The sequence below is a fragment of the Oncorhynchus masou genome, chromosome 5, assembly GCF_036934945.1.
Source record: "Oncorhynchus masou masou isolate Uvic2021 chromosome 5, UVic_Omas_1.1, whole genome shotgun sequence".
NCBI lineage: Eukaryota > Metazoa > Chordata > Actinopteri > Salmoniformes > Salmonidae > Oncorhynchus > Oncorhynchus masou.
In genome coordinates this window covers 14,247,843-14,382,654 of record NC_088216.1, presented here as the reverse complement: position 1 = coordinate 14,382,654, position 134,812 = coordinate 14,247,843, and the positions used below count along the sequence as shown (strand labels likewise).

Here is a 134,812-nt window from a genome sequence, read left to right as displayed (position 1 = left end):
CAGTCAAAGTGTTTCTCAACAGTCCTTCATTGATTCCTCAACTTCCTTCTATGAAAGACATCGGAGGAGAATATCTGCGGTTCCTCCTCTTGGCGTAATCGGGGATGAGGGGAATTTAAAGACTTCCAAATTAACTGACAGGTAGAGGAGCATTTCCCACCCTGATTAATTCCGTCTCTATTTTTGTGATTTACAGGACACGCCTCTCCCGCCCCCCTCCACTCTCCTGAAGACCCTGTGTCGTGCCTCTCCCGGTACCCCCTTAATTTGGGGTCTGAAGAGGGTGTCTGTGCAGCTGATGGACTGCAGGAAAACACCAGGGCAGAAAACATGCAAGAAAATCAACTCCTGTCCTCAGTGTGGGAAGAGTTTTGCCACAAAAGATATTCTGGAGCGACATCTGCTAACTCACACTGGAGAGAAACAGAAAAATATATGCGCTGAATGTGGAAAAGTATTCAGTACATTTTCCAGCCTTACCAGGCATCTGAAAACTCATACTGGAGAGAAACGTCATGTTTCTGAAACCACATGCTCTGAATGCGGAAAGACATTCAGTACACATTCCAGTCTTAGGAGACATCTGCTAACTCACACTGGAGAGAAACCGTACGTTTGTCCTCGTGGGAAGAATTTCAATGATCCAAGAAACTTAAAGAAACACATCTTTGGAACTCACTCAGGAGAACATTTTGAAGAGGAACCTTCCGAAAACAATGTTCGTTCCTCAGAACATGATGGGACCGTGAAGAAACAAGTACTTCATCCATGTGCTCACTGTGGTAAGAAGTTGTCAACCAAAACAAGACTAACGATTCACCTGAAGACCCACACTGGAGAGAAACCTCACATCTGCCCCGACTGCGGGAAGAGCTTTGCTTTCCGTCCCACCTTCACCAAACATCAGAAACTTTGTCATTCAGAGCACGGAGTGAAACGGCACGAATGTTCAGTGTGTGGGAAAGTCTTTAATCAACCAGGAGCCTTGAGGTCCCATCAAAGAACCCACACTGGAGAGAAACCCCACCTCTGCTCCGACTGTGGGAAGAGTTTCTGTTTTCGTTCGTCTCTGAGAAGACATCAGGTACTCCACGCAGGAGACAGTGCGAAGCCCCACGTGTGCTCTGTCTGTGGGAAAGGCTTCAGGGATTCTGGATACTTAAAAAAACATCAATCCATCCATTCCGGAGAGAAACCTCACCTCTGCTCCAATTGCGGAAAAACTTTCACGTCCTTCCTTAGCTTAACAAATCATTCCAAATCACATCGTCTAGATGGAAACCAATTCCAATGCCCTGAATGTAAGCGCCATTTCCCAACAAAGGAAAGGCTGACAAGCCACCGGAGGACGCATACTGGTGAAAAACCGTTCTGCTGCTCCCAATGCCACAAGCGCTTCTCTCATTCAAATAGTTATCAAAGGCACCTTCGTATGCACTCTGGTGAAAAACCCTTTGTGTGTCCTCTCTGTGGGAAGCGATTTAATGACTCTTCGAACCTTAGAACACATGTTAGAAGACATAAAGGAGAAAAGGTAGGAAAGACACAGGTCTCTGAGCCTTGCCCTCACTGTGGGAAGAGGCTGGCTTCTAAGGCAGGGTTAGAGACCCACCTGCGGATCCACACTGGAGAGAAACCTCACCTCTGTGCCAACTGCGGCAAGCGATTTACCTTCCTCTCCGCCTTGAGAAGACATCAGAAAACGCAGCACAGAGAGCAAGTAGCGAAGCCGCACGTCTGTTCTGTCTGTGGGAAAGGCTTTGTGGAATCTGGAGCGCTGAAGAAACATGTGGTGACCCACGAGGAGAAACAGCACCTTTGCTCCGATTGCGGGAAGAGTTTCAGGGTGCTTCAGGCCTTGTCGATTCATCAGAGAACCAAGCATCAGAAAACAAATGAGCAAGTAAGAGAGGACAATTCATACCTCTGTCTTACTTGCGGCCAGGAATTCAATTCAAAGCATAGATTGGTAATCCACGAGAGAAAGCACACAGGCGAGAAACCTTACCAATGCTCCCAGTGTGGCAGGTGCTTCGCTGATAAGACTAACATGAGACGTCACCAGACAGTGCACACAGGAGAGAAACCATTCCAATGCTCCGTCTGCGACATGAAGTTCTCTCAAGTCGCCTCTTTAATACGGCACCGCCTAATACACTCGGGTCACAAACCACACCACTGCACATACTGTGACAAGAGTTTCTCTCAGTCGAACACGCTGAAAACGCACATACTAACCCACACCGGAGAGAAACCGTACCAGTGCCCTGACTGTGGGAAGTGTTTCACTGAAAAGAAAGCCATTAAGAAACACCAATGCAACACACACGGGACAGGAGCACACAGCAACACACTGCTTTCTCATAGAGATTGAGTCACGACCGGAGCCCTCGGGCAAAGCCCTACCTGACTGAAGAAAATGTTTCTCGGAGAAAAGAGCTCTTGTGAAAAACCAGAAGGCACACCGGAGCGACAGCGCCCCTTATTGTTTCATTTTGATCTGAAGGTTTGAGAATGTTTAAAAATAAACATGTGCTTTTTAGAATAATGTTTGTTTTTTCTCCACTTGGCCCCAATTGTGAGTCTGGTTTGGATACAGTCATGAATTTGAGCTCAGAACATTTTCTGGTCTTGAATGGTGATGTTTAGCTGTATAGATTAATCCTCTGGAAGCTAAAGTGGTTTCAAGTGGGTAGAAACATGGATTTATATATTGATATTTCAATAATACTATTGCATTCATTTGCTGGTTTTGGCAAATTGCTCAATCATAAACATTCTAAACAAACGAGTGAAAATCACCAGCAAACTGAACGCTCCTCACTGAGATGTATCCTCATTACATGGGCTATTACCCAAAGTGGATCAAACAGATCATTCATGTGTATTCACTCAAATCATCCGACTGAGTAATGGTAGGTTTTATTTAGCCACGATGCAATGTAAACCGTGTCCATGTCCTCGATGAGGATATCTTCATCCGTTCTCTCGTCTCTTTTAAATGTGATGGGAAAGCATCCAACAGGAAGATGTGGTTACTGACAGGAAACAGAGACAATGGAGCATGTGCTGATACAGTGTGGTCAGTAGGAGAGAGACTGATACAGTGTGGTCAGTAGGAGAGAGACTGATGCAGTGTGGTCAGTAGGAGAGAGACTGATACAGTGTGGTCAGTAGGAGAGGTATAGGAGAGAGAGACTGATACAGTGTGGCCAGTAGGAGAGAGACTGATACAGTGTGGTCAGTAGGAGTGAGACTGATACAGTGTGGTCAGTAGGAGAGAGACTGATACAGTGTGGTCAGTAGGAGAGAGACTGATACAGTGTGGTCAGTAGGAGTGAGACTGATACAGTGTGGTCAGTAGGAGAGAGACTGATACAGTGTGGTCAGTAGGAGAGAGACTGATACAGTGTGGTCAGTAGGAGAGAGACTGATACAGTGTGGTCAGTAGGAGAGAGACTGATACAGTGTGGTCAGTAGGAGTGAGACTGATACAGTGTGGCCAGTAGGAGAGAGACTGATACAGTGTAGTCAGTAGGAGAGAGACTGATGCAGTGTGGTCAGTAGGAAAGAGACTGATGCAGTGTGGTCAGTAGGAAAGAGACTGATGCAGTGTGGTCAGTAGGAGAGAGACTGATACAGTGTTGCCAGTACGAGAGGTATAGGAGAGAGACTGATGCAGTGTGGTCAGTAGGAGAGAGACTGATGCAGTGTGGTCAGTAGGAGAGAAACTGATACAGTGTGGCCAGTAGGAGAGGTATAGGAGAGAGACTGATACAGTGTGGTCAGTAGGAGAGAGACTGATGCAGTGTGGTCAGTAGGAGAGAGACTGATACAGTGTGGTCAGTAGGAGAGAGACTGATACAGTGTGGTCAGTAGGAGAGGGACTGATACAGTGTGGTCAGTAGGAGAGAGACTGATACAGTGTGGTCAGTAGGAGAGAGACTGATGCAGTGTGGTCAGTAGGAGAGAGACTGATACAGTGTGGTCAGTAGGAGAGAGACTGATACAGTGTGGTCAGTAGGAGAGGTATAGGAGAGAGAGACTGATACAGTGTGGTCAGTAGGAGAGGTATAGGAGAGAGAGACTGATACAGTGTGGTCAGTAGGAGAGGTATAGGAGAGAGACTGATACAGTGTGGTCAGTAGGAGAGAGACTGATACAGTGTGGTCAGTAGGAGAGAGACTGATACAGTGTGGTCCGTAGGAGAGGTATAGGAGAGAGAGACTGATACAGTGTGGTCAGTAGGAGAGGTATAGGAGAGAGACTGATACAGTGTGGTCAGTAGGAGAGAGACTGATACAGTGTGGTCAGTAGGAGAGGGACTGATACAGTGTGGTCAGTAGGAGAGAGACTGATACAGTGTGGTCAGTAGGAGAGAGACTGATACAGTGTGGTCAGTAGGAGAGAGACTGATACAGTGTGGTCAGTAGGAGAGGTATAGGAGAGAGAGACTGATACAGTGTGGTCAGTAGGAGAGGTATAGGAGAGAGACTGATACAGTGTGGTCAGTAGGAGAGAGACTGATACAGTGTGGTCAGTAGGAGAGAGACTGATACAGTGTGGTCAGTAGGAGAGAGACTGATAGTGTGGTCAGTAGGAGAGAGACTGATGCAGTGTGGTCAGTAGGAGAGAGACTGATACAGTGTGGTCAGTAGGAGAGAGACTGATACAGTGTGGTCAGTAGGAGAGAGACTGATACAGTGTGGTCAGTAGGAGAGGTATAGGAGAGAGAGACTGATACAGTGTGGTCAGTAGGAGAGGTATAGGAGAGAGACTGATACAGTGTGGTCAGTAGGAGAGAGACTGATACAGTGTGGTCAGTAGGAGAGAGACTGATACAGTGTGGTCAGTAGGAGAGAGACTGATACAGTGTGGTCGGTAGGAGAGAGACTGATGCAGTGTGGTCAGTAGGAGAAAGACTGATGCAGTGTGGTCAGTAGGAGAGGTATAGGAGAGAGACTGATACAGTGTGGTCAGTAGGAGAAAGACTGATACAGTGTGGTCAGTAGGAGAGAGACTGATGCAGTGTGGTCAGTAGGAGAGAGACTGATACAGTGTGGTCAGTAGGAGAGAGACTGATAGTGTGGTCAGTAGGAGAGAGACTGATACAGTGTGGTCAGTAGGAGAGAGACTGATACAGTGTGGTCAGTAGGAGAGAGACTGATACAGTGTGGCCAGTAATCGAATCTCCTAGATTACGTTCCTTAATTTAAAAAAATATGGGGTGCCCCAGAGCGAGACATTTCACTGCCTAATTTCTTCTGGGCAGGCAAACGGGGAGGGGACAATAAGTCGACCAGAGCCAGCCAATAGCCATGAACTCACGCGAGAGAGGGATCGCCCACTTACACTGACAGGAACCTTGAATATTTTTATAATGGTAAACGGCCTGAATCTTATTTATCCACAATCTTTGGAAGTACAAAAGATTTATATCAAAAGATTGTGAGATACAATGTTCTGGGCAACTTGGATGGGGGGTGGGGGCCACATGGATGGGGGTGGGGGCCACATGGATGGGGGTGGGGTTCTCTTGGATGGGGGTGGGTGTCACTTGGATGGGGGGTGGGGGCCACTTGGATGGGGTGTGGGGGCCACTTGGATGGGGGGTGGGGGCCACTTGGATGGGGGGTGGTGGCCACTTGGATGGGGGGGTGGGGGCCACTTGGATGGGGGGGTGGGGGCCACTTGGATGGGGGTGGGGGCCACAAACAATCTGAAAATCATAAAGGGTTCACAGTGGCTCAAGGGTCTGCATACCCTAATCCATACACCCCCCCCGACAGAGAATGTTGCAGTTTTAACGTAAGTTGGCTGCAATTCTACACATTTTGACATGGGACAGAGAGCAGATTTTACAATTTGATATCTAATTACATGGAATTCTACTCCTTTTGCTATGGGACAGAGAAAACCACTTGCCGTTTTACAGCAAATTTCCTTCTACACGTTTTACCACAGGGTGAAGAGAAATGGTTGCTGTTTTTAATATAATATTTGAGTGATTAACAAAATCAATGGGGGGCCCAGCGGTCGGTAATTGACCCACGATTACAAGAAGTTTATATAGCTGGTTAGACTAATTTACTGATCTAAAAAATGTTAGCTGACATGGGCTAATTGAGGGACTGACATAACGAGAGAAAAACTGCAGTTTATAAAATATCTATAACATATTGAAATGTCACCTTGTGTATTCTACTATTCTAACTCCCAACAGTAAGTTGATACCCCGACTGAGTCCCCCCCCAAAAAAAATCTTAAATAAAAACATTTGTTTTGGAAATTGATGGGCCACCAGTTGCCCATCCCTGTTGTACATGAAAAGTGGAGTGAGAGTGACCAGATGCAACTTGGACTCATGGGTAGACGTAACATAGTAAATGGAAACAGTCAAATTAGTATGATATGGTGCATATTAATTTGTGGATGTCCGTTATCCATTTCTTACGATATGTCACAATCCGTACGATATGTTTCGAATGGAAATCAGTACAATATGTTAAAAATGTTCATTTGCACAATGTATGATACACTACGAATTCCAAGTTCTTAACCTTTTAACCTAAACCCTTTAAGGTTAGGTAATGGTTAGCTAACATGCAAAGTTGCTAAAATGCTGAAGTTGTCTGTGATGAAAATCGAACACGCAGCCTTTGAGTTCCTAGATGTTTTGCGTACATTTTTGCCTTAAGTATCCTGTCTTATCTAATCATACCGAAACGTAACATATCATACTCATTTGAGTGTCCCCGGATTTACGTTCACTATGTTACTTCTAATCTATGCGGCCAGGCTGACAAGAAGTGAGCTGGTTCTGATTCATTGTATTTCTGAAGAATAATAAAATTCCACGAGGACTCGCAACCATCGCAAATTCCAAAGTAACGTGCTTTGAACTTCAGAGTAGGTTCCCTGTTAAAGGAATCATCTCCGTGGTGTCTATGGCAGTTGAGAATGAATACCTCAAGTCATCTCCAGGGTGTCTATGGCAGTTGAGAATGAATACCTCAAGTCATCTCCGGGGTGTCTATGGCAGTTGAGAATGAATAACTCAAGTCATCTCCGGGGTGTCTATGGCAGTTGAGAATGAATACCTCAAGTCATCTCCGAGGTGTCTATGGCAGTTGAGAATGAATACCCCAAGTCATCTCCAGGGTGTCTATGGCAGTTGAGAATGAATACCCCAAGTCATCTCCGTGGTGTCTATGGCAGTTGAGAATGAATACCTCAAGTCATCTCCGGGGTGTCTATGGCAGTTGAGAATGAATACCTCAAGTCATCTCCGGGGTGTCTATGGCAGTTGAGAATGAATACCTCAAGTCATCTCCGAGGTGTCTATGGCAGTTGAGAATGAATACCTCAAGTCATCTCCGGGGTGTCTATGGCAGTTGAGAATGAATACCTCAAGTCATCTCCGGGGTGTCTATGGCAGTTGAGAATGAATACCTCAAGTCATCTCCGAGGTGTCTATGGCAGTTGAGAATTGAATACCTCAAGAAAATAATCTAAGGTGTTGGTGCCCGTTGCCTGAGACGATTGGTGAACGGAGGAAAAAGGAAGAAGAAAGTCTATGGTTCTATTGTTTTTTGATAAAGAGCATCTCCCTACATGTGAAGCTAGGTAAGGTATGCATTCACCTCCCTACATGTGAAACTAGGCTAGGTAAGGTATGCATTCACCTCCCTACATGTGAAGCTAGGTAAGGTATGCATTCACCTCCCTACATGTGAAGCTAGGCTAGGTATGCATTCACCTCCCTACATGTGAAGCTAGGTAAGGTATGCATTCACCTCCCTACATGTGAAGCTAGGTAAGGTATGCATTCACCTCCCTACATGTGACTCTGAAGCTAGGATAGGTAAGGCATCCATTCACCTCCCTACATGTGAAGCTAGGCTAGGTAAGGTATGCATTCACCTCCCTACATGTGAAGCTAGGTAAGGTATGCATTCACCTCCCTACATGTGAAGCTGGGTAAGGTATGCATTCACCTCCCTACATGTGAAGCTAGGTAAGGTATGCATTCACCTCCCTACATGTGAAGCTAGGTAAGGTATGCATTCACCTCCCTACATGTGAAGCTAGTTACGGTATGCATTCATCTCCCTACATGTGACTCTGAAGCTAGGCTAGGTAAGGTATTCATTCACCTCCCTACATGTGAAGCTAGGTAAGGTATGCATTCACCTCCCTACATGTGAAGCTAGGTAAGGTATGCATTCACCTCCCTACATGTGAAGCTAGGTAAGGTATGCATTCACCTCCCTACATGTGAAGTTAGGTAAGGTATGCATTCACCTCCCTACATGTGAAGCTAGGTAAGGTATGCATTCACCTCCCTACATGTGACTCTAAAGCTAGGCTAGGTAAGGTATTCATTCACCTCCCTACATGTGAAGCTAGGTAAGGTATGCATTCATCTCCCTACATATGACTCTGAAGTTAGGCTAGGTAAGGTATCCATTCACCTCCCTACATGTGAAGCTAGGCTAGGTAAGGTATGCATTCACCTCCCTACATGTGAAGCTAGGTAAGGTATTCATTCACCCCCCTACATGTGAAGCTAGGTAAGGTATGCATTCACCTCCCTACACGTGAAGCTAGGTAAGGTATTCATTCACCCCCCTACATGTGAAGCTAGGTAAGGTATGCATTCACCTCCCTACATGTGAAGCTAGGTAAGGTATGCATTCACCTCCCTACATGTGAAGCTAGGTAAGGTATGCATTCACCCCCCTACATGTGAAGCTAGGTAAGGTATGCATTCACCTCCCTACACGTGAAGCTAGGTAAGGTATGCATTCACCTCCCTACATGTGACTCTGAAGATAGTCTAGGTAAGGTATTCATTCACCTCCCTACATGTGAAGCTAGGCTAGGTAAGTTATGCATTCACCTCCCTACATGTGAAGCTAGGTAAGGTATGCATTCATCTCACAAAATGTGACTCTGAAGCTAGGTAAGGTATCCATTCACCTCCCTACATGTGAAGCTAGGCTAGGTAAGGTATGCATTCACCTCCCTACATGTGAAGCTAGGTAAGGTATTCATTCACCCCCCTACATGTGAAGCTAGGTAAGGTATGCATTCACCCCCCTACATGTGAAGCTAGGTAAGGTATGCATTCACCTCCCTACATGTGAAGCTAGGTAAGGTATTCATTCACCTCCCTACACGTGAAGCTAGGTAAGGTATGCATTCACCTCCCTACATGTGAAGCTAGGTAAGGTATTCATTCACCTCCCTACATGTGAAGTTAGGCTAGGTAAGGTATGCATTCACCTCCCTACATGTGAAGCTAGGTAAGGTATGCATTCACCTCCCTACATGTGAAGCTAGGCTAGGTAAGGTATGCATTCACCTCCCTACATGTGAAGCGAGGCTAGGTGAGGTATTCATTCACCTCCCTACATGTGAAGCTAGGCTAGGTAAGGTATGCATTCACCTCCCTACATGTGAAGCTAGGTAAGGTATGCATTCACCTCCCTACATGTGAAGCTAGGTAAGGTATGCATTCACCTCCCTACATGTGAAGCTAGGTAAGGTATGCATTCACCTCCCTACATGTGAAGTTAGGTAAGGTATGCATTCACCTACCTACATGTGAAGCTAGGTAAGGTATGCATTTACCTCCCTACATGTGAAGCTAGGTAAGGTATGCATTCACCTCCCTACACGTGAAGCTAGGTAAGGTATGCATTCACCCCCCTACATGTGAAGCTAGGTAAGGTATGCATTCACCTCCCTACATGTGAAGCTAGGTATGCATTCACCTCCCTACATGTGACTCTGAAGATAGTCTAGGTAAGGTATTCATTCACCTCCCTACATGTGAAGCTAGGCTAGGTAAGTTATGCATTCACCTCCCTACATGTGAAGCTGGGTAAGGTATGCATTCATCTCCCTACATGTGACTCTGAAGCTAGGCTAGGTAAGGTATTCATTCACCTCCCTACATGTGAAGCTAGGCTAGGTAAGTTATGCATTCACCTCCCTACATGTGAAGCTGGGTAAGGTATGCATTCATCTCCCTACATGTGACTCTGAAGCTAGGCTAGGTAAGGTATTCATTCACCTCCCTACATGTGAAGCTAGGCTAGGTAAGGTATGCATTCACCTCCCTACATGTGAAGCTAGGTAAGGTATTCATTCACCTCCCTACATGTGAAGTTAGGCTAGGTAAGGTATGCATTCACCTCCCTACATGTGAAGCTAGGTAAGGCATGCATTCACCTCCCTACATGTGAAGCTAGGCTAGGTAAGGTATGCATTCACCTCCCTACATGTGAAGTGAGGCTAGGTAAGGTATCCATTCACCTCCCTACATGTGAAGCTAGGTAAGGTGTGCATTCATCTCCCTACATGTGACTCTGAAGCTAGGCTAAGTAAGGTATGCATTCACCTCCCTACATGTGAAGCTAGGCTAGGTAAGGTATCCATTCACCTCCCTACATGTGAAGCTAGGCTAGGTAAGGTATCCATTCACCTCCCTACATATGAAGCTAGGCTAGGTAAGGTATACGTTGAGAATGTTTGTTGTCAGTCGAGAGAACCGGGGACGATGTGTGTGGAAAAAGGTGTATTTTATGCTGTTCGTTGCCACAGTTATTAATTGTACAGCACAAGAGTCGAAGGAATCAAAGATACTGGACATATTGTCGCTACGGCAGAAAAGTTGCTGGGTTCGCCAGAGTTCATAGCTGAAGACCTAAACATGCTACTGGCAGGTACGGAAGATTTTCCACCCTCCCAGGTTCCTGAGCCTCAGTAGGGATTGGCTTTAACGTTTTTGTTCAGTTTTTTGTGTTGCTGTTGGTAGTCTGTATGGATTTTTCCTACCAACTTCCACAAGCTCCTGTTTTGTGAAATCTTTTTGTTTTCATCCCACACAGTAGGTGGTGGCGTGCACCTCTGTTTGCGGACCGCCATAATACCATAGAAGAAGAAAAGCTAGCTGCAAGACAACAGCGCTAAAATTGAGCTGGTGAGTAAAGCATCTACCAATAAAGGGGTCATCCACATGATGTATTTGGTAGCTCGGTTTACATAACCGTTGACACAAGATGGCGCCAACAGACATGGTCAACCTAGCTCATAGTTGGCTATTTTTATTTATTTAACCAGGAAAAGCTATGAGCTTCTAACTTTGCAATATTTTTATTTTTGTGTGTTATTTGTAACATTATTTGCTCAGAACATTTTTTTGTATTATTATCTACAGCCGAAAATAACTTTTGGATATTAGATGAGCATGAATTTGACTTCTTGACCTGGATTGTTTATTTGAACTTTCTGAGACAGGTAATTATTTTCATCCCGGGAGCTGCACTAAAACACTGACGCCGGAGAAGAAGGAGCCCTAGTCAGAGACAGGTGGCGTGCATACCATCCACCGCTTCAGAGTACATTACTCGTTAACGTTCAGTCCCTGGACAATAAAGTACACAAGCTCAGGGCGAGGATCTCCTTCCAGAGAGACATCAGGGACTGTAACGTACTCTGTTTTACGGAATAGTGTCTCTCTCTGGATATGTCTCCCGTCCATTCAGCCTTACTGGGGTTCTCTGTCCATCGCGCCAACAGGAAGAAAGAATTCCCCAGGAAAAATCTAATCACATTTTATTGGCACATATTCAGCAGATGTTATTGTGGGTGTAGCGAAATGCTTGTGTTCCGAGCTCCAACAGTGTAGTAATATCTATCAGTAATACACATTAATCTAAAAGTAGAAGAGCAAGATGTATATGTGATGGGATGTACAGATATTATGGAAAGAACATTTTGTATATCTGTAGAATTCGTAGGATAGAATAGTATATGTACAGCAATAGTTCAATAGAATACCGAATGTACATATGAAATGAGTGTTATTAAAGTGAGGCGGAAGGGTTTGTTTCATGATTAACAACTCATGGGGGCGGCAGGGTAGCCTAGTGGTTAGAGCGTTGGACTTGTACCTTAAAGGTTGCAAGTTCAAATCCCCGAGCTGACAAGCTACAAATCTGTCGTTCTGCCCCTGAACAAGCAGTTAACCCGCTGTTCCTAGGCCGTTATTGAATATAAAAATGTGTTCTTAACTGACTTGCCTGGTTAAATAAAGGAGTCGTTGTTACATGGTGTGATTGTGGTAATGTACAGGAACTCAAGTGCTTCTGTTCTCCTGATCTGAAATACCATCACTTCATGAAAATGGTTTTATTTGGTCATCGTCACTGCCGTGACTTGCCTGGTTAAATAAAGGAGTCGTTGTTACATGGTGTGATTGTGGTAATGTACAGGAGACGACGCCACGACGACTCTCATGAAGATGGTTTCATTTGGTCATCGTCACTGCCGTGTGTATCCCCGAGCCGACGCCACAACGACTCTGGACTATTCGCAAACTGGAAACCGCGTTTCCATGAGGCCGCATTCATTGTTGCTAGGGACCCTTTAACAGGCAGCTCAAACCTGCAGTTCAGATCATTTGAACAGCACATTTTTTTATGAAATCTACACACAATACCCCATATTGACAAAGCAAAAACAGAAATACAGTATTTACATATGTATTAAGACCCTTTGCTGAGACTCCAAATTGAGCTCAGGTGCATCCTGTTTCCATTGCTTATCCTTGAGATGTATCTACAACTTGATTGGAGTCCACAAGGTGGATTGGGGAAGGGAACCAACACATGTCTGCAGCACTGAAGGTCCCCAAGAACACAATGGCTTCCATCATTCTTAAATGGAAAAAGTTTGGAAACACCAAGACTCTTCCTAGAGCTGGCCACCCGGCCAAACTGAGCAATTGGGGGAGAAGGGCGTTGGTCAAGGAGGTGACAAAGGAACCTGATGGTCACTCTGACAGAGCTTCAGAGTTCCTCTGTGGAGATGGGAGAAACTTTCAGGACAGCACTCTGCTAAATCAGGCCTTTGTGGTGAAGTGGCCAGACAGAAGGGGCGGCAGGGTAGCCTAGGCAGGGTAGCCTAACGTTAGAGCGTTGGACTAGTAACCGGAAGCTTGCAAGTTCAAATCCCAGAGCTGACAAGATACAAATCTGTCATTCTGCCCCTGAACAGGCAGTTAACCCACTGCTCCTAGGCTGTCATTGAAAATAAGAATGTGTTCTTAAGTGACTTGCCTAGTTAAATAAAGGTAAAAGAAAAAAGCAGCTCCTCAGTAAAAAGGCACATGACAGCCAACAGGCAACGAGGTTCTCTTGTCTGATGAAACCAAGAATGAACTCTTTGGCTTAAATGCCAAGTATTACGTCTGGAGGAAATCTGGCACCACCCCTACGGTGAAGCATGAGGGTGGCAGCATCATGCTGTGGGCAAGTTTTTCAGCGGCAGGGACTGGGAGACTAGTCAGGCTCGAGGCAAAGTACAGAGAGATCCTTGATGAAAACCTGCTCCAGAGCACTCATGAGCTCAGACTGGGGCGAAGGTTCCCATTCCAACAGGACAACCACGGAGTGGTCCTAGTCCCCCTGGTTGAGAACCACTGCTCTCATGTCATGTCCTTTCTCAGCCTCCGTACTTTGTTGTCCCCGCCCCTTTGTTTCTTTTCTCCTCGAACGTGAACAGGGCGCGTTTGAAAAGCTAGCTAGCCAATATTACACTGCTAAATACAGGGAAATATTTTTTCTTAAATCGAGCTGGTAAGTTAAGTATTAGGTATCTACCAACAGTCATAAAGGTCGTCTAAACGTTGTAATTAGTTGATAGGTTTGCATAACCGTTAGCTTGGCTAGCTACCTGCTCTGTTTAGCTTGGTAGCTAGCTAGCTAATTGATCCTGCTAACTAATTTGAAGCTGTGCTCAAATCGATATAATAATACAAGTATTGTTTTCTGCTGACTGGTAGCTACATGCAGATCGATTGTAGCTGTGCATAGTCAATTAGTTACTGTTGTACTTGATGTTCCTCTTTTCTTAGCCTGTTAGCTAGCGGAATAATGCTTCCGGGTTGGATCCTTCAAAATAAAAATCCCTCATGGGAACATTTAAATGTCATTAAATCGGCAAATAAATGTGTCACTGATAATGTTCTATTAACTAAAAATACAAATTCATTATACAAAAAAGGGAAATATTTGACACACTTGACAAAAATAGAATCTGACTATACATGTAGATTGAATGGTACAAACAGTTGTTGTTTCATTCCAAATCCTCCTATGTACACAGGTGACCATACAAGATCTGGTGTTATGAGACTCCAGTTCTAGAAGACTTGTGAATAAACACAGCCCACTTGGCACACACTGATTGAATCGGAGTTGTTTTCACATCATTTTCATTCAATTACTTTGAACCAACATGGAATAGACATCTGTGCCCAGCGGGAGGACACCTCAAACTTGTGACAGCTCCATTCAAAAACTTGCTGTTTTTTACCAAGAAACATTCTAACTCGACAGACAATATGAGTCAAAAGAAGGGAACATTGATGGATGAAATCGAAAAGAGTTTATGGAATTTAACTGAGGACAATTTACGCTCCCTTTGTGAACGTTATGGCCGAGATGCATCCGAAGTTAAAGGAATCGATCACCGCTCGTTGCGGCGTAAAATCATGGAGGAAATGTGGGACAATACGGATTCAATGAAATCAGAGGAGCAGGGACTATCTTGGTTAGTTCAACTGAAAGAGGACATCAGAAGGATGCTGGAGGATGCTAGTGGTGCACCCGTGAGTCCCAGCAAAGCCGATGAAGATGATCCTGTAGACTGCGATGAAGGATGGAATGGAGAGGGTGGGGCTGGGTTACCTAGTAACAGGTTGGAGGTGGAGCCCATGAGTCCCAGCCAATCTGATGATAATGACGCTGCAGACTGTGACGCAGGGGACACGGATTGGTTGCCTAGCAATAGGCTGGAGGCAGAGTCCACGAGTCCCAGCCAGTCCGGTGATTGTGATGCTGCAGGCTGCGATGAAGAATTGGACATGGAGGTCAGGGATTGGTTGCCTAGCAATGGGCTGGAGGTGGAGTTATCTCCAGAGCAGAAGGTGAATATTTATTTTCCCAGTCAGAAAGTGAGTATTTAGTTTGTTTCTCAATGCTTTCATTGATTCCTCAACAACTTATGCAAGGCTGTGGGAGAATATTGGATGTTCTTCCTCTTAGACTTTCTCCTTTATTGAGAAGGATGAGTTTGAGTAAGAGGAATTGAAAGACTTCAAAGTTCATTGACAGGCAGGAGAGGGTTTCCCATCCTGATTAATTAAGTCTCTTTTTTTCTGATTTCTAGGACAAGCGACACCCACCGAAGACCCTGTGTCGTGCCTCTCCCGGTACCGCCTTAATTTGGGGTCTGAAGAGGGTGTCTGTGCAGCTGATGGACTGCAGGAAAACACCAGGGCAGAAAACCTCCAAGAAAACCCACTCCTGTGCTCAGTGTGGGAAGAGTCTTGCCACAAAAGATATTCTGGAGCGACATCTGCTAACTCACACTGGAGAGAAACAGAAAAATATATGCGCTGAATGTGGAAAAGTATTCAGTACATTTTCCAGCCTTACCAGGCATCTGAAAACTCACACTGGAGAGAAACGTCATGTTTCTGAAACCACATGCTCTGAATGCGGAAAGACATTCAGTACACATTCCAGTCTTAGGAGACATCTGCTAACTCACACTGGAGAGAAACCGTATGTTTGCCCTCGTTGTAAGAAAGGTTTCAATGATCCAGGAAACTTGAAGAAACACATCAGGAGAGCTCACCCAGGAGATAAGTTGGGTGTGGAGAGGCTCTACCGTGAACCGTGTCCTCACTGTGGGGATAAATTTCCCACAAAGAAGGCTTTGGAGGAGCACCTGGTAACCCACACAGGAGAGAAACCTCACCAGTGCTCTGACTGCAGGAAGGGATTCAAGGAATTGTCTAGTCTTAAGAGGCATCTGAGAACTCATACTGGGGAGAAACCATACATTTGCCCTCATTGTGGCAAGCCTTTTAATGATCCAGGAAACTTGAAGAAACACATGAAAAGAACTCACTCCGGAGAACATTCCAAAGAGAAACCTTCTAAGAACAATGTTGGTTCTTCAGAACAGGAGGAGACCGTAAAGAAGCCAGTCTTTCATCCATGTTCTCACTGTGGGAAGAAGTTGTCAACCAAGACAAGACTAAACATTCACCTGAAGACCCACACTGTAGAGAAATCTCACATCTGCCCCGACTGTGGGAAGAGCTTTGCTTTCCGTCCCTCCTTGACCAAACATCAGAAACTTAGTCATTCAGAGCACGGAGGAGTGAAACGGCACGAATGTTCAGTGTGTGGTAAAGTCTTTAATCAACCAGGAGCCTTGAGGTCCCATCAAAGAACCCACACTGGAGAGAAACCTCACCTCTGTGCTGACTGTGGGAAGAGTTTCTCTTTTCAGTCATCTCTGAAAAGACATCAGGCACTCCACGCAGCAGGTAGTGCGAAGCCCCACATGTGCTCTGTCTGTGGGAAAGGCTTTAGAGATTCTGGATACTTAATAAAACATCAAGCCATCCATTCAGAAGAGAAACCTCACCTCTGTTCTGATTGTGGAAAGACTTTTGCATCCTTATTTACCTTAACAAATCATTCCAAATTGCATCGTTTAAACAGAGACCAATTCCAATGCCCTGAATGCAAGCGCCATTTCCCAACAAAGGAAAGGCTGACAAGCCACCAGAGAACGCATACCGGGGAGAAACCATTTCGCTGCTCCCAATGCCACAAACGCTTCTCTCACTCAAGTAGTTATCAAAGGCACCTTCGTATGCACACTGGGGAGAAACCCTTCATTTGCCCCCTTTGCGGGAAGCAATTTAACGACTCTTCGAATCTTAGAACACATATTAGAAGACATAAAGGAGAGAAGGTAGGCAAGACACAGGTCTCTGAGCCATGCCCTCACTGTGGGAAGAGGCTGGCTTCTAAGGCAGGGTTAGAGACTCACCTGCGGACCCACACTGGAGAGAAACCTCACCTCTGCGCCGACTGCGGCAAGAGCTTTGGCTTCCACTCAGCTTTGAGAAGACATCAGAAAACGCAGCACAGAGAGCAAGTAGCGAAGCCACACGTCTGCTCTGTCTGTGGAAAAGGTTTCATGGAATCTGGAGCGCTGAAGAAACATGTGGTGACCCACGAGGAGAAACAGCACCTCTGCCCCGACTGCGGGAAGACCTTCAGGGTGGTTCAGGCCTTGTCAAATCATCAGAGAACCAAGCATCAAAAAACGAACAAGGAAGAAAGAGAGAAGAATCCGTTCCTGTGCCTTACTTGCGGCCAGGAATTCAATTCAAAGCATAGATTGGTAATCCACGAGCGAAAGCACACAGGAGAGAAGCCTTACCAATGCTCCCATTGCGACAAACGCTTCACTGAGAAGTCATACATGAAACGTCACCAGACGGTGCACACGGGAGAGAAACCATTCCAATGCTCCGTCTGCGACATGAAGTTCTCGCATGGTGCATCTTTAATACGGCACCGCCTAATACACTCGGGTGAGAAACCGTACCGCTGCACTTACTGCGACAAGAGTTTCTCTCAGTCAAATACCCTGAAAACACACATACTAACGCACACCGGAGAGAAACCGTACCAGTGCCCAGACTGCGGGAAGCGTTTCACTGAAAAGAAAGCCATGAAGAAACACCAGCGCAACACACACGGAACAGAGACACACAGCAATACACACGGGTCAGGGGCACACAACTCTGCTTTCTCTTTGCCTGGTAAAAAACAGAGATTGAGTCAAGACCAGAGCCCTCGAGCAAAGCCGTACCAATGCCCTGACTGTGGCAAGTGTTTCTCAGAGAAAAGAGCTCTTACGAAACACCAGAAGACACACCGGAGAGACAGCACCCCCTATTGGTCCGGTATACTGCAGCGATGGAGTGAAGACCCGCAACACACTAATACTGACTCAGACTCTGACCAAGACCAAGACTGGACCTCTTTGTAAAGACTCAGACAGGACCTCTTTATAAAGACTCAGACCGGACCTCTGTATAAAGACTCAGACCGGACCTCTGTATAAAGACTCAGACCGGACCTCTGTATAAAGACTCAGACAGGACCTCTTTATAAAGACTCAGACCGGACCTCTGTATAAAGACTCAGACAGGACCTCTTTATAAAGACTCAGACCGGACCTCTTTATAAAGACTCAGACAGGACCTCTTTGTAAAGACTCAGACAGGACCTCTTTATAAAGACTCAGACCGGACCTCTGTATAAAGACTCAGACAGGACCTCTTTGTAAAGACTCAGACAGGACCTCTTTATAAAGACTCAGACCAAGACAGGAGAGACTCAGACCTCTTTATAAAGACTCAGACAGGGCCTCAGTATTGACCCCCAGTCAGATGAGCCCAGGACCTCGTTTAAACAGGGCAGATGGGATTGTGTTGTCTTGTTTTGGCCAGCAGTTCTTCAGGCTTTTCCCCTTCTTCACACTGTCAACCTTCAGTATGTCAATTCTGCTTTAATTAAAGCAATTTTTGTTTCGTTGCGTGTTGTATTGAGACTTTTCTCAATTATATAACATGATATATATATATATTTATTTTTTTAAAGAGTGTAATTGCACCAAGAGCATGAGAAGATCATTCTTTCAACCAAAGATCATTTGGTTGAAAACACCAAGATGAGATCAACACTCCATCTTCGGTATAAACAAGCTGAGGGATGGGAATGGGGGGAAAAACAACCCCAAATTCATAGACATGGCAACAGAAAGCTGAGGGATGGGAATGGGGGGAAAACAACCTCAAATTCATAGACATGGCAACAGAACGCTAAGGGATGGGAATGGGGGGGGGGGGAAACAACCTCAAAATTCATAGACCTGGCAACAGAAAGCTGCCCATATCATTTTACACAGCTACCGTTTACAACCATTGGATTTAAAAACGGATTCATTTATTGATTGCCAGCTCTTTGTCCTTCAAGATAACATTTCCACAACTCTTTAGTTACACACCAAGAAACAAGCGCCCCTCCACCACACACATACCTAAGGAGACTCAATGAACTTAAAAGTATATTAACATGTTTCACGGTGGTGTAAAGCAAATCACTTTTTTTTTGTTCTACATTTTTAGGGCTCTATTTCGATCAGATCCACTTTCGTGGTGTCGGAGGTAGAACTGCGTTAGAGCCGTCAGATCCATAAGCGGCTCCTGGCATTACACCTCGAAGCGGACATTGCAATCGGCTTTGCACAGTCACAGAAATCCCACGCAGTCCTGGTTCAGACGTTGGAACACTGAAATAGTCATGGCAACAGAACACTGAAATGTGATGTGATCTACAGCCAGTCGAATGATTTTTAAATCCGAGTGTATTATTTCTATATATAGTCGACAGCTCCAACAGTTCCCCCTCAGAAGACACCAAAACATCCGCTGTGTCGGTTGATTATCTCACTGAATCTAGGCCTAAGTGTATATACTTTGGCAGATGATATTGAAGAATGTGTGTTTCAAAAGGCTGTTTTTCAGTCTTACGGAAAATCATCATGGAAACCGTGACAGTAAACGTGTTTGAACTGAATGCTGATGTAGTTTGTCTTCAGTTATTTGACTGTGGTCAGTGGAGAGTTTTACAGCAGAACCAGAGATGATCAATACGGACATCAGGACGACCTGGCATGGTGACTCCTTGCTGTCCCCAGTCCACCTGGCCGTGCTGCTGCTCCAGTTTCAACCATTCTGCCTGTGATTATTATTATTTGTTGTTATTATTAATAAAATTAATTATAAATTCTTAATATTATTATTTATTAACTGGCCACCCCTCAGCCTGGTTCCTTTCTAAGTTTCTTCCTAGGTTTTGGCCTTTCTAGGGAGTTTCTCCTAGCCACCTGCATTGCTTGCTGTTTGGGGTTTTAGGCTGGGTTTCTGTACAGCACTTTGAGATATCAGCTGATGTACGACGGGCTATATACATACATTTGATTTGAATTTGACATGAAGCGTACTAATTGGAGGTGCAGTTAGATAACGTTGCCGTGGATACAGAACAGTACTAAATAGATCCTACACCTGAGATGTTCTGTATCCACGGCAACGTTACATCTCAGCCGTCGCTGTTGGATCTATTTAGTACTGTTCTGTATCCACGGCAACATTACATCTCAGCCGTCGCTGTCGGATCTATTTAGTACTGTTCTGTATCCACGGCAACGTTACATCTCAGCCGTCGCTGTCGGATCTATTTAGTACTGTAACGTTGCCATGGATATAGAACACTACTAAATAGATGCCATGAGATGGATGAAATCATACCTTGAAGGCAGAACTCTGTGTCATTGTGAGCAATGAGCTGTCGCCCTATCGTAGCTATGATGTGGGCGTGCCCCAAGGGTCAATACTGGGGCCCCTTCCTGTTCAGCCTGTACATTAATGATCTGCCTTCTGTCTGTACTGGGTCTGAAGTTCAAATGTATGCAGATGATACAGTGATATATGTGCATGCAAAGAGTAAACAACAAGCTGCACAAGAACTCACTACTGTAATGGTCCAGGTTACAAAGTGGCTCAGTGACTCGTGTTTGCATCTCAATGTGAAAAAAACTGTTTGCATGTTCTTCACAAAGAGGGCAACAGATGCTACTGAGCCAGATGTCTATGTGTCAGGGGAGAAGCTCCAGGTGGTATCTGATTTTAAGTACCTTGGCATAATACTTGATTCCAAACTTTTAAAAAGCATGTGAAAAAGGTAATTCAAATAACTAAATTCAACCTAGCTAATTTCCGATTTATACGAAATTGTTTGACTACAGAGGTAGCAAAACTGTACTTCAACTCTATGATACTCCCCCACCTAACATACTGCTTGACTAGTTGGGCCCAAGCTTGCTGTACAACATTAAAACCTATTCAGTCTGTCTACAAACAGGCTCTCAAAGTGCTTGATAGGAAGCCCAATAGCCATCATCATTGTCACATCCTTAGAAAGCATGAGCTCTTGAGTTGGGAAAATCTTGTGCAATACACCGACGCATGTCTTGTATTCAAGATCCTTAATGGCCTGGCTCCCCCTCCACTCAATATTTTTGTTAAACAGAAAACCCAGACATATGGCAGCAGATACACAAGGTCTGCCATGAGAGGTGACTGAATAGTTCCCCTAAGGAAAAGCACCTTTAGTAAATCTGCATTCTCTGTGAGAGCTTCCCATGTCTGGAATACACTGCCATCAGACACACATAACTGCACCACATATCACACTTTTACAAAATGCTTGAAGACATGGCTAAAGGTCAATCAGATTTGTGAACATGGTCCCTAGCTGTGTGTTGCCGCTTTCCATGTTGTCTGTTGCTTGTGAGGTGTGGAAACACTTTGTTGCTTTTATGAATTTTGTCTTGCTGCTTTTTGCTCTATGTTGCTCTGTCTGTATGCTACGTCTTGCTTGTCCTATGTTGCTATTGTCTATATTGTAATTGTTTTTAATAACCTGCCCAGGGACTGCGGTTGAAAATTAGCCGGCTGGCTAAAACCGGCACTTTTACTGAAACGTTGATTAATGTGCACTGTCCCTGTAAAAATAAACTCAACTCAGATCCCACAGCGACGGCTGAGACGTAACGTTGCCATGGATATAGAACGCTACTAAATAGATCCCACAGCGACGGCTGAGACGTAACGTTGCCATGGATATAGAACGCTACTAAATAGATCCCACAGCGACGGCTGAGACGTAACGTTGCCATGGATATAGAACGCTACTAAATAGATGAAAAAGGAAAAACACTGGACTACTACGAAACGTTCTTTAATTGTTCCTGTTCATAAGGAAATATTTGTTTCAACATTTTTCATACAAAAACAGCGTATTCTTTAACGTTGACACGTTTTGCATTGATACAATATTTGACAGTTGCAGGGGAGGACGTTCCAACGAGGGGAACGTAAAGACAGCAAAAATAAAGACATTTAAACACCACAACAACAAAAAAAAGGCGTCCATACAAAAGTAATAATGCCACTAGACTGTCTGTTGTAGGGAAAAGAACCACGCCAAAAAAAACACACCTCTTGTTGTTTCACAAAATGGCGCCCTAGTCCCTTTCTAGTACACTGCACTATACAGGGCACTATACCCTTTCTAGTACACTGCACTATACAGGGCACTATTCCCTTTCTAGTACACTGCACTACACAGGGCCCTATACCCTTTCTAGTACACTGCACTATACAGGGAGCCATTTAGGACACAAGATTAGAGAAGGTTCTAGCAGGATCTATAAAATTAGAGGGGAGGGGCTTTAACTTTATACATATTTTTTAAAAAGGAAGTTATTTAAACTACATTTAAAATCCTACTACAGCACCAGGACAGTGTTACACTAGAATCAGTCAAGTGGCATTGGGGGGGGGGGGGGTTAAGAGACACTTAATGATGGTTCACGATGAACGGGGACACGGAGGCAACATTTTTACGGTTAAAACTAAACCGGTTTGGCACCGGTAACAGACACCGTGAGGGGAAAGATTTCAGACTCGGTGACAGTAACTAGGAGGTCGTGGAACAACGAGCCTGGCCTGGTGTTCAGGATGATACAACATAGAAAAGACACGATTCCCTCTTCTATAGAACAAAGAAGCGCATCAAATCTAGATAGTGTATTTCTAGATGAATATTCTATAACTTTGATCCTCATGGAACACAGACCCTGGCTGTGAACCAAATGGGCCCACATCCCCCTATATAGAGCACTAGTTTTGACCAGAGCGCTATAGACCCTGGTTAAGAGTAGTGGAACAGAGATCATGGCTAGAGCACTAGTTTTGACCAGAGCCTGGTTGGGTGGAACAGAGATAGGGTGTGAACCAAATGGCCCCCCCATCCCCCTATATAGAGCACTAGTTTTGCTATAGACCCTGGTTAAGAGTAGTTCTGAACCAAATGGCCCCCATCCTATATAGAGCACTAGTTTTGAACCTATAGACCCTGTGGAACAGAGATAGCACCACAACATGCAGAGTGGTTAGTGGAACAGAGAGAGCGCTAATCCATCACGATGGAACAGAGGGATTTATCAATCAATCACTACCTAATCCATCACTATATAGAGCACTAGTTTTGACCAGGCGGACCCTGGTTTATCAATCAATCAGAAATGAAAAACAGTGCCCCCATCCCCCTATATAGAGCAACAAAAGAAAAAGAGCAGTGAACCAAATGGCCCCCATCCCCTATATAGAGCACTATGACCAGAGCGCTATAGACCCTGGTTAAGAGTAGTGGAACAGAGATGAGGCTGTGAAACAAAAAGAGATTGAATTAGGTGCCATTTGGGACTCCACTGAACCCTGTCAGTAGCACCACAACATAGTGCACTATCAATTTGAACCAGAGCCCTATAATGACCGTAGTTAAAAGTAGAGCAACAAAAGAAAAACAGTGATAAACAAAAAGAGATTGAATTAGGGTGCCATTTAGGAGACACAATCCTCAGTGCACTACTTTGAACCAGAGCTCTATTGGCCGTAGTTAAAAGTAGTGTACTATATACGGATTAGGGTGCCATTTGGGACCGTTTTTTCTTTCCTAAATAATATCCTGCTATACCACATGCTGAGGACTCCTATCATGATTTATGGCTTTGTTTCTCTCAGCCAGTCAGATAATTGCAGCTGGTTGAAACTTCAGGCCTCGTTCCAAACCCGGTCCTAGGGGGTAGGAGTCAAGTGGCCAGGGGTAGGAAGTAGGAACCCAGGTGGTAAGGAGCCAGGAGCTCGGGTTCCATCGCTACCAGACCTGAGGAACGTCGAACAGAGAAGACGTCGTCTCTGCACCTAGAGGGAGGGAAAGACGAGACACACAGAGAGACAGGTCCCAGTCAGTCAACCTGAGGTACACCACTGGTGTGTCGTTGTGGACCACTGTTCCAATATAGAGAAGCAGAGAGCAAACACAGCCAAGCTTAGCTGTTAGGCTCCAACTTATCAGGGTCTGGCACCAGAGGATGTTCCCTCCATAGATAAATTAGACTATTTAGTGATTTTTAAATACTTTAGACTGTTCGACTTCCTCCAGATTAATCAAGACCGAAGTTCTTATTACTGGAGCCGAAAACAAGAGAGAATCTGACCACACATTTTGAAAGAGACTCATCCTTTTATTTTCCAGCAGGCTTGACTCCTGTAATGCTCTCCTGTCTGGTCGAACCAAGAAAGACATCGATCAACTGCAAAACCATATACAGAACGCTGCAGCGTGGGTACTGAGGAGAACGCACTCTACACCGGTTTAAAAAAGGTCTCTGCACTGGCTGCAAGATTAACAATTAAACCCGTTCAGATTCTTCTATTGATTTTTTAAAAATCAATCCATAATCTGTGCACCTCAATACATGTCAGACATTACGTGATGTACCCACAGCAGGTCCCTCAGGTCCTCTGGCCTTTTAACTCTCCCAAACTCAGACCAAGAGGCATAACAATTATACCTATACCCCAGCCTCTGGAATGACCTGCTAGAGAACCTGAGGGGAACCAAGAGGCATGGAGAGGAAAACCCCAGCCTCTCAATCCTGCTAGAGAACCTGAGGGGAACCAAGAGGCATGCACCTCAATACATGTCAGACATGCTAGAGAACGTGATGGAACCCATGGAGCAGGTCCCTCAGGTATACCCCAGCCTCTTTGACCTGCTAAGAACCAGGGGAACCAAGAGGCATGGAGAGGAAGCCTGTAGTACCTATACCCCAGCCTCTGGAATGACCTGCTAGAGAACCTGAGGGGAACCAAGAGGCATGGAGAGGTAGCCTGTAGTACCTATACCCCAGCCTCTGGAATGACCTGCTAGAAACCTGAGGGGAACCAAGAGGCATGGAGAGAAGCCTGTAGTACCTATACCCCAGCCTCTGGAATGACCTGCTAGAGAACCTGAGGGGAACCAAGAGGCATGGAGAGGAAGCCTGTAGTACCTATACCCCAGCCTCTGGAATGACCCACTAGAGAACCTGAGGGGAACCAAGAGGCATGGAGAGGTAGCCTGTAGTACCTATACCCCAGCCTCTGGAATGACCTGCTAGAGAACTTGAGGGGGACGAAATTGGATATTTAAAAAAAAAACACATTTGTAGCTTTGCATTTCCTTAAGGTGCATTTTAGTCTTTCGGTTGTTCGAACACAAGCGTTGGCTCTCACTCGTCTCACCATCAGTCTTCCTCTTCCTGTTGTTCTTGCGGCTCTTCTTGCTCTGATTGGTTGAAGGCTGCTGTTGCCATTCGCCCGCCGCCGGATCACTAGCGTCGTCTCCCGCCTCCGACCCCGCCTCTTCCTGGATCGGACTCATGCTCGACGAATCAGACTCGGACCTACAGGCAACAGCAACCAAATCACAGGCGTAACTTCCTTCAACGAACACCCAGGTAGTTTTTCCCAAGTTTCAGGCAGCACTGAAAGTACTGGAGTTACATGTTCAACTGTACACATCTTTACTTACTGAGTTTTCAGCCAGCCTTCTGACGTCCTACTGTCCACGACTCCTGCATACGTCCGTACACACACACCTAGAGACAGAGACAACAGATCAGACCCACACACCCCTAGAGACACCACAGATCAGACCCACACACCCCTAGAGACAACAGATCAGACCCCCACACCCCTAGAGACAACACAGACCCCAAATCAGACCCCCACACCCCTAGAGACAACACAGACCCCAGATCAGACCCACACACCCCTAGAGACACCACAGATCAGACCCACACACCCCTAGAGACACCACAGATCAGACCCACACACCCCTAGAGACAATACAGACCCCAGATCAGACCTACACACCCCTAGACACAATACAGACCACATCAGATCAGATGTTTCTAGATCAGGGTTTGCATTTAAACATTTTCTTCCTGATTTGTACTCTGGTGGTGGATATATACACTTAGTTCCTGTCTGTCTTCTAGCAGGGGAGTGTGTGTGTGTGTCCTTACTGTCTGTCTTCTAGCAGGGGAGTGTGTGTGTGTGTGTGTCCTTACTGTCTGTCTTCTAGGAGGGTGTGTGTGTCCTTACTGTCTGTCTTCTGGTGTGTGTGTGTGTCCTTACTGTCTGTCTTCTAGGAGGGGAGTGTGTGTGTGTGTGTGTGTGTGTCCTTACTGTCTGTCTTCTAGGAGGGGAGTGTGTGTGTGTGTGTGTGTGTGTCCTTACTGTCTGTCTTCTAGGAGGGGAGTGTGTGTGTGTGTGTGTGTCCTTACTGTCTGTCTTCTAGGAGGGGAGTGTGTGTGTCCTTACTGTCTGTCTTCTAGCAGCGGAGTGTGTGTGTGTGTGTGTGTCCTTACTGTCTGTCTTCTAGGAGGGGAGTGTGTGTGTGTGTGTGTCCTTACTGTCTGTCTTCTAGGAGGGGAGTGTGTGTGTGTGTGTGTCCTTACTGTCTGTCTTCTAGCAGCGGAGTGTGTGTGTCCTTACTGTCTGTCTTCTAGGAGGGGAGTGTGTGTGTCCTTACTGTCTGTCTTCTAGCAGGGGAGTGTGTGTGTGTGTGTGTGTCCTTACTGTCTGTCTTCTAGCAGGGGTGTGTGTGTGTGTGTGTGTGTGTCCTTACTGTCTGTCTTCTAGAGGGGAGTGTGTGTGTCCTTACTGTCTGTCTTCTAGGAGGGGAGTGTGTGTGTGTGTGTGTGTCCTTACTGTCTGTCTTCTAGGAGGGGAGTGTGTGTGTGTGTGTGTGTGTCCTTACTGTCTGTCTTCTAGCAGGGGAGTGTGTGTGTGTCCTTACTGTCTGTCTTCTAGCAGCGGAGAGTGTGTGTGTGTGTGTGTCCTTACTGTCTGTCTTCTAGCAGGGGAGTGTGTGTGTGTGTCCTTACTGTCTGTCTTCTAGCAGGGGAGTGTGTGTGTCCTTACTGTCTGTCTTCTAGCAGGGGAGTGTGTGTGTCCTTACTGTCTGTCTTCTAGCAGGGGAGTGTGTGTGTGTGTGTCCTTACTGTCTGTCTTCTAGCAGGGGAGTGTGTGTGTGTCCTTACTGTCTGTCTTCTAGCAGGGGAGTGTGTGTGTCCTTACTGTCTGTCTTCTAGGAGGGGAGTGTGTGTGTCCTTACTGTCTGTCTTCTAGCAGGGGAGTGTGTGTGTCCTTACTGTCTGTCTTCTAGCAGGGGTGTGTGTGTGTCCTTACTGTCTGTCTTCTAGGGAGGTCTGTGTGTGTGTGTGTGTGTCCTTACTGTCTGTCTTCTAGGAGGGGAGTGTGTGTGTGTCCTTACTGTCTGTCTTCTAGGAGGGGAGTGTGTGTGTGTGTGTGTCCTTACTGTCTGTCTTCTAGGAGGGGAGTGTGTGTGTGTCCTTACTGTCTGTCTTCTAGGAGGGGAGTGTGTGTGTGTGTCCTTACTGTCTGTCTTCTAGCAGGGGTGTGTGTGTGTGTGTGTCCTTACTGTCTGTCTTCTAGCAGGGGAGTGTGTGTGTGTGTGTCCTTACTGTCTGTCTTCTAGCAGGGGTGTGTGTGTGTGTGTCCTTACTGTCTGTCTTCTAGCAGGGGAGTGTGTGTGTGTGTGTGTGTGTGTGTGTGTCCTTACTGTCTGTCTTCTAGCAGGGGAGTGTGTGTGTGTGTGTACTGTCTGTCTTCTAGTGTGTGTGTGTGTGTGTGTGTCCTTACTGTCTGTCTTCTAGCAGGGGAGTGTGTGTGTGTGCGTGTCTGTCTGTCTGTGCGTGTGTGCGTGTGTGCTTACTGTCTGTCTTCTAGCAGGGGAGTGTGTGTGTGTGTCCTTACTGTCTGTCTTCTAGCAGGGGAGTGTGTGTGTGTGTCCTTACTGTCTGTCTTCTAGCAGGGGAGTGTGTGTGTGTGTGTCCTTACTGTCTGTCTTCTAGCAGGGGAGTGTGTGTGTGTGTGTCCTTACTGTCTGTCTTCTAGCAGGGAAGTGTGTGTGTGTCCTTACTGTCTGTCTTCTAGCAGGGAGTGTGTGTGTGTGTGTCCTTACTGTCTGTCTTCTAGCAGTGTGTGTGTGTGTGTGTCCTTACTGTCTGTCTTCTAGGAGGAGTGTGTGTGTGTGTGTGTGTCCTTACTGTCTGTCTTCTAGCAGGGGAGTGTGTGTGTGTGTCCTTACTGTCTGTCTTCTAGGAGGGGTGTGTGTGTGTCCTTACTGTCTGTCTTCTAGCAGGGGTGTGTGTGTGTCCTTACTGTCTGTCTTCTAGCAGGGGAGTGTGTGTGTGTGTGTGTGTGTGTGTGTGTGTGTCCTTACTGTCTGTCTTCTAGCAGGGAGTGTGTGTGTGTGTGTGTGTGTGTGTGTGTGTGTGTGTGTGTGTGTCCTTACTGTCTGTCTTCTAGCAGGGGAGTGTGTGTGTGTGTGTGTGTGTGTGTGTGTGTGTGTGTGTGTGTGTGTGTGTGTGTGTGTGTGTGTGTGTCCTTACTCGGTCTGATCTTCTTGCTGCCCGTGTCGGAGTGTGTGTGAGAGTGCGTGTAGCCACTCCATCCGTCAGCGTGTGATCTCTGAGCCTCTCCCTCCGCAGGCTGCTCCTCCTGGATTGGACTGACGCAGCGTTTCCCCAGCGACGGCCTGACGCCCACAACACACGGACCGGCCGTCACATTTAAAACATCAACCTGCCTTACAGACTCCATGGTGACCTTGTAGAACATCCTTAACTTCTTTTAATAAGAGAACAGGGACATTTTAATGGACAAGATGCCTTTCAACAACCCTCTTCCATTAAAAGTCCATCGAATGAAGTGTGCGAGCGTGCCTCAGCGTGCCTCAGCGTGCCTCAGCGTGCCTCAGCGTGCCTCAGCGTGCCTCAGCGTGCCTCAGCGTGCCTCAGCGTGCGAAAGGAGTGTACCTGTTGTGACCGTAGCTGTAGCCAGTAGGACCAGCACCAACTGTAGAGGGGGAGGTGTAGTGCGGTTTAACCCAGCCGTCCTCGTCCCAGGACTGGGTAGAATGGCCTTGGCTCTCCCTGACCTGCTGCCTGCCCTGGACATACTCGGCATACGTCTGGATACGGTAGCTCTCCGCGTAGCGACTGGTGTTCATCGCTGGACACGCAGAGGAGGGAACGGGAGTCGGGTCAGAATAAAGATGGAGAACATTGGAGGTGCTGCTGGCCCGGTACTCCCATCATGTGAGCTCCGGCCCAAGTCCAGTACTGGTCTCTGGGTCAAACGTAGTGCACTATATAGGGAGCAGGGCCGGTCTCTGGGTCAAACGTAGCGCACTATATAGGGAACAGGGCCGGTCTCTGGGTCTTCGTAGCGCACTATGGGAGCAGGGCCGGTCTCTGGGTCGTAGCGCGCTATATAGGGAACAGGGCCGGTCTCTGGGTCAAACGTAGCGCACTATATAGGGAGCAGGGCCGGTCTCTGGGTCAAACGTAGCGCGCTATATAGGGAGCAGGGCCGGTCTCTGGGTCAAACGTAGCGCACTATATAGGGAGCAGGGCCGGTCTCTGGGTCAAACGTAGCGCACTATATAGGGAACATGGCCGGTCTCTGGGTCAAACGTAGCGCTCTATATAGGGAGCAGGGCCGGTCTCTGGGTCAAACTGTCTGTCTTATAGCAGGGGGTCTCTGGGTCAAACGTAGCGCACTATATAGGGAGCAGGGCCGGTCTCTGGGTCTTACGTAGCGCACTAGGGAGCAGGGCCGGTCTCTGGGTCAAACGTAGAGCACCTTTTGGGGGAACAGGGAAGTCTCTGGGTCAAACGTCGCACTATATAGGGAGCAGGGCCGGTCTCTGGGTCAAACGTACGCACTATCTAGGGAGCAGGGCCGGTCTCTGGGTCAAACGTGCGCACTATATAGGGAGTAGGGCCGGTCTCTGGGTCAAACGTAGAGCACCTTTTGGGGGAACAGGGGAGGTCTCTGGGTCAAACGTAGCGCACTATATAGGGAGCAGGGCCGGTCTCTGGGTCAAACGTAGCGCACTATATCGGGAGCAGGGCCGGTCTCTGGGTCAAACGTAGCGCACTATATAGGGAGCAGGGCCGGTCTCTGGGTCTTACGTCTGTCTTCTATAGGGGAGCAGGGCCGGTCTCTGGGTCAAACGTAGCGCACTATATAGGGAGCAGGGCCGGTGTCTGGGTCAAACGTAGAGCACCTTTTGGGGGAACAGGGAGGTCTCTGGGTCAAACTGTAGCTGTCACTATATAGGGAGCAGGGCCGGTCTCTGGGTCAAACGTAGCGCACTGTCTGGGAGCAGGGCCGGTCTCTGGGTCAAACGTAGCGCGCTATATAGGGAACAGGGCCGGTCTCTGGGTCAAACGTAGCGCACTATAAAGGGAGCAGGGCCGGTCTCTGGGTCAAACGTAGCGCGCTTATATAGGGAACAGGGCCGGTCTCTGGGTCAAACGTAGCGCGCTTATAGGGAGTGTGCAGGGCCGGTCTCTGGGTCAAACGTAGCGCGCTATAGGGAGCAGGGCCGGTCTCTGGGTGTGTAGCGCACTTATATAGGGAGCAGGGCCGGTCTCTGGGTCTGTCTGTCACTATATAGGGAGCAGGGCCGGTCTCTGGGTGTATAGGGAACAGGGCCGGTCTCTGGGTCAAACTAGCTGTCTTCTATATAGGGAGCAGGGCCGGTCTCTGGGTCAAACGTAGCGCACTATATAGGGAGCAGGGCCCGTCTCTGGGTCAAACGTAGCGCACTATATAGGGAGCAGGGCCGGTCTCTGGGTCAAACGTAGCGCACTATATAGGGAGCAGGGCCGGTCTCTGGGTCAAACGTAGAGCACCTTTTGGGGGAACAGGGGAAGTCTCTGGGTCAAACGTAGCGCACTATATAGGGAGCAGGGCCGGTCTCTGGGTCAAACGTAGCGCACTATATAGGGAGCAGGGCCGGTCTCTGGGTCAAACGTAGCGCACTATATAGGGAGTAGGGCCGGTCTCTGGGTCAAACGTAGAGCACCTTTTGGGGGAACAGGGAGGTCTCTGGGTCTTCGTAGCGCACAGGGAGCAGGGCCGGTCTCTGGGTCAAACGTAGCGCACTATATCGGGAGCAGGGCCGGTCTCTGGGTCAAACGTAGCGCACTATATAGGGAGCAGGGCCGGTCTCTGGGTCAAACGTAGCGCACTATATAGGGAGCAGGGCCGGTCTCTGGGTCAAACGTAGCGCACTATATAGGGAGCAGGGCCGGTCTCTGGGTCAAACGTAGCGTAGGGAGCAGGGCCGGTCTCTGGGTCCGTAGCGCACTATATAGGGAGCAGGGCCGGTCTCTGGGTCAAACGTGCGCACTATATAGGGAGCAGGGCCGGTCTCTGGGTCAAACGTAGCGCACTATATAGGGAGCAGGGCCGGTGTCTGGGTCAAACGTAGCGCACTATAGGGGAGCAGGGCCGGTCTCTGGGTCAAACGTAGAGCACTATAGAGGGAGCAGGGCCGGTCTCTGGGTCAAGCGTAGAGCACCTTTTGGGGGAACAGGGGAGGTCTCTGGGTCAACGTAGCGCACTATATAGGGAGCAGGGCCGGTCTCTGGGTCAAACGTAGCGCACTAGGGAGCAGGGCCGGTCTCTGGGTCAAGCGTAGCGCACTATATAGGGAGCAGGGCCGGTCTCTGGGTCAAACGTAGCGCACTATATAGGGAGCAGGGCCGGTCTCTGGGTCAAACGTAGCGCACTATAGAGGGAGCAGGGCCGGTCTCTGGGTCAAACGTAGAGCACCTTTTGGGGGAACAGGGGAGGTCTCTGGGTCAAACGTGCGCACTATATAGGGAACAGGGCCGGTCTCTGGGTCAAACGTAGCGCACTATATAGGGAGCAGGGCTGGTCTCTGGGTCAAACGTAGCGCACTATATAGGGAACAGCGGTCTCTGGGTCAAACGTAGCGCACTATATAGGGAACAGGGCCGGTCTCTGGGTCAAACGCAGCGCACTATATAGGGAGCAGGGCTGGTCTCTGGGTCAAACGCAGCGCACTATCTAGGGAAAAGGGCCGGTCCCTGGGTCAAACGTCGCTCTATATAGGGAACAGGGCCGGTGTCTGGGTCAAACGTAGCGCTCTATATAGGGAACAGGGCCGGTCTCTGGGTCAAACGCAGTGCACTATATAGGGAACAGGGCCGTTCTCTGGGTCAAACGAGGGCGCTATAGGGAACAGGGCCGGTCTCTGGGTAGCGCAGGGAAGAGGCGTATGGATAGGCCGGTACCGGTCTCTGGGTCAAACGTAGCGCAGGGAAGAGGCTTATGGATAGGCCAGTACCGGTCTCTGGGTCAAACGCAGCGCAGGGAAGAGGCTTACGGATAGGCCAGTACTGGTCTCTGGGTCAAACGCAGCGCAGGGAAGAGGCGTACGGATAGGCCGGTACCGGTCTCTGGGTCAAACGCAGCGCAGGGAAGAGGCGTACGGATAGGCCGGGGCCGGTCTCTGGGTCTAACGTAGCGCAGGGAAGAGGCGTATGGACAGGCCGGTACCGGTCTCTGGGTCTAACGTAGCGCAGGGAAGAGGCTTATGGATAGGCCGGTACCGGTCTCTGGGTCTAACGTAGCGCAGGGAAGAGGCTTATGGATAGGCCAGTACCGGTCTCTGGGTCAAACGCAGCGCAGGGAAGAGGCTTATGGATAGGCCAGTACTGGTGTCTGGGTCAAACGTAGCGCAGGGAAGAGGCTTATGGATAGGCCAGTACCGGTCTCTGGGTCAAACGCAGCGCAGGGAAGAGGCTTATGGATAGGCCGGTACTGGTGTCTGGGTCAAACGTAGTGCAGGGAAGAGGCTTATGGATAGGCCGGTACTGGTCTCTGGGTCAAACGCAGCGCAGGGAAGAGGCTTATGGACAGGCCGGTACTGGTGTCTGGGTCTAACGTAGCGCAGGGAAGAGGCTTATGGACAGGCCGGTACTGGTGTCTGGGTCTAACGTAGCGCAGGGAAGAGGCTTATGGACAGGCCGGTACTGGTGTCTGGGTCTAACGTAGCGCAGGGAAGAGGCTTATGAACAGGCCGGTACTGGTCTCTGGGTCAAACGTAGCGCAGGGAAGAGGCTTATGGACAGGCCGGTACTGGTCTCTGGGTCAAACGTAGCGCAGGGAAGAGGCTTATGAACAGGCCGGTACTGGTGTCTGGGTCAAACGCAGCGCAGGGAAGAGGCGTATGGATAGGCCAGTACTGGTGTCTGGGTCAAACGCAGCGCAGGTAAGAGGCGTACGGATAGGCCGGTACTGGTCTCTGGGTCAAACGTAGCGCTCTATATAGGGAACAGGGCCGGTCTCTGGGTCAAACGTAGCGCACTATATAGGGAACAGGGCCGGTCTCTGGGTCAAACGTAGCGCAGGGAAGAGGCGTATGGATAGGCCGGTACCGGTCTCTGGGTCAAACGTAGCGCAGGGAAGAGGCTTATGGATAGGCCAGTACTGGTCTCTGGGTCAAACGCAGCGCAGGTAAGAGGCGTACGGATAGGCCGGTACCGGTCTCTGGGTCAAACGCAGCGCAGGGAAGAGGCGTACGGATAGGCCGGTACCGGTCTCTGGGTCTAACGTAGCGCAGGGAAGAGGCTTATGGATAGGCCGGTACCGGTCTCTGGGTCTAACGTAGCGCAGGGAAGAGGCTTATGGATAGGCCAGTACCGGTCTCTGGGTCAAACGCAGCGCAGGGAAGAGGCTTATGGATAGGCCAGTACTGGTGTCTGGGTCAAACGTAGCGCACTATATAGGGAGCAGGGCCGGTCTCTGGGTCAAACGTAGCGCACTATATAGGGAGCAGGGCCGGTCTCTGGGTCAAACGTAGCGCACTATATAGGGAGCAGGGCCGGTCTCTGGGTCAAACGTAGCGCACTATATAGGGAGCAGGGCCGGTCTCTGGGTCAAACGTAGCGCACTATAGAGGGAGCAGGGCCGGTCTCTGGGTCAAACGTAGAGCACCTTTTGGGGGAACAGGGGAGGTCTCTGGGTCAAACGTAGCGCACTATATAGGGAGCAGGGCCGGTCTCTGGGTCAAACGTAGCGCACTATATAGGGAGCAGGGCCGGTCTCTGGGTCAAACGTAGCGCACTATATAGGGAGCAGGGCCGGTCTCTGGGTCAAACGTAGCGCACTATAGAGGGAGCAGGGCCGGTCTCTGGGTCAAACGTAGAGCACCTTTTGGGGGAACAGGGGAGGTCTCTGGGTCAAACGTAGCGCACTATATAGGGAACAGGGCCGGTCTCTGGGTCAAACGTAGCGCACTATATAGGGAGCAGGGCTGGTCTCTGGGTCAAACGTAGCGCACTATATAGGGAACAGGGCCGGTCTCTGGGTCAAACGTAGCGCACTATATAGGGAACAGGGCCGGTCTCTGGGTCAAACGTAGCGCACTATATAGGGAGCAGGGCTGGTCTCTGGGTCAAACGCAGCGCACTATATAGGGAAAAGGGCCGGTCCCTGGGTCAAACGTAGCGCTCTATATAGGGAACAGGGCCGGTGTCTGGGTCAAACGTAGCGCTCTATATAGGGAACAGGGCCGGTCTCTGGGTCAAACGCAGTGCACTATATAGGGAACAGGGCCGTTCTCTGGGTCAAACGTAGGGCGCTATATAGGGAACAGGGCCGGTCTCTGGGTAGCGCAGGGAAGAGGCGTATGGATAGGCCGGTACCGGTCTCTGGGTCAAACGTAGCGCAGGGAAGAGGCTTATGGATAGGCCAGTACCGGTCTCTGGGTCAAACGCAGCGCAGGGAAGAGGCTTACGGATAGGCCAGTACTGGTCTCTGGGTCAAACGCAGCGCAGGGAAGAGGCGTACGGATAGGCCGGTACCGGTCTCTGGGTCAAACGCAGCGCAGGGAAGAGGCGTACGGATAGGCCGGTACCGGTCTCTGGGTCTAACGTAGCGCAGGGAAGAGGCTTATGGATAGGCCGGTACCGGTCTCTGGGTCTAACGTAGCGCAGGGAAGAGGCTTATGGATAGGCCAGTACCGGTCTCTGGGTCAAACGCAGCGCAGGGAAGAGGCTTATGGATAGGCCAGTACTGGTGTCTGGGTCAAACGTAGTGCAGGGAAGAGGCTTATGGATAGGCCAGTACCGGTCTCTGGGTCAAACGCAGCGCAGGGAAGAGGCTTATGGATAGGCCAGTACCGGTCTCTGGGTCAAACGTAGCGCAGGGAAGAGGCTTATGGATAGGCCAGTACCGGTCTCTGGGTCAAACGCAGCGCAGGGAAGAGGCTTATGGATAGGCCAGTACCGGTGTCTGGGTCAAACGTAGCGCAGGGAAGAGGCTTATGGATAGGCCAGTACTGGTCTCTGGGTCAAACGCAGCGCAGGGAAGAGGCTTATGGACAGGCCGGTACTGGTCTCTGGGTCTAACGTAGTGCAGGGAAGAGGCTTATGGATAGGCCGGTACCGGTGTCTGGGTCTAACGTAGCGCAGGGAAGAGGCTTATGGATAGGCCGGTACTGGTGTCTGGGTCAAACGTAGCGCACTATATAGGGAACAGGGCCGGTCTCTGGGTCAAACGTAGCGCACTATATAGGGAACAGGGCCGGTCTCTGGGTCTAACGTAGTGCAGGGAAGAGGCTTATGGACAGGCCGGTACCGGTCTCTGGGTCTAACGTAGTGCAGGGAAGAGGCCGGTACCGGTCTCTGGGTCAAACGCAGCGCAGGGAAGAGGCGTATGGACAGGCCGGTACTGGTCTCTGGGTCTAACGTAGCGCAGGGAAGAGGCTTATGGACAGGCCGGTACCGGTCTCTGGGTCTAACGTAGCGCAGGGAAGAGGCTTATGGATAGGCCGGTACTGGTCTCTGGGTCTAACGTAGCGCAGGGAAGAGGCGTATGGACAGGCCGGTACTGGTCTCTGGGTCTAACGTAGTGCAGGGAAGAGGCGTATGGACAGGCCGGGGCCGGTCTCTGGGTCAAACGTAGCGCAGGGAAGAGGCTTATGGATAGGCCAGTACTGGTGTCTGGGTCAAACGTAGTGCAGGGAAGAGGCCGGTACTGGTCTCTGGGTCTAACGTAGCGCAGGGAAGAGGCGTATGGACAGGCCGGTACTGGTCTCTGGGTCTAACGTAGTGCAGGGAAGAGGCGTATGGACAGGCCGGTACCGGTCTCTGGGTCAAACGTAGCGCAGGGAAGAGGCTTATGGATAGGCCAGTACTGGTGTCTGGGTCAAACGTAGTGCAGGGAAGAGGCCGGTACTGGTCTCTGGGTCTAACGTAGTGCAGGGAAGAGGCTTATGGACAGGCCGGTACTGGTCTCTGGGTCTAACGTAGTGCAGGGAAGAGGCTTATGGACAGGCCGGTACTGGTCTCTGGGTCTAACGTAGTGCAGGGAAGAGGCTTATGGACAGGCCGGGGCCGGTACTGGTCTCTGGGTCTAACGTAGTGCAGGGAAGAGGCGTATGGACAGGCCGGGGCCAGTACTCACCGATCTGAACCTGGTCCGTCTGACTCAGAGACACAAACGCTGACGTGTCATCAATCCACGACACCTGGATGTTACCTAGGAGACATGCAGGAAGACATGGGAATTAAAAAGGTTTCCTGGTGACCCGGCCCGTAGTGACCCGGTCGGTAGTGACCCGGTCGGTAGTGACCCGGCCGGTAGTGACCCCGGTCGGTAGTGACCCGGCCGGTAGTGACCCCGGTCGGTAGTGACCCCGGTCGGTAGTGACCCCGGTCGGTAGTGACCCGGCCCGTAGTGACCCCGGTCGGTAGTGACCCGGCCCGTAGTGACCCAGCCCGGCCGGTAGTGACCAGGTCGGTAGTGGCATAGATCATCATATTAGGTGGTGGGGGTCTTACCAAAGGCACTGAACAGCTGGTAGAGGTCACTGGTCTTCCACTCCTTAGGGAAGGTGACGTACAGAACATGATCCCTCTTGGGCTGGACTGCAGAGGAGAAGGGAAGGAGACAGGGGGGAGAGAGGGGAACAGATAGAGGGGGAACAGATAAAGAGGGGGAAAGAGGGGAACAGATAAAGAGGGGGAAAGAGGGGAACAGATAAAGAGGGGGAAAGAGGGGAACAGATAAAGAGGGGGAAAGAGGGGAACAGATAAAGAGGGGGAAAGAGGGGAACAGATAGAGGGGGAAAGAGGGGAACAGATAAAGAGGGGGAAAGAGGGGAACAGATAGAGAGGGGGAAAGAGGGGAACAGATAAAGGGGGAAAGAGGGGAACAGATAAAGAGGGGGAAAGAGGGGGAACAGATAAAGAGGGGGAAAGAGGGGAACAGATAGAGGGGGAAAGAGGGGAACAGATAAAGAGGGGGAACAAATAAAGAGGGGAAAGAGGGGAACAGATAAAAGGGGGAACAGGGAACAGATAACCACTGACCAATGGGGAACAGATAATCATCACCAGGGGAATATGCCATAATAAATCCTCTCCATTTAAAGAGGGGGAAAAGGGGAACAGATAAAGAGGGGAAAGAGGGGAACAGATAAAGAGGGGAAAAATGAACAGATAGGGGCTGTGGGGAACAGATAGAGGGGGAAACAGGGGAACAGATACTAATACTGTTGAACAGATAGAGCATCACATTGAACTAGATCAGGGGGAAAGAGGGAACAGATGATGGGGGTAGGGAACAGATAATACTACAGTGTTGTACAGTATAGAGCAAGGGGAACAGATAGAGGGGGGTCTGGTCAGATAGAGGGGGTTGAGGGAACAGATCTAGGGGGATACTCACGGTCAGATAGAGGTCCGCTGAGGTTGAACAGATAGTGTCTAATACTGCTGTGTTGAACAGATATAGGGGCATCAGGGGAACAGATAGAGGGGGTCTGGGGGAACAGATGTTGGGGTAGGGAACTAGATAGAGGGGGAAAGTGGGGAACAGATAGAGGGGGAATCATTGAACAGATAGAGGGGTCTGGGAACAGATAGAGGGGGAAGGTAGTGTCAGATAGGGGGCTGTGTTGTACAGATATAGAGAACAGATAGAGGGGGAAAAGGGGAACAGATCAGGGGGTCTGGGGGAACAGATGTTGAGGTAGTGTCTAATACTGCTGTGTTGTACAGTATAGAGCATCAGAACTACTCACGGAAAGAGGGGTCCGATGAGGTTGAGGTAGTGTCTAGATACTGCTGTGTTGTACAGTATATAGGATCAGATAGAGGGGGAACTACTCACGGTCTGGTCCGCTGAGTTGAGGTAGTGTCTAATACTGCTGTGTTGTACAGTATAGAGCATCAGAACAGATACTCAGGGGGAAAGGGGGGAACAGATAAAGAGCTGTGGGGGAAAGAGGGGGAACAGATGTTGAGGTAGGGAAAGTGGGGTACAGATAAAGGGCAAACAGGGGAACTACTCACGGTCTGGTCAGATGAGGTTGAGGGGGAACAGATAGATACTCAGGGGTCTAGAGGGGGAAAGAGGGGAACAGATAGATAGGGAACAGATAGACTCACGGTCTGGTCCAGCTGATGTTGAGGTAGTGTCTAATACTGCTGTGTTGTACAGTATATAGGATCAGATAGGGGGAAGGGGAACTAATACTACTGTGTTGTACAGTATATAGCATCACAGGGGAACTAGATCAGGGGGTCTGGGGGAACAGATGTTGAGGTAGTGTCTACAGATACTGCTGTGTTGTACAGTATAGAGGGGGCATCAGGGGAACAGATAGGGGGGTCTGGTCAGATGATGTTGAGGTAGTGAACAGATAGAGAGGGGAAAGAGGTTGAACAGATAAAGCATCAGGGGAACAGATAAACTCACGGTCTGGAACAGATGAGGTTGAGGGGAACAGATAAAGAGTGTCTAATACTGCTGTGTTGAACAGTATAGGGGGCATCAGATAAAGAGGGGGAAAGAGGGGGAACAGATACTCACGGTCTGGTCCGAACAGATGTTGAGGTAGTGTCTAATACTGCTGTGTTGAACAGTATAAAGCATCAGAAACTCACGGTCTGGTCAGATGAGGTTGAGGTAGTGTCTAGATACTACTGTGTTGTACAGTATATAGATAAAGACAGGGGAACAGATAAAACTACTAATACTACAGATATGTACAGTATATAGTAAGAGGGGAACAGATAGAGGGGGAAAGAGGGGAACAGACTAATACTACTGTGTTGTACAGTATATAGTATCACAGAAACTACTACTGTGTTGAACAGATAAAGAGGGGAAAGAGGGGGAACAGGAACTACAGTCACCACTACCTACTGTGTTGTACAGTTTATATATGTATCTTTACATAAATACTAATACTACTTCGGTTGCTGACTATATGCAGACGAGGTAGTGTCTAATACTACTGTGTTGTACAGTATCACATTGAAATACTACTACTACTACTGTGTTGTACAGTATATAGTATCACATTGAACTACTACTACTGTGTTGTACAGTATATAGCATCACATTGAACTACTCACGGTCTGGTCCGCTGAGGTTGAGGTAGTGTCTAATACTGCTGTGTTGTACAGTATAGAGCATCAGGACTACTCACGGTCTGGTCCGCTGAGGTTGAGGTAGTGTCTAATACTGCTGTGTTGTACAGTATAGAGCATCAGGACATCACGGTCTGGTCCGCTGAGGTTGAGGTAGTAATAATACTGCTGTGTTGTACAGTATATAGCATCAGAACTACTCACGGTCTGGTCCGCTGAGGTTGAGGTAGTGTCTAATACTACTGTGTTGTACAGTATATAGTATCATTGAACTACTCACGGTCTGGTCCGCTGATGTTGAGGTAGTGTCTACTACTGCTGTGTTGTACAGTATATAGCATCAGAACTACTCACGGTCTGGTCCACTGATGTTGAGGTAGTGTCTAATACTGCTGTGTTGTACAGTATATAGCATGACATTGAACTACTCACGGTCTGGTCCGCTGATGTTGAGGTAGTGTCTAATACTGCTGTGTTGTACAGTATATAGCATCAGGACTACTCACGGTCTGGTCCGCTGAGGTTGAGGTAGGGAATATCTATGATCCTCATCAGGAACAGTCTGGCGAAAACACGAGACGTCAACGTAGCATTATAACGCTTCATACAGCTGACAGATGTGTTATAACTACACTAAGACATGCCGAGGTAGGGGATACACACACACACACGAGTCCCCGTAGGAGAGGTAAAGAAACTGAAGGGGAGAGAACCGAGAACTTACTTGTTGACGAAGGGTTGGATGAGTTTCGATTGGGATGGGATGTGGGCTCTGGGGGGAGTCAGGAAAGTACCTGAGAAGGAACGAGGAAGTATTAAAAGATTGAGAAACAGCCACGATGACCATACGCATATCCCAGCAGCTACTGCTCTAGTCTCCACGGCATCATAGAGATTCAAAGCTGTCCTTAGGGAACTGTTCCCGCAGTCCGTTTCCACTAAACGGTAAGCGCTAGTGTTACCATGGAGATGGCCTTTTCTCCATTGGGTTTGCTCAACTCCCGCCTCCATTTGGGGAAAAAAAGGTCAGAGGTAAAAATCGAGGAGAGGCAGCGATGAGGGAACATGGATGGGAGTCCTCCAGCAGCACCACATGAGGGCGAATGACGTTTACAAGGGGGTGGATCACAACAGAAAAATGTATAATGTGAAGAAAACAAAATTAGGTTGCGCAAGACTTATCGATTAAAATCAATAAGTAGCATGTTGTTTTTAAGTGAGTACATGCTTGTCTCCGCCGGCAACACCTGACTCAAAAACATGTGCTGGCAGATCAACTCCTCCATGAAGGAAAGGGTAGGATACACCTCACTGTCCTCAATGAAAAGGTGGCTTGAGGAGGGGAGGACTTCCGTTCCCTACAAACCAATTGACATCTTCGAAAAAAGGAGGAGAGAAAGAATGAGAGCAGACTTTTGGCCAGCGTCGTAGGGTTAGGGCCACGGGCCAGCGCTGTAGGGGCGTAGGGCCACGGGCCGTAGGGTTAGGGCCACAGTAGGAATAGTAGGGTGTAGGCAGACACATAGCGTAAAGGCAGCAGTGCAAAGGGCCATAGCAGTACAGTGTAAAGGAGCAACAGTACAGTGCAAAGGGCCACGGGCCAGCAGTGTAAAAGGGTACCCAGCAGTACAGTGTAAAGGCCACGGGCCATAGCAGTACAGTGCAAAAGGGCCATAGCAGTACAGTGCAAAGGCAGTACCCATAGCAGTACAGTGTAAAAGGCAGTACCCATAGCAGTAGTGTAAAGCGGCAGTGTAGGGCAGCACACGGGCAGTACCCATAGCAGCAGTGTAAAGGCAGTACAGTGTAAAAGTCAGTACCCATAGGCCACCCATAGCAGTACGTGTAAAGGCAGTACCCCAGTACAGCGTAAAAGGGCCACAGTACAGTGTAAAGGCAGTACCCATAGCAGCACGGCAGTGTAAAGGCAGTACAGTGTAAAAGTCAGGCAGTACAGTGTAAGGGCCACAGTAGGAATAGTAGTAGTGAGAGCAGAGACAATATCAGTACAGTGTAAAGGCAGTACCCATAGCAGTACAGTGTAAAGGCAGTACCCATAGCAGTACAGTGTAAAGGCAGTACAGTGTAAAAGGCAGTACCCATAGCAGTACAGTGTAAAAGGCAGTACCCATAGCAGTACAGTGTAAAGGCAGTACCCATAGCAGTACAGTGTAAAAGGCAGTACCGAGGTAGTTGGCCATGGAGATGAAGCAGAGACCAGTGATGAAGGCATCGTAGCCCGCCTCGTGGAGCTGTTCCTGGGCTGTATCGTAGCTGGGGAACCCCTCCGCCGTCACTGGGCCACGGAGGAAAGAAGAACGGATAAAGCAGACACAACATTAGCCCTGGATGGAGACCTGTCCTATTCTACTGTAATCAGACACTACATTAGCCCTGGATGGAGACCTGTCCTATTCTACTGTAAGCAGACACTACATTAGCCCTGGATGGAGACCTGTCCTATTCTACTGTAATCAGACACGACATTAGCCATGGATGGAGACCTGTCCTATTCTACTGTAAGCAGACAATACATTAGCCATGGATGGAGACCTGTCCTATTCTACTGTAATCAGACACTACATTAGCCCTGGATGGAGACCTGTCCTATTCTACTGTAAGCAGACACTACATTAGCCATGGATGGAGACCTGTCCTATTCTACTGTAATCAGACACTACATTAGCCCTGGATGGAGACCTGTCCTATTCTACTGTAAGACACGACATTAGCCCTGGATGGAGACCTGTCCTATTCTACTGTAAGCAGACACTACATTAGCCCTGGATGGAGACCTGTCCTATTCTACTGTAAGACACGACATTAGCCATGGATGGAGACCTGTCCTATTCTACTGTAATCAGACACTACATTAGCCATGGATGGAGACCTGTCCTATTCTACTGTAAGACACGACATTAGCCCTGGATGGAGACCTGTCCTATTCTACTGTAATCAGACACTACATTAGCCCTGGATGGAGACCTGTCCTATTCTACTGTAAGACACGACATTAGCCCTGGATGGAGACCTGTCCTATTCTACTGTAAGCAGACACTACATTAGCCCTGGATGAGACCTGTCCTATTCTACTGTAAGACACGACATTAGCCCTGGATGGAGACCTGTCCTATTCTACTGTAATCAGACACTACATTAGCCCTGGATGAGACCTGTCCTATTCTACTGTAAGCAGACACTACATTAGCCCTGGATGGAGACCTGTCCTATTCTACTGTAATCAGACACTACATTAGCCCTGGATGGAGACCTGTCCTATTCTACTGTAATCAGACATTAGCCATGGATGAGACCTGTCCTATTCTACTGTAAGACACTACATTAGCCCTGGATGGAGACCTGTCCTATTCTACTGTAATCAGACACTACATTAGCCCTGGATGGAGACCTGTCCTATTCTACTGTAATCAGACACTACATTAGCCCTGGATGGAGACCTGTCCTATTCTACTGTAATCAGACACTACATTAGCCCTGGATGGAGACCTGTCCTATTCTACTGTAATCAGACACTACATTAGCCCTGGATGGAGACCTGTCCTATTCTACTGTAATCAGACACGACATTAGCCCTGGATGGAGACCTGTCCTATTCTACTGTAAGACACGACATTAGCCATGGATGGAGACCTGTCCTATTCTACTGTAATCAGACACTACATTAGCCCTGGATGGAGACCTGTCCTATTCTACTGTAATCAGACACGACATTAGCCCTGGATGGAGACCTGTCCTATTCTACTGTAAGACACGACATTAGCCATGGATGGAGACCTGTCCTATTCTACTGTAAGACACTACATTAGCCCTGGATGAGACCTGTCCTATTCTACTGTAATCAGACACTACATTAGCCCTGGATGGAGACCTGTCCTATTCTACTGTAATCAGACACTACATTAGCCCTGGATGGAGACCTGTCCTATTCTACTGTAATCAGACACTACATTAGCCCTGGATGGAGACCTGTCCTATTCTACTGTAATCAGACACTACATTAGCCCTGGATGGAGACCTGTCCTATTCTACTGTAATCAGACACTACATTAGCCATGGATGAGACCTGTCCTATTCTACTGTAAGACACTACATTAGCCCTGGATGGAGACCTGTCCTATTCTACTGTAATCAGACACTACATTAGCCCTGGATGGAGACCTGTCCTATTCTACTGTAATCAGACACTACATTAGCCCTGGATGGAGACCTGTCCTATTCTACTGTAAGACACGACATTAGCCCTGGATGGAGACCTGTCCTATTCTACTGTAATCAGACACTACATTAGCCCTGGATGGAGACCTGTCCTATTCTACTGTAATCAGACACTACATTAGCCATGGATGGAGACCTGTCCTATTCTACTGTAATCAGACACTACATTAGCCCTGGATGGAGACCTGTCCTATTCTACTGTAATCAGACACTACATTAGCCATGGATGAGACCTGTCCTATTCTACTGTAAGCAGACACTACATTAGCCCTGGATGGAGACCTGTCCTATTCTACTGTAATCAGACACTACATTCGCCCTGGATGGAGACCTGTCCTATTCTACTGTAATCAGACACTACATTAGCCCTGGATGAGACCTGTCCTTTTCTACTGTAATCAGACACTACATTAGCCATGGACGAGACCTGTCCTATTCTACTGTAATCAGACAAGATATTAGCCATGGATGGAGACCTGTCCTATTCTACTGTAATCAGACACTACATTAGCCCTGGATGGAGACCTGTCCTATTCTACTGTAATCAGACACTACATTAGCCCTGGATGGAGACCTGTCCTATTCTACTGTAATCAGACACTACATTAGCCATGGATGGAGACCTGTCCTATTCTACTGTAATCAGACACTACATTAGCCCTGGATGAGACCTGTCCTATTCTACTGTAATCAGACACTACATTAGCCATGGATGGAGACCTGTCCTATTCTACTGTAATCAGACACTACATTAGCCCTGGATGGAGACCTGTCCTATTCTACTGTAATCAGAGCCCACTATTCATTAGCCCTGGATGAGACCTGTCCTATTCTACTGTAATCAGACACTACATTAGCCCTGGATGAGACCTGTCCTATTCTACTGTAATCAGACACTACATTAGCCCTGGATGGAGACCTGTCCTATTCTACTGTAATCAGACACTACATTAGCCATGGATGAGACCTGTCCTATTCTACTGTAATCAGACACTACATTAGCCCTGGATGGAGACCTGTCCTATTCTACTGTAATCAGACACTACATTAGCCCTGGATGGAGACCTGTCCTATTCTACTGTAATCAGACACTACATTAGCCCTGGATGGAGACCTGTCCTATTCTACTGTAATCAGACACTACATTAGCCCTGGATGAGACCTGTCCTATTCTACTGTAATCAGACACTACATTAGCCCTGGATGGAGACCTGTCCTATTCTACTGTAATCAGACACTACATTAGCCCTGGATGGAGACCTGTCCTATTCTACTGTAATCAGACACTACATTAGCCCTGGATGGAGACCTGTCCTATTCTACTGTAATCAGACACTACATTAGCCCTGGATGGAGACCTGTCCTATTCTACTGTAATCAGACACTACATTAGCCCTGGATGGAGACCTGTCCTATTCTACTGTAATCAGACACTACATTAGCCATGGATGGAGACCTGTCCTATTCTACTGTAATCAGACACTACATTAGCCCTGGACGGAGACCTGTCCTATTCTACTGTAATCAGACACTACATTAGCCATGGATGAGACCTGTCCTATTCTACTGTAATCAGACACTACATTAGCCCTGGATGGAGACCTGTCCTATTCTACTGTAATCAGACACTACATTCGCCCTGGATGGAGACCTGTCCTATTCTACTGTAATCAGACACTACATTAGCCCTGGACGAGACCTGTCCTTTTCTACTGTAATCAGACACTACATTAGCCATGGACGAGACCTGTCCTATTCTACTGTAATCAGACAAGATATTAGCCATGGATGAGACCTGTCCTATTCTACTGTAATCAGACACTACATTAGCCCTGGATGGAGACCTGTCCTATTCTACTGTAATCAGACACTACATTAGCCCTGGATGGAGACCTGTCCTATTCTACTGTAATCAGACACTACATTAGCCCTGGATGGAGACCTGTCCTATTCTACTGTAATCAGACACTACATTAGCCCTGGATGAGACCTGTCCTATTCTACTGTAATCAGACACTACATTAGCCATGGATGGAGACCTGTCCTATTCTACTGTAATCAGACACTACATTAGCCCTGGATGGAGACCTGTCCTATTCTACTGTAATCAGACACTACATTAGCCCTGGATGAGACCTGTCCTATTCTACTGTAATCAGACACTACATTAGCCCTGGATGAGACCTGTCCTATTCTACTGTAATCAGACACTACATTAGCCCTGGATGAGACCTGTCCTATTCTACTGTAATCAGACACTACATTAGCCATGGACGGAGACCTGTCCTATTCTACTGTAATCAGACACTACATTAGCCATGGATGAGACCTGTCCTATTCTACTGTAATCAGACACTACATTAGCCCTGGATGGAGACCTGTCCTATTCTACTGTAATCAGACACTACATTAGCCCTGGATGGAGACCTGTCCTATTCTACTGTAATGTACATTAGCCCTGGATGGAGACCTGTTATTCTACTGTAATCAGACACTACATTAGCCCTGGATGAGACCTGTCCTATTCTACTGTAATCAGACACTACATTAGCCCTGGATGGAGACCTGTCCTATTCTACTGTAATCAGACAACAAGCCCTGGATGGAGACCTGTCCTATTCTACTGTAATCAGACACTACATTCTGCCCTGGATGGAGACCTGTCCTATTCTACTGTAATCAGACACTACATTAGCCCTGGATGAGACCTGTCCTATTCTACTGTAATCAGACACTACATTAGCCCTGGATGGAGACCTGTTATTCTACTGTAATCAGACACTACATTAGCCCTGGATGGAGACCTGTCCTATTCTACTGTAATCAGACACTACATTAGCCCTGGATGGAGACCTGTCCTATTCTACTGTAATCAGACACTACATTAGCCCTGGATGGAGACCTGTCCTATTCTACTGTAATCAGACACTACATTAGCCCTGGATGGAGACCTGTCCTATTCTACTGTAATCAGACACTACATTAGCCCTGGATGAGACCTGTCCTATTCTACTGTAATCAGACACTACATTAGCCATGGATGGAGACCTGTCCTATTCTACTGTAATCAGACACTACATTAGCCATGGATGGAGACCTGTCCTATTCTACTGTAAGCAGACACTACATTAGCCATGGATGAGACCTGTCCTATTCTACTGTAAGACACTACATTAGCCCTGGATCTACCGACATTAGCCATGGATGAGACCTGTCCTATTCTACTGTAATCAGACAAGATATTAGCCCTGGATGGAGACCTGTCCTATTCTACTGTAAGACACGACATTAGCCCTGGATGGAGACCTGTCCTATTCTACTGTAATCAGACACTACATTAGCCCTGGATGGAGACCTGTCCTATTCTACTGTAATCAGACACTACATTAGCCCTGGATGAGACCTGTCCTATTCTACTGTAATCAGACACTACATTAGCCATGGATGGAGACCTGTCCTATTCTACTGTAATCAGACACTACATTAGCCCTGGATGAGACCTGTCCTATTCTACTGTAATCAGACACTACATTAGCCATGGATGGAGACCTGTCCTATTCTACTGTAATCACACTACATTAGCCCTGGATGGAGACCTGTCCTAAATCGAATTACTATAAAAACATACGATTGACGCCACGAAGAATACAGCACGACAGAACAAAAGCAGAATAACAGTAAGTGCACACTTCCAACAACACAACAAGTTCAATCGAGCAGACATTTAAAAGAGTAATTACATTTCAGCGAGACAAAAAGGCGAAATCCATTAAAGCTCATGATTTCTTTTCGACTTGCGGTAACGCTTCGTGGTTCGACATCGACAGTTGTTTGAAAAAAATGCGGAAACATTAACTTACATGACCGACAGCATGGTCAAGCAACCGTTTGTTACATACAACATTAGTTGTGGACAGACAGATGTTGCTGTCCGGTTTTGTGATAAAACAAAAAGGTGTGTTTGAATTAATTCTGCCACCGTCTGGTCTCGGCCTACACAGCGTGGTGGCGAGGCATATGAACTAACAGGTTATAGAGCAAACAGAGCAATTATCACATTCTCTGATCCTTTGATTGGATGGACAACATGTCAGCTCGCTTCATGCAAGAGCTCTGATTGGTTGGAGGACGTCCTCTGGAAGTTGTCATAATTACTGTGTAAGTCTATGGTAGGGGTGAGAACCATAAGCCAAAAACCATGAAGCAAACCCGTGCACCCATCGGGGTCCCGAGAGTTTGGGAAATGCTAACATGGGTTGGTTATATGTTTGATTCTTTTCTGGCCCTGCTTCCCCATTGATTGTGTCCACACACTGCTATAGCCAAAATCAAATAAAAAATAATAAAATTTGATCCGCCGATTTGATAGACAAAATAACAAAATAAAATAATCAAATTTGATACGACGCCAAAAATCAAATGACTATAAAAACTTAAGATTTTTCTTAGTTGTCCCATACAATAATCTGTACTCCTGAATCTTGTCCTCGAAAAAAAAATTTTTTTAAATGCCCCCACGGCACCATTTCTATTATGTCAAAAGCTATATTTAATTTTACCTTTATTTAACCAGGCAAGTCAGTTAAGAACACATTCTTATTTTCAATGACGGCCTGGGAACAGTGGGTTAACTGCCTGTTCAGTGGCAGAACGACAGATTTGTACCTTGTCAGCTCGGGGGTTCGAACTCACAACCTTTCGGTTACTAGTCCAACGCTCTAACCACTAGGCTACCCTGCCGCCCCACTATGATTTAGTTCATGTGATGCAGTTATTTCGTTAGATCAGCTTCTGAAATAGCTTCCTGTTCCTTAAAACGTGTCGTCGTCGTCATGTTCTCTCACCAACTGTAGGAGATTTGAAGGGGCTCTCTTTCAGCTGTTTCTGCAGCTCTGCTAGAGACGTGATGTTGATCAACTCCTAGAAGGGTTCAAATAACAAAAAGGCACAATGAATATTCTTCAGACTTCCACAGGGGGTTTCATGACATTTTTTTTTTGTCGTTGTTGAATTTTACCCCCTTTTTCACCTCCCCAATTTCGTGGTATCCAATTGTTGTAGTAGTTACTATGTTGTCTCATCGCTACAACCCCCGTACGGGCTCGGGAGAGACGAAGGTCAAAAGTCATGCATTCTCCGATACACAACCCAACCAAGCCGCACTGCTTCTAAACACAGCACGCATCCAACCCTGGAAGCCAGCCGCACCAATGTGTCGGAGGAAACACGGTGTACCTGGCGACCTTGGTTAGCGTGCACTGTCCCGGCCCGCCACAGGAGTCGCTGGTGCGCGATGAGACAAGGACATCCCTACCGGCCAAACCCTCCCTAACCCGGACGACGCTAGGCCAAGGACCTCCCGGTCGCGGCCGGTTGCGACAGAGCCTGGGCGCGAACCCAGAGTCTCTGGTGGCCCTGAACCACTGCACCACCCGGGAGGCTACGACTTCCTTTTTTAACCTGACATCTAAATACTTGATGTAGTATTACCTTGAACGGTTGCGTAGTGGCCATGAGCTTGGTGTCCAACAGCCTGAGGAAACAATAGAGGAGATATTTGGTTCGTTGGTTAGAGAGGAACATCTGTCTTTACCAACAGCATCAGATATACACACGCGTCGAGGGGGAGGGGCGCCGCGTCGAGGGGGAGGGGCGCCGCGTCGAGGGGGAGGGGCGCGTCGAGGGGGAGGGGCGCCGCGTCGAGGGGGAGGGGCGCCGCGTCGAGGGGGAGGGGCGCCGCGTCAAACACAGAGCAGAGCTCCTGGGTGAAACACGTGGTGGGTTAAGGGCCTTGCACAACGGCAGCAGATGGTACATGGGATCAGAGCAGCAGCCTCCAGCTGCCAGTTCATTCCCATGTGTGTCGCCGGCTCTGCCAGCTGCTGGTCCCCCTCTCCGACCTCTGGGCTACTGGAGAGGTTTCTAGATTAATAGCGCACCAGATAAATACACTGACTCCCAGAGAGGTTAGGTCAAAGTAGTGGTAAGCCTTGTCGGAGCCAGAACGGCCCATAGAGATGTAGTAGCAGTATGTCCTTTACCCGGGGAAGACCCACCAGAATGCATTTACCCGGGGAAGACCCACCAGAATGCATTTACCCGGGGAAGACCCACCAGAATGCATTTACCCGGGGAAGACCCACCAGAATGCATTTACCCGGGGAAGACCCACCAGAATGCATTTACCCGGGGAAGACCCACCAGAATGCATTTACCCGGGAAGACCCACCAGAATGCATTTACCCGGGGAAGACCCACCAGAATGCATTTACCCGGGGAAGACCCACCAGAATGCATTTACCCGGGGAAGACCCACCAGAATGCATTGACCCGGGGAAGACCCACCAGAATGCATTTACCCGGGAAGACCCACCAGAATGCATTGACCCGGGGAAGACCCACCAGAATGCATTGACCCGGGGAAGACCCACCAGAATGCATTGACCCGGGGAAGACCCACCAGAATGCATTTACCCGGGGAAGACCCACCAGAATGCATTTACCCGGGGAAGACCCACCAGAATGCATTTACCCGGGGAAGACCCACCAGAATGTATTTACCCGGGAAGACCCACCAGAATGCATTTACCCGGGGAAGACCCACCAGAATGCATTTACCCGGGAAGACCCACCAGAATGCATTTACCCGGGAAGACCCACCAGAATGCATTTACCCGGGGAAGACCCACCAGAATGCATTTACCCGGGGAAGACCCACCAGAATGCATTTACCCGGGGAAGACCCACCAGAATGCATTTACCCGGGGAAGACCCACCAGAATGCATTTACCCGGGGAAGACCCACCAGAATGCATTTACCCGGGAAGACCCACCAGAATGATTTATAGGGAAGCATTTTAGGGAAGACCCACCAGAATGTATTTACCCGGGGAAGACCCACCAGAATGTATTTACCCCGGGAAGACCCACCAGAATGTATTTACCTGGGGAAGACCCACCAGAATGTATTTACCTGGGGAAGACCCACCAGAATGTATTTACCCGGGGAAGACCCACCAGAATGTATTTACCCGGGGAAGACCCACCAGAATGTATTTACCTGGGGAAGACCCACCAGAATGTATTTACCTGGGGAAGACCCACCAGAATGTATTTACCTGGGGAAGACCCACCAGAATGTATTTACCCGGGGAAGACCCACCAGAATGTATTTACCTGGGGAAGACACACTGAGTGACCTCTTTAAAGTCATTCAGCTCCTGTGGGGAAGAAAGAAAATAAAGTCAAATAGAAAAGAAACAGGGTTCCTCTAAACCACTGTGTTTCCGACCTCATTCCGTCAGTAGAATATAACTGGCTATTCTTTAAAAGTGCTTTCCTCACCATCCTAAATAAACATGCCCCGTAAAAAAACAAAATTGTAGAACCAGGAACAGATATCGCCCTTGGTTCACTCCTGACCTGACTGCCCTTGACCAGCACAAAAACATCCTGTGGCGTACTGCATTAGCATCGAATAGACCCTGCGATATGCAACCTCTCAGGGAAGTTATGAACCAATATACACCGGCAGTTAGGAAAGCTAAGGCTTGCTGTTTCAAACAGAAATTTGCATCCTGCAACATAACTTTCTGGGACACTAAAGTCCATGGAGAATAAGGGCACCTCCTCCCAGCTGCCCACTGCACGGAGGCTAGAAAACATTGTCACCACTGATAATTCCGAGATCATTGAGAATTTCAATAAGCATTTTTCTACAGCTAGCCAGGTGCTTTCCACCTGGCCACCCCTACCCTGGTCAACAGCCCTCCAACCCCCACAGCAATTTGCCCAAGCCTCCCCCATTTCTCATTCATCCAAAACCAGATAGCTGATGTTCTGAAAGAGCTGCAAAATCTGGACCCCTACAAATCAGCCGGCCTAGACAATCTGGACCCCTACAAATCAGCCGGGCTAGACAATCTGGACCCCTACAAAATCAGCAGGACTACACATTCTGGACCTTCTCTAAAATTATCAGCCGAAATTGTTGCAACCCCTATTACTAGCCTGTTCAACATCTCTTTCATATTGTCTGAGATCCCCAAAGATTGGAAAGATGCCGCGGTCATCCCCCTCTTCAAAAGTGGAGACACTAGACCCAAACGGCTACATACCTATATCTATCCTACCCTGCCTTTAAGGTCTTCAAAAGCAAAGTTAACAGATTACCGACCATTTAGAATCCCACCGTACCTTCTCCGCTATGCAATCTGGTTTCAGAGCTGGTCATCGATGCACCTCAGCCACGCTCAAGGTCCTAAACGATATCATAACCTCCATCGATGAGAGACATTACTGTGCAGCCGTATTCATCGACCTGGCCAAGGCTTTCGACTCGGTCAATCACCACATCCTCATCGGCAGACTCAACAGCCTTGGCTTCTCAAATTATTGCCTCGTCTGGTTCACCAACTACTTCTCTGATAGAGTTCAGTGTGTCAAATCGGAGGGCCTGTTGTCCGGTCCTCTGGCAGTCTATGGGGGTGCCACAGGGTTCAATTCTCGGGCCAACTCTTTTCTCTGTATACATCAATGATGTCGCTCTTGCTGCTGGTGATTCTCTGATCCACCTCTACGCAGACGACACCATTCTGTATACTTCTAGCCCTTCTTTGGACACTGAACAAACCTCCAGACAAGCTTCAATGCCATACAACTTTCCTTCCGTGGCCTCCAACTGCTCTTAAATGAAAGTAAAACTAAATGCATGCCCTTCAACCTATCGCTACCAGCATCTGCCCGCCCATCCAGCATCACTACTCGGGACTGTTCTGACATCTACAAATACCTAGGTGTCTGGTTAGACTGTAAACTCTCCTTCCAGACTCACAAAATTAAATCTAGAATCGGCTTCCTATTACGCAACAAAGCATCCTTCACTCATGCAGCCAAACATATCCTCGTAAAACTGACTACCAATCCTCGACTTCACGCGATGTCACTTTCAAAAGTCTCCGAAACTCTACTCAACAAATTGGATGCAGTCTACCACAGTGCCATCCGTTTTGTCACGGTTTTGTGCCCCCCAGTATCGCTACTTGCACATTCATCTTCTGTACTTCTATCACTCCAGTGTTTAATTGCTAAACTGCCACTACGGCCTATTTATTGCCTTACCTCCCTTATCTTACCTCATTTGCACTCACTGTATATAGACTTTTTTTCCTTATTGTGTCATTGACTATATGCTCGTTTATCCCATGTGTAACTCTGTTGTTTGTGTCATACGGCTTTGCTTTATCTTGGCCAGATCACAGTTGTAAATGACAACTTGTTCTCAACTAGCCTACCTGGTTAAATAAAGGTGAAATAGAAACATAAACCACTGTGTTCATATATAAATGGTGCGTGTTTCGTACCTCTGGCAGTACGCAGTAGAACTGATGGATGGTGTGCATGACGTCCAGGAGCATGTTGTGGCCAACCACCAACTTTCCCTGGGTTGGAGAGAGGGGGGGAAAGAGATGAGTCCCATCCTAAAGGCATAGCGCCCAAAGACAGATAAAGGAGAACTCACTCAACTACAATATTCCTTATAGTTTCAGTGGTGGATTGTATAGGCAGTTGGCATATACTGGTACATCGTAACATAACAAAACATACAGACTAAAACTAAATTTGATACCAGGTTGTCAGGGTAACTCACAGATTTGGAGATGTCGTGTATGACCCTGGAGAATCCCACAGCGTCATTCAGCTCCTCCTGGAAAGATTGACCAGGGTCATGTTCAGTAGGAAACGTAGCAAAACATTGCAAAGAAACTACAAAGGAATGTCTCTTATTGGACAAGTAATCTCCCAGATTCAAAACGTTGCAAAGAAACTACAAAAGGAATGTCTCTTATTGGACAAGTAATCTCCCAGATTCAAAACGTTGCAAAGAAACTACAAAGTAATGTCTCTTATTGGACAAGTAATCTCCCAGATTTAAAACGTTGTAAAGATACTGCAAAGGAATGTCTCTTATTGGACAAGTAATCTCCCAGATTCAAAACGTTGCAAAGAAACTACAAAGGAATGTCTCTTATTGGACAAGTAATCTCCCAGATTTGGACAAGTAATCTCCCAGATTTAAAACGTTGCAAAGACACTGCAAAGGAATGTCTCTTATTGGACAAGTAATCTGCCAGATTCAAAACGTTGCAAAGAAACTACAAAGTAATGCCTCTTATTGGACAAGTAATCTCCCAGATTTAAAACGTTGCAAAGACACTGCAAAGGAATGTCTCTTATTGGACAAGTAATCTCCCAGATTTAAAACGTTGCCTCCTGGTCGTGTTTTTTCGGGGGAAGAACATTCAGCTGGTCGTGTCATTCTGGAGTTACTGTGTTTAGACTGCTTCCATCTGGAACACCACAGGGACGAATGTTCTAGAATGTTGGGTTTGCGTCACCTGTTCTCTCTCCTGTTTCTGCCGCTCTCTCCTCTTCCGCTCCTCGTCGTCCACCTTGCTGATCTGGATGTAACGCTCTTTCTGAAACCCCATTATATGTCATCACATAATACACCCGTCTATAAATGTACATCAACACACACCTACTGACTGGAGACAATCCCACAGCATCACTCACATTACAGGAGAGTATTTCTGTACTCTAAGCATAAGCGTAGAAAATCCCTAAGTAACTCCAGATTACTAGCGTAGAAAATCCGAGTAACTCCAGATTACTAACGTAGAAAATCCCCGAGTAACTCCAGATTACTAACGTAGAAAATCCCTGAGTAACTCCAGATTACTAACGTAGAAAATCCCCGAGTAACTCCAGATTACTAACGTAGAAAATCCCCGAGTAACTCCAGATTACTAACGTAGAAAATCCCAGAGTAACTCCAGATTACTAACGTAGAAAATCCCCTGAGTAACTCTGCCATAGGTATAAAGACAGTTAAAATGGAGCCCTAAACTAAAGTTGAAACTGGTATCACGCATTACATCCTCTAGCTTAATGGATTTATTTAACTCAGCAAGTCAGTTAAGAACTAATTCGTATTTTACAATGAAGGCCTACCCCTCCCCTAACCCGGTTGATGCTGGGCCAATTGTGCGCTGCCCTACGGGACTCGTGATCACAGCCTGTTGTGATACAGCCCAGGATCGAACCAGGGTCTGTAGTGACGTCTCTAGCACTTCAATGTAGTGCTTTAAATCGCTGCGCCATTCGGGAGCCTTATTCCTAGTATAAAGGTCTTAATAATTAGTTGAATCAGGTGTGCTAGCGGTTTAAGGCACTGCATCGAAAGTGCTAGAGGCGTCACTACAGACCCCTGGTTCGATCCCGGGCTGTATCACAACCGGCCGTGATCACAAGTTTCGTAGGGCTCTGGAATAGATCAAATACATGGACTGGCTGGGGTTCCTCCCCGAGGAGAGGTTTGAGAACCACTGATCTAGCTGGCAGACTGACCTTCTCTGTCTCCAAGGTCTCCACATGAAGACCTTTTGGGAACCTATAGGAGAGGAGATATTACATTATCCTTCTATAAAGATATGTCATCACTGTACAATATACACACACTCAGTACTAGAACTATATAAACATCTTATTATAAACATTAACTGTCACAAAGCAGCGTTAAAACTACAGTTATAAACCCTAATTCACCTGTTTTAGAAATAGCAGAATGGTAACAATTCAAAAAGTGGATTTCATTCATCTCCCTGTGTTCTTGGGATGGAACGCTGAAATGTATCTGCAGAGTTCTAGAACATCGCTGCCCTTGAAGGACAGAACCTACTTACTTGGAGTTGAGAGTCTGGTAGATCAGCTTCCTCTGAAACCTGGAGAGGAGCAGTGAACAGAACAGGGGGAATGGAGGTTTTTAATCAACAAAACACTGGTAAATGTTGCTTGGGGGGTGGGGGGGGGGGGTCAGGAGAGCCATATTAACATGGTAAAGTCCTTTGAGACTGAAATAAAAGTGTGGTATAAATGCACATCTCTCACACACACACACACACACACGCGTTTCTTTACCCAGTGCAGGGCTCTAGGTCCACAGTCTTCTCTGAGGTAGTGAACAGAGATTCCACCTTCTCTCTGCAAGGGACAAGAGGCAGGAGGAAGACTTGACAAAACGACGACAGGGATGCGTTCTGGGCTGGAGCTGAATGGTCGTGTCTGGACTGTTACCATGGATTTCTGCTCCGCTAGACATAAATCAGTACCATGTGACTTCACCGTGGACCGTAGGACGGGTTCCGCGCTGAGGCTGTAACACCCGTTTGGAGGAGTTTAAACCATGCCTTATACGAAGGAGGATCTGGTGTCAGCAGGTGGCTAGGGAGGGGGCGGCTGGAGGATCTGGTGTCAGCAGGTGGCTAGGGAGGGGAGGGGCGGCTGGAGGATCTGGTGTCAGCAGGTGGCTAGGGAGGGAGGGGGACGCTGGAGGATCTGGTGTCAGCAGGTGGCTAGGGAGGGGAGGGGGCTAGTGGCGCCTGGAGGATCTGGTGTCAGCAAGTGGCTAGGGAGGGAAAGGGGTGGTAGGAGGAACTAGTGTCAGAGGGTGGCTAGGGAGGGAAAGGGGCTAGTGGCCGCTGGAGGAACTAGTGTCAGAGGGTGGCTAGGGCGGGAAAGGGGCTAGTGGAGGCTGGAGGATCTGGTGTCAGAGGGTGGCTAGGGAGGGAAAGGGGCTAGTGGTGGCTGGAGGATCTGGTGTCAGCAGGTGGCTAGGGAGGGGAGGGGCGGTAGGAGGAACTAGTGTCAGAGGGTGGCTAGGGAGGGAAAGGGGCTAGTAGCGGCAGGAGCAACTGGTGTCAGAAGGAGGGAAAGGGGCAGATTTGGGACCAGGCTGTCATCTCTCTCACCACATGCAACTACAGCCTAAAGTTGTAACTAGAAATGGGAGTCAGGTTTAAACTTACACCACCCGTCCGATGTACTCCCTGTGCTCCTCGGGGATGCTGCCGGGGCCTTTGTTTGAGTTGGGGGAGATGTAGGAGGGGTTTCCTGAGCCGTTACTCTGACTCCGCCTCTCCTCATACTGCTCCCGCAGCTGCACTTCCTCTTCCTGGTTCAGGTACGGGATCCCTACGGCAACCAGAAAAGGAGGCGGGGTTAGATGGCGGAGTGTTGGTTGGCTTAAATCAATCAATATCTAGAGCAACCAGAACAGGGGGAGGGGGGTTAGCTAGAGTAGCTTCAATCCATCAATCGATTTATTGTCCTAGTTGGGATTTCTACGGCAACCAGACAGAATGCCACCTACCGTGACGGAACACTTTGTTGAAGTCAAAACCCTGACTGGCCAGGAAGTCAATGCTGGAACTCTGTAATAACAAACACAAACATATTTACCAAAGCACCAGCAGGGGCAACATGGCTCCTATTCCCCAGGAATGGAAAGGAAGCGAAGGGACTGAAACGGGGAGTGACGACCCAAACCTGTCCAATCAAATCAAATGTATTTGCATAGCGCCTCTTACATCAGCTCATATCTCAAAGTGCTGTACAGAAACCCAGCCTTAAAAAAACACCAATCAGCAAGCAATGCAGGTTTTTTTTTTTTTTTTTTTTACACCTTTATTTTACTAGGCAAGTCAGTTAAGAACAAATTCTTATTTTCAATGACGGCCTGGGAACAGTGGGTTAACTGCCTGTTCAGGGGCAGAACGACAGATTCTGTACCTTGTCAGCTCGGGGATTTGAACTTGCAACCTTACGGTTACTAGTCCAATACTCTAACCACTAGGCTACACTGCCGCCCCCTGCCGTTGTCGAAGCACCAATAAGAAATGCTTGCACCACCCGGATAAAATAAGACAGACCAACAGTTTCCTAACCTGGCAGATGAACTTGGTGTCTGGGGAGGTTCTGTTGAACGGCTTTGGGAATATATAAAAATTAAAAGTCTTGATGACATACCTGTGGGGACAAAAACACCAGGAGAGAAAGAACAGCAGGTCAGGTAAGTTAAACATTCCTATAGCCTGCATAGAGATCACATCATTCAATATAGCGGACTTAGGCTTTCTATTTAACACTAAGTCAGCCTATATCAGCTGGTCCCAGATCAGTATTTCAGACACAACCCATTTGTTATGACAGTGTAACACAGCAGAGAAGAGTTGGCTAAATCACTAACTGATCTGGAGTCAGGTCAGGGGTCCTATGCGTCAAGCTTAAGGCCGATATAGGATCAGGTCCATATGGAGTCTAATTCAGAACGATCTGAAAGGCTAAAAACTGATCCTAAATCAGCACTCCTACTCTGAGAAGCTTCATGATGTAACTCGGTTCAAAACCGAATGCGTGTTAAATGTTAAAGCTAAGAGAGAGAAATCCCACTCACTTGGACTCTGCCTGGTCATATGTGAACGTACATAGTCCAAACTGAAACAGCAAGAAGTCCATGGAATGCTGGATAGAGAGAGGGGGGGGGGGGGGGTGGAGAGCCAGAGGAGGTGAGAGAGTCTCAAACGTGAACATTTAGATCAGGACCGATAGCACATGGCCTTGTTGTGGCCCATACCTACAGACTCCAGGAATCAAAAACACCCAAAAACCATGATCAAATTCAGCCATGATATAAAAAGTTATGCGAGCTACCTCGCTATATTTTAAGTTATACACATTGGGAAGTTAACATACACTTAGGATGGAGTCATTAAGACTCGTTTTTCAACCACTCCACAAATTTCTTGATAAACTATAGTTTTGGCAAATCGGATAGGACATCTACTTTGTGCATGTGTAACGAATGTGAAACGGCTAGCTTAGTTAGCAGTGCGCGCCAAATAGCGTTTCAATCGGTAACGTCACTTGCTCTGAGACCTTGAAGTAGTAGTTCCCCTTGCTCCGCAAGGGCCGCGGCTTTTGTGGAGAGATGGGTAACGATGCTTCGTGGGTGACTGTTGTTGATGTATGCAGAAGGTCCCTGGTTCACGCCCGGGTATGGGCGAGGGGACGGGCTAAAGTTGTACTGTTACACATGACACAAGTCTATTTCCAACAATTGTTTACAGACAGATTATTTGACTTATAAATCACTATTACAATCCCAGTGGGTCAGAAGTTTACATACACTAAGTTGACTGTGCCTTTAAACAGCGAGAAGAATTCCAGAAAATGTCATGGCTTTAGAAGCTTCTGATAGGCTAATTGACATCATTTGAGTCAATTGGAGGTGTACCTGTGGATGTATTTCAAGGCCTACCTTCAAACTCAGTGCGTCTTTACTTGACATCATGGGAAAATCAAAAGAAATCAGCCAAGACCTCAGAAAAACAATGGTAAACCTCCACAAGTGTGGTTCATCCTTGGTAGCAATTTCCAAACGCCTGAAGGTACCACGTTCATCTGTACAAACAATAGTATGCAAGTATAAACACCATGGGACCACGCAGCTGCCAAACCACTCAGGAAGGAGACGCGTTCTGTCTCCTAGAGATGAACGTGCTTTGGCGCAAAAAGTGCACATCAATCCCAGAACAACAGCAAAGGACCACGTGAAGATGCTGGATGGAAACAAGTACAAAAGTATCTATATCCACAGTACAACGAGTCCTATATCGACATAACCTGAAAGGCCACTCAGCAAGGAAGAAGCCACTGCTCCAAAACCGCTATAAAAGCCAGAGTGCGGTTTTCAACTGCACATGGGGACAAAGATCGTACTTTTTGGAGAAATGTCCTCTGGTCTAATGAAACAAAAATATAACTGTTTGGCCATAATGACCAACGTAATGTTTGGAGGAAAATGGGGGAGGCTAAAAAGCAAAGAATACCATCCCAAACATGAAGCACGGAGGTGGCAGCATCATGTTGTGGGGGTGCTTTGCTGCAGGAGGGACTGGTGCACTTCACTAAATAGATGCCATCATAAAGGAAAATTATGTGGATATATTTTAGCAACATCACAAGACCTCAGTCAGGAAGTTAAAGCTTAGTCACAAATGGGTCTTCCAAATGGACAATGACCCCAAGCATACTTCCAAAGTTGTGGCAAAATGGCTTGAGGACAACAAAGTCAAGGTATTGGAGTGGTCATCACAAAGCCCTGACCTTAATCTGATAGAACATTTGTGGGCAGAACTGAAAAAGCATATGCGAGCAAGGAGGCCTACAAACCTGACGCAGTTACAACAGCTCTGCCAAGAGGAATGGGCCAAAATTCACCCAACTTACTGTGGGAAGCTTGTGGAAGGCTACCCAAAACGTTTGACCCAAGTTAAACAATTTAAAGGCAATGCTACCAAATACTAATTGAGTGTATGTAAACTTCTGACCCACTGGGAATGTGATGAAAGAAATAAAAGCTGGGGGGGGGGGGGAAATCATTCTCTCCACTATTATTCTGACATTTCACATTCTTAAAATAAAGTGGTGATCCTCACTGACGTAAAACCGGGACTTCTTACTGTGATTAAATGTCAGGAGTTTAAATCCTTTGCTCAGGTGTATGTAAACTTCTGACTTCAACTGTACTCACTCAGTGCCTGACCGACACCGACAGTTAGAACCAGGGCCATACATTTAGTGTTTTATTTATGTTAGAGTTTTGAATATCGTTCTCATTCTAGACATTCCGTTACATTGTTAAATCTTCTCCATGTTAAACTAACGGGGAACCAACATGGCTGCCATAAAACGTTGTAGTGTCAAGTAAATGCAGAAACAGCATTGCCCCCCAACTCTAAACGCATGTCTCTCTTGACTGTTACCTTTTTTAGCTTCATGTAGCGCTCCTCTGGCGTGTCCAACCCGTTAGTCAGTGCGCTGACGTTGGGCCCATCGCTAATACCTGAAACCGAAAAGTGTATTTTCTACTGTATTAACTAGATAATGATGATGTCAGAGTTCAAAACCGACTGCGTGTGTGTGGCTTGTAGCAGCCACGGAAACGGGTTGGCCAGCGAGCTAGTTAAGATTTAACTATAAATGTTTGCCAGTTAAATCGATAGCTAACAATGACTTACCTGAAAATTCCCCATCGATTGCGAGAAAGTCTGCTTCCTCTATTGCGCTGTACACAGTGCTTAAACTGTCTTTGAAATCTGCAATACAAAAAACAACAGTCAGTCAACATGCGTTGGTGGTTTACTCAACACCGAAGCTAGCTATTAATGCTAGTTAGCGAGTTAGCTTTCACAACCTCGCGGAAATGAACGGAATCATGATTGTGCGGTGAGAAACCACAGCTAAATTTGTGTATCTAATAGCATACGACTATAATCTTGGTGTATATTATCTATAAGGGTGCATAAAAATGTGAATTACTTGTTCGTGTCACCTCCATCCCTGCAGAAAGACAAAAAAAATACAATGTACCAAACCGCTGCTGTCACTCAAGAGGATTTTAATCTTTCTAACACTTCCGGCGTAGTGACGTTTTTGACACGACGTCAATCAAAATATGGCTACGACAAAATAAAAGCCGTACGATGCACGAATCACGATTACGCGCTTTCTAGCTCGAGTGTGGGTTTATCGGTCGTGCCGTGAGCATAACTGAACACGTCATAATGGGTGTTTCCCCCCCCCATTTTGAACAGCAATTTTAATTAGTCTTTTCACGCCATCAACGGTCACCCAATGCAAAAGCCATGTAAAACAGACTGAAATGAAGACCCACATTTTTTAGATAGGTGTCAAATAATGGAAGTATAGCAATCTTATCCGGATTAATGTGTGTTTATGTTAAAATTACACATATGACTATTGTTATCGAACTGAAGCTAGAGTTTCAACCTTTGTCATTATTGATCAATTAACAAATAATTACAAATCTAAGATTTTCTTACATTTCTGTCCTCACAAAATGTTGATGTAACACTACATACATACACTTTGCCTGTGACGCTAGGACCCTTGGTTATACTAGGACCCTTGGTTATACTAGGACCCTTGGTTATACTAGGACCCTTGGTTATACTAGGACCCTTGGTTATACTAGGACCCTTGGTTATACTAGGACCCTTGGTTATACCAGGACCCTTGGTTATGCCAGGACCCTTGGTTATACTAGGACCCTTGGTTATACTAGGACCCTTGGTTATACCAGGACCCTTGGTTATACTAGGACCCTTGGTTATACTAGGACCCTTGGTTATACTAGGACCCTTGGTTATACTAGGACCCTTGGTTATACTAGGACCCTTGGTTATACTAGGACTTGGTTATAGGACCCTTGGTTATACTAGGACCCTTGGTTATACTAGGACCCTTGGTTATACCAGGACCCCTTGGTTATACTAGGACCCTTGGTTATACTAGGACCCTTGGTTATACTAGGACCCTTGGTTATACTAGGACCCTTGGTTATACCAGGACCCTTGGTTATACTAGGACCCTTGGTTATACTAGGACCCTTGGTTATGCCAGGAACCTTGGTTATACTAGGACCCTTGGTTATGCCAGGACCCTTGGTTATACTAGAACCCTTGGTTATTCTAGGACCCTTGGTTATACTAGGACCCTTGGTTATGCCAGGACCCTTGGTTATACTAGGACCCTTGGTTATACTAGGACCCTTGGTTATACTAGGACCCTAGGTTATACTAGGACCCTTGGTTATACTAGGACCCTTGGTTATACTAGGACCCTTGGTTATGCCAGGAACCTTGGTTATACTAGGACCCTTGGTTATACTAGGACCCTAGGTTATACTAGGACCCTTGGTTATACTAGGACCCTTGGTTATACCAGGACCCTTGGTTATACTAGGACCCTTGGTTATACTAGGACCCTTGGTTATGCCAGGACCCTTGGTTATACTAGGACCCTTGGTTATACCAGGACCCTTGGTTATACTAGGACCCTTGGTTATACTAGGACCCTTGGTTATACTAGGACCCTTGGTTATGCCAGGACCCTTGGTTATACTAGGACCCTTGGTTATACTAGGACCCTTGGTTATACCAGGACCCTTGGTTATACCAGGACCCTAGGTTATACTAGGACCCTTGGTTATACTAGGACCCTTGGTTATACTAGGACCCTTGGTTATGCCAGGACCCTTGGTTATACTAGGACCCTTGGTTATACTAGGACCCTTGGTTATGCCAGGACTCTTGGTTATACTAGGACCCTTGGTTATACTAGGACCCTTGGTTATACTAGGACCCTTGGTTATGCCAGGACCCTTGGTTATACTAGGACCCTTGGTTATACTAGGACCCTTGGTTATACTAGGACCCTTGGTTATACTAGGACCCTTGGTTATACTAGGACCCTATGTTATGCATAAACCTTACTCAAAGATCTACTCCAACAATACATTGCTGTCACCATTTTTATTAACTCTAGTTGGTGTTCAGCAATAAATTCAAAACATTCTTTGAAATGGACAACATACACTACATGACTAAAAACGACCCCCCCCCCACACACACACACACACACACTTTTGCTATAACAACCTCCACTCTTCTGGGACGGCTTTGAAACATCGTTGCGGGGACTTGCTTCCATTCAGGCACGAACATTAGTGAGGTCGGGCACTGATGCTTGTAATTAGGCCTGGCTTGCGATTAGGCCTGGCTGATTGAGGTCAGGGCTCTGTGCAGGCAAGTCAAGTTCTTCCACATCGATCTCGACGAACCATTTCTGAATGGACCTCGCTTTGTGCACAGGAGGATTGTCATTCTGAGACAGGAAAGGGCCTCTTCCCCAAACTGATGCCACAAAGTTGAATCATCTAGAATGTCATTGTACGCTGTCACGTTAAGATTTCCCTTCACTGGAACTAAAGGGCCTGAACCATGAAAAACAGCCACAGACCATTACTTTTCGTAGACATGTGTGTGGCTGCTCAGCCATTGAAACCCATTTCCATGAAGCTCCCAATGAAGTTATTGTGCTGATGTTGCTTCCAGGGGCAGTTTGGTACTCGGTAGTGAGTTTTGCAACCAAAGACAGACTATTTTTACGCACTGGTTGTTTCAGCACTCGCCGGTCCCGTTCTGTGAGCTTGTTGAGGCCTACCACTTCGCGACTGAGCCGTTGTTGCTCCTAGACGTTTCCACTTCACAATAGCAGCACTTACAGTTGACCGGGGCAGCTCTAGCAGGGCAGAAATTTGATGAACTGACTTGTTGGAAAAGTGGAATCCTATGACGATGCCACATTGAAAGTCACTGAGCTCTTCAGTGAGGACATTTTACTGCCAATGTTTGTCTATGGAGATTGCATGGCTGTGTGCTCGATTTTATACACCTGTCAGCAACAGGTGTGGCTGAAATAGCCAAATCCACTAATTTGAAGGGGTGTCCACAACCACTACAAACACAAAAATATCTAAAAATCAACTCTTAATACAAAAACTCCCCGGCTAAAATGTGAACTCAACTTGAACAGGGAGCCGAGCAGAATAATTTCAGTTTGAGATAGATTTACAAAATATAATTATATTCCAAGTTATACATACAGGATACAACAGCATGGCATTTTGAATTTAGAATAAACTAGTCATGGTGGTAAGATTGCTGACAGGTCTTTTAGTAAAACCAGAAATCAAGACACATTGACCCAATGGGCCCAATCCAAAATGCCCCCTAGACCCTATGCCATATGCACTTGTGGACATCGGAGAGGTTTTGTCAGGTGTAAGCAATATGGTAATAGCTCTACCACTCAATGATAGGCTAGGTGGAAGTAAACCCATATTGCTTACAACCAATTAGATTATCTTACATCTCCACAAGTGCATAAGGTCTAGATGTCAATTTGGGATTGGGCCCTTCTCCAATGATCCAATGATAGGAGGTCAGCTGTATATAGTTCTACATTCAGCCGTTTTGTCTTTGGTAACCTCAGTCATCTTGTCCCTAGATCTGCCAACATGGAGGGGTTGTCAAGGTGACGGTATTCCCACCAGACCAGAGGTCACTGGTCATGAAAACAGTCAAATTCCACGTGACAGTTTAGACACGTCAATTAGGCTTCTCTGATGCTACTGACGGTCATTAGTAACCTACCAAACTCACTGCCTGGTACTCAGCACTGTATCGTCCCTTTAAATCACTCTGACATCAATGTAAATGTATTAAAACATCTCATCAAAACACTTCATGAGAGCCCATGAGCTCATGTTGCGCAACATTTCTATAGGCTATGTAACTGCGTGAGAAAACAGAGTGATGGCCTCTATTAAAAAGAGGAGGATCCAATCAGCTTTCTATAGGCTAGGCCTATTATATTTATAAACTTTCCTAATATTAAGCACATTGTTTCTCTTCACATTAGGAGTATAGCCTACCTGGCTGGCATGGAAATGAACCACAGGAAAAGCTTCCTCCATTTTGAAATTTAAGTGCATAGTTGACATAGTCTAGTGGTTAGAGTGCAGGGGCGGCAGGTAGCCTAGTGGTTAGTGTGTAGGGGCGGCAGGTAGCCTAGTGGTTAGAGTGTAGGGGCAGCAGGTAGTCTAGTGGTTAGATTGCAGGGGCGGCAGGTAGCCTAGTGGTTAGAGTGTAGGGGCGGCAGATAGCCTAGAGGTTAGAGTGTAGGGGCCGCAGGTAGTCTAGTGGTTAGAGTGTAGGGGCGGCAGGTAGCCTAGTGGTTAGAGTGTAGGGGCGGCAGGTAGTCTAGTAGTTAGAGTGTAGGGGCGGCAGGTAGTCTAGTGGTTAGAGTGTAGGGACGGCAGGTAGCCTAGTGGTTAGAGTGTAGGGGCGGCAGGTAGCCTAGTGGTTAAAGCGTTGGGCCAGTAACCCAAAAGGTTGCAAGATCAAATCCCCTGAGCTGACAAGGTAAAAATCTATCATTCTGTCCCTGAACAAGGCAGTTAACCCACTGTTCCTTGGTCGTCATGGAAAATTAGAATTTGTTCTTAACTGACTTGCCTAGTTAAATAAAGGATAATAATAATAAATATTAAACTGCTTTATAACCGGTGTTGAGCCGAACTGACCTAAGCTGTGTGAGTTTCACGTTTGAGGAAGACCATTTTCACCATAAATATGCACCTTTTATAATAAACTATTAAATGCACCTTTTTAAAATAAACTATTAAATGCACCTTTTATAATAAACTATTAAATGCACCTTTTATAATAAACTATTAAATGCACCTTTTATAATAAACTATTAAATGCACCTTTATAATAAACTATTGAATGCACCTTTTATAATAAACTATTAAATGCACCTTTTTAAAATAAACTATTAAATGCACCTTTTTAAAATAAACTATTAAATGCACCTTTTTAAAATAAACTATTAAATGCACCTTTTTAAAATAAACTATTAAATGCACCTTTTTAAAATAAACTATTAAATGCACCTTTTTAAAATAAACTATTAAATGCACCATTTAAAATAAACTATTAAAGAAAAAATAAACTATTAAATGCACCTTTTTAAAATAAACTATTAAATGCACCATTTTAATATTAAATGCACCATTTTATAAAACATTAAATGCACCTAAACGTTAAATAAAAAACTATTAAATGCACCATTTAAAATAAACTATTAAATGCACCATTTAAAATAAACTATTAAATGCACAATCACATTTGCCTTCACTTTCAGGAAAGTGTGCCACCATGTGTGCATTGATACGCTTCTAATGTGAAGAAAAAGCCAAATAGAAATAGCCTTAATAGTTTATTTTCTAAATTGATCTGTTGCATCAGCCATCCTTTAAAAAAATAATAACAACTGTGGGATCTAGATCCCACAACTGTCCAGAGTATGTTTGGCATATTTATTTCTTGCACAGAAGAACAGTTGACCAATAGCATAGGTCAACTTTTGCACTATGGGGGGGATAGTACATTGGGCATAAGCTAGTGCTGTTGGTTAGACCGACTCATCTGATTGGCTGACGAAAAGTAAAATGTGGACAGTTCTCTAACATTTTCAATATGCGCCTCGGAATTGGACGCTCGTAGTTACGCCCCCCGGTGTGTCTGTCTTCATTACTTCTTAGCTGAAATGACTGTGAGATGGACCAATCACCTGACGGGCATTGGCTACATCTGAAGGAACCATGTGAGTGAGAGTAATTCTGATTATTATAACACCCACATTGGCCGTAAAAGGCACCGATTTTTTTTTTCATGGGGCATTACAGCCACACAAGGGGGATGCCACCGGGAAACTCGAGGCCCGCTGAGAATATTGTCAAGTGCTTGTCAAAATTGTGAATGAGAGACTGATGAAGTGTGTTCAGCTTGCGACTTTTTTTCAAATCATCAGAGTCCCATCATGCAGCCTTATTAATATATTAAGAATAAGAACATATCTCAACGTTCGTATCACAATTAAAGTCGAATAAATAACTCTGAATGAAGCACATGAGAGAACCGGTTTCTTTGTTAACCTCTCAACACAGAATAGCTGCATGTGTGCACTTCCTTTGAAATCGTTTGGGGAAAATATCCTTTTATTAAGCTATTTTATTAAGCTATGTTCAATTGTGATATATTATATTAAATGTTTATACTTTAAAAAAAAGATATATATTATTTTTATTTAACTATGCAAGTCAGTTAAGAACAAATACTTATTTACATTACGGCCTATCCCAGCCAAACCCTAACCCGGACTACGCTGGGCCAATTGTGTGCCGCCCTATGGGTCTTCCAATCAAGGCCAGTTGTGCTACAGCCTGGAATCGAACCAGGGTCTGTAATGACGCCTGTTGCACTGAGATGCAGTGCCTTAGACCGCTGCGCCACTCGGGAGCCCACAGTTCCGCATCAGTGGCTTGTAGGCTAAAGCGTGGAAGCCAGGAGATGCTAAACATGTTTATGATAATTAAACGGTCAATTGCCATGAGACCGGCAGTTATTTACTTGGCAGTTATTTACTTGGCAGTTATTTGCTTGGCAGTTATTTGCTTGGCAGTTATTTGCTTGGCAGTTATTTGCTTGGCAGTTATTTACTTGGCAGTTATTTACTTGGCAGTTATTTGCTTGGCAGTTATTTGCTTGGCAGTTAATTACTTGATAATCACCTGCTGACTGCCACAGCACTAGTGAGGGCCGAGCAAGGGCACGTGGTAGGTTGGGGTTTGGGACATCCTGAATCCAAAATGGCACCCCGATGGGCAGGGGTCAAAAGTAGTGCACTATATAGAGCATAAGGTGTTATTTGGGACAGGCTGAGTCTAGGGCAGTGTTCCAATACTTTTAGAAATGCTTCCTTCTGTACATAGCCTGTAGTCTGGTGGTAGCACAGCTGGATGCTCTGTGTATGCCTCAGCCTCCCCACTGGAGACCAGGGTTCAATCCCTGCATCTACTCTTCACTGTCTTCCCTCCTCATCTGTCTCCCCCTCTACTTCTAACCTGTCTCCATTAAAAACAACTACAACATGAAATATACCCCCCTTTAAAAAAAACACATGCTTCACATCTTGTTTCCTTGAAGTAGTAAACACATCTGTAAGGGATTGGACAGGTGTAAACCAGGTTACCATGGTGTCTGATGTGGGTAGGAATAAGGGACATGCTGATTGGGTGGTGGGTAGGGATAAGGGACATGCTGATTGGGTGGTGGGTAGGGATAAGGGACATGCTGATTGGGTGGTGGGTAGGGATAAGGGACATGCTGATTGGGTGGTGGTTGAGCTCTTTTCATGGGTCTCTTTAATAACTCCAAGCCTTCCCACAACGAAGGGCGCCTTCCACTTTGTTCCATTCTTCTTTGCGGTCTGCAGCGTCATCATCGGATTGTCTGGGACTCATGGGCTCCGCCTTCAGTCCGATGCTAGGCAACCAATCCCTGTCCTCAACGTTGCAGTCTACATCATCAGCATGAGCCTGGCTGGGACTCACGGGCGCACCGCAAGCATCCTCCTCTTTCAGCTGGAGTGACCGAGACGTTCCCTGCTCCTCAGATTTAATTGAATCCACAGTCATTTCCTCCCTAATTCCTGTAGGGTCACTCCTCTGAGTGTCAACCATCTTAACAACCATCTCCTCTCCTGGGTGAGTTTTTCTCATGTGTCTCTTTAAGTTTCCAGAATCACTCCAAGCCCTCCCACAACAAGAGCAAACAAATGGTTTCTCCCCAGTATGAGTTCTCAGGTGTCTCTTAAGACAGCCGGCTTTTTTGAATCCCTTACCGCATTTAGTGCACAAGTGTGGTTTGAGAAAAACACTTTCAGACTGGGAAGTAGTCACATGACTCTCCCTCTGCTCTGGCGTGTGCCTCTCTAGATCAGATTTCGCCTCCAGTCTGTTGCTAGGCAACCAAGTTCCTCCCCCGTCACAGTCTTCAGAATAATCATCGGCTTGGTTGGGACTCATTGGTGCACCTCTGGCATCCACCAGTATCCTTCTGATGTCCTCTTTCAGCTGGAGTGACCGAGACGTTCCCTGCTCCTCCGATTTAATTGAATCCACATTAATTTCCTCCCTACTCTCTGTAGGGTCACTCCTCTGAGTGTCGACCCTCTTAACAACCATCTCCTCTCCTGGGTGAGTTTTTCTCATGTGTCTCTTTAAGTTTCCAGAATCACTCCAAGCCCTCCCACAACAAGAGCAAACAAATGGTTTCTCCCCAGTATGAGTCCTCAGGTGTCTCTTAAGACAGCCGGCCTGATGGAATCCCTTTCCACATTCAGAGCACACATGTGGGTTCTTCAGAGGATCCCTTGGCGGATGTTGTGTTTTTATGTGCGATTCCAGTCTTTCTGCAGTTATGAAGCTCTTCTTACATTGACCACAGCGGTGAGGGTGGTCTGTGTGAAAAACTAGCCGGTGATGTTTAAGGCTTGATTTTACAATGAACTGTTTCCCACAATCCAAGCAGTGGTGAGGTTTCACTGTGTATTGTTTAACAGTATGCCTTCTCATGTGTCTCTTTAAGTTTCCATAATCACTCCAAGCCTTCCCACAACGAGGGCAGATGTACGGTTTCTCCCCAGTATGCGTTCTCTGGTGTGTCTTAAGACTGCCGGCCTGCGTGAATCTCTTTCCGCATTCAGAGCAGATGTATGGTTTCTCTCCAGACAAATACAGGAAGTGTCTTTTCAGATTGGTTGCTGTGGTAAAATTCTTCCCACAGTGATCACAGATATGGGAGCCAGGCCTGTCTCCTGAGAGGGTTTTGTGTTGTTCAGCATTAGACCAGCTGTGGTGTTTCTCTCCTGTCTGTGTTGTCTTGTGTTTTTGAAGGCCACTCTGCCCTGGTGTCTTCCTGCAGTCGACCAGCTGCACAGACACCCTCTTCAGACCGCACAATAAGGCGCTACCGGGAGAGGCACGACTCGGGGACTCTGCGAGGGTGGAGGAGGGCAAGAGAGGCTTGTCCTGGAAATCAGAAAAATAGACATGAAATCAAAAATCAGGGTGTTGGGATTTTTCTGCCATTGAAGTCCTGGAAAAACACTTTCAGGGTAAAGGATTAAAACCAGATAGAAAGTATGTAGAAAAGACAACAGACTGATACATGTATCAATAATGTAAACTGAGAACTAACAATCATCAAAATAAAAACTAAGTCAGGGAGAATAAACAATGCCCAAAACAATTAATTTAGCAGAATTAATGTAGATTTTCTTTGTTTGAGCAAAATAACACAGCATTAACCATGGCAAAATGCATAGAGTTCAAGGAAATTAGCTTCAAACGGCAAAATCTTCTCTCAGGTCCATGGCAGAATATGTAGAAACGCAAAAAAAAAATGTTGCTTTAAAAATGTGTTAAAAATAATTCTGTAGACCGCCAAGATGGGGGCCTCTAAAATGCTGTCCAAAATTCAACTGAGCCAATGGGCCGAACCCGCCCATTGCCACGCCTCTATACCACGCCCCCATGCCGTACCCATTGCCACGCCCCCATGCCGCACCCCCATGCCACACCCCATGCCACGCCCCCATGTCACACCCACCCCCTAAGTCCATTTTTGATCCAGAAAAACCCTTAGTGTGGGAAACTCTCTCCTACCTGTCAAGGAATTTTGAAGTCTCAAGAGTCTTTCCTTGATTACTCTCATCCTTGATTACTCTCATCCTCGATTACTCTCATCCTAGATTACTCTCATCCTAGATTACTCTCATCCTCGATTACTCTCATCCTAGATTACTCTCATCCTAGATTACTCTCATCCTCGATGACTCTCATCCTCGATGACTCTCATCCTCGATGACTCTCATCCTCGATGACTCTCATCCTCGATGACTCTGCCTCCTTCTCAAAATGCATTGGGAAACAAAGTCCAAGAGGTGGAGCCTCAGTTATTCTCCTTCCAATGCATTTATAAAAAGGAGGTTGAGGAATCAAGGAAAGACTGTTGGGAAACAAAATACATAATGACTGGGAAATACTCACGCAACTGTGGCGCTCTCGAGTTGACTCCGCCTCCAGTCCGTTGCTAGGCAACATAGCACCTCCCGCTTCGTTCCATTCTTCTTTGCGGTCTGCAGCGTCATCATCGGATTGTCTGGGACTCATGGGCTCCGCCTTCAGTCCGATGCTAGGCAACCAATCCCTGTCCTCAACGTTGCGGTCTACATCATCAGCATGAGCCTGGCTGGGACTCACGGGCGCACCGCAAGCATCCTCCTCTTTCAGCTGGAGTGACCGAGACGTTCCCTGCTCCTCAGATTTAATTGAATCCACAGTCATTTCCTCCCTAATTCCTGTAGGGTCACTCCTCTGAGTGTTGAACCATCTTAACAACCATCTCCTCTCCTGGGTGAGTTTTTCTCATGTGTCTCTTTAAGTTTCCAGAATCACTCCAAGCCCTCCCACAACAAGAGCAAACAAATGGTTTCTCCCCAGTATGAGTCCTCAGGTGTCTCTTAAGACAGCCGGCCTGATGGAATCCCTTTCCACATTCAGTGCACAAGTGTGGTTTGAGAACAACACTTTCTGACTGGGAAGTAGTCACATGACTCTCCCTCTGCTCTGGCGTGTGCCTCTCTAGATCAGATTTAGCCTCCAGTCTGTTGCTAGGCAACCTAGTTCCTCCCTCTTCATTCCAGTCTACGTCATCTGATTGGCTGGGACTCATGAGTGCACTGCTACCCTCCTCCTGTGTCCTCCTGATGTCCTCTTTCAGTTGGACTAACCAAGACATTCCCTGCTCCTCTGATTTCATTGAATCCGTATTGTCCCACATTTCCTCCATGACTTTACGCCTTAATAAGCGATGATTCATCCCTTTAATTTCAGATCCGTCCATTCCACAGCGTTCACACAGGTAACATAGATTGTCCTCAGTTAAATTCCATAAACTCTTTTCGATTTCATCCATCAACGTTTCCTTCTCTGAACTCATTTTGTCTCAGCAGAGTTAGAATGTTTCTTGGTTTAAAAAAACATTGACCGTAGCTGTCACAAATGTGAGGTGGCTCCTATATCTCCCTTTACACTGGGAGTTGTAGTTTTTATTTAACCTTGAATTAACTAGGCAAGTCAGTTAAGAACTAATTCTTATTTAATAATGATGGACTACACCGGGCCAATTGTGCGCCGCCCTATGGGACTCACAATCACGGCCGGTTGTGATACAGCCTGGAATAGAACCAGGGTGTCTGTAGAGACCTCTAGCACTGAGATGCAGTGTCTTAGACCGCTGTGATACAGCCTGGAATAGAACCAGGGTGTCTGTAGAGACCTCTAGCACTGAGATGCAGTGTCTCAGACCGCTGTGATACAGCCTGGATCCTAACCAGGGTGTCTGTAGAGACCTCTAGCACTGAGATGCAGTGTCTTAGACCGCTGTGATACAGCCTGGATCCTAACCAGGGTGTCTGTAGAGACCTCTAGCACTGAGATGCAGTGTCTTAGACCGCTGTGATACATGATCCTAACAGCCTGGATAGCACTGAGATGCAACCAGGATACAGCCTGGTAACCAGGGTGTCTGTAGAGACCTCTAGCACTGAGATGCAGTGTCTTAGACCGCTGTGATACAGCCTGGATCCTAACCAGGGTGTCTGTAGAGACCTCTAGCACTGAGATGCAGTGTCTTAGACCGCTGTGATACAGCCTGGATCCTAACCAGGGTGTCTGTAGAACCTCTAGCACATGATCCTAACCAGGGTGTCTGTAGAGACCTCAGATGCACTTGAGCCTGGATCCTAACCAGGGTGTCTGTAGAGACCTCTAGCACTGAGATGCAGTTGTCTTAGACTGCTGTGATACAGCCTGGATCCTAACCAGGGTGTCTGTAGAGACCTCTAGCACTGAGATGCAGTGTCTTAGACCGCTGTGATACAGCCTGGATCCTAACCAGGGTGTCTGTAGAGACCTCTAGCACTGAGATGCAGTGTCTTAGACTGCTGTGATACAGCCTGGATCCTAACCAGGGTGTCTTTAGTGACGACCTCTAGCACTGAGATGCAGTTGTCTTAGACCGCTGTGATACAGCCTGGAATAGAACCAGGGTGTCTGTAGAGACCTCTAGCACTGAGATGCAGTGTCTTAGACCGCTGTGATACAGCCTGGAATAGAACCAGGGTGTCTGTAGAGACCTCTAGCACTGAGATGCAGTGTCTTAGACCGCTGTGATACAGCCTGGATCCTAACCAGGGTGTCTGTAGAGACCTCTAGCACTGAGATGCAGTTGTCTTAGACCGCTGTGACACACAGGAAGCTTCGGGAGGTGCTGTTTTGCCAGTCATTCCAGGGTGAGCGTTATCTCAGAACACCAGATCTTCCTCTTGTCACCAGAACAATGGAATCCCTTTGTGAGGTCACCTGTGTAAAAAAATAGGCAGACATGGTGTAAAGGTCAAGTCGGACGAGATCAGTTTTTGACCAAACTGCCCCCTGTAATTTATTTATATTTTTCCTCATTCAAACTTGACCGTTATGATAGAAGCCTGGAGGCTGTTCGAGGCGTGCAGATATTGCAACTTGTCTATGGATAGCCTAATATAATATTGACTTGCTTTAAGATTGGAGAAAATCTCAATAATATCAATAAGAACCGTGAACTGTACGCTGACATCTATTTCAAACTGTTGTATTTGACCATTTATCAATTCATTGGCACAATATCATGTGTTTAATCTTTTAAAATGAGAAATAGGCACTAGGAAAGTTTATATATGACATAAACATTGAATTAATCTGTAGGCTATGTACATAGCTAGCACTGCACAGCCTTTTTTCCCATGTTCTTACCCAAACTGCAAGCAGCACCTGTTAAACACTAGAATAGCGCTCAAAACACAGTGATGTCGATTCGCTCCGGATAAGTACTATAAGAGGATCTTGGAGTTTGCCCCAAGGTTATTCTGGCTAGAATTATTATTCTCCCTCCATGTGAAAATTACTGGACATGCCAGATTTGCACGGGGAAAAAATGAGGTTAGTTGAGTTTTGTGCTCGTGCGCATAATTACTTTCCGCGATCTCCCCCAGTAAAACGAATCCCGTCCTAATGGGGACAAAAGCCATTTGTACCGTCAAATATGTAAATGTAAATATGTCGTGACATTCTATTTCTGTCAAGTCCATCAAATGTTTAAATGTTTTGTATTTCCCCGTCACCATTTCATGTTGTTTACTTGATAGAACAACATAATAGAACAATATTAGTGATCTTTAATACCATTTAAATTGAAAAGGTTTCCACAAATGAGGACTTTTATTTTGAAGGATACAATTTGGAATTTTAGAAGCTCGCTAGCGAAAATAACATAACAGGAACATTCTGTACAACAGCTCATGAATTATATGTAGAGTCCCCTGCCTGTTCGTACCATACAGAAAACAATTGTCGTTTTTATTCCTGTATCGACGACGTTAGAGCAGAGATTCAAATGAGTTAGCAGGAGCTATTGAGCAGCAAGCAACCCAAGTAAAAAAAAAGTAGCAATCTGAAGAGCAGGTACATAACAGTAACTAAGCCATGCAACCCTAACGACGAACTAACTACATCGTTTGAACAACCCCGATACCTAATGCTTTACTGACCAGCTATATTCCAAAATTGTCCCATTCTTGCTTCAATCAAAGAAGAATGGCGTCCACCATCTTTGGTATTGATACCATTGTGAAGCGGGCAAGAATAACCAGAGATACAATTCTGGAGATGAGAAACTCCAGTGTAATCGTTTAAAGGACCATTGGGTATGTTGCTTCTTCAATGGGCCGCGTGGTGCATTCTGGGTGATTATTGGACAACGCGCTCACTCCTTCAGGAAGTGAATGGGAGTTCATTGGGCTCCAGCTCAAAAACCCAACATAAGCATGAATTACGTGAACAAGAAGTACAACATTCAACATTTTTTTATCGGGGTGTGAGATAATTAATTTGTTCCCTGTGATATCGTATAGCTTTAAAATCATGACATTACGTACTATTGAGGAAAATAGGCAGGTGTCTCGTCCCATTCCCTGACTTTAAAGAAGGAATTGCGTGCCGATTCGTTTTTACAACCACGTGACGCAACACATTGGTCGACATTCATATTGGCAGAGATCGAAAAAGTACCCAATTGTCAAACTTCAGTAAAAGTTTAAATACCTGAATAGAAAAGTAGAAGTGAAAGTCACCCAGTAAAATACTACTTGAGTAAAAGTCTAAAAGTATTTGGTTTTAAACATACTTAAGTATCAAAAGTAAAATTATAAATAATTTCAAATTCCTTATATGAAGCAAACCAGACACCATGTTCTTGTTTTTCAAGTGTATGGATCGCCAGGGGCACACTCCAACACCCAGACATAATTTACAAACGATGCATTTGTGTTTAGAGAGTCTGCCAGATCAGAGGCAGAAGGGATTATCGGGGACTTTCTACTGATAAAGTGGGTACATTTGACAATTTAACTGAACTGCTAAGCATTCAGAATGTATTTGGGTGTCTGGGAAAATGTATGGAGTAAAAAGTACACGATCTTCTTTAGGACTGAAGGGGAGTAAAATTGCAAGTTGTGAAAAATATCAATAGTAAAGTAAAGTGCAGATACCCCCCCCCCCCAAAAAAACGACTTAAATAGTATTTTAAAGTAGTTTATTTACACCACTGCATATTGGTCGACATTCAGATCCAGCTGAGATTCTTATCTCCTCATTCTATAATAGCTCTGGCATAACTAAGCACTTCCGTGTCACGTGTTTTGGAATCTTTCAGAATAAGAGTCCAGTCCTTGTATACTTTGTAAATTAATAATTTGGGGCGAAAATAAATGGAAAATGTGTACAATTGTTGATATTTAAATGGTCAACAATGTTTTTTTTTTGTGTGTGTGTGTGTGTGTGTGTGTGTGTGTGTGTGTACTCTTATCATTTATTGGACTGTACATAATTGCCTGTACGTTGTGTCGCAGTAAAGGGGGATCCATTAGACTCAGAAGCACTTCTACTTTCCAAATCCACAGAGTTGACACCCTGAGGAGCGTTGCTGCTCGTTTTGCGGCTCATAAAGCAGTAGCGGTGAGCGGGTTAAATCACTGGGGCCGGGCCTAGTGGTTAGAGGAAGGGTAGCCTAGTGGTTAGAGGCAGGGTAGCCTAGTGGTTAGAGGAAGGGTAGCCTAGTGGTTAGAGGCAGGGTAGCCTAGTGGTTAGAAGCAGGGTAGCCTAGTGGTTAGAGGCAGGGTAGCCTAGTGGTTAGAGGCAGGGTAGCCAGGGTAGCCTAGTGGTTAGGGTAGCCTGGTGGCAGAGGGTAGCCTAGTGGTTAGAGGCAGGGTAGCCTAGTGGTTAGAGGCAGGGTAGCCTAGTGGTTAGAGGCAGGGTAGCCTAGTGGTTAGAGGCAGGGTAGCCTAGTGGTTAGAGGCAGGGTAGCCTAGTGGTTAGAGGCAGGGTAGCCTAGTGGTTAGAGGCAGGGTAGCCTAGTGGTTAGAGGCAGGGTAGCCTAGTGGTGGTTAGAGGCAGGGTAGCCTAGTGGTTAGAGGCGTTGGACTAGTGGTTAGAGGCAGGGAGCCTAGGTTGCAAGTGGTCAAATAGCCCAGGGTAGCCTGAGTGGTAGAGGCAAATCTGTCGTTCTGCCCCTGGAACAGGCTAGTGGTTAACCCACTGTTGGTTAGAGGCAGGGTAGCCTAGTGGTTGAGAAGGGTAAGCCTAGTGGTTAGAGGTGGGTAGCCTAGTGGTTAAATAAAGGTAAAACAAAAACAAAAAAAAGCCAGTATTAGAGGCAAGCCTAGTGGTTGTGATAAGTGGTTAGATTGCAGAGGCTATAAACCCAGTGGTTAGAGGCAGGGTACTAGTGGTTAGGGTGGTTGATAGGGTAGCCTAGTGGTTAGAGGAGGGTAGCCTAGTGGACAAGTAGCCTAGTGGTTAGAAAGGGTATAGTGGTTAGAGGCAGGGTAGCCTAGTGGTTAGAGGCAGGGTAAAATGGTTAGAGCAACATGCAACAATCAGTTCAATGAGTTTACAGTGGTTACATACAGTTAGAGGCATATAGTGGTTAAGGCAATCAATTGAAATAAAGTTCTTTAGGACTTAATCTGGATTTAGAGGCATGACTGTGGCAGAGGCAGGGAAGCCATGGGTGGGCTTGGGGTAGCCTAGTGGTTAGAGGCCCACCCACTGGGGAGGCAGGGTCCCACCCAGTGGTTAGGCAGGGATAGCCCAGTAGCAGGGCAGCCAGTGGTTACAGCCAATCAAAATAGTGGTTTTTTCAGTGGTTGCAGGGTAGCCTAGTGGTTACTAGAGGTTAGAGGCAGGGTTAGCCTAGTGGTTTGCGGCAGGGTTAGCCTAGTGGCACGAGCATAGCCTGTTTTTCCTGAGTTTAAAAGTGAAAATATTGTCGCCATGGTTACTTCCTTAGTGTTGAAACACAGGCTTCCAGTGGTAGGCAACTTGGGGGGCTTCACCATGTTTCATCGAAATGTACAGCTATGTGTGGTCCGCATAGCTGTGAAAGTTTAGCCATTATGCAGGGTAGCCTAGTGGTTTCAGAATGCCATTGCCGTTGTCCTGTCATGAGAAGGTCTCCAGTGGTTAGAGTGACGTAGCACTTTGGTTCACCTAGTGGTTAGGGCTTCAGCAGCTGAGGCAGTTCTGGGCCATCCCTTTTGCACTGCTGCACTATCTGTGGTCTCGTTGTTGCTCCTCTGGAATCTGTTGCAGTTTGGTCTGAGATGCAGGTGGACTGTCCCTTATTGTATTAATGGACACTAGTGGTTACAGGGTAGCCTAGTGGTTAGACATTGCTCCTCCTCTGATAATGGACTAGTTTAATTGGGGCCCTGAAGAGTGCATCTGCTGTGATCAGTGCCATTGAAAATAAGTGGTCCCTGGCACATATACCATCTTGTAGGGTGAACCTCAGTAATCTGAGGCGGAAGCACAGAACTCTGGGAGGCAAGTCGTCCAGTGCTTTTGTCCCTAACAGAGCCAACAGTGGTTTGTGGTCAGTCTCTGCTGTAAACTGCAGGCCAATAAGGTATTGGCTGAGCCTTTCACATGCCCATGTGATAGCCAACGCCTCCTTCTCCACTTGAGCATATCTTTGCTCTGTGTCGGATAAGCTTCGGGAGATGTATGCTGTTGGACACCACTCCATGTTGTCCTGCATCTGTGTGGGGACCGCCCCTAGCCCAAAGGATGATGCAGGGTCTGTGTGAGGACAGCCCTAGACTAGCCCAAGTGGATGATGCATCTGTGTGGGGGTAGCATCTTGTAGGTTGAACCTCAGGGTAATCTGAGGCAGGGTAGCCAGTAGTTAGAGGCAGGGTAGCCAAAGGATGATGCATCTGTGTGAGGTTAGCCCTAGCCTAGCCGAGGCAGGGTAGCCCAAAGGATGATGCATCTGTGTGGGGACCGCCCCTAGCCCAAAGGATGATGCATCTGTGTGGGGACCGCCCCTAGCCCAAAGGATGATGCATCTGTGTGGGGACCGCCCCTAGCCCAAAGGATGATGCGTCTGTGTGAGGACCGCCCCTAGCCCAAAGGATGATGCGTCTGTGTGAGGACTGCCTCTAGCCCAAAGGATGATGCATCTGTGTGAGGACCGCCCCTAGCCCAAAGGATGATGCGTCTGTGTGAGGACCGCCCCTAGCCCAAAGGATGATGCATCTGTGTGGGGACGGCCCCTAGCCCAAAGGATGATGATGATAGCCCAAGGATGATGCATCTGTGTGAGGACCGCCCACTAGCCCAAAGGATGATGCATCTGTGTGAGGACCGCCTCTAGCCCAAAGGATGATGCATCTGTGTAAGGACCGCCCCTAGCCCAAAGGATGATGCATCTGCTGATACTTTTGTCTTAGCGTGGGGACGGTACTGGGCCAGCACTCTCTGTGAGGCCAGATCTCCTTTGATTTTGTCAAACGCTACCTGTTGCATGTGACCCCATGACCAGTCATTCTCTTTGGCTAGTAAGTCTCTCAAGAGGTTTGGTTGTATCTTATTTATTTATTTATTTTTACTTTATTTTACTAGGCAAGTTAGTTAAGAACAAATTCTTATTTTCAATGATGGCCTAGGAACAGTGGGTTAACTGCCTGTTCAGGGGCAGAACGACAGATTTGTACCTTGTCAGCTCAGGGGTTTGAACTTGCAACCTTCAGGTTACTAGTCCAACCCTGCCGCCCCAGAGCTGTGGGACCCTGCCTTACCCACATATGTGGCCATGCCTAAGAAGGTCCTGACTTCCGCCACATTCTGGGGTCTGGGCATATCTGTGATGGCGCTGATCTTCTCTGGGTCCGGCTCTACTCCAGCTGCACTGATTTTGTGTCTCAAGAACAAGACCTCTGATTGTGCAAAAGTGCATTTTTTCATTGAGTGTCAGGCCAGTCTCCTGGAGTCGGGTCAGAACTGCTGTGAGCCTTACATCATGTTCTGCTCTGTCCCTTCCGCACACGAGCACATCGTCCACGTGTACTATGACCCCACTCAGGCCCATCCAACAGCTGGGACATGGGTCTTTGGAAATGCTCAGGACCGGAAGCGATTCCAAATGGCAAAACGTAAAAACAGTACCGGCCAAACAGTGTTATAAACGTTGTGATGCCCGACTCTCTGATGACAGCGGTGTTATAAACGTTGTGATGCCCTACTCTCTGATGACAGCGGTGTTATAAACGTTGTGATGCCCTACTCTCTGATGACAGCGGTGTTATAAACGTTGTGATGCCCTACTCTCTGATGACAGCGGTGTTATAAACGTTGTGATGCCCTACTCTCTGATGAGCATATGTGCGTTGTGATGCCCTACTCTCTGATGACAGCGGTGTTATAAACCTCTGATTGTTGCATTTTTTCATTGAGTGTCCCTACTCTCTGATGTCAGAACCGTTGTGATGCCCTACTCTCTGATGACAGCGGTGTTATAAACGTTGGGTGATGCCCTACTCTCTGATGACAGCGGTGTTATAAACGTTGTGATGCCCTACTCTCTGATGACAGCGGTGTTATAAACGTTGTGATGCCCTACTCTCTGATGACAGCGGTGTTATAAACGTTGTGATGCCCTACTCTCTGATGACAGCGGTGTTATAAACGTTGTGATGCCCTACTCTCTGATGACAGCGGTGTTATAAACGTTGTGATGCCCTACTCTCTGATGACAGCGGTGTTATAAACGTTGTGATGCCCTACTCTCTGATGACAGCGGTGTTATAAACGTTGTGATGCCCTACTCTCTGATGACAGCGGTGTTATAAACGTTGTGATGCCCTACTCTCTGATGACAGCGGTGTTATAAACGTTGTGATGCCCTACTCTCTGATGACAGCGGTGTTATAAACGTTGTGATGCCCTACTCTCTGATGACAGCGGTGTTATAAACGTTGTGATGCCCTACTCTCTGATGACAGCGGTGTTATAAACGTTGTGATGCCCTACTCTCTGATGACAGCGGTGTTATAAACGTTGTGATGCCCTACTCTCTGATGACAGCGGTGTTATAAACGTTGTGATGCCCTACTCTCTGATGACAGCGGTGTTATAAACGTTGTGATGCCCTACTCTCTGATGACAGCGGTGTTATAAACGTTGTGATGCCCTACTCTCTGATGACAGCGGTGTTATAAACGTTGTGATGCCCTACTCTCTGATGACAGCGGTGTTATAAACGTTGTGATGCCCTACTCTCTGATGACAGCGGTGTTATAAACGTTGTGATGCCCTACTCTCTGATGACAGCGGTGTTATAAACGTTGTGATGCCCTACTCTCTGATGACAGCGGTGTTATAAACGTTGTGATGCCCTACTCTCTGATGACAGCGGTGTTATAAACGTTGTGATGCCCTACTCTCTGATGACAGCGGTGTTATAAACGTTGTGATGCCCTACTCTCTGATGACAGCGGTGTTATAAACGTTGTGATGCCCTACTCTCTGATGACAGCGGTGTTATAAACGTTGTGATGCCCTACTCTCTGATGACAGCGGTGTTATAAACGTTGTGATGCCCTACTCTCTGATGACAGCGGTGTTATAAACGTTGTGATGCCCTACTCTCTGATGACAGCGGTGTTATAAACGTTGTGATGCCCTACTCTCTGACGACAGCGGTGTTATAAACGTTGTGATGCCCTACTCTCTGATGACAGCGGTGTTATAAACGTTGTGATGCCCTACTCTCTGATGACAGCGGTATCGGCCAGAAACCTGAGCGGGCATCCAGCTTTGTGAAGACTTGTGAGCCATCCAACTGAGCCGGTGACTGTTCCACTGATGGTAAGATGTGTCTCTCTCTGCAGAGTGCCTCGTTCAAGTTAAGTCATGTCCACACAGATCCTTATTTCCCCATTGGCTTTTGGGACCACCAACCATCCGTGCACGCCAGTCGGTGGGACTCTCTATTTTAGACACCGCCCCAATGTCTTCCATCCTCCCCAACTCTTCCTTTACTCTGGCCAATAAAGGGATAGCACCCGGCGGGGGGTGGTAAGGACATAGGAGACAGCATCCTCTTTCAGGCGGGTTTTGTAGTCACCTTCTATCCTTCCTAGACCAGAAAACACTTTGGGGAATTTCTTTTTGAAAACCTCACCTGGGTCCTCCAGTTCGCTCACTCTCTCAATGAGTTGCAATGCTTCAATTGCCCTCAGCCCCAGCAACGGGCTGGCTAGAGAGTCAATGACGAAGACAGGCTGGATGGCACTTTTGTCTTTACTGTCCAGTTTAATCACCAAGTGCCCTTCCACTGGTAATATCTTATTACTGGGCCCGTACAGTTTTTAGTTTGTAGAGAGCATAGGTCCATCTCTGCTATAGCTATACAGCCCAGTTGGGATAGCTGTCACTGCTGCCCCAGTGTCTAGTTTAAATGACACAACCTCCCCATTGAGTTTAATGTCTGAATGCCAGCCAGCGTTGTTATCCTTTACTTCTCCCAGAAAGATGCTGTCCTGCTTGTACCTCCTCTGAAACCTCATGCATTTGCGTTAATCGACAGACAGCTGAAAAGTTCCTCTCCTGTGACATGTCCTGCATTCCCGCATCCTTTGCTGGGAAATCTTTCCATCTGTGGAAAAGGGGGATTTCCCACATTTGCGACAAACACTTGAACTAGCTACTGGTGCTGTCTGTGATTGTTTTCTCCACGTCTGTCTCTGTTCTGTGTTCCCCTCCGTTGTTTTTTAGCTCTGTATGAAAATGCATGTATTTCCTCACTCTCTTCGTTCTGCAGGGCGCTGCTGTCGCGCAGTATCGTCTGCTGTCTTTTTACTGTCTCACTCAGCCTCACCTGGTTTACAGCTTTGGACAAGGTAAGCTGGGAATCCATGTAACGGCAATATATTACGACCAGGGCGTGACAATCCAACTGTAACTTTACAGAAAGTGATATGTTTCTTATTCCCACTATAATCCGATCTCGGATCAGCTCTTCCCTGAGCGCGCCAAACTGACAATGTTCTGCTAGTTTGTGAACAGCTGTGATAAAACTGTCGGTGGTTTCACCCTGCTCCTGTTTGCGCATATTAAACCTAGCTCTCTCAAATATAATGCTGTGTCTCCCTACAAAATGCGTTTCAAAACAGTCTTTAACCGCACTGTAGTTATGTTTCTCTTCCTCGGTCAACGTTGAAGCATTTAATATATCCTCGGCTTCATCACCCATTGAGTAGATCAGTGTATTAACTTTTAATGGTTCATTTTTTCACGTTTAAGCCTGATGCTACCCTGTACCTTTCAAAGCGCCTGATCCATTTCGGCCAGTTTTGAATGTTCATACAATCAAAATTCTCCCGGGGACTAATGCCAAATCCGTCAGCACAAGCCACTGGCATGTCGGTGTTTGCGCCAGAGGCCGTTGAACTTGGAGTCGCAAAACCCTGAAATCCCGCCAGCTTCTTCCTCTTGCAACATGTTGCTTAGCAGTAACTTAGTCCTTGCTCGTTAGCTAGCAAAATAATGATATGCCCTGTTTTATCTCCAACACGGTGCCCTCCCTGATTTGAAACAGTCTGAATGTATGATTTACTTGGTACGTCCTTCACGTTTATGTGAATTTTAAAACCACTTCTGACACCATGTAGTATTGTTTAAAATAAGGACGCACGACAACGAAGTTCGAGCTCCAGCATGTTTACTAACCTTAACCTCGCATGTCATACATAGGTACGGATACCCCTAAGGGACATCCTACTACAGCTTGAACCCTAGGTTATGCCAGGACTCTAGGTTATACTTGAACCCTAGGTTATGCCAGGACTCTAGGTTATACTTGAACCTTAGGTTATGCCAGGACTCTAGGTTATAATTGAACCCTAGGTTATACTTGAACCCTAGGTTATACTTGAACCCTAGGTTATGCTTGAACCCTAGGTTATACTTGAACCCTAGGTTATGCCAGGACTCTAGGTTATACTTGAACCCTAGGTTATACTTGAACCCTAGGTTATGCCAGGACTCTAGGTTATACTTGAACCCTAGGTTATGCCAGGACTCTAGGTTATACTTGAACCCTAGGTTATGCCAGGACTCTAGGTTATACTTGAACCCTTGCTTATACTTGAACCCTAGGTTATGCCAGGACTCTAGGTTATACTTGAACCCTAGGTTATGCCAGGACTCTAGGTTATACTTGAACCCTAGGTTATACTTGAACCCTAGGTTATGCCAGGACTATAGGTTATACTTGAACCCTAGGTTATTTAAGCTTAGACCCTAGGTTATGCCAGGAACCTAGATTATGCTAGGACCCTAGGTTATACTAGAACCCTAGGTTATGTATACACATTCTTACTCAAAAATCTACTCCAACAACACATTGCTGTCATAATTTTTATTAACTCTTGTTGTGGTTCAGCAATAAATTCAAATGGACAACATATCTAAACATCAACAGTTAATACAAAAACTCCCGGGCTAAAATGTGAACTCAACTTGAACGGGGAGCCGAGCAGAATCATTTCAGTTTGAGACAGAAAAAAATATTATTTGTTAGACATACAAGATACTAGCCTGGGTAGCAGTCTCGTTGTGCTTACAGTCCACACAGTATCCATTTTTCTCATTCTGATATGCCAAACATGGCATGGAGAGTGGAATGTTAGCACAAAACAGGTCGGGATGTCAGGCTAACAGGATACCCACATTTGTCATTTAAAATGAACTGGTCATGGTTGGTAAGACAAGTCTTTTACAACCAGAGATCAAGAAGACACCTGATCCAATGCCTTCCGATGGCCCCTAATGAGAGGAAGTCGGAGATACAAAGTTGTATTTACAGCTGTTTGTCTGGTAACTTCAGTCCCCTGGTCCCAAATCCCTCCCTAGAACTGCCAACATGGTGAGGGCCAAAGGGACAGGGTGGGTAAGTATTAGGGATGGACTGATTTGTGTGGTACGGAGCGAAGAGACAGGGTGGGTAAGCATTAGGGATGGACTGATTGTGTGGTACGTAGCGAAGAGACAGGGTGGGTAAGCATTAGGGATGGACTGATTGTGTGGTACGTAGCGATTCCCGACAGAGACGGGCTGGATTTGTGTCTCTGGATGTTTCTTCAGACTGCTCAACTGGGCCAAGGCTTTATCTTACAGTGTGATTATGGCTGTGTGTCTCCTGGTGTTTCATCAGACTGGTCAACTGGGCGAAGGCTTTATCTTACAGTGTGATTATGGCTGTGTGTCTCCTGGTGTTTCTTCAGACTGGTCAACTGAGCGAAGGCTTTATCACACATGCGGCACTGGAACGGTTTCTCTCCTGTGTGGGTCCGCCGGTGGTTTTTCAGGACATTCCCGTCAGCAAACCTCCTCCCGCAGTCAGGGCATTGGTACGGTTTCTCTCCAGTGTGGATTCGCATGTGGCTATTGCAGTGGCCCTTCCTTGTGAATCTCTTGTCACAGTAAGTACAGCAGTATGGTTTCTCACCCGCATGAATCCGGAGATGAAGTTTTAAACTCCCTGCCAGAGAGAAACTCTTCCCACACTGAGGGCAAAGGTAAGGCCTCTCTCCAGTGTGTTTCCTCTGATGAACAAGTAAGTTACCTTTATTGGAAAAGGTCTTGTCGCACTGGGAGCAGTGGACCCGGCTAGGGTGGGTCCGTACATGATCCTTCAGAAGAGCCTTGGTAGAGAACACCTCCCCGCAGTGGGGGCATGGAAGAGGGTCTTGGTGCCTGTGGATTGGACCCAGTGTCTCCCCCTTGTGGTTCTCCTGGTGATGCCGTTGTAATGTTTTTGTATGACGAAATTTCATCCCGCACACCAAGCAGTGGTAGGGTTTCTCTTCTGTGTGAGTTCTGATGTGTTTCTTTAAATTTCCACGATCACTGTAACTGTTTCCACACTGAGGGCAGGAGTACGGTTTCTCCTCAGAATGAATTCTCAGGTGTCTTTTAAGACTGGCGGCCACAGGGAATCCCCTTCCGCATTCCAAGCACACATGTGGGTTCTTCAGAGGGTCACTTGGCGGGTGCCTTGTTTTTATGTGCGATTCCAATCTTTCTGCAGTTATGAAGCTCTTCTTACATTGACCACAGCGGTGAGGGTGGTCTGTGTGAAAAACCTCCCGGTGATATTCAAGGCTTTGTTTTCCAATGAATTGCTTCCCACAATCAGAGCAGAGGTAAGGTTTCACTTTGGGGTTCCCTGTGTGTTGTTTAACAGCATGGGACCTCATGTGTTTCTTTAAGTTTCCAGAATCATTGTAGTCTTTCCCACAACGAGGACAAACAAACGGCTTCTCCCCAGTATGAGTTCTCTGGTGTCTCTTAAGATTGCCGGCCTGCGTGAATCTCTTTCCACATTCAGAGCACATGTAAGGTTTCTCTCCAGACAGACACAGTAAATGTGTTTTCAGATTTGTAGCTGTGACAAAATTCTTCCCACAATGATCACAGATATGGGAGCCAGGCCTGTCTCCCGAGAGGGTTTTGTGTTGTTCAGCATTAGACCAGCTGTGGGGTTTCTCTCCCGTCTGTGTTGTCTTGTGTATTATATGGCTACTCTGCCCCGGTGTCTTCCTGCAGTCGTCGAGGCGTACAGACACCCTCTTCAGACCGCACAATAAGGCGCTACCGGGAGAGGCACGACCTGGAGACTCTGGGAGAGGGGAGGGGGGTGGTGGAGGCTTGTCCTGGAAATCATTAAAATAGAGAATCAGGGTGAGAAACACTCTCGTACTTGTCAAGGAATTGTGAAGTCTCAAAATGTAGCCTAGTGGTTAAGAGCATTGGACAAATAACCGAAAGGTTGCTGGTTTGAATCCTCAAGCCGACTAAGTGAAAAATCTGTCAAAGTGCCCACTTAACCCAATTTGTTCATGTTAGAGTGGCGCACAATTGGCCCAGCGCCGTCCGGGTTAGGGTTTAGCCGGGGTTAGGCCGTCACTGCAAATAAGAATTTGCTCTTAACTGACTTGCCTAGTTAAACAAATCTAAGTCTCTCTGGATAAGAGTGTCTTCTCAGTGACTAAAATGTTGTTTAAAAAAAAAGGTGATCTCAAAGGTCTTTCCTTGATTCCCATCATCTTTGATTACTTGGTCTTCTTAAAATACACCGGAGGATAAATGTCCCAAGAGGAGGAACCTCAGATATTCTCCTTCAATGCATTTATAGGAGGTCAAGGAATCAAGGGGAAGACTGTTGAGAAACAGAACACTTTCTGACTGGGGAATACTCACGTAACTGTGGCTCTCTGGAGCTGACTCCGCCTCCAGTCCGTTGCTAAGCAACCCAGCTCCTCCCTCTCCATTCCATTCTTCATCGCAGTCGACAGCATCATCATCGCATTGGCTGGGATGCGAGGGTTCCGCTGTCAGTCCGTTGCTAGGCAACCAATCCCCGTCCCCCTTGTTGTGTTCTTCATTGCGGTCTACATCCTCTGATTGGCCGGGACTCATGAGTGCACTGCTACCCTCCTCCTGTGTCCTCCTGATGTCCTCTTTCAGTTGGACTAACCAAGACATTCCCTGCTCCTCTGATTTCATTGACTCCGTATTGTCCCACATTTCCTCCATGACTTTACGCCTTAATAAGCGATGATTCATCCCTTTAATTTCAGAGCCATCCATTCCACAGCGTTCACACATGTCGCGTAAATTGTCCTCAGTTAAATTCCATAAACTCTTTTCGATTTCATCCATCAATGTTTCCTTCTCTGAACTGAGTGGATTCATATTGTCCTGCTCGTGTGGCAACAACGACAATTGCAGTCAATGGCAGGACTTTAGAGTATCTGTAAAAAAATATTTATACATCAAAACACTCATCTGTAACTTCATGTCATTATTAACTGATATTTAAACCATATAACCAGCCGTTTTGAGATCAGCCTGGAACGTGGCCATTGCTCTGTTAGCATGAGTTAGCTGGCTAGCTAGTTTCTTAGCTATTCTATTCATGTTGTGTAGGGGACCCAAATCAATCCCAACATTGGAGCAAATCAGTCGGGACGTAACTAGCAAGCATAATAAACCCAATAACTGTTATAGCGTGGACTGTAATATTGGGTTTATCTTACAGTCCACGCTACAACAACTATAGCTAGCGGTATACAAGGCAGCTAACGTTAGCGGAGCTAGCTAGATCAGCGTGGGCTAACTTAGCTAGCTATTCATGTGGACCTAGCTAGCTTACGACTACATGGTTCTGGCTATGCCTAACGACAAATTCCATATAATTTCGCTATAGACGCATACGAAATACCTAATTACTCTAAATATATTTTATTATAACGTCTGTGACTTTCCTTCCGATGTGTTCTGATGTATACCTTTTGACCTCGGGGAGCATGTCGATGGCGTCATTTCCGGTATGGTAATAAGAAATCCTTCTAAATAAAAGCCCCTATTTCAAGACTTGACATTTCTTCAAACCTTCACACCCACTCCATCCCTTCTCTCTCTTCCGGTGAATGATAGGATAAGTTGTACCAGACAGTAGAAGCTAGCTCCTCATTAAATGACCGAACCATTATCAACAATCACCTGTTTGTTAGGTGGACATGATAAAGACATCACAAGGCATGTACCGAGGACCAGGGGTGAAATTCAATTTGTTATCGGTATGAGACCTACCATGTTTTTTTACTTATCTATTCATAAAATGACATTTAGATGCATAGATTACACATAGTGAAAACGTGTTTTTAGAAATGTGTTCAAATTTATTGAAAATTAAAATACTGAAATATTTTGTTTACATAAGTATTCATACCCCTGTGTCAATACTTTGTAGTAGCACCTATCTGGGTAAGTCTCTAAGAGCGTTCCACACCTGGATTGTGCAACATTTGCCCATTATTCTTTTCAAAATTCTTCAAAATCTGTCAAATTGGTTGTTGATCATTGCAAGACAACCATTTTCAGGTCTTGCCATAGATTTTCATATACGTTTAGGTCAAAACTGTAACTCAGCCACTCAGGAACATTCCCTGTCTTCTTGGTAAGCAACTACAGTGTAGATTTGGCTTTGTGTTTTAGGTTATTGTCCTGCTGAAAGGTGTATTCATCTCTCAGTGTCTGGTGAAAAGCAGACTGAACCAGGTTTTCCTCTAGGATTTTGCCTGTGTTTGGCTCCATTCTAAAACTCCAGTCCCTATTGATTACAAGCATATCCATAACATGATGCAGCCACCACTGTGCTTGAAAACATGGAGAGTAGTACTCATTAATGTGTTGTATTGGATTTCCCCCAAACATAACAGTTTGTATTCAGGACCAAAGGTTCATACAGTGCCCTCCACTAATATTGACACCCTTGGTAAATATGAGCCAAACGTGCTGTGAAAAACATTTATTGGCTGTTTATCCTCTTGGTCTTTCATTCAAACATTCACAAAAATCAAACCTTTAATTGAAGTAAAATGATTGAAAAAAAAAACGTGAAATAAATTAATTATATATTTTTCTCTAAAATATGTGTGCCACAATTATTGGCACCCCTAGAAATTCTTATGAGTAAAATCTAACTGAAGTATATTCCCATTCATATTTAAAATTTTTAAGTTCACCTGAGTGATTCGGACCACTTAAGAGGTAAGCTTCCTGTTGACTTCCTGATTCACTGGGGTAAAAATATGAGGTGACACAGAGGCCAAGTTCCCATAGTCAACCATCACCATGGGAAAGACCTGAGAATACAGTAATGATGTGCGACAAAAGGTTGTCGAGCTGCACAAATCAGGAAATGGCTATAAGAAAATAGCTCAACGGTTGAAAATGCCCATTTCCACTATCAGGGCGATAATTAAGAAGTTTAAAGCAACTATAAATGTTAACAAATCGGGACAAATTGTTAGGATACATGGTATCATGGACTCCATCATGTACCAGCAGATATTAAATCAAAACCTGACTGCCTCTGCTAGGAAGCTTAAACTGGGCCTTGGTTGGATCTTCCAGCAGGACAATGATCCAATGCACCACTCAAAATCAATACAAAAATGGTTCACTGACCACATAATCAAGGTTTTGCCACAGCCATCCAAGTCCCCTGACTTAAACCCCATAGAAAACCAGTGGGATGAGTTAAAGAGGAGAGTCCACGAGCGTGGACCTGGGAATCTGAGGGATCTGGAGAGATTCTGTATGGAGGAATGGTCTCAGATCCCTTGCCATGTGTTCTCTAACCTCTTTACCCATTATAGGAGAAGACTCAGAGCTGTTGCACAAAGTATTGAATGAAGGGGTGCCAATAATTGTGTCACACATATTTGAGAAAATATTTGTTTTATGATTAGAATGTATTTTTTCTTTCAATGATTTTTGCTTTAATTAAAGGTTCGCTTTTTGTGAATATTTTGATTGAAAAACCAAGAGGATAAATAATACACTTTTTTTCACAACCCGTTTTTCTCATGTCTACCAAGGGTGCCAATATTAGTGGACTGGAGCTTTTCCAAATGTTTCCATCCCCAGTTTTCTCCTATCACAAAGCTGTCGTCAAGGCAAAGGGTGACTTCTTTGAAGAATCTAAAATCTAAAATATATTTAGATTTGTTTTAACACTTTTTTTGGTTACTACATGATTCCATATGTGTCATTTCATAGTTTTGATGTCTTCACTATTATTCTACAATGTAGAAAATAGTACAAATAAAGAAAACCCTTGAATGATTAGGTGTTCTAAAACTTTTGACTGGTACTGTATGTACACCATATTCACACTACACTCCCACACAAAACCCTCACACATTCACAAACACTACATAGGCACGCTGCTGTTCTTTAATTTACTCATATGCAGCCAGCAGCATACCACTGCAGCATACCACCCTGCATACCACTGCTGGCTTGCTTCTGAAGCTAAGCAGAATTGGTCCTGGTCAGTTCCTGGATGGGAGACCAGATGCTGCTGGAAGTAGTGTTGGAGGGCCAGTAGGAGGCACTCTTTCCTCTGGTCTAAAAAAATATCCCAGGGCAGTGATTGCCCTGTGACACTGCCCTGTGTAGGGTGCTGTCTTTCGGGTGGGACGTGAAACGGTTGTCCTGACTCTCTGAGGTTATTAAAGAACCCATGGCAATTATTGCAAGAGTAGGGGTGTTAACCCTGGTGTCCTGGCTAAATTCCCAATTTGGCCCTCAAACCATCATGGTCACCTAATCATTCCCAGTTTACAATTGGCTCATTCATCCCCCTCCTCTCCCCTGTAACTATTCCCCAGGTCGTTGCTGTAAATGAGAACGTGTTCTTAGTCAACTTACCTGGTAAAACAACAGATAAATAAAATATTATCTATCCTAATGCTTAGTCACTTCACCCTGCCTTCATGTACATACAGTAAGTACCTCTGTATATTGATCTGGTATGGGTACTCCCTGTATATAGCTCGACATTGATCTAGTACTTCCTGTATAAACTGTAGCTTATCTATTATTCCTTGTGTTAGTTACTATTTTATTTTTAAACTCTGCATCGTTGGGAAAGGTTCGTAATTAAGCATTTCACTGCCAAGTTGTATTCGGTACAAGTGATAAATAAAATTAGATTTTCACTAAATAATTCCAGCATCCAAACAGCGCACAATTTGAAGAATATGAATAGTTTCTCAGTTGTGGTCAATTGGACGCCTGTAGCCTGAATTGATGCATCCACTGTTGCCTTGGCAACATTTTAGTGTTCTCGCGGGATTACAATGCAATTTTGAGGGTTTTACTGCCAGTTTTCAAGTCAAATCACTCATTTTCATGCAGTTGACATGCGGTATTGTTAAATAATGGTGTAATTTTCTCTAGTTTTCTTGGCATTTCTTAGAAATGATTGTGATAGGTTCACATTTTACCGGTACGGTGTTCCCCCACTATTTATTTTCCGGGTCGCGGTACCAGAGCACACCGGCTAACTTTGACCCCTGCCTAGGACCCTTATTTATGCATAAAACTTCTTCCTCAAAGAATTAGAAAAATAATTACCCAACAACAAATCATTGTCACCATTTTATTTCCACCAGTTGAGGTTCGGCCATGAATTTTAAACACGGTTTCAAAATGAACAACATATCCAAATATCAACTGTGAATACAAAAACTCTGGAGATAAAATATGAACTTTGAGCAAAATAAATATTTTGAGACAGATGGACAAAAAACAACAACAATCTATTCCAAGCTCTATATACAGCATATCAATCCTCAATGACTGCAAACCTGCCTCAATAAAATCATAACACATTAAAAGAAAATAAATGGATCCTTCAATTCATTTCCATCTAGTTATCTACAAGGGATTGGACAGGTTTAAGCAAAAGTCTAGGTTCCTGTCCCAATATGCTAGAAATGCATCCTTCCTATCTGGGACAGGTAACAGATAGGTTACCGGGTAACAGACAGGTTACCGGGTAACAGACAGGTTACCGGGTAACAGAACACCGGACAACTTGGTAAGGTGTAAACCAGGTTACCATTGAATCTGTGATGGGTAGGGATAAGGGACATGCTGATTGGGTGGTAGGTAGGGATTAGGGAGTCTTGGGACAGAGACAGGCTGTGTTAGCCTGTGTGTCTCCTGATGTTTCTTCAGACTGCTCAACTGAGCGAAGGCTTTATCACACAAGCGGCATTGGAACGGTTTCTCTCCTGTGTGGGTCCGGCGGTGGTTTTTCAGGACATTCCCGTCAGCGAAACACCTCCCGCAGTCAGGGCATTGGTACGGTTTCTCTCCAGTGTGGATTCGCAGATGAAGATTGCAGTGACTCTTACTTGTGAATCTCTTGTCACAGTAAGTACAGCAGTATGGTTTCTCACCCGCATGTATCCGGAGATGAAGTTTTAAACTCCCTGCCAGAGAAAAACTCTTTCCACACTGAGGGCAAAGGTAAGGCCTCTCTCCAGTGTGTATCCGCTGATGAACCAGTAAGTTACTTTTAGTGGAGAAGGTCTTGTCGCATCGGGAGCAGTGAACCCGGCTAGAGTGGGTCCGTAGATGATCCTTCAGAAGAGCCTTGGATGAGAACTCCTCCCCGCAGTGGGGGCATGGAAGAGGGTCTTGGTGCCTGTGGATGGGACCCAGTGTCTCCCCGTTGTGGTTCTCCTGGTGATGCCGTTGTAACGTTTTTGTATGACGGAACTTCATCCCACACACCGAGCAGTGGTAGGGTTTCTCTTCTGTGTGAGTTCTGATGTGTTTCTTTAAATTTCCACGATCATTGTAACTGTTTCCACACTGAGGGCAGGAGTACGGTTTCTCCCCAGTATGGATTCTCAGGTGTCTTTTAAGACTGGCGGTCACAGGGAATCCCCTTCCGCATTCCAAGCACACGTGTGGATTCTTCAGAGGATCACTAGGCGGGTGCCTTGTTTTTATGTGCGATTCCAATCTTGCTGCAGTTATGAAGCTCTTCTTACATTGACCACAGCGGTGAGGGTGGTCTGTGTGAAAAACCTCCCGGTGATGTTCAAGGCTTTGTTTTCCAATGAATTGCTTCCCACATTCAGAGCAGAGGTAAGGTTTCACTGTGTGTTGTTTACCCATGTGACTTTTGATGTGTTTCTGTAAGTTTCCAGAATCACTGCAAGCCTTCCCACAATGATGGCAGACGTACGGTTTCTCCCCAGTATGAGTTCTCAGGTGTCTCTTCAGACTTCCAGCCTGACTGAAGCCCTTTCCACATTCAGAGCAGACGTGTGGTTTCTCTGCAGTCAAGTTCTCTCTCCTTCTCTGCAGGGACTGTATGTGTAGTTTTAGACTTCTTGCTGTGGTAAAATTCTTACCACAGTGATCACAGATATGAGAGCCATCTCCGGAGTGGGCTTGTTTGTATTCTTTAGCATTACGGACGCTCTTCTGATAGGCAAGTCTCTTCACAATGACTTCCTCTCCTGGGTGAGTTTTTCTGATGTGTCTCTTTAAGTTTCCAGAATCAGTACAAGCCCTCCCACAACGAGGACAGACGTACGGTTTCTCCCCCGTATGAGTTCTCTGGTGTCTCTGAAGACTGCCGGCCTGGGTGAACCTCTTTCCACATTCAGAGCAGACGTGTGGTTTCTCTCCAGACAGACACGGTAAATGTGTTTTCAGATTGGAAGCAGTGCCAAAATTCTTCCCACAGTGATCACAGATATGGGAGCCAGGCCTGTCTCCTGAGAGGGTTTTGTGTTGTTCAGCATTAGACCAGCTGTGGGGTTTCTCTCCCGTCTGTGTTGTCTTGTGTATTATATGGCTACTCTGCCCCGGTGTCTCCCTGCAGTCGACCAGCCACACAGACACCCTCTTCAGACCCAGCAGTAATACACTACTGGGAGAGGCATGACCTGGAGACTCTGGGAGAGGGGAGGAGGGTGGTGGAGGCTTGTCCTGCAAATCATTAAAATAGAGAATCAGGGTGAGAAACACTCTCGTACTTGTCAAGGGATTGTGAAGTCTCAAAATGTAGCCTAGTGGTTAAGAGCATTGGACCGGGGACCGCTACCGGGGACTCTGGGAGGGTAAAGGGGGGCGGGGGAGGTTTGTCCTAGAAAATCATAAAAAAAATAGAGATGGAATGAATCAGGGCGGGAAACACTTCCCAGCCGAGTCATTTTTTTTGCAGAGAAAATTAAAAGCCTTTCCTTGATTCCTCTCATCTGTCGATTACTCGGCATCCTTCTTACAATACATTGGAGGATGAAGGGAAATAACCTAGAACCTTCTCCAATGCATTCACAGAAGGAGGTCCAGGAATCAACGATGAGAGGACTCAAGGAAAGGGAAACACACTTCAAGCAGAGGTCGCATTAACGCCGTTCTTCTACGCATAAAATTAAAGATAAAAACGCAGAAAAAAATATCTTGTTGCGTTTTTTTGTAAAACTTCAAGTAGGTTTCACTCCAAATCATGAATTTAAAAACGGACACATTTTTTTTGTGCTTCAAGTTGCACTTCTGCATTCGGATGAAATATCTTCGCTCTCGTCTTGACCAATTACATTCCACCACTCTGACTGCCGTGTGCATCAGTTCAGTTACAATGCTTAAAAGATGAACTTCAAAGCAAAACATCAGGAAATGTATCTGGCTCCATTCTTTCTATGATAAACATTATAAATATGTTGGCCGTGCATCGTTTTGGTAAAATATACCTTGTTTTTTTATTGTAAGCTCATTTACTTGTGTGACTGCTAGCCAAATAGTTTCAGTTGTCATCTGATGAAATGCATGTGAATTAAAACTGTAGTTATATGTCTATTGATCACTCTATTGATCACTCTATTGAACACTTAACTTTCAATATAAAAAGCAGGGGAAATGGTTTAAAACACTTTATGGTCTGCTGATTGGAATGCTGATTTCTAAAAGCTAATGTTTAACGAGAATTTAAGTACTCACCTCTCTCACTCTCTGCTCTGGTGTGTGCCTCTCTGGAGACAACTCCACCTCCAGCCCATCGCTAGCCATCCAATCCCTGTCCTCCTCGTCCCAGTCTACAGCGTCATCGGATTGGCTGGGACTCATGGGCTCCGCCTTCAGTCCGTTGCTCGGCAACCAATCCCTGTCCTTGACGTTGCAGTCTACAGCATCATCGTCGTCATCGTCGTCATCAGCACCATCGTCATCGGATTGGCCGGGACTCATGGGTACAACGCTACCATTCTCCTGTATCCCTTTGAGGTCCTCTTTCAGTTGGAGTGACCAAGATGTTCCCTGCTCCTCCGATTTAATTGAATCCGTATTGTCCTGCATTTCCTCCACATTCCCTGTAGGGATGCTCCTCTGAGTGGCGAAACTCTCCACAACCGTCTCTTCTACTGGGTGAGTTCTTCTCATGTGTTTCCTCAAGTTTCCACAGTCACTGTAGTCCTTTCCACACTGGGGGCAGACGTACGGTTTCTCCCCAGTATGAGTTCTCAGGTGTCTCTTAAGACTGGCAGCCACAGGGAATGCCCTACCGCATTTAGAGCACACGTGTGGATTCTTCAGAGGATCACTTGGCGGGTGTCGTGTTTTTATGTGCGATTCCAATCTTGATGCAGTTATGAAGCTCTTCTTACATTGACCACAGCGATGAGGGTGATCTGTGTGAAAAACTAGCCGGTGATGTTTAAGGCTTGATTTTACAATGAATTGCTTCCCACAATCCGAGCAGTGGTGAGGTTTCACTGTGTGTTGTTTAACAGTGTGCGATCTGATGTGCCTCTTTAATTTACTCTGGTCTGGTGTGTTGCTAAGCAACCCAGCTCCTCCCTCTTCATTCCATTCTTCATCGCAGTCGACAGCATCATCATCACATTGACTGGGATGCAAGGGCTCCGCTGTCAGTCCGTTGCTCGGCAACCAATCCCTGTCCCCCTTGTTGTGTTCTTTATTGCGGTCTACATCCTCTGATTGGCTGGGACTCATAAGTGCACTGCTACTCTCCTCCTGTGTCCTCCTGATGTCCTCTTTCAGTTGGACTAACCAAGACATTCCCTGCTCCTCTGATTTCATTGAATCCGTATTGTCCCACATTTCCTCCATGACTTTACGCCTTAATAAGCGATGATTCATCCCTTTAATTTCAGAGCCATCTAATCCACAACGTTCACACATGTAGCGTAAATTGTCCTCAGTTAGATTCCATAAACTCTTTTCGATTTCATCCATCAACGCTTCCTTCTCAGAACTCATTTTGTCTCAGCAGAGTTAGAATGTTTTTTTTTTCGTGTAAAAATAAAAATAACAACTTGCTATTGAATGGAGCTGTCACTACTGTGAGGTGTGTCTCTCTCCTGTGTATTCACAGGTCTCCTATATCTCCTGCCACACTGGGAGCTTCGGGAAGTGCTGCATTATGAGTCTCTGTCAAAGACAAGTTATTTCAGGGTCCGATCTTCTTCCTGTCACCAGAACAGTGGAATCCCTTGTGAGGTCACCTGTGGAATCCCTTGTGAGGTCATCTGTGGAATCCCTTGTGAGGTCACCTGTGGAATCCCTTGTAAGGTCACCTGTGTAAATAGGACATATGGTGTAAAACAAAAACATGCATTATGCGTGCATTATGTATAGTGGCATTCTATTTTTGTCAAGTCCGTGAAACGTTGCCTTTTAATTTACTGTCACTATTTCATTTTTACTTAATAGAACAATATAATAAAACAAATATTAATGACAATAAAAATATTTTTTGTAAGATATACATGAAATGTCAAGGTTCCCACGATGAGGGCTTGTATTTTGAAGCTAACTAACGTTAACTAGTGTAACAAGAACATTAGGTACAACAGTAACTCATTGATTATATGTACAGTCACTCTGCCTTTATTTACCGTCGTTTTACTCCTACATCGACTCTGTTTGAGCAGAGCTTCAAATTAGTTCGCAGGAGCTATTAGCTAGCCAACAGTACCAAGCTAAAAATGTATCTGTCTGATGATGAAACGTTACCTAGCTAACAGTTATGCAACCGTAACGACTAGCTAACTACACCGTTTGGACAAAGCCAATACCTAATGTTTTAATGACCTGATTTATTTAAACATTTCCCCGTTCTCCCCTCACCGTTAATGCAATCAAAGAATGGCCATATCCAAACTATGTGGAATGGCGTCCAGTGACGGCATCAACTTCCGGGTTAGCTGCTGCCCCGGAAGTAGTTCTAGGCGGTCTGTCAACATTAGCTAGCCTACTTAGATAAACCTTACTCAAAAGCATTGTAACTATAGTTATTTACAAATATATCTTCACTATAATTGGCGTAGATTATTTCCATCCCGTGATAACGTAGATATGGAAATATTAAACCAGACAGACGTGAAGTTACAAACGACAAGTTAAGCTAACATTATTAGCTAGCTAAGTACCGTTAGCTAGCTCAGTATGCTATGCTAACTTAGCCTGCTATCTATTTTTGCAAAACAGCTGTGATTTCTCTGAGCAAAGCAACATTTGAACTGATTGCTTGCTACAGCCAGAGAACCACATTTTCTCGTCTATTTTTTGTTGTTGTTGTTGCTTCGGCTCACACAATGTATGAGGTGAGAAGTGAGCTTAAGCTAGCTAGTTGCCCTGAAACTAAAACATGTTTTGCTTAAGCCCAAAGCCATATATACAGCAGGTATAGATATAGCTGGTTTGCTAGTTATGTAAATACATAGATCTGCTTTAGTAAACTCCATTGTCAATGTCTTGTTCAAGGTTAGCTTGTCATTTGTAGAAGTTGATATACATTTGTCAAGTAGTAAGGACTATTTTATCAAGTCAGTTCGTTATTAAGATCAAAACCAATGACGTTATCTTCTAGGCCTATCTCTGACTATACTTTTTTAAATCAGGATTTTGATGAACCCCAGCCAAACCTACTGGTTCCTGACTGTGTCCATGGTGACCAGAGAACCAGCGGTCCAGAGATGGTTCCGAGGAGCCTTGACGACTTCAGTGACTTTCTAAGATTGAGAGGTAAGTCGGGTTGAGAGATTTCCGTTAACTTCAGTAGGTGGAGGATGAGGCAGACTGAATGTTTAAACAATCTGACTGTGTTGTTTAGGTACAGCGTTAACAAAACAGTTGCAACACTTACACAAGCTGGGATGTACTCACCAGGAGCCTAATGGCCGAAACAGGGAAAAAGACTAAAAGAAACACTTATTTTTGTCTGCTTCAGTGTACACTAATGAATACACCCCTTTGGTTTCCACTCAAGCAATCCTGACCAGACTCTTCCTATATCCCCACAGGGGAGACAGGAGGGAGTTCCAGCCGTCACTCTGACAGTGAGGGGACAAGTTCTACCTCAGGGGAACCTGAACAACAGGAGGACAATCACACAGCCAAGAACACACACAGCTGCAGAGAGTGTGGAGAGGAGTTCCCTACCCAGCATTATCTAAGAAAACATCGTAACACAACACACACAGGAGAGAAGAAGACCAGTCCCAAACCCAGGAAGAGCTACAGCTGCCTGGACTGTGGGAAGGAGTTCCCATGTCCATCTAAACTACAACGACACCTTCTGACTCACACAGGAGAGAGGCCCTGCTTCTGTTCTGACTGTGGGAAGAGTTTCACTCGGGAGGAACATCTGAAGACACACCAGCGGTTCCACTGTTCTAATGGGGAGGGCAGCCCCTCTATATCGGGAGAACCTGAACAGGCAAAGAACTGCTGCCTGGAGTGTGGAAGAGAGTTCTCTAGCGCTTACAAACTACGCAGACACCTGCTGACACACACGGGAGAAAAGCCTCACTCCTGCTCTGTGTGTGGGAAGAGTTATACTTACCTACACACCTTGAAATCACATGAGCTGAAACACACCGGGGAGAAGTCTTACAAATGTTCCGTGTGTGAGAAGAGCTTCAACCAAAAGGGAAATTTGAACCAACACATGCTAGTGCACACTGGTGAGAAACCTTTCTCCTGCTCTGTCTGTGGCAAGTGCTTCACCCAGAAAGCCAACCTGACTGCCCACCAGCTCTCCCACACTGGTGAGAAACCTTTCTCCTGTTCCGTCTGTAGGAAGGGCTTCACTCAGAAAGCATATCTTAAACAACACCAGAAACTGCACACTGGAGAGAAGCCGTACGCCTGCTCCGAGTGTGACAAGAGGTTCACCTTCTGTACATCCTTGAAAAGACACCAGCTGCAACACACAGGAGAGAAACCGGACTCGCTAAGTTTGAAAGAAATACACCAGCAATCGCACGGCAAAAAAGTAGAGGAGAGTCTCTCTGCATCAACAGCGGAACCGGAACAACACCAGGAGAATCACAAAACTAAGACGTCGTCTCACTGCTGCTCAGAATGTGGGAAACATTTTAAAAATTCATCGTCTCTACAGATCCACACGAGAATCCACACGGGAAAGAAGCCATACCCCTGCCCCGACTGTGGGAAGAATTTTGCTACAAAAGGAAGTTTGAACTTGCACCAGAGGTCACACACAACAGAAGCAGAGAAACCCATCCACTGTGAGGAGGAGAACACATCACAGGGGCAGCAGATGGTATCTGATAACCTACAGGACCTCTGTCAAACACTGGGGCTGAAGGCTAAAGTTGAAGAGGAGAAGGAAGAGGTGGAGGAGGATGGAGAAGGGACGACAGATAATGCAGAGGAAGTTGGAGGTCTGATTAATTCTGATGGAGAAGAAGTTGACTGGGGTTCTGTTCAACATAGTAAGTGGAGGCAGAACACTGTTCTTTAGTTGACTGGGGTTCTGTTCAACATAGTAAGTGGAGGTAGAACACTGTTCTTTAGTTGACTGGGGTTCTGTTCAACATAGTAAGTGGAGGTAGTGTTCTTTAGTTGACTGGGGTTCTGTTCAACATAGTAAGTGGAGGCAGAACACTGTTCTTTAGTTGACTGGGGTTCTGTTCAACATAGTAAGTGGAGGCAGAACACTGTTCTTTAGTTGACTGGGGTTCTGTTCAACATAGTAAGTGGAGGCAGAACACTGTTCTTTAGTTGACTGGGGTTCTGTTCAACATAGTAAGTGGAGGCAGAACTCTGAGTCTAACAGAGACCCCTGGGCTAACCCATAATACCAACCTATCTCTACAGGAGTCCTGGTAGTCTCATTATAACCCATAATACCAACCTCTCTCTACAGGAGTCCTGGTAGTCTCATTATAACCCATAATACCAACCTCTCTCTACAGGAGTCCTGGTAGTCTCATTATAACCCATAATACCAACCTCTCTCTACAGGAGTCCTGGTAGTCTCATTATAACCCATAATACCAACCTCTCTCTAGAGGAGTCCTGGTAGTCTCATTATAACCTATAATACCAACCTCTCTCTACAGGAGACCTGGTAGTCTCATTATAACCCATAATACCAACCTCTCTCTACAGGAGTCCTGGTAGTCTCATTATAACCCATAATACCAACCTCTCTCTACAGGAGTCCTGGTAGTCTCATTATAACCCATAATACCAACCTCTCTCTACAGGAGTCCTGGTAGTCTCATTATAACCCATAATACCAACCTCTCTCTACAGGAGTCCTGGTAGTCTCATTATAACCCATAATACCAACCTCTCTCTACAGGAGTCCTGGTAGTCTCATTATAACCCATAATACCAACCTCTCTCTACAGGAGTCCTGGTAGTCTCATTATAACCCATAATACCAACCTCTCTCTACAGGTGAGAGTCCTGTCCATGACTCTGGTAGTGAAGGAGGACGTCCCCCTACATCAAACATCAACAAGGTGGGAGACATTAATAATAAACATTTTAATAGGAGATGTTGTTACCATTATAAACATTATCATTATAGATTTCACTGTTCTATTGAACCCATTTTTGTTCCAACATGGTTTCCATGGTAACTTTACGAGAAACAGTCCCGTCTTTATTCTAGGATCCTGGGGCTCAATCGGGGTCGACAGAGTCTCTGGGCCCTGACCAAAGACATGAGGAGGACGTCACTCAAACACCTGGGATGAACATTCATATTGAAGAAGAGGAGGACGGGGAAGAAGAAGAAGAGGAGGAGGAAGAAGAGGAGGATGAGGAAGAAGAAGAGTGGGAGGTGGAAGATGAAGAAGAGGGTGAAGATGAAGAAGAGGAGGAGGAAGGGGAGGAAGAGGAAGTTGGGGATCTGTTGAATTCTGTAGTAGAACAAGCTTCCTGGGATACTCCTCATCTTGGTAAATCAAAGTCAAATCACATGTGATTGGTCACATACACGTGGTTATCAGATGTGATTGGTCACATACACATGGTTAGCAGATGTGATTGGTCACATACACGTGGTTATCAGATGTGATTGGTCACATACACGTTGTTAGTAGATGTTATTGGTCACATACACGTTGTTAGCAGATGTGATTGGTCACATACACATGGTTATCAGATGTGATTGGTCACATACATGTGGTTAGCAGATGCTATTGGTCACATACACGTGGTTATCAGATGTTATTGGTCACATACACATGGTTATCAGATGTGATTGGTCACATACACGTGGTTAGCAGATGCTATTGGTCACATACACGTTGTTAGCAGATGCTATTGGTCACATACACGTTGTTATCAGATGCTATTGGTCACATACACGTGGTTAGCAGATATTATTGGTCACATACACGTGGTTAGCAGATGTTATTGGTCACATGCACGTGGTTAGCAGATATTATTGGTCACATACACATGGTTAGCAGATGTTATTGGTCACATACACATGGTTATCAGATGTGATTGGTCACATACACGTGGTTATCAGATGTGATTGGTCACATACACATGGTTAGCAGATGCGATTGGTCACATACACGTGGTTATCAGATGTGATTGGTCACATACACGTGGTTATCAGATGTGATTGGTCACATACACATGGTTAGCAGATGTTATTGGTCACATACACGTGGTTAGCAGATGCGATTGGTCACATACACGTGGTTAGCAGATGTTATTGGTCACATACACGTGGTTATCAGATGTTATTGGTCACATACACGTGGTTAGCAGATGCTATTGGTCACATACACGTGGTTAGCAGATGTTATTGGTCACATACACGTGGTTAGCAGATGCGATTGGTCACATACACGTGGTTAGCAGATGTTATTGGTCACATACACGTGGTTATCAGATGTTATTGGTCACATACACGTGGTTAGCAGATGTTATTGGTCACATACACGTGGTTAGCAGATGTTATTGGTCACATACACGTGGTTATCAGATGTGATTGGTCACATACACGTGGTTATCAGATGTTATTGGTCACATACACGTGGTTAGCAGATGTTATTGGTCACATACACGTGGTTAGCAGATGTTATTGGTCACATACACGTGGTTAGCAGATGCGATTGGTCACATACACGTGGTTAGCAGATGTTATTGGTCACATACACGTGGTTATCAGATGTTATTGGTCACATACACGTGGTTAGCAGATGCGATTGGTCACATACACGTGGTTAGCAGATGTTATTGGTCACATACACGTGGTTAGCAGATGTTATTGGTCACATACACGTGGTTAGCAGATGTTATTGGTCACATACACGTGGTTAGCAGATGTTATTGGTCACATACACGTGGTTATCAGATGTGATTGGTCACATACACGTGGTTAGCAGATGCTATTGGTCACATACACGTTGTTATCAGATGTGATTGGTCACATACACGTGGTTATCAGATGTGATTGGTCACATACACATGGTTATCAGATGTGATTGGTCACATACACGTGGTTATCAGATGTGATTGGTCACATACACATGGTTAGCAGATGTTATTGGTCACATACACGTTGTTAGTAGATGTTATTGGTCACATACACATGGTTAGCAGATGTTATTGCAGGTGTAGTGAAATGCTTGTGTTTCTAGCTCCAACTGTGCAGTAATATCTAACAAGTCATATCTAACAATACACACAATCTAAAGGAATGGAATTAAGATTATATATATATATTTGGACGAGCAATGTCAGAGCGGCATAGACTAACATACAGTAGAATAGAATACAGTAGATACATATGAGATGAGTAATGCACAGACTAAGATACAGTAGAATAGAATACAGTAGATACATATGAGATGAGTAACGCATAGACTAAGATACAGTAGAATAGTATAGAATACAGTATATACATATGAGATGAGTAATACATAGACTAACATACAGTAGAATAGAATACAGTATATACATATGAGATGAGTAATACATAGACTAAGATACAGTAGAATAGTATAGAATACAGTATATACATATGAGATGAGTAATACATAGACTAAGATACAGTAGAATAGTATAGAATACAGTATATACATATGAGATGAGTAATGCATAGACTAAGATACAGTAGGATAGAATACAGTAGAATAGAATACAGTATATAGATATGAGATGAGTAATGCATAGACTAAGATACAGTAGGATAGAATACAGTATATAGATATGAGATGAGTAATGGTTAGACTAAGATACAGTAGAATAGAATACAGTAGAATAGTATAGAATACAGTATATAGATATGAGATGAGTAATGTATAGACTAAGATACAGTAGGATAGAATACAGTATATAGATATGAGATGAGTAATGTATAGACTAAGATACAGTAGAATAGAATACAGTAGAATAGTATAGAATACAGTATATAGATATGAGATGAGTAATGCATAGACTAACCTACAGTAGAATAGAATACAGTATATAGATATGAGATGAGTAATGCATAGACTAACCTACAGTAGAATAGAATACAGTATATAGATATGAGATGAGTAATGCATAGACTAACCTACAGTAGAATAGAATACAGTATATTGATATGAGATGAGTAATGCATAGACTAAGATACAGTAGAATAGAATACAGTATATAGATATGAGATGAGTAATGTATAGACTAAGATACAGTAGGATAGAATACAGTATATAGATATGAGATGAGTAGTGCATAGACTAAGATACAGTAGAATAGTATAGAATACAGTATATAGATATGAGATGAGTAATGCATAGTCTAAGATACAGTAGGATAGAATACAGTATATAGATATGAGATGAGTAATGCATAGACTAAGATACAGTAGAATAGAATACAGTATATAGATATGAGATGAGTAATGCATAAACTAAGATACAGTAGAATAGTATAGAATACAGTATATAGATATGAGATGAGTAATACATAGACTAAGATACAGTAGAATAGTATAGAATACAGTATATAGATATGAGATGAGTAATGCATAGTCTAAGATACAGTAGGATAGAATACAGTATATAGATATGAGATGAGTAATGTATAGTCTAAGATACAGTAGGATAGAATACAGTATATAGATATGAGATGAGTAATGCATAGACTAAGATACAGTAGGATAGAATACAGTATATACATATGAGATGAGTAATGCATAGACTAAGATACAGTAGGATAGAATACAGTATATAGATATGAGATGAGTAATGGTTAGACTAAGATACAGTAGGATAGAATACAGTATATAGATATGAGATGAGTAGTGCATAGACTAAGATACAGTAGAATAGTATAGAATACAGTATATAGATATGAGATGAGTAATGCATAGTCTAAGATACAGTAGGATAGAATACAGTATATAGATATGAGATGAGTAATGCATAGACTAAGATACAGTAGAATAGAATACAGTATATAGATATGAGATGAGTAATACATAGACTAACATACAGTAGAATAGAATACAGTATATACATATGAGATGAGTAATACATAGACTAAGATACAGTAGAATAGTATAGAATACAGTATATACATATGAGATGAGTAATACATAGACTAAGATACAGTAGAATAGTATAGAATACAGTATATACATATGAGATGAGTAATGCATAGACTAAGATACAGTAGGATAGAATACAGTAGAATAGAATACAGTATATAGATATGAGATGAGTAATGCATAGACTAAGATACAGTAGAATAGAATACAGTATATAGATATGAGATGAGTAATGCATAGACTAAGATACAGTAGGATAGAATACAGTATATAGATATGAGATGAGTAATGGTTAGACTAAGATACAGTAGAATAGTATAGAATACAGTATATTGATATGAGATGAGTAATACATAGACTAAGATACAGTAGGATAGAATACAGTATATAGATATGAGATGAGTAATGTATAGACTAAGATACAGTAGGATAGAATACAGTATATAGATATGAGATGAGTAATGTATAGACTAAGATACAGTAGAATAGAATACAGTAGAATAGTATAGAATACAGTATATAGATATGAGATGAGTAATGCATAGACTAAGATACAGTAGGATAGAATACAGTATATAGATATGAGATGAGTAATGTATAGACTAAGATACAGTAGAATAGAATACAGTAGAATAGTATAGAATACAGTATATAGATATGAGATGAGTAATGCATAGACTAACCTACAGTAGAATAGAATACAGTATATAGATATGAGATGAGTAATGCATAGACTAACCTACAGTAGAATAGAATACAGTATATAGATATGAGATGAGTAATGCATAGACTAACCTACAGTAGAATAGAATACAGTATATAGATATGAGATGAGTAATGCATAGACTAAGATACAGTAGAATAGAATACAGTATATAGATATGAGATGAGTAATGTATAGACTAAGATACAGTAGGATAGAATACAGTATATAGATATGAGATGAGTAGTGCATAGACTAAGATACAGTAGAATAGTATAGAATACAGTATATAGATATGAGATGAGTAATGCATAGTCTAAGATACAGTAGGATAGAATACAGTATATAGATATGAGATGAGTAATGCATAGACTAAGATACAGTAGAATAGAATACAGTATATAGATATGAGATGAGTAATGCATAAACTAAGATACAGTAGAATAGTATAGAATACAGTATATAGATATGAGATGAGTAATACATAGACTAAGATACAGTAGAATAGTATAGAATACAGTATATAGATATGAGATGAGTAATGCATAGTCTAAGATACAGTAGGATAGAATACAGTATATAGATATGAGATGAGTAATGTATAGACTAAGATACAGTAGAATAGAATACAGTATATAGATATGAGATGAGTAATGGTTAGACTAAGATACAGTAGGATAGAATACAGTAGAATAGAATACAGTATATAGATATGAGATGAGTAATACATAGACTAACATACAGTAGAATAGAATACAGTATATACATATGAGATGAGTAATACATAGACTAAGATACAGTAGAATAGTATAGAATACAGTATATACATATGAGATGAGTAATACATAGACTAAGATACAGTAGAATAGTATAGAATACAGTATATACATATGAGATGAGTAATGCATAGACTAAGATACAGTAGGATAGAATACAGTAGAATAGAATACAGTATATAGATATGAGATGAGTAATGCATAGACTAAGATACAGTAGAATAGAATACAGTATATAGATATGAGATGAGTAATGCATAGACTAAGATACAGTAGGATAGAATACAGTAGAATAGGATACAGTATATACATATGAGATGAGTAGTGCACAGACTAAGATACAGTAGGATAGAATACAGTATATAGATATGAGATGAGTAATGTATAGACTAAGATACAGTAGAATAGAATACAGTAGAATAGTATAGAATACAGTATATAGATATGAGATGAGTAATGTATAGACTAAGATACAGTAGGATAGAATACAGTATATAGATATGAGATGAGTAATGTATAGACTAAGATACAGTAGAATAGAATACAGTAGAATAGTATAGAATACAGTATATAGATATGAGATGAGTAATGCATAGACTAACCTACAGTAGAATAGAATACAGTATATAGATATGAGATGAGTAATGCATAGACTAACCTACAGTAGAATAGAATACAGTATATAGATATGAGATGAGTAATGCATAGACTAACCTACAGTAGAATAGAATACAGTATATAGATATGAGATGAGTAATGCATAGACTAAGATACAGTAGAATAGAATACAGTATATAGATATGAGATGAGTAATGCATAGACTAACCTACAGTAGAATAGAATACAGTATATAGATATGAGATGAGTAATGCATAGACTAAGATACAGTAGGATAGAATACAGTATATAGATATGAGATGAGTAATGTATAGACTAAGATACAGTAGGATAGAATACAGTATATAGATATGAGATGAGTAGTGCATAGACTAAGATACAGTAGAATAGTATAGAATACAGTATATAGATATGAGATGAGTAATGCATAGTCTAAGATACAGTAGGATAGAATACAGTATATAGATATGAGATGAGTAATGCATAGACTAAGATACAGTAGGATAGAATACAGTATATAGATATGAGATGAGTAATGCATAGACTAAGATACAGTAGGATAGAATACAGTATATAGATATGAGATGAGTAATGCATAGACTAAGATACAGTAGAATAGAATACAGTATATAGATATGAGATGAGTAATGCATAAACTAAGATACAGTAGAATAGTATAGAATACAGTATATAGATATGAGATGAGTAATGTATAGACTAAGATACAGTAGAATAGAATACAGTATATAGATATGAGATGAGTAATGGTTAGACTAAGATACAGTAGGATAGAATACAGTAGAATAGAATACAGTATATAGATATGAGATGAGTAATGCATAGACTAAGATACAGTAGGATAGAATACAGTATATAGATATGAGATGAGTAATGCATAGACTAAGATACAGTAGGATAGAATACAGTATATAGATATGAGATGAGTAATGTATAGACTAAGATACAGTAGGATAGAATAGAATACAGTAGAATAGTATAGAATACAGTATATAGATATGAGATGAGTAATGCATAGACTAACCTACAGTAGTATAGAATACAGTATATAGATATGAGATGAGTAATGCATAAACATATCCTGTTTGCAAGTGGTGCCAGAAAGGCGAGTTAAAGAACGTGTTCATCCCAAATGGCACCCTATTCCCCTTATATATATTCCCATTATAGGGAATGCGTGGCCACTGTTTTCACACAATAGCATGTACGCTACATGCCACGGTAGTGAGGGAACTCTACCTGTACCGATGAGTCCTACCTCCTGCCACGGTAGTGAGGGAACTCTACCCCTACTGATGAGTCCTACCTCCTGCCACGCTAGTGAGGGGACTCTACCCCTACTGGTAGTCCTACCTCCTGCCACGGTAGTGAGGGAACTCTACCCCTACTGATGAGTCCTACCTCCTGCCACGGTAGTGTAATGAGTCCTACCTCCTGCCACGGTAGTGTAATGAGTCCTACCTCCTGCCACGGTAGTGTAATGAGTCCTACCTCCTGCCACGGTAGTGTAATGAGTCCCACCTCCTGCCACGGTAGTGTAATGAGTCCTACCTCCTGCCACGGTAGTGTAATGAGTCCTACCTCCTGCCACGGTAGTGTAATGAGTCCTACCTCCAGCCACGGTAGTGTAATGAGTCCTACCTCCTGCCACAGTAGTGTAATGAGTCTTACCTCCTGCCACGGTAGTGAGGGAACTCTACCCCTACTGGTGAGTCCTACCTCCTGCCACGGTAGTGAGGGAACTCTACCCCTACTGGTGAGTCCTACCTCCTGCCACGGTAGTGAGGGAACTCTACCCCTACTGGTGAGTCCCACCTCCTGCCACGGTAGTGTAATGAGTCCTACCTCCTGCCACGGTAGTGAGGGGACTCTACCCCTACTGGTGAGTCCTACCTCCTGCCACGGTAGTGAGGGAACTCTACCCCTACTGGTGAGTCCTACCTCCTGCCACGGTAGTGAGGGAACTCTACCCCTACTGGTGAGTCCCACCTCCTGCCACGGTAGTGAGGGAACTCTACCCACACTGATGAGTCCTACCTCCTGCCACGGTAGTGAGGGAACTCTACCCCTACTGATGAGTCCTACCTCCTGCCACGGTAGTGTAATGAGTCCTACCTCCTGCCACGGTAGTGTAATGAGTCCTACCTCCTGCCACGGTAGTGAGGGAACTCTACCCACACTGATGAGTCCTACCTCCTTCCACGGTAGTGTAATGAGTCCTACCTCCTGCCACGGTATTGAGGGAACTCTACCCCTACTGGTGAGTCCTACCTCCTGCCACGGTAGTGTAATGAGTCCTACCTCCTGCCACGGTAGTGAGGGAACTCTACCTGTACTGGTGAGTCCTACCTCCTGCCACGGTAGTGAGGGAACTCTACCCCTACTGGTGAGTCCTACCTCCTGCCACGGTAGTGTAATGAGTCCTACCTCCTGCCACGGTAGTGAGGGAACTCTACCCCTACTGATGAGTCCTACCTCCTGCCACGGTAGTGAGGGAACTCTACCTGTACTGATGAGTCCTACCTCCTGCCACGGTAGTGTAATGAGTCCTACCTCCTGCCACGGTAGTGAGGGAACTCTACCCCTACTGATGAGTCCCACCTCCTGCCACGGTAGTGAGGGAACTCTACCCCTACTGGTGAGTCCTACCTCCTGCCACGGTAGTGAGGGAACTCTACCCCTACTGATGAGTCCCACCTCCTGCCACGGTAGTAAGGGAACTCTACCCCTACTGATGAGTCCTACCTCCTGCCACGGTAGTGTAATGAGTCCCACCTCCTGCCACGGTAGTGTAATGAGTCCTACCTCCTGCCACGGTAGTGTAATGAGTCCTACCTCCTGCCACGGTAGTGAGGGAACTCTACCCCTACAGATGAGTCCTACCTCCTGCCACGGTAGTGTAATGAGTCCTACCTCCTGCCACAGTAGTGTAATGAGCCCTACCTCCTGCCACGGTAGTGAGGGAACTCTACCCATACTGATGAGTCCTACCTCCTGCCACGGTAGTGAGGGAACTCTACCCCTACTGGTGAGTCCTACCTCCTGCCACGGTAGTGTAATGAGTCCTACCTCCTGCCACGGTAGTGAGGGAACTCTACCCCTACTGGTGAGTCCTACCTCCTGCCACGGTAGTGTAATGAGTCCTACCTCCTGCCACGGTAGTGAGGGAACTCTACCCCTACTGGTGAGTCCCACCTCCTGCCACGGTAGTGTAATGAGTCCTACCTCCTGCCACGGTAGTGAGGGAACTCTACACATACTGATGAGTCCCACCTCCTGCCACGGTAGTGTAATGAGTCCTACCTCCTGCCACGGTAGTGTAATGAGTCCTAACTCCTGCCACGGTAGTGAGGGAACTCTACCTGTACTGATGAGTCCTACCTCCTGCCACGGTAGTGTAATGAGTCCTACCTCCTGCCACGGTAGTGAGGGAACTCTATCTATACTGATGAGTCCTACCTCCTGCCACGGTAGTGAGGGAACTCTACCCACACTGATGAGTCCTACCTCCTGCCACGGTAGTGTAATGAGTCCTACCTCCTGCCACGGTAGTGTAATGAGTCCTACCTCCTGCCACGGTAGTGAGTGAACTCTACCCCTACTGATGAGTCCTACCTCCTGCCACGGTAGTGAGGGAACTCTATCTATACTGATGAGTCCTACCTCCTGCCATGGTAGTGAGGGAACTCTACCCACACTGATGAGTCCTACCTCCTGCCACGGTAGTGTAATGAGTCCTACCTCCTGCCACGGTAGTGTAATGAGTCCTACCTCCTGCCACGGTAGTGAGGGAACTCTACCCCTACTGATGAGTCCAACCTCCTGCCACGGTAGTGTAATGAGTCCTACCTCCTGCCACGGTAGTTTAATGAGTCCTACCTCCTGCCACGGTAGTGAGGGAACTCTACCCATACTGATGAGTCCCACCTCCTGCCACGGTAGTGTAATGAGTCTTACCTCCTGCCACGGTAGTTAGGGAACTCTACCCATACTGATGAGTCCTACCTCCTGCCACGGTAGTGTAATGAGTCCTACCTCCTTCCACGGTAGTGAGGGAACTCTACCCATACTGATGAGTCCTACCTCCTGCCACGGTAGTGAGGGAACTCTACCCATACTGATGAGTCCTACCTCCTGCCACGGTAGTGAGGGAACTCTACCCATACTGGTGAGTCCTACCTCCTGCCATGGTAGTGAGGGAACTCTACCCCTACTGACCCACTGAACTCTCTTCTCTCCACAGGAATGAGTCCTAATTCCTGCCACGGTAGTGAGGGAACTACCTCAACACCAGGAGCGGTGGAACGACAACACCAGGAGAAAGAGAAGACGCGGGCGACCAAACGGAAGAAGAGTCCAGAACAAAAGCAACCGAAGAAAAAAGAGAAACCGAAGAAGGAAAAGAATCCGAAGCAGAAGAAAGCTAAGATGACCCACCGCTGCTTTAAATGTGGAGAGGGATTCTCCCGCGTCTACGACATGCTCTTACACCAGACCATTCATATTGATGGAACGACCATGTTCAAAACCAAGAAGGTTCACCGCTGCGTAACGTGTGGATACGAAGCATCCGATGCACATAAACTGATGATGCACGAGCGGATACACACAGGAGAGAAACCTTTCCAGTGCTCTGTGTGCGGGAAGAGATTCGCTCAGAAAGGAAATCTGAAAATACACCAGAGTGTGCACAAAGGTGAGAAGTCGTACATCTGACCAGTGACCCAACTCTGGAAATATCTTTGTCCTCTTTAAAAGGTGGGAAGTCGTACATCTGCCCAGTGACCCAACTCTGGAAATATCTTTGTTCTCTTTAAAGGGATTCTTTGGGATTTGGTATTGAGGCCCTTTATCTACGTCCCCAAACTCTTGGATACCATGTTTATGTTTCTGCTTGCAGTTTGAAGGAAGTTGCTGTCGAGCGGCAACACAATTGACTTGCCAAGTAGAATAAAGGTTAAGTAGAACATTTAAGAATAAGAATAATTGCTAACTAGCGTAACGCTAACGTTAGTTGGCATTGGCTCACACAACAACCGTTAACTTCCTTCATACTGGACACAGAGACAGAAAAATGGGATCCACAAGTTCATCTGCCTGGTGAAGTAGATAAAAGACCTCGTTGCCAAAATCCTGAAGTATCCCTTTAAGCTTTAGATATTTTATCCTAATAATGTCACGGTTGTAAAAACAAAATGTCAGATATTACACATCAATAAATGGTTTTTAGTTCAGTTTAGTTAGGTGTGACTAAATAGAAGAGGTGTCAGGCAGAAGGTGTGACTAAAGAGGTGTCAGGCAGAAGGTGTGACTAAAGAGGTGTCAGGCAGAAGGTGTGACTAAAGAGGTGTCAGGCAGAAGGTGTGACTAAAGAGGTGTCAGGCAGAAGGTGTGACTAAAGAGGTGTCAGGCAGAAGGTGTGACTAAAGAGGTGTCAGGTAGAAGGTGTGACTAAAGAGGTGTCAGTGTGGGTAGAAGGTGTGACTAAAGAGGTGTCATGCAGAAGGTGTGACTAAAGAGGTGTCAGTGTGGAGAGAAGGTGTGACTAAAGAGGTGTCAGGCAGAAGGTGTGACTAAATAGGTGTCTGTGTAGACAGGTGTGACTAAAGAGGTGTCAGTGTAGACAGATGGTGTGACTAAAGAGGTGTCAGGCAGAAGGTGTGACTAAAGAGGTGTCTGTGTAGACAGGTGTGACTAAAGATGTGTCAGGCAGAAGGTGTGACTAAAGAGGTGTCAGTGTGGGCAGAAGGTGTGACTAAAGAGGTGTCAGGCAGAAGGTGTGACTAACGAGGTGTCAGTGTAGACAGAAGGTGTGACTAAAGAGGTGTCAGGCAGAAGGTGTGACTAAAGAGTTGTCAGTGTAGACAGAAGGTGTGACTAAAGAGATGTCAGGCAGAAGGTGTGACTAAAGAGGTGTCAGGCAGAAGGTGTGACGAAAGAGGTGTCAGGCAGAAGGTGTGACTAAAGAGGTGTCAGGCAGAAGGTGTGACTAAAGAGGTGTCAGGCAGAAGGTGTGACTAAAGAGTGTGACAGAAGGTGTGACTAAAGAGTTGTCAGTGCATTTCCTGACAGGTGTGACTAAAGAGGTGTCAGGCAGAAGGTGTGACTAAAGATTGTCAGTGTAGAAGGTGTGACTAAAGATTATGTCAGGCAGAAGGTGTGACTAAAGAGTGTGTCAGGCGTGAAGGTGTGACTAAAGAGGTGTCAGGCAGAAGGTGTGACAAAAGAGGTATCTGAGGCAGGGAAGGTGACCCCAGTGATTATCTGAGTAGGGTGACTGGTGTCAGGACAGAAGGTGTGACTGAAAGAGGTGTAAGGCAGAAGGTGTGACTAAAGAGGTGTCAGGCAGAAGGTGTGACTAAAGATTGTCTGACAGAAGGTGTGATTATCTGACAGAAGGTGTGACTAAAGAGTTGTCAAACAGAAGGTGTGACTAAAGAGGTGTGATACTGGTAGTCCTGACCCCAGATTATCTGGTGTGATACTGGTATTGTCCTGTCAGTGATTATCTGAGTAGAAGGTGTGACTAAAGAGGTGATCAGGCAGTGATTATCTGGTGTGATACTGGTATTGTCCTGAAGTGATTATCTGAGTAGGGTGAACTGGTATTGTCCTGACCCCAGTGATTATCTGAAGGGTGACTGGTGTCAGGCTGAAGGTGATTATCTGAAGGGTGATACTGGTATTGTCCTGACCCCAGTGATTATCTGAGTAGGGTGATACTGGTATTGTCCTGACCCCAGTGATTATCTGAGTAGGGTGATACTGGTATTGTCCTGACCCCAGTGATTATCTGAGTAGGGTGATACTGGTATTGTCCTGACCCCAGTGATTATCTGAGTAGGGTGATACTGGTATTGTCCTGACCCCAGTGATTATCTGAGTAGGGTGATACTGGTATTGTCCTGACCCCAGTGATTATCTGAGTAGGGTGATACTGGTATTGTCCTGACCCCAGTGATTATCTGAGTAGGGTGATACTGGTATTGTCCTGACCCCAGTGATTATCTGAGTAGGGTGATACTGGTATTGTCCTGACCCCAGTGATTATCTGAGTAGGGTGATACTGGTATTGTCCTGACCCCAGTCATTATCTGAGTAGGGTGATACTGGTATTGTCCTGACCCCAGTGATTATCTGAGTAGGGTGATACTGGTATTGTCCTGACCCCAGTGATTATCTGAGTAGGGTGATACTGGTATTGTCCTGACCCCAGTCATTATCTGAGTAGGGTGATACTGGTATTGTCCTGACCCCAGTCATTATCTGAGTAGGGTGATACTGGTATTGTCCTGACCCCAGTGATTATCTGAGTAGGGTGATACTGGTATTGTCCTGACCCCAGTGATTATCTGAGTAGGGTGATACTGGTATTGTCCTGACCCCAGTGATTATCTGAGTAGGGTGATACTGGTATTGTCCTGACCCCAGTGATTATCTGAGTAGGGTGATACTGGTATTGTCCTGACCCCAGTGATTATCTGAGTAGGGTGATACTGGTATTGTCCTGACCCCAGTGATTATCTGAGTAGGGTGATACTGGTATTGTCCTGACCCCAGTGATTATCTGAGTAGGGTGATACTGGTATTGTCCTGACCCCAGTGATTATCTGAGTAGGGTGATACTGGTATTGTCCTGACCCCAGTCATTATCTGAGTAGGGTGATACTGGTATTGTCCTGACCCCAGTGATTATCTGAGTAGGGTGATACTGGTATTGTCCTGACCCCAGTGATTATCTGAGTAGGGTGATACTGGTATTGTCCTGACCCCAGTGATTATCTGAGTAGGGTGATACTGGTATTGTCCTGACCCCAGTGATTATCTGAGTAGGGTGATACTGGTATTGTCCTGACCCCAGTGATTATCTGAGTAGGGTGATACTGGTATTGTCCTGACCCCAGTGATTATCTGAGTAGGGTGATACTGGTATTGTCCTGACCCCAGTCATTATCTGAGTAGGGTGATACTGGTATTGTCCTGACCCCAGTGATTATCTGAGTAGGGTGATACTGGTATTGTCCTGACCCCAGTCATTATCTGAGTAGGGTGATACTGGTATTGTCCTGACCCCACATTATCTGAGTAGGGTGATAGTAAGTCCTGACCCCAGGATTATCTGAGTAGGGTGATACTGGTATTGTCCTGACCCCAGTGATTATCTGAGTAGGGTGATGTCCTGACCCCAGTGATTATCTGAGTAAGGGTGATACTGGTATTGTCCTGACCCCAGTGATTATCTGAGTAGGGTGATACTGGTATTGTCCTGACCATTATCTGAGTAGGGTGATACTGGTACCTGACCCCAGTGATTATCTGAGTAGGGTGATACTGGTATTGTCCCAGTGATTATCTGAGTAGGGTGATACATTGTCCACACAGTGATTAAGGTGAACTGGTATTGTCCTGACCAGTGATTATCCATGACTGGTATTGTCCTGACCCCAGTGATTATCTGAGTAGGGTGATACTGGTATTGTCCTGACCCCAGTCATTATCTGAGTAGGGTGATACTGGTATTGTCCTGACCCCAGTCATTATCTGAGTAGGGTGATACTGGTATTGTCCTGACCCCAGTGATTATCTGAGTAGGGTGATACTGGTATTGAGACCCCAGTCATTATCTGAGTAGGGTGATACTGGTATTGCCCTGACCCCAGTGATTATCTGAGTAGGTCCTGATACTGGTATTGTCCTGACCCCAGTGATTATCTGAGAGGGTGATACTGGTGATTGTCCTGACCCCAGTGATTATCTGAAGGGTGATACTGGTATTGTCCTGACCCCAGTCCATTATCTGAGTAGGGTGAACTGGTATTGTCCTGACCCCAGCATTATCTGAGTAGGGTGATACTGGTATTGTCCTGACCCCAGTGATTATCACAGTGGGAAGATACTGGTACCACTGACCCCAGTGATTATCTGAGTAGGGTGATACTGGTATTGTCCTGACCCCAGTGATTATCTGAGAAGGGTGATACTGGTATTGTCCTGACCCCAGTGATTATCTGAGTAGGGTGATACTGGTATTGTCCTGACCCCAGTGATTATCTGAGTAGGGTGATACATTGTCCTGACCCCAGTGATTATCTGAGTAGGGTGATACTGGTATTGTCCTGACCCCAGTCATTATCTGAGTAGGGTGATACTGGTATTGTCCTGACCCAGTGATTATCTGAGTAGGGTGATACTGGTATTGTCCTGACCCCAGTGATTATCTGAGTAGGGTGATACTGGTATTTCCTGACCCCCATTATCTGAGAGTTACTGGTACCTGACCCCAGTGATTATCTGAGTAGGGTGATCTGGTATTGTCCTGACAGTGATTATCTGGAGGGAGATACTGGTACCCTGACCAGTGATACTGGTAGTCCTGGCAATTATCTGAGTAGGGTGATACTGGTATTGTCCTGATCCGGTCATTATCATAGGGTGATACTGGTATTGTCCTGACCCAGTGATTATCTGAGAAGGGTGATACTGGTATTGTCCTGACCCCAGTGATTATCTGAGTACGGTGCGGTGGGTAGTGGTCCTGACCCCAGTCATTATCTGAGTAGGGTGATACTGGTATTGCTCCTGAGCCCCTGTTATTATCAGGTATCTGAGTAGGGTGATACTGGTATTGTCCTGACCCCAGTGATTATCTGAGTAGGGTGATACTGGTATTGTCCTGACCCCAGTGATTATCTGAGTAGGGTGATACTGGTATTGTCCTGACCCCAGTGATTATCTGAGTAGGGTGATACTGGTATTGCCCTGACCCCAGTGATTATCTGAGAGGGTGATACTGGTATTGTCCTGGATTATCTGATAGGGTGATAATGGTATTGCCCTGACCCCAGTGATTATCTGAGGGGTGATACTTATTGTTGACCCCAGTGATTATCTTAGGGTGATAGTATTTTATAGGGATTATTAGGGAGTCCTTGAGTAGGGAGGTTTTCCTAGTCATTATCTGTTTAGACTTAACACCTGCATTGAACTATCTTCCCACATACAGGAGAAGTCAGGAATCCCAGTTTTGGCCTGACATGATGAGAGGCTTCCTACAATAGGTGTCCCAGACCAATACCATGACAACCACACAGCTAAGCCAATAGGAGTCCCGGACCACTACCATCAGCCAAGCCAATAGGAGTTCTGGACCAATTCCATGACAACCACACAGCTAAGCCGAGGTTAGGAGTTCTGGACCAATACCATGACAACCACACAGCTAAGCCAATAGGAGAGGAATGCCAAACTCCATCAACTCCAGAGATACACATGAGAACTCACACTGTGGAGAACCAGTCGAATGACTTGCGGGGCAGAGTTTTCAGAGAGGCCTTCTGGATGATCACCTGATGATCGCCCACTCCCATGAGAAACCAGAGAAGCCTTACCCCTGTCCAGACTGTGGGAAGAGATTCTCCAGCAAGAGTTACATCAAGATTCACAGGAAGATCCACAGTGGGAAGATTTCTTACCACTGCGCCCAGTGTGATAAGACTTTCCTGTCAGCGGAGGGGCTCAAGAAGCACGAGAGCGCTCACCGAGGAGAGAGGCCGTACCGATGCCCTGCGTGTGGCAAGTGTTTCAAACAGCAATCCCAGCTGACCTGTCACTTCAAGATCCACACCGGAGAGAGGAGCCATCTCTGCTTCCTGTGTGGGAAGAGTTTGATGAGTTTGACCTCCGGGTGCATCTCAGAGTCCACTCTGAGAGAAGCCCTACCAGTGCCACAGTGTGGCAAGAGCCTGGTACAGAGCAGGCATCCGGTCACACATGCAGCAGATGCACCCTGGGAAGAATGTGGAACCAACCCCACCCATCCCCATTCACGGCAATGGAGGAAGTGGTCCTGTTACATCCCTCATCAGAAAGGTATGTGCTTTGGTTTGCTGTGAGCTGATGCTGTCCCTTTCAGTCCACTTTAAAATCTAGAAGTTTATGGAATTGGTTTGGGTTAATGGTGAGAATGGGTGTGGGGGTTAGGTTTAAGTTAGGCATAGATTTATAGGGAGTTTTAGGGAGTCCTTTCTAGGGAGTTTTCCTAGCCACCGAACTTCACACTGCATTGCTTGCTGTTTGGGGTTTTGGCTGGGTTTTACAGCACTTTGAGATATCAGCAGAAGGGCTTTATAAATACATTAGATTTTAATTTGGCTGTGTTTTAAAATCTCCACTTCCTGTTTGACAAGGAACAGAACATCATTACCCTGGGAAACTACAACAAACATTATGTTACTACTGACTGTTAACCAAGAATGACTTGTGTTTTCATTGTAGGATCCTGGTGACCAATCCAGCCCCAAAGCTATAGAGGCCCGGGGTCCTGATACAAGCCATGGCAGCAAGGCGTCCAGTCAAACGCCTCGGTTGAAGGCCAGAGCTGAAGAAGAGGAGGAGGAAGAGGAGGAAGAGGAAGAAGAGGTTGAACGTTGATGGTTCGGGTAATTCTGAAGAATGGCACCCAGTTGGAAACCTGCTCTTCGTCTTGGTAAGTGGAGGCAGAATGTCAACAGAACATCATTCAACTATAGCCTGTTAATTTGGCTGTGTTTTAAAATGGCACCCTGTCAATAGAACATCATTCAACTATAGCCTGTTAATTTGGCTGTGTTTTAAAATGGCACCCTGTCAACAGAACATCATTTAACTATAGCCTGTTAATTTGGATGTGTTTTAAAATGGCACCCTGTCAGCAGAACATCATTCAACTATAGCCTGTTAATTTGGCTGTGTTTTAAAATAGCACCCTGTCAACAGAACATCAACTATAGCTTGTTAATTTGGATGTGTTTTAAAATGGCACCCAGTCAACAGAACATCATTCAACTATAGCTTGTTAATTTGGCTGTGTTTTAAAATAGCACCCTGTCAACAGAACATCATTCAACTATAGCCTGTTAATTTGGCTGTGTTTTAAAATGGCACCCAGTCAACAGAACATCATTCAACTATAGCCTGTTAATTTGGCTGTGTTTTAAAATGGCTCCCAGTCAACAGAACATCAACTATAGCTTGTTAATTTGGCTGTGTTTTAAAATGGCACCCTGTCAACAGAACATCATTCAACTATAGCCTGTTAATTTGGCTGTGTTTTAAAATGGCACCCAGTCAACAGAACATCATTCAACTATAGCCTGTTAATTTGGCTGTGTTTTAAAATGGCACCCAGTCAACAGAACATCATTCAACTATAGCCTGTTAATTTGACTGTGTTTTAAAATGGCACCCTGTCAACAGAACATCAACTATAGCCTGTTAATTTGGCTGTGTTTTAAAATGGCACCCTGTCAACAGAACATCAACTATAGCTTGTTAATTTGGCTGCGTTATAAATCGCATCCTGTCCCCTATATAGGGCTCTGTTCAAAAGGTAGTGCCCTAAATAGGGAATAGCGTGCCATTTGGGCGACGGACAATGTTTTTTGACCAATCCTTTAAACCCATTCTCTTTTGTCACACAGCAAAGACCGGTGGCGACGGTCCCTCTGCACCAGGACCACAGAGAAAACACCGGAAGAAACAACAGGTCAAACGGAAAACCAGCGTCCGAGGAGACAAACAGAAGCAACCCAAAGCCAAGAGGTTTAACAACCGTCGCTGCTTTAAATGTGGAGAGGGATTCCCCCGGGAATATGAGCTGTTGCTCCACCTGCAGACACATCTGGATTACAACTGCTACGTGTGCGGAACGCCGTTCGACAACCAAGAGCTGCTGCAGAGACATCAGGAGGAGCACGCCGGTAAGCGAGCCTGTGATGGACGCTCACAACGGCTTTCGTCGATGACTGTAGCGCTATTGTATAGCCTTCCTGACGGGTTACTAGTGAATTCCCTGTGAGTAGGTTGTGCCTCAAATGGCACCCATATTCCCTACGTAGTGCACACTAGGGGCCCATAGGCTCGTGTCAAAGGTAGTGCACCCTGGGGCTGCAGGGTAGCCTAGTGGTTAGAGAGTTGGACTAGTAACCCGAAATCCCCGAGCTGACAAGGTACAAATCTGTCGTTCTGCCCCTGAACAGGCAGTTAACTCACTGTTCCTAGGCCGTCATTGAAAATAAGAATTTGTTCTTAACTGACTTACCTAGTTAAATAAAGGTAAAAAAATATATATATAAAAAAAAATGGGGAATAGGGAACCGTTTGAGATAGACTAACTGTGTGTTTGTTCCAGAGGAGAGTCTGGGTGTGTTCTCTGGTGAGGCAGCAGGTCCAACTACAGGGCAGCGGCGGGGGAGAGGGAAGAGGACTCACCGGTGTCCGACCTGTGGCAAAGAACTATCCGACGCGTCCAAGCTGAAGCTGCACGTGAGAATCCACACCGGGGAGAAACCGTACTGTTGCTCCCTGTGCGGAAAGGGTTTCACTCAGCCAGGGAACCTGAAAACGCACATGAAAACACACCGAGGTGAGTGCTGATGCTGATGTTGTGGTCCACGTACAGTGTCTCCAGAAAGGATTCATACCTCTTGACTTTTTCCACATTTTGTTGTGTTACAAGGTGGGATTGAAATGGGTTTAATTGTTCTTTTTTTAATGGTTAATGATAAACACAAAATACCCTGGTCAAAGTGTAATGACTAACTTCACCATGCTCAAAGGGATATTCAATGTCTGCTTTTTGATGTTTACCCATCTACCAATAGGGGCCCTTCTTTGCGAGGCATTGGAAAACCTTCCTGGTCTTTGTGGTTGAATCTTTGGTTGAAATTCACTGCTTGACTGAGGGACAATTGAGATAATTGTATGTGTGGGGTACAGCGATGAGGTAGTCATTTAAAAAATCATGTTAAACACTATTATTGCACACAGAGTGAGTCCATGCAACTTATTATGTGATTTGTTAAGGCCATTTTTACTCCTGAACTTAATTAGTCTCACCGTAACAAAGAGGTTGAACACTGAACTGACTCAAGACATTTCAGCTTTTCATTTTTAATTAATTTATAAGAACTTCAAAACACATGACGTCATTACTCTGACATCATGGGGTGTTGTGTGTAGTAGGCCAGTCACACAACATCTCACATGTCTCCATTTTAAATTCAGGCAGTAACACAACGACATGTGGGAAGAGTCGAGGGGCTGTGAATACTTCCTGAAGGCACTGTACTGTATGTTGATGTTGGGGTGGTGTGAATACTTCCTGAAGGCACTGTACTGTATGTTGATGTTGGGGTGGTGTGAATACCTCCTGAAGGCACTGTACTGTATGTTGATGTTGGGGTGGTGTGAATACTTCCTGAAGGCACTGTACTGTATGTTGATGTTGGGGTGGTGTGGTGTGAATACTTCCTGAAGGCACTGTACTGTATGTTGATGTTGGGGTGGTGTGAATACTTCCTGAAGGCACTGTACTGTATGTTGATGTTGGGGTGGTGTGAATACTTCCTGAAGGCACTGTACTGTATGTTGATGTAGGGGGGCTATGAATACTTCCGGAAGGCACTGTACTGTATGTTGATTTTGGGGTGGTGTGAATACTTCCTGAAGGCACTGTACTGTATGTTGATGTTGGGGTGTGAATACTTCCTGAAGGCACTGTACTGTATGTTGATGTTGGGGTGGTGTGAATACTTCCTGAAGGCACTGTACTGTATGTTGATGTTGGGGTGGTGTGAATACTTCCTGAAGGCACTGTACTGTATGTTGATGTTGGGGTGGTGTGAATACTTCCTGAAGGCACTGTACTGTATGTTGATGTTGGGGTGGTGTGAATACTTCCTGAAGGCACTGTACTGTATGTTGATGTTGGGGTGGTGTGAATACTTCCTGAAGGCACTGTACTGTATGTTGATGTTGGGGTGCTGTGAATACCTCCTGACGGCACTGTACTGTATGTTGATGTTGGGGTGGTGTGAATACTTCCTGAAGGGACTGTACTGTATGTTGATGTTGAGGTGGTGTGAATACTTCCTGAAGGCACTGTAGTGTATGTTGATGTTGGGGTGGTGTGAATACTTCCTGAAGGCACTGTAGTGTATGTTGATGTTGGGGTGGTGTGAATACCTCCTGGAGGGTATCTCTCCAGGAACAAGGTTGGATTTAAAACCTACTGGAGGGTATTTCTCCGGGAACAGGGTTGGAGAGCCCTGATATAGGGAATAGGGGTCCGTTTTGGGGCCACAACCTAAATGTCAACATTTTATCGTCCCTGCAGACGGGAACCCCAGTTTGTTGTCTGCTGGTGGGTTAGGTCCGTCTACGTCAAGAGGTCCTGAAAACCACCAGGAGAATCACACCGTCGCCACATCAGCAGCTCAGGAGAACTTCAACTGTCCAGATCGACCGTCAGCGCAGAAACACATGACGTCTCAGGACAGCGGAGAGAAGGCCTCTTTCTTCTGCTCGCTGTGCGGGGAGCAGTTCTCTGAGAAGGCACAGTTGGAAGAACACCGGTTGGCTCACAACAACAAGAAGCCTTTCCCCTGCCCTGACTGTGGCAAGAGGTTCCGCAGTAATTACTACGTCAAGATCCACATGCGAATGCACACCGGGGAGAGGCCTTACCAATGCACTGAGTGTGGGAAGGGCTTCATCACAGAAGAAGGGCTGAAGAAGCACGAGAGCGCTCACCGGGGAGAGAGACCCCACCTCTGCCCCGAGTGCGGAAAGAGATTCAAGCAACAGTCCCAACTTACATGTCACTTCCGTATGCACACCGGACAGAAGAGCCACCTCTGCTCCGTCTGTGGGAAGAGTTACTTCAGAGAGTTTGACCTCAAGGTTCACCTCAGAGTCCACACGGGAGAGAAGCCCCATCAGTGTGAGGAGTGCGGGAAGAGTTTCTACTATCTACAGGGGCTCCGGCAGCACCAGAGGACCCACGCTCCCAAGCCCATCGGACCGACCCGCCAGCTAGGCAGGCCTAAGCAGTTGTCCAGCGCAGACATACCGAACCAATCACCCAGGACGGGAAGGCCCAGGCCAGCTCCTAGAGTAGAGAGACTCATGCCTCTACCCAGAGTGGAGAGATCCATGCCTCTTGGCCTACCTAGAGTTGAGAGACCCATGCCTCTAGGCCTACCTAGAGTTGAGAGTGATCTGGAGAGACCCATGCCTCTAGGCCTACCTAGAGTTGAGAGTGATCTGGAGAGACCCATGCCTCTAGGCCTACCTAGAGTTGAGAGTGATCTGGAGAGACCTCACTGGCAGTACTGGCACCTTTAAATGGGAAATCTTCCATTTTCAACGCCGATACAATTATTGGAGGACCAAAACAAGCCGATACTGATTAATCGGACGATTTTTATATATATGAGTGTGGTAATATTTGTAATAATGACAATTACAACAATGCTGAATGAACACTTATTTTAACTTAATATAATACATAAATAAAATCTATTTAGTCTCAAATAAATAGTGAATCATGATCGATTTGGTTTAAATCATGCCAAAACACAGTGTTGGAGAAGAAAGTAAAAGTGCAATATGTGCCATGTAAAAAAGCTAACGTTTAAGTTCCTTGCTCAGAACATGAGAACATATGAAAGCTGGGTGGTTCAACATTCCCAGTTCTTCAATGTTCCCAGTTAAGAAGTTTTAGGTTGTAGTTATTATAGGAGTTATCACATGTTGACTATTTCTCTCTATACCATTTGTATTTCATATACCTTTGACTATTGGATGTTCTAATAGGCACTTTAGTATTGCCAGCCTAATCTCAGGAGTTGATAGGCTTGAAGTCATAAACAGCGCTGTGGTTCAAGCATTGCTAAGAGCTGCTGGCAAACGCAGTAAAGTTTGAATGTTTACGAGCCTGCTGCTGCCTACCACCGCTCAGTCAGACTGCTCTATCAAATCTCAAATCATAGACTCTATTATAATATAATAAACACAGAAATACGAGCCTTTGGTCAACAATATGTTCAAATCCGGAAACTATCATTTCGAAAACAAAATGTTTATTCTCTCAGTGAAATACGGAACCGTTTCGTATTTTATCAAACGGGTGGCATCCCTAAGTCTAAATATTGCTGTTACATTGCACAACCTTCAATGTTATGTCATAATTACGTAAAATTCTGACAAATTAGTTCGCAACGAGCCAGGCGGCCCAAACTGTTGCATATACCCTGACTCTGCGTGCAATGAACGCAAGAGAAGTGACACAATATCCCTAGTTAATATTGCCTGCTAACATTCATTAATTTAAACTAAATATGCAGGTTTAAAAATATATAATTCTGTGTATTAATTTTAAGAAAGGCATTGATGTTTATGGTTAGTTACATTCGTGCAAAGAAATGACCCCTAATTAACCGGCCGACCTCTAGTTTGAACTGCAGATTGCGCTTTTAATCCCCGCTACGTTGCTGACAACATGTAAGGCCAGTTTGAACTGCAGATTGTGCCTTTAACCCCCGCTATGTTGCTGACAACATTTAAGGCCAGTTTGAGCCTTTAACCCCCGCTACGTTGCTGACAACATGTAAGGCCAGTTTGAGCCTTTAACCCCCGCTACGTTGCTGACAACATGTAAGGCCAGTTTGAACTGCAGATTGTGCCTTTAACCCCCGCTATGTTGCTGACAACATGTAAGGCCAGTTTGAACTGCAGACTGCTCCTTTAACCCCCGCTACGTTGCTGACAACATTTAAGGCCAGTTTGAACTGCAGATTGCGCCTTTAACCCCCCCGATATGTTGCTGACAACATGTAAGACCAGTTTGAACTGCAGACTGCTCCTTTAACCCCGCTACGTTGCTGACAATATGTAAGACCAGTTTGAACTGCAGACTGCTCCTTTAACCCCCGCTACGTTGCTGACAACATGTAAGGCCAGTTTGAACTGCAGATTGCGCCTTTAACCCCCGCTACGTTGCTGACAACATGTAAGACCAGTTTGAACTGCAGACTGCTCCTTTAATGTTGCTGACAACATGTAAGGCCACTTTCCCGGACACCGATTTAAGACTAGTTCTGCATTTAAATAGCATGTTCAATAGAGAAACCGATTGTTGCTCCATGGGGCCGTTATGTATCATGTGTCTCAGAGTAGGAGTGCTGATCTAGGATCAGGTTCCCTCTGTCCATATAACCGTATTTATTGGGATCTAAAAAGGGGGAAGCTGACCATCAATCAGCACTCCTACTTTAAGATGCTTCATACAGACAGCCTTTGGACCAGACTTAATCTATATCATCTTCATACAGACGGCCTTTGGACCATACAGACGGCCTTTGGACTAGGCTTAATCTATATCATCTTCATACAGACGGCCTTTGGACTAGGCTTAATCTATATCTGCTTTATACAGACGGCCTTTGGACCAGACTTAATCTATATCATCTTCATACAGACGGCCTTTGGACCATACAGACGGCCTTTGGACTAGGCTTAATCTATATCTGCTTTATACAGACGGCCTTTGGACTAGGCTTAATCTATATCATCTTCATACAGACGGTATTTGGACCAGGCTTAATCTATATCATCTTCATACAGACGGCCTTTGGACTAGGCTTAATCTATATCATCTTCATACAGACGGTATTTGGACCAGGCTTAATCTATATCATCTTCATACAGACGGCCTTTGGACTAGGCTTAATCTATATCATCTTCATACAGACGTCCTTTGGACCAGGCTTAATCTATATCCGGGAAACCAGACAGATCTATTATCTCTGTGGTTAATCTCACTACTTTTGTCTCGACTGTTAAAAGTAGTGGGAATTCATGTGCCTTGCTAGCATCAGATCAGATTGTATTTGGCACCTGCTCCGAAAACAACACGACCTTACAGTGAAGTTAAGAAAAGACCTAAAAATAAAAAATAAAGTAAAAATAACAAATAATTAAAGAGCAGCAGCGGTAAAATAACAATAGCGAGGCTATATACAGGGGGCACCGTTATTTATGTGTGTTCCTCTTCTCCGGGCCCCACCACAGTTACGACAGAGGGATGCTAACGAGACGCCGTTTGCCTTGAGAGTTTCACTTGTAGAGGGTCCGCACAACAAAACCAAAACATGATCAAAATGATTTGTATGCTCTTCTCCTAATTCTGACTGAGGAGGGCCAAGCACCAAGGTTCAGGCTGTCATGTCATCATCAGTGGGAGGCCACATAGAGGTGCACTATTCCTTTACCTTCAGGTTCTGGGAGTGGGTTCTGGGAGTGGGTGAAAAGCCAAGCAAGTGTTATTTTACTATGAAGATTTGTGATCAACGCCTTTTAAAAAATTTATGACCATCCGTTGAGTCGGGACGCTTGTCTGGTTTACACTAAATATACTATTTGAATAACTTTAATTGTTATTATTGTCATATTACTCTGTTGAATTGTCTCTCATGCATAAGCACTTAAATGTTTTCTTCTGAAGTTCTCGCAGACGGGTCTCGGTGTCTGTGTGGAACGTCACCACCTGATTACAACGGTACCTGCGCACAGTAGTCGTGTCATGATTAAATAAATCATTGCAATGATTAAAAAAAAAATCTCAATTTTTATTTTATATAAACTATGAAGCTGCTGAGCTCAAGAAGTGAAGAGTGTCTGTTTTAATCAATAATGACTAATTAAAGTGTTACTCTATTAGGGAAGTAGGCGACTTCATGTCAGCCAGAGCACCTGGCTCATGCCAGGGAGGCAGCCCGCTTCCAGGACTAATGCAATCACTTCCCACCTGGTTCAAACTCCTCCTACCGGTGTAACCCGGGCCAGATAAACGAATCCCCTCAGTGACAAGAGGTTGCCATGGAGACCTCCCGTTTGGTGCAGCGGTCTAAGGCACGGCATCGCTATGCTAGAGGTGTCACTAATTGAATAAATTAATACAATCAGTTTCCGTGTGGGGAATCGTAGGTGGTGGTCATTATATTGATGTCTTGTTTTGACTGATGTCATGTTTGTGCTAATATGGCAAAAAATTCACTAGCAAGCTAACCAACAACCATAACGATGTATGTGAGACAAGTGCTCATTGTGCAAATGTATTTGTTTTCAATAAACATTTGGAGATTAAATATAGAATACATGTTGTCAACAGTCTAATGCTAAGTACAAGTGGTAGTCGAAACTATGACATGTTCGACTTGCTAACTTGTAGTTATACACCTGCTGTATTCAACGAATCAGCAAGTCGGAAATGTCTGACGAGCATGTGAACGCAGCATCAGCCAACTCTGTTGCCCCATAGTTGCGCATGTGTTGGTTTCGTTGCTAAACAACCAACCCATATATGCCTCTTAAGGGGAAGTAATCAGATAACATTACTGGGTTTGGGTAATCCTACCGAGTACCATGTTGGACCGGTAACAGATTGTAACCGATTACATTTAGAAAGTAACTTAACTTACACAACCCTGTTTATATCATACTGTGCTGTATGTACACCATTGTAATTGTACTGGAGACAAAGTCCCATTCATATTGTTGCTGTTTGGACTCCAGAACAGGTGGTGGCGCTAACGCGGATCGTCTGAGGAATCTAACCCGGAAGAAGAAACATACTAAGGTTGATAGTTAGCTCGCGGGGTTATTTTGCAAGTGTGTGAAAATGTGTCCGATATCATTTGATACGGTTTAAAGTAGATTTTGATATTGTCAAACACGGACTATAAACGTGGAACCGACGATGTTATCAACCACAATTCCATATCGTTTTGTTATCGGGTCTAGGAAAGTAAGTTAGCTTGTTAGCTAAAGCATAGCTTACTGATTTAGCTAGTTTTCAAATAGTTCTGGATATCAAGCAATCAGCTATCTAACTAATGTGAACGGTCAGTGGAATGAAAACGGTGATGTCAGAATAATCAGCTATAATTCAGTGCTCTAACTACATAATTCATATGAAGCGATAGAAGAATTCATGATGGATGAGGTGAGAAAGACTCATAGAGACAGATGGAGGACTAGTACCATTGAGGACGTTCACCATTTTGAAGTAATCAACTGGGTGGGACATCCGGTGGGTTAGGAAGGATCTCATAATTCCATCCAGGTCATCAGGAGGGATCAGCCAATTAATTATATTTGTGAGCAAACGTTCCAAAACTGCAGGTGACAGTCAATTGCCAACCTTTGCTTTATGCCTGTCTAAATAACACCCTCCAGGTGGCAGTACGCACCCTTTCAGTTTGTTTACCAACTCATAGAAGTAGTAGAAGAAGAAATTGGACTACTTCAAAATGGAGATAGCCTCAATGGCGCTGCCCATGCTCTCAGAGATGCCTTAATAGAACATATACAATGTTGTGTCCTCTATCTCTATGGAATGACTGCAGCTAATGTTAGGTGGGTAATGCTAAACCAGTCTGGACGGCGTTGCCTAAAGCCTGTCGCATGCTTTCCAGTCGAAACAGTGACGCACATGTATTATGACGAACATTTGTGACGTTCGAGCACACTTTTTATTTTCTTGAGGCGAGTTGAAATTTCGTAGCTGAAGTCTACGCCCCTTCGTCGGTGATTGGTCAACAGTATTACCAAATATATATTTTTTAACTAACCCAAGATCGACCAGAGCCTGTCGTTCCCGATGGGAGAAAATGTATCATAGTTTGCAGAACAAGCAAGGAAGTGGGCAGAGCCAAACACTAGCTAGTGAGAGTCTAGCGTTTATTTGCATATTTGCACTAGGGAAGGTCTACTCTTAAGTGTGTGTGTTCTCAATACGCCCTTCTAAACAAAACAAAACATTTTTTTTTACTTTGCAAAGGGTAAAGTCTACTAAACGCAGTCCACTCTGTTACAGATTCTAGTTTTGGAAACATAATGCTGAATGGAGATCAAATGTTTAATCAATGAGAAAATTTGCAGAATTTCGGCCAAAATCCATCTCACTCCATCTTCTCCCCCAGCCGGACCCTGGGTTTCCTCTCATCACCATATTTGGCAGTGTGGAACCGCCAACCGGATGCTTCACATTTACAGTGTTGCAAAAAGTAACCAAATGTCATACTTGAGTAAAAGTACAGATACCTTAATAGAAAATGACTCAAGTAAAAGTGAGTCACCCAGCAAGTATTTAGTTTTAAATATACTTAAGTATCAAAACTAACTGTAAATTCTAAAATATACTTAAGTATCAAAAGTGAAAGTAAAAATAATTTCACATTGTTTATATTAAGCAAACCAAATGGCAGGATTTTTCTTGATTTTTTAAATGTACGGATAGCCAGGGGCACACTCCAACACTCAGACATCATTTACAAATTAAGCATTTGTGTTTAGTGACCACCAGATCAGAGGCAGTAGGGATGACCAGGGATGAATTGGAAAGCGCATGAATTGAACCATTTTCCTGTCCCGCTAAACATTCGAAATGTAACAAGTACTTTTGGGTGTCAGGGAAAATGTATGGAGTAAAAAGTACATGATTTTCTTTCGGGAATGTAGTGGAGTAAAAGTAAAAGGTTATAAAAATATAAATAGGAAAGTACAGATACAAACAAAACGTATATAGTACTTTTACTTAAGTGCTTTTACAGCACTGCACATTTATGCATCCTGGCTCATTGTTCTTCCTCCTTGTCGGAGTGGGAACGGGATTCTTCAGTGGAGTGTTTGTTGTCATTCAACGAGAGACGACTAGTTTTCATGCTCATTTTTCCACTTTAGAAATACTGCACCAAGTATCTTAGTTTGATATATACAATTCTGCGACTAAGACCTCATCGGTAAAGACGTCTAAATTAATTACAGATTTCTTGATTTATCTTAGATTCATTCGGACTATTTTTTTGGGGGGGACACACACACAGCCCGAACGCACACCTTCCCACAATTTCAACACAATGGAACGCAATTCAAAAAGTATTAAAGCCAAAGTTCTAGAACACTGCGGTGCGTACGCGTTTTTGGAACTCTGATACACGCAAGTGGTAGCTGATGATGAATGTCGCTATTTTATAACAAGTCATTCTTTATTTTAGGATTCTGCCGACCCATCCATCCCCCCTCTCTCCCGCTCCACTGAACCCAACCCTCCTCTCTCCCGCTCCACTGAACCCAACCCTCCTCTCTCCCGCTCCACTGAACCCAACCCTCCTCTCTCCTGCTCCACTGAACCCAACCCTCCTCTCTCCCGCTCCACTGAACCCAACCCTCCTCTCTCCTGCTCCACTGAACCCAACCCTCCGGAGTCACTGGTTCCTGACTCTAACCATAGAGACATCGACACCTGCAGTGAAATACCCAGATTTAACATTGTAGTCAAAGAGGAGGAGGAAGACTGGGATGTGGATGATACTGGTAAGTATTACTATAGTGACTGAATTAATAATATCAATGGGATTATATAGTTCTGTTCCATACAGTGTTTCCCCCAGGATCCTTTTCAGCAGCGGTGGCAAAGCTAGCAGGCGGGGGGGTTGTTTTGTAGGACGACTGTGAGGAGAAGGTCATTTCTGGGGACTCTTTTTAAAAGGGCATTCTATTCCAAAATGCATGATAAATGTACTGATGTTGACTCCATCTTTAATAGAACAGATGCTGCTCCGCTGCACTGTAGGGAGATGAAGAGGAGCAGGCAGTGGCTGTGCCCTTGTGGCTCTCATTCGTACCACTGTTCAAATATACACTGCAACGTTTCACTCTGATCTTAAAGGGAAAGTGAGAGATTTTGGGCAATCTACTTCCCCAGAGTCAGATGAACTCATGGACACCATTTGTTTGTTTCTGCAGTTTGAGGGAAGTTTCATTGCGCTAACGCTAGTTAGCAGCTTCCTTTAAACTGCACGCAGAGACATAAATGAATATAAATGAATATAGTGAAAACACTGCCATATATAGCAGTTTAATTCACTAAAAGGTGACTTGTTTGCAGAATAAAAACAGAGGACAACTACAAATAATAGAATAGAATCATGTATTTGTCGTTATACTGTACTCGATACCATCTACTGTATCTTGCCTATGCTGCTCTGTACCATCACTCATTCATATCTTTATGTACATATTCTTTATCCCCTTACACTGTGTATAAGAAATTAGTTTTGGAATTGTTAGTTAGATTACTCGTTGGTTAGTACTGCATTGTCGGAACTGGAAGCACAAGCATTTCGCTACACTCGCATTAACATCTGCTAACCATGTGTATGTGACAAATAAAATTTGATTTGATTTGTGATGCACCGATATGACATTTTTGGCCGATACCGATATCTAATATTTTTCTTGCCAAAAAAAAACGAAACCGATATAAAAAAATGTTGCGTTCTTTTAACCATTCTTGTACAATTAAATAGTTAACACACACACATGGATGCAGAGGTCTAAGGCAAGAGGCGTCACTACGGTCCCTGGTTCTATTCCAGGCTGTATCACATCCGGCCGTGATTGGGAGTCTCATAGGGCGGCGCACAATTGGCCCAGTGTCAACAGGTTTGGCCGGGGTAGACTGTCATTGTAAATAAGAATTTGTTCTTAACTGACCTTGCCTAGTTAAATAAAGGTTACACACATACACACACACACACACACCATAAAGTTATTTTGTTGGCATTGACGTGTGTCCCCATTACCAGTGAAACATAATCAAAACCAATTTCTTTCACTTTCTGTGCTGCTTCATCGTTTCATTCTCAACCAGGATTTCTCTTGCTATGGAACGCTGTTTGGGTCTTTGTGTGTCAAATAACACTATTAGATGTGTCAAATAAGCTTGCTGACCAATCAGGACCTGAATATGACTGCACGTCACATAATAATTTAATGCATTCATACATTTTTTTTATATAGTTATTACACATTGATTACACAATCACTCCTACTTCATATGTCACAACGGTTCATCGATACGTATGCTATGATGCTAGTAAAGTTGTCTCACGCATCTACAGTGCTGATCATAAAAAAAGCTAGCTTGCTCATGGATTTAGCAATGTTCTTCCCCAAAAACATAGCAAAATGACAATCTGTTTCAGTAGCTATAGTTCAGAACCACATAACATTCTATAATAGAACTGTGTTATTTGACAGGTCAAATTAAATGCTAATTTAGTGGGTCAAATAGTGTTATTTGCAACAAAGGTAAGTTGCTGGCTAATATTTACGAGTTGTGTCTATTTATTTTTGAACTTAACACAGAGACCCAAACAAGTGGCCTCCATAGTATGTTGTGAATAAGCTAATAGTCAGGGACGCTAGATACTACTGTGTAACTGTGTAACTACCCCAGGGCAACGTGTGTACATCGTTCGTGGGTGCTCAACCAGGCAGCTGATAGTAGCCAACATCCCCCATAACATTCTACAGAGAACTGGTTGGTTGTCAAGGGCAATGAATACCATTATCTTGGCGTGAATGGATTTCTCTTTTGAGTTGTCTCTCTGAAATTGTCTTACTCTTTCAAATGACTGCTGGACTTGTTGACTGCTCGATCCACACAGCAGACATTGTGGGCGAGGTTAGGAATGCTGTGCTGCATGTGTAGCGCAAAATTTTACGTGCCGTCATTACGTCATGTACCTACATTATATAGGTATGCATGCCAGCTTTGACATCAGTTTTGCACATCGGCGTTAAACTAGTTGGCATTTTTTAGCTAATATCGGCAGATTACGATATATTCACCGATTTATATCGTGCGTCCCTAATTTGTCATTGAACTTTTCTTGTCCTATTGTAACAGGAGAGAATCCTAACCCCGGCTCTGGTGAAGAGGCATCAGCAGAACAACACCAGGAGAATCCTGCAGCTAAGAAGCCATGGCGATGCCCCCAATGTGGAATAGAAATCGCTCACCCATCCAATATCAACAGACACCTGAGAACACACACAAAACCTGCTAAGGAGTCTTCCGTCTGTCCAGTATGTGGAAAAGACTTTGTTCACCCCTCCAAACTGAAGAGACACCGCCAAACACATACAGGAGAGAAGCCTTACCAGTGCTCTGTGTGCGGGAAGCGATTCACACTGAAGCCCCACCTGGAAAGACATCAGATGACCCACCCTGGAGGGAAGCAGCCAGACGCGACAAAGAGGCACCCGTGCTCCGATTGTGGAAAGGAATTTTTCTCTGCATATGAACTGAAGATGCACATGAGAAAGCACACCGGGGAGAGACCTCACCAGTGCTCCTACTGCGAGATGAGCTTTGGCTGTAAGGGAACTCTATCGAGACACGTACGACGCCATACAGGAGCACCCACACCGAAACCTTACCAATGCTCACAGTGTGGGAAGAGATACGAGTCACCGTCGAGGCTCAGGCAGCATCAGACTGTGCACACTGGAGAGAAACCTTACAAGTGCTCTGATTGCGGGAGGGGTTTCGCTTCGACCGAAGGTCTTCGCAAACATCAATGCAGTCATGCCAGTAATCATAGCAACCAGTGTACACTGGGAATTCGAGATACGTCGTCATCGGGCTGTCAAACTATGAATATCAAGATCGAAGACGAGGAACAGGAAATTAATGTCAAAGAGGAGGAGGAGGAAATTGTTGTTTTTGTCAATGGTGATAAAGAAACCTTACCAGTGTACCACCTGTAATCAGAGCTTTGTTCACCCTAGCTCTCTAGCAAGACACAAAATATCCCACACTAGTGTCACGCAGTACAGCTGTTCAGAATGTGGGAAGGAATTCAGCCAATCATGGACTTTCAAGATACACATGCAACAGCACACCGGAGAGAAACCACACCGCAGCTCTCCGTGTAATAAGAGTTTCTCAGCTGTTGCACTTCTCAGAAGACACCAGATGGTTCACACTAGGGTGAAACCTTACCCCTGCTCTCTCTGTAGGAATAGATTCTCCTCGTCAGCAAACCGATCCAGTCAAAGACATCATGTCCTTGCCAAAGAATGTAGCTGCTTCTTCCCTGAACCAATCTCGTGGACAGGGATCACAACAGCAGGTGTCTATTCTAGTACCGGATGTCAAAGTGAAAGAGAAGAAGGAAGATCCTGCTTTTGGTGAACTGAAGCGTTTATTTTGTACTATTGCTTTGATATTGAATGGGCCCATACTTGTGACCTCTTGCTTAAACTTAGGCTTAGTTTCTTGAGATCTCTTGCTTAAGCTTTTCCCATGAAATAACGTAGCCCTATTCTAACACAACCAGCTGACAGCATGAGATAATGTAGCCCTATGTTAACACGACCAGCTGACAGCATGAGGAATCGTAACCCTATGCTAACACAACCAGCTGACAGCATGAGATAATGTAGCCCTATGCTAACACAGCCAGTTGACAGCATGAGATAATGTAGCCTTATGCTAACACGACCAGCTGACAACATGAGGAATCGTAACCCTATGCTAACACAACCAGCTGACAGCATGAGATAATGTAGCCTTATGCTATGCTGACAACACGTAACCCTATGCTAACACAGCCAGCTGACAGCATGAGATAATGTACGACCAGCTGACAACATGAGGAATGCTAACACAACCAGCTGACAGCATGAGATAATAATGTAACAGCCCTGACAGCATATGCTAACACAACCAGCTGACAGCATGAGGAATCGTAACCCTATGCTAACACAACCAGCTGACAGCATGAGATAATGTAGCCCTATGCTAACACAGCCAGTTGACAGCATGAGATAATGTAGCCTTATGCTAACACAACCAGCTGACAGCATGATTATTTTCCTCGAACAAATTCCACAACAGCCAATATTTTTACATACTGTTTTATATATATATATATATTTCTACACTGTGAGGTTGGAATAATACTGTGAAATTGTGAAAATGATGATAATGCCCTTTTAGTGTAAGAGCTTGTTGTAGAAACCCTTCCACAGGGACACTCAAAGTCAATATTAAATGATCTTTATTGTCAGCAAGCTGGAGGGTCACAGTCAAACTCAGATGCATAAAGTACCTGTCTGAATGGGGCCGTTTAGTTCCTTTCTATACTGGTTACAGACACGTCACATAGGTCATAGGTCATAGGGATGGTTCAGTCAAACTCAGATGCATAAAGTACCTGTCTGAACTGGGGTCATTTAGTTCCCTTCTATACTGGTTACAGACACGTCACATAGGTCATAGGTCATAGGGATGGTTCAGTCAAACTCAGATGCATAAAGTACCTGTCTGAACAGGGGTCATTTAGTTCCCTTCTATACTGGTTACAGACATGTCACATAGGTCATAGGTCATAGGGATGGTTCAGTCAAACTCAGATGCATAAAGTACCTGTCTGAACAGGGGTCATTTAGTTCCCTTCTATACTGGTTACAGACACGTCACATAGGTCATAGGTCATAGGGTTGGTTCCGGCATGTGTCTGGCACCGTCTCCTATCTTCACTTATAGAACGGCCGGACGTGATACAGGGGATTCTGGGTGTTTTGACAAATAGTCTCAAGGAGGAGGTATTGATGCTCAATGCTCATCCTATTTAACTACTGCTGTACACACCTTTTCTATTCATATACTGACCTTACTGTCTATACACACCATCTTATTTAACTATTGCTGTACAGAGCTTTTCTATTCATATACTGTCTATACACAACATTAT

The 134,812-nt window shown here is 45.4% G+C and overlaps 10 protein-coding genes across 21 annotated transcripts in view; 6 read left to right on the top strand and 4 right to left on the bottom strand.

Annotated features, from left to right (window-relative positions):
* Positions 1–2,548, top strand: part of LOC135534027 (zinc finger protein 585A-like) — a 37,037-nt gene extending 34,489 nt beyond the window's left edge. For all 4 annotated transcript variants that reach the window (XM_064961195.1, XM_064961179.1, XM_064961191.1 and 1 more), the window contains one exon: positions 197–2,548. In XM_064961195.1, coding sequence (XP_064817267.1) covers positions 197–2,374 — 2,178 coding nt within the window. In that variant the 3' untranslated portion in view covers positions 2,375–2,548. The remainder of the gene's footprint in view (positions 1–196) is intronic.
* Positions 2,549–13,544: 10,996 nt separating this feature from the next.
* LOC135533989 (zinc finger protein 271-like) lies at positions 13,545–19,763 on the top strand. 3 transcript variants are annotated; one of them, XM_064961167.1, is made up of 4 exons: positions 13,545–13,649; positions 14,179–15,028; positions 15,244–17,476; positions 19,079–19,763. In XM_064961167.1, exons 2-4 carry the CDS (start codon positions 14,417–14,419, stop codon positions 19,147–19,149), a joined length of 2,916 nt encoding a protein of 971 aa, XP_064817239.1. In that variant the 5' UTR covers positions 13,545–13,649; positions 14,179–14,416; the 3' UTR covers positions 19,150–19,763. The 3 variants fall into 3 exon arrangements, with proteins under 3 accessions (XP_064817239.1, XP_064817234.1, XP_064817228.1); XM_064961162.1 differs by lacking the exon at positions 19,079–19,763 and having other exon boundaries at positions 14,179–15,001; positions 15,244–18,787; XM_064961156.1 differs by lacking the exon at positions 19,079–19,763 and having other exon boundaries at positions 15,244–18,787.
* Positions 19,764–23,415: 3,652 nt separating this feature from the next.
* parn (poly(A)-specific ribonuclease (deadenylation nuclease)) lies at positions 23,416–60,769 on the bottom strand. Its single transcript, XM_064961148.1, has 26 exons — positions 60,658–60,769; positions 60,357–60,434; positions 60,102–60,181; positions 57,731–57,798; positions 57,222–57,303; positions 56,648–56,708; positions 56,304–56,469; positions 55,417–55,479; positions 55,182–55,220; positions 54,847–54,889; positions 53,835–53,915; positions 53,087–53,143; positions 52,800–52,877; positions 50,614–50,657; positions 48,928–48,970; positions 48,282–48,357; positions 41,387–41,497; positions 39,926–39,995; positions 39,708–39,763; positions 36,604–36,690; positions 36,227–36,301; positions 28,753–28,948; positions 28,327–28,472; positions 25,437–25,503; positions 25,148–25,308; positions 23,416–23,782 (listed from the first exon to the last, which is right to left on the bottom strand). The coding sequence occupies exons 1-26, from the start codon at positions 60,674–60,676 to the stop codon at positions 23,736–23,738; spliced, it is 2,094 nt and encodes a 697-aa protein (XP_064817220.1). The 5' UTR covers positions 60,677–60,769; the 3' UTR covers positions 23,416–23,735.
* A 5,302-nt stretch (positions 60,770–66,071) lies between these two features.
* Positions 66,072–71,793, bottom strand: LOC135533899 (zinc finger protein 883-like). Its single transcript, XM_064961102.1, has 2 exons — positions 70,661–71,793; positions 66,072–69,640 (listed from the first exon to the last, which is right to left on the bottom strand). Exons 1-2 carry the CDS (start codon positions 70,955–70,957, stop codon positions 67,973–67,975), a joined length of 1,965 nt encoding a protein of 654 aa, XP_064817174.1. The 5' UTR covers positions 70,958–71,793; the 3' UTR covers positions 66,072–67,972.
* Positions 71,794–83,456: 11,663 nt separating this feature from the next.
* LOC135533880 (gastrula zinc finger protein XlCGF26.1-like) lies at positions 83,457–87,436 on the bottom strand. 2 transcript variants are annotated; one of them, XM_064961086.1, is made up of 3 exons: positions 87,406–87,436; positions 86,315–86,868; positions 83,457–85,767 (listed from the first exon to the last, which is right to left on the bottom strand). In XM_064961086.1, exons 2-3 carry the CDS (start codon positions 86,807–86,809, stop codon positions 84,289–84,291), a joined length of 1,974 nt encoding a protein of 657 aa, XP_064817158.1. In that variant the 5' UTR covers positions 86,810–86,868; positions 87,406–87,436; the 3' UTR covers positions 83,457–84,288. The 2 variants fall into 2 exon arrangements, with proteins under 2 accessions (XP_064817158.1, XP_064817164.1); XM_064961092.1 differs by having other exon boundaries at positions 87,339–87,413.
* A 3,620-nt stretch (positions 87,437–91,056) lies between these two features.
* LOC135533809 (zinc finger protein 420-like) lies at positions 91,057–96,636 on the bottom strand. 5 transcript variants are annotated; one of them, XM_064961042.1, is made up of 3 exons: positions 96,352–96,636; positions 94,436–96,030; positions 91,057–93,424 (listed from the first exon to the last, which is right to left on the bottom strand). In XM_064961042.1, the coding sequence occupies exons 2-3, from the start codon at positions 95,711–95,713 to the stop codon at positions 91,529–91,531; spliced, it is 3,174 nt and encodes a 1,057-aa protein (XP_064817114.1). In that variant the 5' UTR covers positions 95,714–96,030; positions 96,352–96,636; the 3' UTR covers positions 91,057–91,528. The 5 variants fall into 5 exon arrangements, with proteins under 5 accessions (XP_064817114.1, XP_064817117.1, XP_064817120.1 ...); XM_064961045.1 differs by having other exon boundaries at positions 94,436–96,006; XM_064961048.1 differs by having other exon boundaries at positions 94,436–95,982.
* Positions 96,637–96,676: 40 nt separating this feature from the next.
* Positions 96,677–116,420, top strand: LOC135528300 (zinc finger protein 79-like). Its single transcript, XM_064957287.1, has 7 exons — positions 96,677–97,059; positions 97,357–97,480; positions 97,759–99,195; positions 100,169–100,233; positions 100,386–100,674; positions 110,626–111,078; positions 116,386–116,420. The coding sequence occupies exons 1-7, from the start codon at positions 97,051–97,053 to the stop codon at positions 116,418–116,420; spliced, it is 2,412 nt and encodes an 803-aa protein (XP_064813359.1). The 5' UTR covers positions 96,677–97,050.
* A 311-nt stretch (positions 116,421–116,731) lies between these two features.
* Positions 116,732–117,812, top strand: LOC135528293 (oocyte zinc finger protein XlCOF15-like). The gene is made up of 2 exons (XM_064957276.1): positions 116,732–117,127; positions 117,657–117,812. Exons 1-2 carry the CDS (start codon positions 116,732–116,734, stop codon positions 117,810–117,812), a joined length of 552 nt encoding a protein of 183 aa, XP_064813348.1.
* LOC135533921 (gastrula zinc finger protein XlCGF46.1-like) lies at positions 117,803–125,821 on the top strand. The gene is made up of 4 exons (XM_064961119.1): positions 117,803–117,867; positions 118,841–119,119; positions 119,551–119,784; positions 121,537–125,821. Exons 1-4 carry the CDS (start codon positions 117,834–117,836, stop codon positions 122,544–122,546), a joined length of 1,557 nt encoding a protein of 518 aa, XP_064817191.1. The 5' UTR covers positions 117,803–117,833; the 3' UTR covers positions 122,547–125,821.
* A 1,012-nt stretch (positions 125,822–126,833) lies between these two features.
* LOC135533931 (zinc finger protein 664-like) lies at positions 126,834–133,629 on the top strand. 2 transcript variants are annotated; one of them, XM_064961126.1, is made up of 3 exons: positions 126,834–127,008; positions 129,260–129,578; positions 131,959–133,629. In XM_064961126.1, the coding sequence occupies exons 1-3, from the start codon at positions 126,961–126,963 to the stop codon at positions 132,819–132,821; spliced, it is 1,230 nt and encodes a 409-aa protein (XP_064817198.1). In that variant the 5' UTR covers positions 126,834–126,960; the 3' UTR covers positions 132,822–133,629. The 2 variants fall into 2 exon arrangements, with proteins under 2 accessions (XP_064817198.1, XP_064817201.1); XM_064961129.1 differs by having other exon boundaries at positions 126,834–127,206.
* Positions 133,630–134,812: the final 1,183 nt, after the last annotated feature.

What these genes read in the sequence shown, in the direction of transcription:
- LOC135528293 (XM_064957276.1), top strand. Translation starts at nt 116,732, where the DNA reads ATGATCGCCCACTCCCATGAGAAACCAGAGAAGCCTTACCCCTGTCCA. An exon ending in CACAGTGTGGCAAGAGCCTG is followed by an intron (nt 117,128 to 117,656) that starts GTACAGAGCAGG and finishes TTTTCATTGTAG; the next exon opens with GATCCTGGTGACCAATCCAG.
- LOC135528300 (XM_064957287.1), top strand. An exon ending in CTACATCAAACATCAACAAG is followed by an intron (nt 100,234 to 100,385) that starts GTGGGAGACATT and finishes TCTTTATTCTAG; the next exon opens with GATCCTGGGGCTCAATCGGG. An exon ending in ACACCAGAGTGTGCACAAAG is followed by an intron (nt 111,079 to 116,385) that starts GTGAGAAGTCGT and finishes TCCCACATACAG; the next exon opens with GAGAAGTCAGGAATCCCAGT.
- LOC135533931 (XM_064961126.1), top strand. Translation starts at nt 126,961, where the DNA reads ATGTTATCAACCACAATTCCATATCGTTTTGTTATCGGGTCTAGGAAA. An exon ending in TTGTTATCGGGTCTAGGAAA is followed by an intron (nt 127,009 to 129,259) that starts GTAAGTTAGCTT and finishes TCTTTATTTTAG; the next exon opens with GATTCTGCCGACCCATCCAT. An exon ending in CTGGGATGTGGATGATACTG is followed by an intron (nt 129,579 to 131,958) that starts GTAAGTATTACT and finishes CTATTGTAACAG; the next exon opens with GAGAGAATCCTAACCCCGGC.
- parn (XM_064961148.1), bottom strand. An exon ending in TACACGACATCTCCAAATCT is followed by an intron (nt 52,878 to 53,086) that starts GTGAGTTACCCT and finishes TCTCCAACCCAG; the next exon opens with GGAAAGTTGGTGGTTGGCCA. An exon ending in GAAGGCTGGCTGAAAACTCA is followed by an intron (nt 25,309 to 25,436) that starts GTAAGTAAAGAT and finishes TGTTGCCTGTAG; the next exon opens with GTCCGAGTCTGATTCGTCGA.
- LOC135533880 (XM_064961086.1), bottom strand. Translation starts at nt 86,809, where the DNA reads ATGAATCCACTCAGTTCAGAGAAGGAAACATTGATGGATGAAATCGAA. An exon ending in CTCCAGAGAGCCACAGTTAC is followed by an intron (nt 85,768 to 86,314) that starts GTGAGTATTCCC and finishes AATGATTTCCAG; the next exon opens with GACAAGCCTCCACCACCCCC.
- LOC135533899 (XM_064961102.1), bottom strand. Translation starts at nt 70,957, where the DNA reads ATGACTGTGGATTCAATTAAATCTGAGGAGCAGGGAACGTCTCGGTCA. An exon ending in CTCGAGAGCGCCACAGTTGC is followed by an intron (nt 69,641 to 70,660) that starts GTGAGTATTTCC and finishes TCTGATTTCCAG; the next exon opens with GACAAGCCTCTCTTGCCCTC.
- LOC135533809 (XM_064961042.1), bottom strand. Translation starts at nt 95,713, where the DNA reads ATGAGTTCTGAGAAGGAAGCGTTGATGGATGAAATCGAAAAGAGTTTA. An exon ending in CAGAGCAGAGAGTGAGAGAG is followed by an intron (nt 93,425 to 94,435) that starts GTGAGTACTTAA and finishes AATGATTTGCAG; the next exon opens with GACAAGCCTCCACCACCCTC.
- LOC135533989 (XM_064961156.1), top strand. Translation starts at nt 14,417, where the DNA reads ATGAGTCAAAAGAAGGGAACATTGATGGATGAAATCGAAAAGAGTTTA. An exon ending in TTTATTTTCCCAGTCAGAAA is followed by an intron (nt 15,029 to 15,243) that starts GTGAGTATTTAG and finishes TCTGATTTCTAG; the next exon opens with GACAAGCGACACCCACCGAA.
- LOC135533921 (XM_064961119.1), top strand. Translation starts at nt 117,834, where the DNA reads ATGGCACCCAGTTGGAAACCTGCTCTTCGTCTTG. An exon ending in GAAACCTGCTCTTCGTCTTG is followed by an intron (nt 117,868 to 118,840) that starts GTAAGTGGAGGC and finishes TTTGTCACACAG; the next exon opens with CAAAGACCGGTGGCGACGGT. An exon ending in ACATCAGGAGGAGCACGCCG is followed by an intron (nt 119,120 to 119,550) that starts GTAAGCGAGCCT and finishes TGTTTGTTCCAG; the next exon opens with AGGAGAGTCTGGGTGTGTTC.